The sequence below is a fragment of the Astatotilapia calliptera genome, chromosome 6, assembly GCF_964374335.1.
Source record: "Astatotilapia calliptera chromosome 6, fAstCal68.1, whole genome shotgun sequence".
Lineage (NCBI taxonomy): Eukaryota > Metazoa > Chordata > Actinopteri > Cichliformes > Cichlidae > Astatotilapia > Astatotilapia calliptera.
The window spans coordinates 19,029,180-19,173,358 of NC_137427.1; the positions used below are offsets into that span (position 1 = coordinate 19,029,180).

The 144,179-nt window shown below is 40.1% G+C and overlaps 1 protein-coding gene and 1 long non-coding RNA gene across 2 annotated transcripts; both read left to right on the forward strand.

Moving 5' to 3' along the window:
* The first annotated feature begins 905 nt into the window (after nt 1-905).
* On the forward strand, nt 906-88,824 carry adgrl3.1 (adhesion G protein-coupled receptor L3.1). The gene is given in 25 exon segments (XM_026170822.2): nt 906-1,588; nt 1,591-1,723; nt 8,193-8,406; nt 26,166-26,275; nt 32,806-32,820; nt 34,069-34,857; nt 46,180-46,593; nt 46,919-47,022; nt 47,758-47,943; nt 49,515-49,553; nt 56,399-56,582; nt 60,645-60,767; nt 60,933-61,138; nt 63,848-64,024; nt 65,016-65,225; nt 68,656-68,876; nt 71,483-71,549; nt 72,610-72,701; nt 76,641-76,809; nt 78,192-78,371; nt 79,523-79,616; nt 83,594-83,722; nt 84,337-84,354; nt 84,845-85,147; nt 86,131-88,824. Coding segments are annotated over 25 exon segments (4,911 nt in total). The 5' UTR covers nt 906-1,498; the 3' UTR covers nt 86,775-88,824.
* A 792-nt stretch (nt 88,825-89,616) lies between these two features.
* Nucleotides 89,617-94,026, forward strand: LOC145429447 (uncharacterized). Its single transcript, XR_013909676.1, has 2 exons — nt 89,617-93,360; nt 93,769-94,026. It is a non-coding gene; the product is annotated as an uncharacterized LOC145429447 (long non-coding RNA).
* The last annotated feature ends 50,153 nt before the right edge of the window (nt 94,027-144,179 follow it).

The window sequence follows — 144,179 nt, forward strand, 5'->3', positions numbered from 1 at the left end:
GATGTTTGTTTGAAAAGGATGATTGTGTGAAGATTTTATTATCCTTTATGTCATGCACACTTTAAACTTGACATACACACATAATTCTGCAAATTAAATGTAAATGTTGCAGCTTTTCCTATTTAAAACGTGAATTTTGCAGCGCAAAAAAACAAAGAGAGCCACTGAGTTGAGATAAGAGTGAGTGGGCGGTGAGCAAGTGATTGAACAGTGCTGGTCTTTTTAATCTGCTCAGAAAAAAGACGGAGAAACGATGCTTACCAGTCTGTCACTGCTATAACTTATCTCAGAGACCATCCCTGTATTAATTGTTTGTTGCTGATGGACCATGAAATGAACAATTAGGTTGGGACATCAATACATTTCACACTTTGATGCTGATGTGTAATACTAAGTGAAGTGAATCCTAATAAAAGCATCATTATGCAAACATTAAGCACCATTGTATTATTTTACTATTTCTTTTAGACAAGGTCTGCATATAACATTAGTCTTGCATTTTGCAGGCAGATTTGTGTTGTGTATGGATTAATCGGGATATGGTTTGTTGCCATGTGAAATATGGATTTGCACAAATTATTCTGTTCTTGTTGTGTTTAACACACTATCATGGCTTTTTTTTAGCTTAAAAATGTGATTTTAATTCCTTTAGAATCTTTTAAAGCAGATGAGATATTTAGTATGACCTAATGAAGAATATATTAATTTGCAGATCTTAAAAATAATCACAAATTGGACAGAAGTTTTTAACTCCCTAAGCTATTTAATTTAATTGAATTCAATTCAGTCTAATTATACAGCACCAAATCACAACAACAGTTGCCGCAAGCCACTTTCCATTGTAATAAAATAATAAAGAGAAAATCCCAACAATCATATGACCCTGTATGAGCAAACGCTTTGGAGACAGTGGGAAGGAAAAACTCAATTTTATAAGGAAGAAATTGGTTTGCAGAACAAGGCTCATCTCTGTGACCAGTTGGGGGTGAGGGGAGGATGACAGGACAAAGACATGCCGTGGAAGAGAGACAGAGATTAATAATAAAAAACTATACAATAAATGTTATCAAAGTGTTTTTATACATTCATAATCCATAATCTTGTAGTTTTATGTGCTTGTAGGTCCTCTCTGTGTGTCTGCAGAATATCATTTACTTACCTAGCAGGCAAATCCACTTAAAATTGGTCTTCTTTGACTTTTTTTTTTTAATTTTCTGAAAATATGATTGAGGTACAAGTGTTGGTCATTTAGTCCTCTCTTTCTTTCTCTCATTATTGTTTAAGGAAATGATTTTTGTTATTTTGAAGTTTGTTAAAATGTCCATCCACTATAAATCAGTTAAATGTTTTGAGGAAAATCTGCTTCTTTGCTGGATAAACTTTGTCAGTTGTTGTTTACTTGTTTATTTGTTGTTAGAAAGAAAAAAAAAATAAGAAAAAGATCATATTTTGGAATAGTTAGTAAATCTGTGTATTGCGGCCTACATAAAGCATCCTAATGTGTATACGTATGGCAAACCAAGTGAGCAGATTCTCTCTGTGTATCAATTCCCAGGTCTGTATGGTGACAGGAAGACTGAGCTGTGACATATAAACAGCTCGCCACAAGACCGTCTGGGCTCAGCAGGAAGTATCTCCATATCTACTTCCAGGTCATCCTCAGACGTCATGTGGACCAGATGCCTGCTCTTGATCTCAACCTTCTTTTCCCCCATAGCCATTGGTAAGGGACACACTACTCATTGCACTGCCCTAACCAAAAAAGGAGAAAAAAAACTACATTTAATTTGTTAATTGAAATGTGTTGTATTGCTCAATTATTACTATTGCTACATTAAAGATTTTCAGTCAAATATCTATGTGACTAAAGTCCATTTGGCAAAAGCAAGAAAAACGTTTTGGTCATAAAACAGCTGTTGATTATTTTAAGCTATAGTCTGCGTTTTTAATAACTGTATTGATAAGAGCAATAGGTAATGTTAGTTAATTTTATAACAGTCACAATTGTCTGCTAAAATAAAGGCTTATTGCTGGACTTCTTTCAAAAAACAAATAGCATTTGTTGCAAAGAGCTGTTACTCAGCAGGCACAAAAAAGCAAGGATACAAATGAGTCTTGAAACAACACAGATGGGATAAAGGAGGCCGACACACAGCGGATAAACAGACAAACCAACAAAGGGATGCACAAGACTACATACAGCATGGGCTGATTACAAAGCAAGGTGGCAACTGTTCAATTCAAGTTTACTTATAAAGCACCACATGACAGCAAGAGATGGCTCAAGGCACTTTATATTATAAGGTAAAGACCTTGCAGTATTCATGAGAGAACCTTAACAATCAAAGGACCCCATATGAGCAATTAGTTTGCAATGGTGGGAATGAGAAACTCCCTCTTAACTGGAAGAAACCTCCAGCAGAACCGTGCTATAAGCTTATCAAAAATGAACGTGATGAGTAGAGTAGAAAGAGCGTAGGTCTCCCCAATCCAAACTGGGAGTTAGTTTGACAGGAGAGGGACCTGATAGCTGAAGGCTCTGCCTCCCATTCTACTTTTAAAATGTCTAGGAACCAGAAGTAAGCACCGTCTGAGAGTGAAGCACTCTGTTAGGATAATATGATACTATGAGTCTTTAACATATGATGGGGTCTGATTATTCGAGAGTTTGTGTGTGAGGAGAAAGATTTTAAATTCAGTTCTGGATTTAACAGGGAGCAAATGAAGAGATGCTAATACAGAGGAAACGTGGTCTCTCTGTCTATTCCCTGACACCTGATAATAATGAATTAAGATTGTCCAGACTTGAAATAATGAATGCATGAAAAATAGACAAGTAAAGATATATAAAACAAGAGTGAAACTAATCAGGATAGCGCAGACAATCATAAAGGAGTGAAGAGGCAAAGGCACAGGAGACACACAAGAAAAAGCAATTACCAAAATAAGACAGTAAGTGGAAACCAGTAGGACAAATGTGTAAACACATAGACCAGACAGAGATGGGCAAGATGGGGAGACAATGAGGACACCATGAAAATATGAGCATAAGAAAGAATAACAATAAAACCAAAAATAAGAATCAAAACTCAGGGCACCATTTTATTGCACACACAGAAATTTTTCACACGTACAAAATGTTCAGTGCAGATGCAGTCCAGTAGGTCAACTTTATATTTCCTCCTTTCCTACATGACTATAGGTTTAAAAGACTCTGAGAGGGAGCTCTGGGAACTCGGTCCTATTAATAGCTCCTGTCACTCACATTGTGTAACTTTGTAACATGCACTCACGCACAAACACTCATATGTATCCACATTTTAAATAGATGTAGGTCTCTACAGCAAGTGATTCCTGGACCACACACACAAACACACCATCAAGCATGTACTTGCACCAACGTTGCCAGAAATCCCACCTAAACACTAATGGATGCAATTAAAAGGCACACAGGGAGTGCTTATAGTCAGGCATATAAACACCAAGGGCTTGGTTTTGCAGGAAGAGATGAGTTTCAGTTAAATATATTTGCATCGATGTCTAAAGAATGAGTTGATGTATGCAAAGTATGTTCCTTTTGCTTTGTGAGGAAACCTGTACAGCTGAAACAAGGACACCAGCTTGAGGGCACACAACAGCAACCACTCAGTCTTCTCCACAGACCCATATTATTTTAGGATTGTTCAAACAAAAAGACATTTAAACGTGAATCTGGGAATTATTTTGGTTGTTTTTTTTTGTTTGTTTGTTTTTTGGATTTTTTTTTTTTGGCAGGGTTTTACGGGTTTTTTATACGCTCTATTGGGTGGAGGTGACTGACTGAAGAACATCCAGTTTATTTCCTTTAAGGAACTTGTGTGTGAAGCATTTGCACTGTGAAGCTCTGTCTAATCAGTTTTGCAGAATTTGGCTTATTCTGAGCAGAGGGTCTAGGCCTGTACACTTCAGAATTCACCCTGCTACTTCTATAAGCTATCACACTATCAGTAAACAGTAGTGACCCAATTCCACTGGCAGTCATACATGCTCATGCCTAACCCTCCACCATATTTGACAGATGATGCAGTATGCTTCGAATCATTAGCTGCAACATCATCAACATCTGCAAAAAGCAACTGCTGTTGCAACTAGAGACTGAGGTACAACACATTGAGTGACCTACAACACAAAGACGTCAGGTCTGAGGGGGAATGTCATCATCCCCACTCTCCAAGACTGGGCACCAAGTCCTGAAAACAACTGGTAGATTAAATGCAAGGGCAGCTGACCTGAAACAGAAGACCATGGCTAAGCTGGGAACCTATAACTCTATAAGATTAACAACAGCCACAAGGAGCGGTATCTTCCATGGAGAAAAAGACTTGTGGCCAAGATCAAGGCAGAACAAAGGGACGTTAGCCAACTATCTGCAGGAAGGAGTGATGAAGTGTGATGGCTTCTGGTATACCTTTTAAAGCAATTAGCTTGAACAGTTATACCAGAAGCTGGGAGAATAAACCAAGTGTTCTCCACTGAACCATCCAAGTTATACTCTTGTGCTTCACAGGTAAAGGTGTGGCTGGTTGGGATTAGCTGAGTATGAATTATTGGCAGTCCGCGGCAGTGTCATCATTTATGTCATCTCCATTTAGGTAACCAATCTGTGTCTGTCGGTCTTCTGGGTTCACTAGTCACCATCCAAGAAAAATAAACAGCACCAGACTCTGGCATGATCCACACCTACTGGCTCAAGGATTTACTTCATTTTGTGAGCCCCTGGAAGCACAAATTAACCAGTTGCTAATGGATGAGGTGTACCCGGAATGGCTAACCGGAGGCTGAAAAGGCCTGATCGCCATGGAACCCCAGAAGAGTACACTAAGCGGAAAGAAGGAGGCTGAGGACTAGTGAGTGTCAGAAACACTATCCAGGAAAGAAAGAACAAAGATCCATTAGCACACAGACAGATGGCCACAACTGATCATGTGCTTAGTAAATACCTCAGGCAGCAGAAACCCAAGAAAGAAGAGGCATAAGAAGAGGAAGCATCATGGATGGACATGCTACTGCATGCCATGGTCTCACTGGCAGGTAGAAGAAGGGTGTGATATTAAAAAATCCTAAATGGCTAGACAAAGCTGGACTGAAAGACAGCATGGAGGCACTAATTGTGGCAGCACAGACACAAGCTCCAAGCGCAAGATTGATGGAGGCTGGGGTCTACCACACCAGGCAAGATCCCAGGTGCAGGCTGTGCAAAGATGCCCCGAGATAATCCAGCACATAACAGGGTGTGAGATGCTAGCAGGCAGGACATACATGGGACCCCATAACCAAGCGGCTGACATAGTATACAGGAACATCTGTGCCAAATATGGCTGGAGGTTACTGAGGTCAAAATGGGATACACCCCCTGGTGGTTGACAATGATCAAGCTAAGCTATAGATATATATAGATAGATATATGAATATATCTATATATATATTGATAAAACAATGAGGGTACTGCTAGCCTTAACCTTTAGAATATCTTATGCACTTAAAATAAGTTGTTTTCCCTGTAACTCAAAGCACCCCACATTTAAGACATCAGCATTGGCCAAAAGCTTTGGCAATTCAAGTGAGAGATCACCTTTTAAATCTCTCTCCTCTTTCCTTTCACCCATTCCTTCTTTCCATCTATCCACCTCTTTCGCCACTCTCTTGTTCTTGGCCCAAATGTAAAAATCAATATCCTTTTGTTTCAGCCCCCCGAGGCAATAAGAGTGTCTGAATAAGACTGTCCATACTGTCTGTTGCTGCCAAGTTTCTGTCACCACTTACACAACTAATGACAGACACATTAACATGGACTTGCCAGCTCACACATTATTACATGTAGTCAAAGACAGACAGCTAAATATGTGCGCATAGTGTGTGTGTGCGAGTGAATGCATGTGTATCAGGTGACAGAAATATGTGTAGAGGGTCCTTTGGAGATGGGTTAAGCACAGCAGCTTTATAGGTGAGGCAGCTGATATAATAAGATAAATTAAAATGTGACAGACGAGACAGGATGGCATGTACGAGTCAGTTCATTTACTCCTGCTTACAAAGGCAGAGTGGCTTTTAATGGGAATACAGATAGACCCCTCATTTGAATAGTGTGTGTGTGAGTTTGTGTCATAATGCTTGCTTCATACCCAAAGGGGACCCTGTAAGGCAACACTGTAAGACATCTGATCCAATGCTAGTCTAGACAGCTGCCTTACGATGCTGTTTATTGATCCCCGCATGCTCCAATTAACCCTCACTTCAGAATTTATATTCATGCTCACAGAGTCATGATGCAGCCATTGAAAAACTAATAAACTGACACTTACTTTCACACAGTAATGACCCAGTGCACTAAGACCCCCTGCTTACACAGACAAAACTGCATGATGCCCTGTTAAATCCTCAGCTACTTTGGAGACACACATCCTGTCTGAATGTGTGCTTAAGGTCTAATCATAGCCTGCAGTGGTATACATACGTGTGTGTGCATGTGTCTGTTCATTAGAGAAGACATTTTCAGTAAATGCCACTTATATATCAGTCTTATCTCTAAGCTACCTCCTGCCATTATCAATGTTTTTCCCTCAGGTACCAACACCACACTGATATTGGCTGGCTGTGAATTTCCACCTCTACATTCCATCACTCCGAGCATTTGTATGCATGAGTGTGTGCGTGTGTGTGTGTGTGTGTGCGTGTGCTTCCGTGCTTGTGTGTCTGTGATGTGGTGAAGGGCAGTATTAAGTTGAGCCCGGGCACAGTGTCATTGAGCTCATTCAGATTCTTTGCTGCATTTGTGTAACCATGACGCTTCTCTAACCAATGAGAGAGCCAAGGGAGGGTGGACGGGGTTACTATGGTTACCATGACAGGGAGCGTTGCCTCACTTTACACAGATGTTGTATGTCTGTGTCTTTTTAATTGCTTTTGTGTCCGTACATTCATGTGTGTATACATGTGCTTGTTTCTCTGCTTTTAAGAAATGATTTGACAGGATATGTTCTTCCAAAAAGAGCGCTGGGTCTGGCAAGCTTCCACATTAGTTTTGTGTAGATTTAATAAATGTTATTAGTTTATTCAAGTGGGAAATGCATAATATGTCTATTGCACCCTGTATAGCAAAAATTCTCAGATGGTCTAGATGGGCAGTGCTATATATATATGTGTGTGTGTGTGTGTGTGTGTGTGTGTGTGTGTGTGTGTGTGTGTGTGTGTGTGTAATAAAATCTGCATTATTATTATGGAAAGGTTAGGTGGATTCAGACATGGGCAATACAATTGAGCACCTCAGAAGAATAATCCATGCGACACAAACACCCAGAACCACACCATTATTGTCACTGCACTTCTATGTAATAGCTTCAGTCACATGGAGGTATGTATAAGGTGTTTTGGCAGGACATGAAAATAAAGAATGAGAGAAAGGGGAGAAAAGTCCAAGCAAGGAGCAAGGAGAAAACTTTTTTTAAACTATTTGTGTGGCATTGGGGGGCTGGCTGGCGGGGACTAACTGGAATCCACAGGAAGCAAGGATTAAAATAAAAGAAGTGATGGAATCGCGATAACAAGAAGAATCCAAAATCATGACACTGTTAAGAATACTTTTGATGGGAAGAGTTTGCCTTTCTTCTGATTTTTGCTCATTTTGTTTTTAGATGAAAGGGAGTTGTGTGGCACAAAAGCGTCCGCCAGTGAAGTAAAAAAAATATCAGGAATGTTCAGTAACTTCAGACTCATTGAAATTAATGACATGTTCCCTATTACAGTACAGTCGTAGTGGATGTTTGCATCACATTTGCAACTTGTGAGAATAATTAGGCATTGCCATCTTTGAATATTATCTGCAGCACTAAATATCTGTTGAAATTGCCAGGCAATTACTCTCTATCTAGAATGATGTCCAATACTGCTAACTGCAAAGCACTAATTACCAAGTCAGTTCACTCGCGACAGTGGACGTGCCCTTATAAGAAGTCTTTTGTTATGCTATTGTTTTCATATAGTCTGAATAATTACGTCTATATGACAAGGGTACAAATGCAATTCAGTTGAACACAGCCTATTCTTGAATAATTCAGGCCTTGCAGTCCAAGTAAATTAAAGATGGCTCTACCAAAACGTCTGGAGTATTTCACCAAACAAAGACTTAATATCAATACATATGTCTTTCTGTCCAGTTTATGGCCGTGCCCCCATCCCCATGGCAGTAGTCCGCAGGGAGCTGTCCTGTGAGTCCTACCCCATTGAGTTACGCTGCCCAGGCACAGATGTCATCATGATTGAAAGTGCCAACTACGGCCGCACTGATGACAAGATCTGCGACTCGGACCCCGTCCAGATGGAAAACACGCGGTGCTACCTGCCTGATGCATACAAGATCATGTCACTCAGGTCAGTTTGTATGTACGTGTTTGAGTGAATGTGTGATGTGTCATTTTCTAAGAACTGTAAAACCAAAACTGACAACCACAGTGAACATAATTAATTCTTTGTGTTGCTTTGTTAATTAAGTTTGTCCCATGGTATCCTTTTGGTGCGTGTTGAAGGCTGACTCATGGCACAAAGACAGAGCCAAGACAGGAACAGTCTGAATTGCTTTACTTACTCTAAACCCCAGAGATCCTATCTTTAGTAGGTGTATTGATCCTCATTAAGTACAGTGGTATGAAAAAGTCTTTGCCCCCTTCCTGATTTTCGATTTTTTATATGTTTGTCACACTTAAATGTTTCAGATCATCAGATCAACAAATGTAAATATTACACAAAGATAGGGATGGGTATCGTTTAGGTTTTATCCGATACCGGTGCCAAACAGGTACTTTTGAAACGGTGCCGGTGCTTAAACGGTGCTCAAACCGGTGCTCAAACCGGTGCTTAAAGAATGGAGAACACAAAATTGGTCTGAAAACCTCTCATGTTCAGCTGGTTTTTTTTGTAAAAAGATAACAATGTTAGCCTTTTCTGCAGCTATAGGGCATATATGGTATCACTCTTGGCTGGAAGCAGTGCTTAAACAATGGAAAAAACACAAACTTTGTCCAAAAACCTCTCATGTTTAACTGTTTTCCACTTATTCTTTGGTCATTTTAGCCTTTTTGGCCAGGTTGAAGGGAGTATCTGCCATCAAACAAGAAGGCAGCCGCATGTAACTACGACGGTGTTTGCTAGTTCACCTTACATGCATTAATGTAATAACGTGGTTAGCCTACTCAACGTAAATTACACACGAACAACATTAAGCTACTCACGCAGAGAAGAACGGCTGCTGCTGCCATCATCATCCTCATCATTTCTGCTACACTGGCAGGGCTAGGGGCCAGCACTCTCCTCTTCGGGTTCTTGGGGGATGTTGCTAACTCCAGGTCCGATAACAGGCAACCCACCCGCAGTAGATGTGCTCGATGTGAGGTCTCGCAGCAAGCTATCAAATACGGCGCATTTCTCGGCTTTAAAAAAACCCCGCTATGCGTCGCCAGGTGTTTCATCGGATTTCAGGTGTTACCTCCTTTGACAGTATCACAGTATCAGCTTAAAGCACTTGTTGCAGGCTGCTGAGTTTGCATATTTTGCTGTAAAGTACAGCCAGACTTTTGACCGCTTTGCCTTGGGCATTTTTAATCTGTAGCTCTGCTCTAAAAGAACGTACATACCTGGACCCGCCTACTATCCTCGGAAACGTAAAATGATTGGCTAGAATTCAAAGTGTATGTCATCTCAGGAAAAAAAAGCACCGAAATAAAGCACCGAAATGTGCGCTGCTTTTCGGTCTGGTTACTACCGTTTATGTCAGAACCGGTACCCATCCCTGCACAAAGATAACAAAAGTAAACACAAAATGCAGTTTTTAAATCAAGGGCTTTATCATTAGGGGTATGGCCCTGTGTGAAAACTTGATTGCCCCCACCTTGTTAAATCATGAATAAACTGTGATTAACCATGTCTTTTACAACACTAAGTTTCCCTCCCACTTTAAGGCCTGATTACTGCCTGTAATCACTTAAACAGAACCTGTCTGACAAACTGAAGCAGACTGAGAAATGCAGCACAACATGTCACAATTGAAAGAGATGAGAAACAAAGTCACTGACATCTATCAATCTGGAAAGGGTTACCAAGCAATTTTGAAGGCTTTGGGACTCCAGCAAACCACAGTGAGAGCCATTATCCACAAATGGCGAAAATATGGAACAGTGGTTCCCAGGAGTCGCTGGTCAACCAAAAAGACCCCCAAAGCGCAGCGACAACTCATCCAAGAGGTCACAAAAGGTCAGAGTTTCTTATTCAACAATAAGAAAGTTACTGGGAAAAATACCCCCCATTGGAGAGTTCAAGGAGAAAACAGTCACACAAAGACTTGTCTCACATTTGCCAGAAAAAATCTTAATGATCCCCAAGACATCTTTGAAAATACTCTGTGGACTGAAGAGAGAAACGCGGAACTTTTTTGGGAGGTTTGAGTCCCGTTACATGTGGCATAAAACTAACACAGCATGTCAGAAAAGGAAGTTCGCACCAACAGTAGGGCTCCCACAAACGATTATCTTGATAGTCGACTAGTCACCGATTATTTTTACGATTAGTCGACTAATCAGATCGTGCATCCATTGGACGTAAAATGTACAGCTTATCGCACCAGCCTGCATCTGCTCTTGTATAACTATCATTAGCTTACAGCTTGAAGTGTTTAAGGTATGTGCTAACTAAAAATAAAGCTAAGATGATAGTTTATTAAATTTTAATGAAATTTGCAGATTGTTTCAGTGAAGTTTAATAAACTCCTTGCTATCTAAAATATAACGGGACACCGGAGTATATTCTCACACTTCTGATAATCAGTTGTCTGCTTGACGTTTATTCAGCTGTGTAAAAACTATAACTTTAATCTCAGCCAAACCGATTTACTCAGGAACAAATAAAATACTAAAAAAAGCCAAACAATAACATTTTTAAGTTATCTAAGTGACTTATATATGTTTAACCTGAGTAGCGAAAGACGGCGGTGGGTTTGAAAACGATTTGCCGGGAGTCCGGTGTTCTCACGGGCTCTAGTGAGCCTTGCCCCCGGCTAGCTATCGAGCTGGTGGGTAACAGACGTCTCCGAAAACGTCGAAGCGCTTTTGAAAATATGTGGTATCTTGATAAACTGAGCAGATATTTGAGGTTTACACAGTTACATTCTCGCTTGAAAATATGTTAAACGTTTATTTTGTGACCCAGAAAGAATAATAAGAGTAATATTAAAACTAACTAGCTCCTGCCGTTATTGGAAACTGAGCTGGGCTGCGCTATGAATTCTGGGACAGAGCTACTTCTTCTTCGGGGTTTAACGGCAGCTGGCATCCTTGTACATGCAGTGCTGCCATCTTCTGTTTCAGTCCGTTATTACACTCTTAAATCCTACTACTTATTCCTGCGTCTTTTGGGATCTTACAAAGCTTCAAACGACGCGTCGACTATTAAATCAGTCGTCGACGATTTTGATAGTCGACGTAATCGTGACTAGTCGACTAATCGTGGCAGCCCTAACCAACAGTAAAATATGGTGGTGGTAGTGCGGACCTGGAAGATTTGTTGCAGTTAATGGAAGCATGAATTCTGCTTCTACCAAAACATCCTGAAGGAGAATGTCCGGCAATCTGCTGTTGACCTCAAGCTTAAGCGCACTTGGGTTCTGCAGCAGGAAAATGATCCACCACACCATGCTCAAAATCCCCCCTTGTGTTTTTTTCCCACAATACACTATATATACATCAAGTTCTGAATTAACTATGAATTTACCCACTTTCAAGAAGTTTACACCAAACAACAGAGGCATAAAATGACAGAACTGCTAAACTGTAATGGGGGAAAAGGACAATTGTGACAGATTATTTATAGAAACCAGTGTAGTCTTATCAGACAATGGAAGTGACTCAGGTGACACTTCTCCTGCACATCTCTCTGGTGTGCCTGCCTCCTCCTCTGAGGGTGCTGAAAGGAACACAGCAATCTCAGCGTCTGCTCCATGGAAAATTATCATTGAACAATAGGCTGTAATATATGGATCGTTTAAAAAAAACATTATAATGATATATTATGCCATACAGCATTTTATGTCATAATACATGGAGCTCACAAATTAAGGCTTCAGCAAATTTTCTTTACTTTGTAAATTTTAACAACTGATTTTTCCACTTTTTCTGTGTTTGTGAAAAATACAATATTTTATATTTGGGCTGCAAAATAATAATAATAGATTTTCATATCTCCTTTCCTCACTTGAGTCTATACTTAACACGAGTGAGTGCTGTTTTAGTTAACATCTAACATGTTCAGGTACTTTGCTCTGATTATCCTAACATTTATTTGGTGAGTAGCAGAATAGAAAAGAGAACCCAGCTTGTGATTTATTTTACCGGAAATGGTTTTTAATGCTGTTGTGGTCTCTGCACTTTACATATATTTTGTATTTGGCAGGTAGTTAGTTAAAGCTAGTTGGCAAATGATAGCATGACAAAAATAGCAATAAAGGGAAAGCACCGTGCTCTGTAATGAGAATGTCTGGCTATAAATAATTCATTAATGTCACCATTAGTATCTGGATTTTCCAGGTCCTGTGTTAATCTCACTTTCAGTTCTCTTTCTTGCTGTCCTATTATTTTCTCTCATCTTTTTTCCATCTCAATATTGCTGTCATCTTTCCCCGTCCGTCTCCCTGCTCTGTTTCTCTATCAAACCACCTGTCTGTGTCATGTGGTGGTGCTCTCATTGCGACTGCTTTGGCCTAGCTTGGTCTCTCTTCTCGCTCTGGCAGCTGAAGCTTGTGTGGCCACTTTCCTACAGCCCTTTCCATCCATAATTTATACGGAAGCGCGCTCACACACACATGGCTTCTACCACACACAGCATACACTGCCCAGGGGCTACACCAGACTTTAAGCTCCAATTAGCAGAGCCAGAGGCCATACTTAATCTTGAGGGATTCTCTGTGGAGGTGACTCAGACCGGAAACAACTGTTTATCACATATATTTGTGGTGAACGGTTTGCAAGTTCCAAGATGCCGCGAGTCAGCCTTTGTGTCTACGTGCACAATACTCTGCAAAGCTCGGATATGCTCTTGCATACAGTGTGTCCATGTTTGGCATAAATGCTGACAGTGAATTTTTTAATGTGTGCTCATGCACATGTTCGTTGTGTGTGTTTTTGCATGTTAACGGGCATTGAAGGCTTCAATTTCGAGTTTGACCGGGGATGTGTGTATGTATATACTTTCAACTCTTCCCATACTCTCACATCCATTTTCTTCAGTCTGTTTCAGCCTGTCTTGTTTCCACTCTCTCATTGCCTCTATGTCTGTATCGTCTCTGGCTTTCAAGCTCCGCTCAACTGGCTGATAAAATCAGAGCATGTTCCGCCTGCCCAGTGTTTCCTCAGTATCACATTCTCTCTTTGTTTTCCTCTCCACCACTCTCCAAGGCCAATGAGTGTGTATGTATGAGTGTGTGTATGTGTTTGTGAATGTGTGCATGTGTGTGTGTGTGTGCTAATGTTTGTGTGCGTGGATGTGTGCGCCTATACCACATAATTGGTCTTGATATCAAAGCCTCATATCTCCAGAGGGTCTCACAAGGCTTCTCAGGCAACCTAGAAAGGACCTGATACCGCTGCATTTCCCAGATTATCTCCCCATTGGGATACACTGGGTTGAAGGGGAAACGAAGCCGTGGCCATGAAAGTTACGCTTAATCTGTTTTAGTGATACAGTGGCCTCAGTTCAGTGACTCACTCTGTTTTATCAGGGTTTGAACAGAGGCACCTTTATTTGAAAACGACTACTGAAAATCCTTTGTTTTAAGGTCTCTGCAGCTTAATTATTTCTTTTTTTAGGTTTTACCTTTGATATTAAATTAAGGCATTGTGAGTATAATTCAATTTTTCATTCTTTGTTAGACTCACCCCACTGGCACTGCACTTCATACTTATTTTCCTAAATGTCAGGATGAATTTCACAGTACCGGTTAGTGCTAGGGTGTGGCTGGGTTGCATGCATATGTGTCACAAGTGACTTATATGAGGAGACATTTGATGGTTGAGTGTGCAGTTCTACACCGGGAGAGAGCTGCGAGCCAAAATGCCGAAGTGCCTTCAGGGATAGTGATTTATTCACATAAAAATGACTTGATGAGTTCTCTGGAGATGCTACAGAATTGGACCAAGTACCTTTCAGCACATTCTCTCAGATTTTCCCTCTTAATCTCACACACATGCATTCGCGCACTTGAGGCTGCAAGTGTCGATAGTGTGAAGAATGTGTGGACGTTACACACGGCCACACAAACTCTGTTTTGTTGCCTCTGCCACAGCTATCGTGATAGAAAATTACTTCTGGACTTCAAACAGGCTTTCCCTCGATACCTCCATACCACCTTTCCCACCTTGTCACCTTGTTGGCCCTTCAGCCTTTTTTTCCCGCTCTCACCTCTCTTTTTCTCGATTGCTCTCGTTTTCTCTCCCTTTCCATGCCTATTGAAGACGCCTCTCAACACAAAGGGAAGGCACTTTGACAAGAGAGACAAGGGTGGGGAGTTGTTCTCCCTTCTCCTCTGTTCCCCGTCTCTTTTGGATGTGTTAAATAACAACATGCTTCATTTATTATTCTCCCATCTGTCACCCTCTTGATATCTCAATTTTTGTCACTCCATTCTTGGTATTTTTTTTCTACTCTCTCCTCATTCCTCAAATTGCTTCTCACCCCCTGTTTCCCACCCTCACTGTCACTCTTCCTTTCTCACTTACCATCTGTTTTAGCTTTCATTGGCTTTCCTGTTTTTCCATTTGCTTTTTTCTTTCCTCAACTCTGGGGAGAGATGAGGTTGAGGCTAAAATGCAAAGCCTTATAGGTTACATGTTTCCTGTCTTTTATAGTGAATTCTATATTTTGTCCCTGTTTTGAACCAGGATGCTAGGGGTTGACGGCCAGAGTGACAACCCAGGTCTCCAGATGAATCCTTCAGTGTGTCCCCAAAGATTCTAGGTGCACTATGGCTGTAAAAACACATATTAACACCACCACTGCGTACTAACATGCAGATGAAGGCACGCACATGCATATGTGAAAGCACGTGGCAGCTGTTAAATGCATACTCACACTCTCTCTTGCCCACACACATACTGCGCTCAGAAAGAAATAGAGAGTTTCTTCTTAGTTCTTAAGCCTGCTCAACTTCTCCTTCTCTTTAGAACTGCATCTAAGCCTTCAAAGCTCCAGGCTAGTAGTGTAGCATGTGAATGTATTTGTGTGCATATGTACTGAATATGTGGTTGTGTGTGAACATGTCTGAGTGTGTTCATCTTTAGCTGTATGCATTTGCATACGAGTCCGTATGTGTTATTGAGCATGCACTAGCAAGCTTGAACTACACACGTGGGAGACTCTAAAGCAGCCTCTGAAGTTCTTTTCCTTTGACTCTCTGAATTATAGAAAACCACTTGAATCGCAGACTGCAGTCTAGTGTTAGCTGTGTGCTGCAGTCTCAGACTCTCTAACCAGCAAACTATGCCATGCAGTCTGGCACTTTTTTCCAGGCATACCTGCACGTCATGTTACTTCTCCATTTGAATATAATCCATCTCTGTAAAAGCTGAAGGATAAGAAGAGAGAGCTGGAACAGATAGTGACAGAGGGGCAGATAAATAAATGCTCCAAACATTACATTAATCTAAAGCCCAGTGATTCCAACTCCAAAAACAATATGCTAAATTGAAGTTTTTCACCACAGAAACTGAGACTGTGACTGTGTTTCTTCTCTGGGTGTGAGATTTCTTGCAGAGGTGGACTCACCAGGATATTAACAATTATATCTTGTTATGATATCTATCTCTGACTTGCTCTGTCTCAATCTGTTCACTCTTCTTCTCTCCTCCCTCCATTAACTGTACCCTGCTTCCCACTGAATGAGGTCATATCTGGAAATGTCCTACTTAATGTGTATGTGTGTTTGTGTGCATGTTGGTGTATGAAAGTGTCTGTGCTTGTGCTACCACCCTAACATAGTCGCCACGGCTACAGGAGATGCCCTGCGGCACCCTGGGGGCCCAACTGTCACCCTTGCTCAGTGTGGTAATTAGGACCCACACACATACGTACGCACACGCAAACACAGATAGACGAATAGGAAAAGTCGTACTTAAAGACTGACTGATTCTGGCACACTGAAACACTGACAGAAACTTTCCCTCAGATATGTGACAGGAATGAACACACGGGGTCTTTTATAATCTTAACAATGATCTTGTTCTTTCTATTGTTCTTTATATATTCCTCTCCGTCTACCCACGCAAATATACTTTCACCCAAACTGACAACTGTTCTCTTTTCCCAAAACCTCTGTATTTCCACATGTCAAAGTCTCCACCATCTGACCCTGTTCTCCTTTCACCATAGCTCTGCTAACCTTCGTTATCATGCTTCACTGAGCACCAAAGCTGCATGGCTGCCTGAGAACGGCCTGAGACACCACACGCTTTCTCTTTTTCTCTCTTCCACACATGCACACAAAGTCTGACACATCCAGAGAGTAGCACGGCACGTGAATCAGTGCCTCAGACATGCTGGCGTGCTGTAGACATTGACTGACTACCTGACTGACTCGATACTTTGACGCTGACAGTGAAGCACAAATCCAAACCAGGACACAAGGAACAGCCCTCGTCTCCCCTGCACAAGCACAGCATCCCATATTTTTTTATGAGGTGAGGCTGACTAAATTATACTAGTCAGTTACTTGATGTAGCATTGCTCGGTCGTCTTGATGGTGATGGTGTCTTGCACGCTCCTCTGCGTCTCACCAATCAAGAAGACAGCACATCTGTCTGAAACACGCTCATCTTTTAGCTTTTAGGAGGATTTGGGGTTCGTGTAAGCAGGTGGTTTGGATTAAAATGTGTTGGAGTTGGAGGTGTCACATTTAAATTTAGAGAGATGCAAGGTTGGGAGAGACATAGGGATATCAGCTAAGGAATGTTACTAGGTGGAATCAGGAGAAAGACTCTCCGAGTGTGTCCTGGAATCGGACGACGTGGAAGTTGCCATGGCTACCGGTGGAAGAGGAAAGGAGAGACGGTGGAGCTCAAAAACTATACTTGGCAGGCAGCCTGCTCAGAAGCTAGAAGGGTAAAAGGGTTTGTTTGCCTCTGTTTATGATAAGACATACATTGTCATCATTACTATTATTATTAAACAGTCTTTTAGTTGTAATAATCATTAGTTATCCACACACATAACATATATCATACACTCCCAAACTAGGCCACTTCTAAACAATGAATTAACATGCATTACACATTCGGTCTCGTTCCACTTGGAATTATACTCATTTCTTTTTTTATGACATATAAGAAATGGAAAAAAAACTAATATATGACATCTCTACCTGCCATACTGAAATCTGATAGTGTTGTCATCGTTTATTAAATCATATATTATCTTAACAATGTCACAGGCATTATGCAGACTCAGAAATGTGTGTGCCATTTGTCATTTGCATACAAATGGCTCTCTGTATGAGAGCAAGCTTACAACTACTGTAGCTAATTTTTAAAGAATGTTTTATCTGTTCACAGAAGTGTGTCAGTGGTTGATTTTGCTGACTTGAATGCAGGTTGTTGAATTGCACTGAGAATCTAAATTGTATTTAATGTTCAAGCACACTTTACATCCAGAATTAAAACAGGATGTTGAACAGAAGGCTCACTCTGCAGCACTTTTTATTGAATCTATGGCTCAGTCTTTCAGCTTTTCTCCTTTCGATGTAACAGATCTGTAGAGCTTTAAAGCAATTGAATGCTAATAAGACTGCAAGTTCTGAAAAACTGGATCTAGATTTTCTCAAGTTAGCTACGGATATTATAGCAGAACTATTATCCATCCATGCATCCATTTAGTTCAGGGTTTCGTGTATTAGAGCCTGTGCAGCTAGAACAGGGGTACACCCTAGGCAGGTTGCCAGGGTATTGCAGGCCTATAGCAGAAATACAGAAAATATTAACTACTAAGTTTTAAAAAACAGCACAGCACAATAACCACAGCTATTTAAGAGGTAAATTACATTATTGAGGCAATGAACTGCGGAACATACAACATTTCTGCTTTTCTTCATTTGCTGAAGGCTTTTGACATAGTTGACTATGCCACTTTGGTGGATAAACTATATAATAATGACTTTTCTGGGAATGCTGTCAGTTGTTTTTAAAATTACTTGTCAGATAGAACACAGTAGGCCCACTTTGCTGGATCTTCTTCCTCTTTTCTTCCCGTATCAAAGAGGCGTGTCCCAGGGGTCGATGTTAGGACCACTGCTCTTCTTGATCTTTGTGATACTTATCAAATGCTGCATTTATTTTTTATGCAAACAACACAGTTATCTGCTTTCATTCTCCTTAAGTGGTACAAAAAACTCAAATTTGCAAATCCAAGTGCATGCTGTTTTTAAATGGCAGAGTTAATATCTAATCTTCCTAAGATCATAACTGCTCAAGGGGCGTAAATTAAAACGGTACTAAGTGAGCTGAAATTTAAATTAGGTTTAATTTTTAGGAACAAAACCTGTTTCTAAGATAAGAAGAGGTTTATCTGGTGGAAGTATATAATATTATGTGTAAATAAAGTCTATAATACTTAAAATTAGATTATCATTTTTTATCAGGATACATTTCATATTATATCTTATTGTGCATGGATGAGAATGACAGGTAAACGAGCCGGTGCTTTGCATTTACAGGAGCTACACACATACAGCATACAGTAATAACAACATCCCATATTATACTGTGCATTGAATATTGTAAAGTTAAAAATATCACATGACACACAGATATAGGAGAAAACAGGAGAGAGTGGCATCCTCCAACCAAATATTAATAATGTAGCACATTTCAAAGTTTTTTCCCAGTAGGGAAAACAACGTAATTTTACCTGTGGCTTGTTTGACAGGCTGTTCGAGAGCTGACAGAAACACATTCGGGGACTGCCGAGGAATGTTTGTGTCTATGTGTGTGGGAGAGAGACAAAGAGAGAGGCAGATCTGTCATTTCTTCATAAGTGTGGTGTGGTGGGGCTGGCAGAGGATGTGCGGCATCTGCTTCACGATACCCCATGGTACACATGTGCTCAGGCTTGCACTAACACATATATAGGCACCTTCTTTTGCTCCCTTACCTCTGTCACTCACAACACTAGCATCATTTTTCAATTATATATTAAATCACATTTCCTGTGCACCCCTCCACACGTCCTGCCTTTTGTGTTTGTCCTTTTAGGCATCCTTTCCCATCACTCCATTTGTCCATCTCCAAACAGGCCTGTGTATGTGTGTATAACCACATCAGGGAGCTAATAAAGTAGAAATGAGGCCAGTAGAAGAGGAATCTCATATGTGATGTGTGAGGGGGGCAGAGTGAGTGGTCAGCCTAACAGGTTTTTATCCTGTTGTGAGATATAGTGAATGGGCTCTATCTGCTGTCAAATGGGTTTTCCTGAACTCGCACAGGAGATGAAGAGCACTCTGAAATCATCTTCTGGGCTCCCCCCCCTTACTTTCACAAACACAAGAATGCTCAACTCACACTGGTTAATTTTTGCTACTTTGTAGATTTCAGTTGAATTTCTTTATATTTTAAAAGCTCACAAAATGTATGTGATTTATTGCAACAGTAACCAGTGTTACAAATCATAGCAATAGATAAATTTGATGGGGTATTTAAGAACAAAATGCCGCTTCCTTTGCAACAGGAACTGGACCATTCTTGGTAGATTTCTATATTTTTGTCTATATTTTTGTGTTGAGCCATATCAGACTCTTCTATCATTGAATCCACTAACTGCCTGATTCTGGGTTTGTGTAGCTGTCCAGCTGTCAAAAAAGGAAAAAAAAAAAAGAAATCCAGTCTTTCTGCAAGTTACGTCACAGTGTGGGTGAACAAGCTGACAAAAATAAAATGGTGACATTATGCAGACCACGAGTCCGTGTTGCATGCTTCAAGCTTTGCACAGCACTCCTAGGCAGATCTACCAGGAGATGTCTCAGTATTCTAAACCATCAGTGCCTCTGCAGGTGTGAAAAGAAAGAAGGAAAGATGCTCAATAATGCAGTTATGAAACATGTTGCAAAATCCTCCAAGAATATGTAAATATAAACAATTAGAAATTAACATAACTTATAGTTCTCGTTATTTAATAGTTTTTTCTGTATTATATAATAGTTTTAGTGTCATCACTGAGAGTTCAAGTTGTGTCTATAGTTGCATTAGGGACAAATGGATGCTACAAAAAGGCCGTATTAAAGTTTCTGAAATAGAGCCTGCTCCTTAAAAAGGTACTGCACCCAGTCACACCCTGTGCTGTAAACAACTGTGATGAAACACAGTACTGGTGGTAACGGCGATATTTTTACCAATTTTATTAAATTTTGCATTTAATGGGTCGAAATTACATTAACACACCATCTCCTGTTTTAAATCCCTGAACCTTGCAAGGCCAATGCTGACACAGAATCATCCATTTGAGACTTATCTATGTCCAACCTCCCTGAGCCACCACTTTTGAGTGGTATTCATTTTCAATATGTGATGATAGAGAGAAGAGTTTATGTCATATTTTGCTAACTCACATAAATGTTTTATTCTTGGCACTTAATTGTCCTTTTGAGAGCTTAAGATACACCACCTTACTGTATTATTTTCTTTGAGAAAATTGTATGGCTTTGAAGTGGCTGCAAATGAGCACTTTTCCACGATGGCAACACAGCTGCAAACAAATGTTACATTAACACTTAGACATCCACTGTGAGAGCTCCAGCTTTTGGCATTATGTGTGCCTTAGCCAGAGGCATGAAGGGATACATGAGTCTTATCATCTTACTGATCTCTTAAACCTGAAATGGTCCCTCAGAAACACATTACCTGTAACATGTCGTCATTATTTGCGAATGTTTGGCTCTTTCCAATATTCTCTTCCTTGTAATAATCCTAATCCTTGTACCTGACCATTTTCAGAGGAATGGGTGCTTTACTGGTTAAGCCACATAACACTGACCTATGAATTATTCAAGCATAAAAAGGCACCTAACTCAAACGACTAACCAGGGTTGTCTACGCATAACAAACGAGTTATCAAAGAAGCAGTTTTAAATGGTATATATTGCCACTTTGTCACTAATATTAGTGGTGACCAGAAACTTATTTGCATTTCTTTAACTGAGTCTAAGAAAAGGGCATAAAATAAGATTTTTAAACTAACAAGGTGATTCCCAAAGAGCTTTTAGCTGAAAAACTGGCATATCTCAGCATGATGTGCAGCCTTTAAAAAAATGAGGAATTTGAACAAGTGGAGAACAAAAAAAAAAAAGAGAAAACATCCTTAAGACACAGGGAAAATAATGACTGTTCACTGAAGGGTCTTCAGAAATAGTCTCAGTGGAAGTGACGCGGTCAAAAAGAAAAGACGCTTAAACAAGAAATGGACGAAAATGAGTAGCAACAGGTTTTGTGGAGAGCAGAATCTAAATATGAAATTTCTGGTTCATATCATCAATATGTATGGAGAAGATCAAGTAGTGTCTACAGCCATCTGTAAAAGAAGATGGAGTCTTTCTCGTGGTTTGGAGTTGTATTTCAGCCATTGGTGTTGGGGATCTTGTCAAAGCTGATTGAATCATGAATGCAGATATGAAATACAATCTGGAAAGCAACTGATTGGCAACAACTTCTTTTTTCAGCATCACAATGATCCCAAACACACTTCCAATGCAGTAAAAGCATACCTGGATAGAAAAACACACAGTGGAACAGTCGGATTGGCTTTCCCAGAACATTACTGAAGCAGCGAAGAATCATCTTGACAGAGAATGAAACGAAAGGCAGCCAACATCCCAATATGAGCTCGGAAGGTCCTTCAAGGAACCTGGAAAACGAATGCTAAAGAAATTACAAGAACGCTTGTCAAAGAAATTTCAGGCTGTGTTGAATAATAAAGGCGGTCGTACAAAGTATTAACTTTCAAGACTGTTGGAATAGTAGAAAGTCAGTTTCTATTTCCCATTTTCCTAGAAAAACATAAAGAAATGAGTAGTTTCTATACATGTATGTCTATATTAGTCCAGTTCAAGTATCTTCAAGTTCATTTAATTGTTTTTTTAAGCTCAGTGGGTTTTTTTGGGTTTTTTTAGATTAATGATATTCAGAACGTTTGTGTGTGTTAAGCATGTTCACAAACAGTTGTAGATGACTCACAGAGTGCTCTGGAGTGGTTTCACTGTATTCGAACACTGATTCCAGAGGACTTTGGAGAAGCTTTATGCGTCACTCACTCTCAGACACTTCTTTCAACTCACAAGGATTAGTTCCCAGCTCTCTCTTGTTCTGTAATTATATAGCTCTTCAACACATCTGCATTCTAGCACACGCACACACTCACACACGCACAAACGCGCACACACTCGCAGACAAACACTCAAATATTTATTCCATTTTGCATCTGCTCACAGACATACATGCGCCTGCACATATGCATAAACATACCCCACACACGCTCCAACAGGCAGCGTCAGCCTCATCAAATCATCAGTCAGTTATATGAGGGATAGAGACAGAGATGGAGTGAAGGGAGGTCTGCCAAACAAAGTGAAAAACATCAGAGACAAGAACAACAGCAGCACCCACTGCAGCATAGCAGCTTTCTCTTTCCCTGCCTGCCACAGCTCGGCTTTGTTAGTGAATAGTTTGTTCGTGTGCATGTGTGTGTTGCACGTTGCAAGGAAGAAAGCCAGCGGGCCAGGCGGTATCCAGGCCACTGCCTTGTTTTGATGTGGTCATGCTAATTAAAAAAAGGAGCTTTTCTGCCAACTCTAAGAAAAACACAGAGAAAAAAATATATAGAGCCATTTTGGTGTTTGGGAAAAAAATAAATTCTAAAGGTGCGCGTGTGTGTGTGCGCATGTTCTGCATCTCCTCCATTAATCATGGGTCACAATGCAGAGAGGACAGGAATTGTAAATTTTTGCTGATGTTCTCGTGTTTTGTTAGGCTTCTGGATAAACATGTTGGCAGTGAGGAAATGAGAGTAATGTTGACAAATAAAGAATGAGATGGAGGTACTGAGAACATAAGGGAGTCTTTTTTGGACCTGACTCAGACTACTGGCTCAGACAGAACGGTGACGTCAGCAGAGGCTTTACTAAGGATGGAGGGATCGAGAGAGAAACAGGGGGAGGCTGGAGATGACGCCCTGAGGGAGGCGGGGATGAGAAAAGTATTAAGCAGGGAGAGAGGAGAGAAAAAGAGAGAACGGCAGCAGCAATAAGCGGCCTACCACATATATCTGGGTGTGACTTAGGAAACTGCAGCTAAGTGGGTTTAAGACAGATAAACAGACGGAAAAAACAGCCAGTTGGAATGAGAGACAAAGAAGGAGGAACAGTGAGGAATAATTCCTAGGCGGGAAGGATGAGGACAAAGGCTGAAAAAAGAAATTGGTTTATTATCTTGGCTTAGAGAGTGTGGGGAGGAAGAAAAAAGGTAGTGCAGACAGAAATAGACAGAGAAAGAAGGAGTGATAGCAGAGAGATATAGCTCGCAAGAGAAGATTATGCCAAATCTTTGCTCGATAGCTTTTATTTAAAATAATAGTCCATAACCTTCAGTGCTCATGATTCAGCCATGAGAGCCCTGAGCCATTTTTTTTTACCTGAAGCAGAAATATATTGACAATTACCTATACCCATGGCTACTGCAAAGCCTAACATGTCTCTCAGTTTTTCCTTAAACTCATTTTTATCTGTTGTTTTCTTCAGCCCGTGTTCCCTGGATCAGGCATACATGATTTAATGTAATTTATTACACTATATAGTGTAATAAATTACATATATATATTGATTTCAGTTGTTAGTTTTAACAATATGTACAAGAAACAGAAAAAAAAACTTGTTCGATTTTAATGTTTTCACTATTATGTGTTTTCTATAATATTTGTGTCTCATATTATGGTTTACTCATGAAAGTGGCACCTTTTTTGCACTTTTTGGCACAAAATAATTCTACAGGTGATCAAAGGTGATGTCACTTCCATGTGTAAATCATCGTGTGAGATATGGAAATCTTACAGGACTTAGACATGAAACATAAACATTTATGGGAATATTTTACTCCTTTTTTTTCAGACGGGTTGTCTCTTCAGTGAATCGGAGAGTTCAAAGCGCCGCAGCCCACGATAACACATGCAAACACTCGAAACATAACATAACTAAAAAAACATTCATCAAGTTGACATCTCTAGCACCGCAAATATTTCCAGACACGAGCTCTAAGTTGCCCAGGTGATAAGAAGATAGATGCGTTTTGTGACTTTTTGAAGCTATTAAAGTTGGCTATTCATTTGTGCTTTCAGCAAATAAGCTTAAATTCACAGCAATTCCTGGCTGGCTCCATCTCTTTTCTTATATTGAGCTTTCTCAGCCACTGTGTCTCTTCAGTGTGAAGACATCATAACTAGCGGCTAGTTGTTGGGTTTTTTTTTTAACTTTAGAAAGTTATGTGAGGTCGTTAAAGGGAGTTTTGTGCTCTGATTCACCAGTGAGTGCCAGCCATTCGTGACCTTTGGTGGGTGCTGTGAGCAAAGTTGTGGCACTGTGTCAGTTTTGTGTCCCCTGCCCCCCCCCTCAGCCCACAGCTCGCACTGATGACAGGTGACCGATGATGAAGGTACCAGGGCAAGAAATTAAAAAGCACAGAGGCGAGAAAAAAGAGAGGAGGGAGAGAAGATGGGTGGGTATTGTTAGATTATGACAGACTTCACAACACAAAGACTTTGAAACCATCACAAATTCCAATAAACCCTCATGTGATCTGAGACACGCTGGTCAGCGAGAGACGCCAAGCTAAAAAAAATTAAGGCAGTTAGTTCTTTCTAGGCTACATTAGTTCTTTGTGTTACATGTGAATATTGAACTAATAATAAAATTAGCTCCTATGAATATTTCATTATGCAAATTGTTGAATGGTATTGTAGGAAAAGTGACTTGGGGGGTTCTGTAGGCTCATTAAAAATATCTCAATGGGAGAATCTGAATGTTTTGAATGTAAATGTCTTCTGTATGACAGGTGTGCACAGAGGGAAAGAGAAGTTGTGCTAATTAATATGAAAGCATTTTAAAAATAGCTTTTTCTCATTTGTCTGTTGTTGCTATTCTTGTATAAGAAATATGTTTCAGTCGTGTGCTTTTGTAGCTCGTTTAAACTTGGAAGATAAAGATAAAGTGTGTGTTTTATGTTATTACATGCATGCATCATCATAACATATGCACCAGCAAATCTTTTGTGGTTGTGACGAGCAGCTTTGAAATGTTCAGTGAAACTGACACGTAAATGTCATGTATGTATTTTCACAGGTGCTCTTATACACACCTGTAAGCAGAAACCCTAAAAGACACACAGGGTATATACTACATCGTGTGCTGCCTTGCATAACCTGTGTTAATAAGAGTGAGTAATACTTACTTTTTGTGTGTCAGAGGAGAGGGCCCCCTGGTAATTAGAATTAATTATCTAAAGTCTGGGGCAAAATAATCTTAAAGGTATAGGTTATTGCCGTCAGTGCTTCACACACTCGTGCAGGTACACACAGACACCCACATACATTCAACGCAGAAGTGTCCTTGTGCCACAGCACTTCTGTATCCATTGTGGGCCACCTTTGTGTACAAGTGAACTCGGTGAATCCATTACTGTTATGTTCACTTCAGGTGTCAACATGAAGGGTCCTTAAGCACAGAAGACTCTCGAGTGTCAGGATGACTCGGCAGATAAAATAGATCTCGCTCTACATTATATCACATGATATCAGGATATGCGTTTTGCGGCGTAGCGTGCTTGGGCTCCAGCTGAAAAAAAAAAATGATGCAACTCCAGTACAACAGCCCTCCAATAAATCCCGGCTCCTCGATGGCTGTGGTGTTCCGTTTTTGTTTTAAACCTTTTAGAGAAGGCTGATTCAGCTGCGCGATCATTTTGGAAAATGTAGTTTGTGGTGCCGCTGAATTGTATCATGTTACAGGTCTTTCAATTGATTTGTGGATGTTTTCAACTGACGCTATCCATCTATCCCATCTATCTATGTAGATGCAACAACCGTACGCAGTGTGCTGTGGTGGCCGGCCCCGACGTCTTTCCCGATCCCTGCCCCGGCACATACAAATACCTCGAAGTCCAGTATGAGTGTGTTCCTTACAGTAAGTACCCTCTCGCTCTCTCTTTTTTTTTTAAATAGTTCACTACCCTTCAGTATATGAATAAATTGCAGTTTTTGTTATGCCAGGCAGCAGCATTCACAGCAAAAACTTCAGCAGCTTGATCCCACAGTAACTTTACGTGCAAGTTATAATTTTATGCCTCTCCCCCCCTGTGGGAAAGTCAAAGGTAGCAAGGATGAGAAACAAGGGCAGTCTCAGATGATTACAGATGGTGATGTGACCTTTGACCAGGTGGTAAGAGACTGAGAGGGGAAATTCACTAGAGTGAAACAGTCGTGCGGCTTTTTAAAAATCTTTTCCACTAGAATGTGGGTTACAGCTCGCTTCAGAACAAATGCATAAGGGATCAGCGTGATGACTTAGTGGATTAGATTTTTTTTTTTGTCCTTAATGTTTATTTTTCAGTACATTCCAGCAAAGTTAGAATGCAGCTGGTTGTGTCTGTTTAATGAAAAAGTTAAATCTCGTGCGAATACCAGCCCCTCAGTCATTTCCCCATCACAACAGGCATCTACAGGTACTTTGTTCAGGCTGCAGTTGCATATGTGAAACCCACAAAACCAGACAGAAGTAAGGTGAAGCATAAAAGATGAAAAGGGAATGCATCAAAATGAAATTGCACCTCCAATGAAATGAGAAGAGGTATGTTAATCGTTAAGTAAAAATTTCAGGTGAACAAAGTAACGATGCCAAAATATTATTTTATCAGCAAACGCCGCTTGATATTTTCAAACATTGCTGTCAGGTTGGATTGGAGATTAATTTTAATTGTTTTCTTCTTCATATTACCTGACTTTACAAGCCATGTCTGGCTTGTAAAGCTATAAACATGACTGTGGTAGAACAGTTCTAAGCAATACAGTCAAGAGGACATACAGAGTTGGAATTGAAAAGCTTATTTCTGCATTCTTTGTATCAAAAAGTCAATTTCCAAAGAGATGTAAAGAAGTTTAATTTTGCCCTCATAACCCACACATGCTTTATGCAAAAGCCCTCCTAAAGTAAGAAATAACAGATGCACTTTAGATTTGTCTACGGCCTTGGCACCGCAGTCCATACAGACGGCCAAGGTGATCTCCCACACTGAAGCATTCAATTATGTCTGGCTAAACGGCTCTTGCCTGGCGTCTAGAATGACCAGCAGATTAAATAATAGGACTATCAGAGCCCTCTCTGGAGCAGATGGAAACACAACCTGATACCTGCTTAATGCCCCACCATGCACGCACAGCACATACACGCAGGCATCAAAAAAGACTCTGCAGCAGTGTGTGTTTTCACTCGTCTCATATTCATTCAAGACTTGTCTGCATGTTCCGTGTTTTTATTTGATATAACCGCACACCTGCTTGAAAATACAGCGCTCCTTATTTAATGGATTTGTCAGCGTAAAGAATAGTGATTTAAAAAACGACCGAGTGCAAAAGGAGATGAGTTGTGTTTTTGGATCTGATAAACAATGGGTCAGTCAGGGTAACAGTGTCCCCGCAAAAATACACAGTATCTGAAATCAAAGTCATTAGCGAGCTCAGCTAACAGAGGGAGGGATGGAGAGAGGGAGGTGATGCACTGGAGAAAAAGACAGCGAAGGAGAGAGAGAGAGAGCTTTTGACAGTACATTAGCATCTGCTGTGTACTGACTGAAGAGTTCAGGCTGGATCAGGTAGCTGTGTGATACACTACCTTGCTCGCGTGTGTGCTTAGCCATGGGAAAAGTCCAACAGGGGAAAAATGTGATGTATAAAAAAAGTGAAACCTTTCACATAACCTTCACACGGAATGGATCAAATATTTATAAAATCAATTCTTTTTTAAAAGTCATAATATTGCTTGTAACTTAGAAGAAGGCACTCCTGACATTTGGGCTGGAGTTTCAGTCGTCAACATTCACACTGGCGCGTTTGACACCGCAAATCAATGCTGCCAGCGGCATTGTCGTGAAAGATGCATTTTGTTAGACAATAAGTGATGAAATATCTGCAAAGTGTTGTAAATCAAGATGGCTCAACAGAGGAGGGGCTTTTATGATAGATACACTATATGATAGTGTAATGAAATTTGTTCTGAAATGAATACCAGCTGCATTTTTAATATGTCATCATTTATAAGCAGGCTTGGCTTTTGTGCGCTCAGATAACTATAACGTCAAGGGATCCACTCGAGCAGATCTCCCCTGATGCCGAGCGCGCTGGTGGCGGTGCTGTCTGTTGAGTGTAACCACCTGAACCCTTGCAGTCACCTGTAAGGCCAGGTGTTGCTTATCACAGGCCAGCCGCCACGGAAAGGAAATGAGCCGATCGACTTTAAAGCGCAGGCATACTTTTCCTGAGCGCTGCCAATCGAGTAGAGTAGGTGCGTTTCCCTCTGCATAGATATAGTAAACAATTCTCAAAGTGGGTTGTAAAACAGGTAATTTAATTATGTGCGGTTCAGTTTTCAGGGAAATTTTGCTCCTCCATCTCGCCTCCTTTTATTTAATTTTTTTTTCCCAAGGATTTTTTTTGGCTTGCGCTACCCCTCAAAACTCCTCATCTCTCTCCACTGCACTGTAGGTTTTTGGCTGTTGTCCAAAGCTACAATCAAGTGCTGTCTCTTTCTCTCTCCGACTCTCTGTGGTACGAGTGTGTGGCAGTCGTGTGCCAAACTAGCCAGCTAGCTTTGGCAGTAATTAGCCACCTGTGTATACTTGCTCATCGCACTGCAGGCAGACTATAAATATCCATACATTAACACACCGCTGTACAAAGTACTTCTCCAAGGCAACTCTGGTGCGTGGACAGATTCAATCTCAGCAAATGTGTGTTGCTGAAGAGCAGACACATGATACGTATTGTTTCATTCATGTTCGTCCGTTAAAAAAGCCAGGAACACTTAGGATTATGTCTATCCGTTTCCTCATCTTTATGTGGTATACCCTGGCTCTCCTGGCTGCTGTTATGAAGCAATTAGCCTACTCCCACATTTAGTGTATTAATCAGAAAAGCCAGTGATATGTTATGCAATACCCATGCAGTCTATTTTAGACAATAGAACTTGGCTCAATAGGAAAGCTAATTAAAAGATAAAATCACCTTCTTGTCTGTCCAATTAAAGACTTCTGTCAGATTGGACCCTTGGAATAACTTCATCACAGTGACATGAGAAGCCCTGTTTGTGTGCGTCTATGTGTGCTTCCTTGTGTGGGTGTGTGTGTATATGTGCATGTTTTTTTTTTTTTTTTGGGGGGGGTGCTTGTTCGTTTGTGTCTCTCTCTGTACATGCATGTACAGTATATGCGTGTGTGTGTGTGTTTATGTGGGCACATATGCAGGCATTTTTTTTGTTTCCCAGAGAGAGCAAGGGAAGATGGGAAAGGAACCAATGAGACAGAAGGAGAGACGGCAGAGCGACAGCTGAAACAGAGATAGAGAGAGAAATAGGTTAGACGAGGCCAGCAGACAGGGAACAGAAAGAATGAATTAACTGATAAAAGACACAGGGTGAGAGGTGGACAGGGTTTGGTTTGGGGGAAGTAGGAGAGATACAGAGGAGGTAGTGGGAGAGAATGAACGAGGCGAGTGGGAGGGGTGAAAGAACAGGATGAAATAATGCAATAGAATAGCGGGTGAGGATGAGAGGACAGGAGAAAAAGAATAGAATAATGAAAAAGAGAAAGAAAGTAGAAAACGTCTGCGCCCATAAACGACCTTGGGCTTTAGCCGGCTGAGCTTATTGGAGATCAGAGATGATAGTGGTAAGGCTGCTGTCGCCACTCGTTGTCTGTAGAAACACGCACACGGGCATGTCGGCGCCCCCCCACGCATACACACACATTACACACACTTGTGAGCACACACTGTCTTCCCTCCTAGACGAATACCTACTTAATAAACCATACATTTTCAATAAAAATGCTAATTATCTTTACACAGCAGCACAGTTAGGTTAACACAGCTTCTGTGTGTGTGTGTGTGTGTGTGTGTGTGTGTGTGTGTGTGTGTGTGTGTGTGTGTGTGTGTGCGCGGTGGGTGTAGGAGAAATAAAAACAGAAAACAGAGAAATGAACTAAAACGAAAGGCATGCAAGGTATGGGTGTAACGTTGTTTGTATAATTACAGATTTTTTCAGACCATTTTACTGAAGATATTAATGAATAATTACATGATTTTTATTAAATCAAACTAGTCAGGCGACACATCCTCACAACACACCGTTGCAGTTTGCATTATTGCTAATATTCATTCAAAGCCATGCTAGGAATAAATTAGTTGTTGTTTTTTCACAGTAGCTGCATAGCTAAATATTCAATAGTGCAGTCCTAGTGGTTTTTGCAAATGATCAGTCAAAGATACTGGATAGATAAAAATACGCCGCTACCTCTGCAGAATTCAATTATGAATAACACAGTGTGAGAGAAGATGCTTTCTTGTTGACGTTTTCTTGGAAACAAGGACGCGTTTCTGGCAAGTTGTCATAAGTCCATATTTTTCCCTCCTCTTTCTCTTTTAGCTACACTCAGCAGTTTAATTAGCAGTAGCACAAAAGACTTTTCATCTCTTGCATCATCTTGCATGCTCGAGCTGCCCTTGAGAAAACCTTGAGGTTTCAATAAATATCCGACCACCCTATATTCGCTCTGTCAGACCGTCTGCACTGGAGAGGAAAAAAAAAATCAATGACTGTTATGACAAACTTTCATTTCTTACCCTTGTCCTCAAGATTAAAAGAGAGATACCGCAGAACAACCCCGCAATGAGCTCACCAACAGAGATATCCATTAATCTGGTGAAACAACGAGCAGCAGTACAAATTGAATGACATTTGTCTGACATTTTGTGTGCCATTTGGTTTACTTGTTGCTGCCACACTTTTTCATTTGAAATCTATTAGTTGCTGGCAACCTTGAACTCTGTGTGTTTTCCTCTGTGTCTGCGAGGCTCCGTAAGAGCCTGAGGTAATGTGAAGGCCTCATTGTTTGGTGTCATTAATCCTCGTCTTCTCCACCGCGATGCCTTTCTTTGTGTTATTTATATGTACGGATGCCGGTGTGAGTGAGTGTGTGTAATATCCGTCGTGCACACCCCTCTGCCTAGACAGACTATCTGCTTTCTTTCCAAGATTTTCTCACAAGGGAACTGTTTTCTTGTGACGAACCTTTTTATATCTTACCTCGCAGGGACACACACACACACACACACGTGCACACGCGGATGTACACACTTGTTTTAGGTTTAACATGATCTTCTTTCGGAGATTGCTTATTTATCGGGAGTTGTGCTAAGCTGCGCCAGTTACCATGCATTTTTCATGAGCTTAGGATTTAATGGTTGCCTGTGTATGAAGGTGTGTGTGTGTTCTGTGTGCCACATGTGTTTGTGTATGCCTTGTGGTTGGGGATAAGTTTGGGGTTTAATGTAGTAAAGAATTAAAACATGCAGCATGCAGTATGTAGTGCATCTGTGATATATGTAAACATGTGAGGTCCTGGAAGTTCTTCCAAATGTTTTTCCTTTGAAGACTCTGCCTTCCTCTCCTCTCCCCTACCCACACCCACACATACACCCACACACACACCTTTCTCATGGGACTAGTTCCATTCAGCAGGTCTCTAAGTCTTGAAAGACACAAGGGCACTGCCTGCAGGATTACGTTTCTGCCGTGTTCACATTCCACTCAGTCCCTCTGGGACCAAGGTGGAATAGAATTCATATGTTTAAGAGGTTCCAGGCAATTGTGCACATTTCATTGCCGGGCAACATGAACAATCCTCGCAGATTTTTAAGGATAATGCTTTGAATGTAATAGACTGGGAACCGGTGTTGGGATTGAAGCAAGCCAGCTCTTTTAGTATGCTCCTGCTTGCCCAAGAGATGCCTTCACTCTCATTTTCAGAGGCACACAAGATGACATGACATACACCAAGCATTAGCTCACCCACCGTGCACCAGAAAGCATTTTAATGTGGCAGTTTTGGCTGGTCCACTGAAAAACAATCCCAGTAATCAAATAAATTTTCTGGTTTTCATTGCGCCGCCGCTATTAGCATACATTAAAGAGCTCATTATCTCAGGTCATTTTGCATTGCTCTGTTTTGTCCTGCACCGGGTTGAGGACCACCGCGGACAGCGTGAACATGTGTGCTTCAGCGTGTTGTGCCATGCTCCTGTGTGTTTCCTCTCATTTTGTCTTCCCTCCCTCGTTCTGTGTCTGCCTTACATGTGCATCTCTGTCTGCCCACATGCGCGTGTGCAACATATGTGAGTTGAATACTGTCAAATAGCTTCCCCATTGCAGTGCAGTCTCCTCAGACGCTTATGTAATGTTATTACCAATCACACATGGAGAGCATCCTGGCACTCTCACAAGGTTAGAATGAAATATGAGGCCGATTATGGAGATCTGAGATTGTATTATCATGATTTCCTTATTATTGCATCATTAATCTATTTTTGTCTCTTGTCTCTATCTCTTTCTTTCTCGCTCTTGTGCTTTCTTTTTTTCTTCAAATCTTTTGCCTATGGCTGGTGCAGAAGTAGAACAAAAAGGTAAGTCTGTGAAGCAAGCACGCCCACATTCGCACATGCTCAAAATCCGGGATTGGGCGTCACTTTTTGATGCCAGCGCTTGAAGGGTTTTGTACCTTGTGGCAGCATGACATCTCTTTCATTGTCACTGCTGCTATATTAAGACAGCTTGATCTCAGCATATAGAAGCAATTTAGAACTACTGGTTCTCATTAGGCACACTCCGCTCACGTTATTCCACGGTATGTGTAGAATGCTTCTTAACCAACTCTCCAATGGGCCGAGCACGTTTTTGTGACGAGCCAATGATCAGAGAGTTACGTGGACGTTTAATATTTAAAATGCTTCCCTCATGAAATGAAAACAGATAGCCAGTGAAAATTCAATCAATAGTCAGAGCCTCATGCGTGGGATCTGGAATTATATTATTTGAGAGAATGGGAAAGCCACAGTGCACATCTGGCAACTCTATGTGGATCTGCTCTGTACACACACACACACACACACATATGTATGTATATATATATATATATATGTATATATATATATATATATATATATATATATATATATATATATATATATATATATATATATATATATATATATATATATATATATATATGCATGCTTATGTGACAACATTCCAGTTGAATTACAAAGGTTCCAATGACTCTTGTCGCACTGGCTTCCCAGAATTTACTACTTCTCCCACATCCCTCATAAAACATGACCCCAGTATTCCAAGAGGAGAATAGTGAGCGTGGAGTGGGAAAAGAATTATTGTAACAACTGCAAAAACAGCAGACAATAAAAGATGTGTTTGGTTCTACAGTTGGTTGTTCCTGACAGAAATAGAAAGGGAGAGAAAGGAAGAAAGAGCTGTGAGACTAATGAGGAGCTGAGGAGGGAGGGAGAAATGGGAATAGAGGGAAAGGGTGGAAGTAGAACAAAATGTGCCATTTTCTCTTCATCTTTTCGCTGTGAGAGTATCGTATTATCTGTTGAATAGAAGGCATACTGTTGCTGTGCTTAACAATGACAGTGACTATACAACATCCAAATCACAACACAGTAAGCCTATCATGTCATCATCACTCACCGGTGGTTAAGTTAAAATACTCTGTTGTGTTTTTTTAGAAACACGTATGAATGGAGGCAAACATTTCAAAAGCTCTGTCAGGAACTCTACTGAGAACAGTTGACATTTTACATCAGCCGTGTAATTTAAACTTATCTAATGTGAAAATGTTTTCTTTTGTTCCTCAGTGTTTCTGTGCCCCGGCATTCTTCGGGGAGTTTACCAAAGCGAACATCTCTTTGAATCGGACCATCAGTCTGGTGCTTGGTGCAAAGACCCGCTGCAGGCCTCTGACAAGATCTACTACATGCCCTGGACACCATACCGCACGGACACGCTGACTGAGTATTCATCGAAGGAGGACTTCATCGCAGGCCGTCCCACCACCACATACAAACTGCCGCATCGCGTGGACGGCACTGGCTTTGTCGTCTATGACGGTGCGCTGTTCTTCAACAAGGAGCGGACCCGCAACATCGTAAAGTTTGACTTGCGCACGCGCATCAAGAGCGGTGAGGCGATTATTGCCAACGCCAACTACCACGACACGTCGCCCTACCGCTGGGGGGGCAAGTCGGACATTGACCTGGCGGTGGATGAGAACGGTCTGTGGGTGATCTACGCAACGGAGCAGAACAATGGGCGCATCGTGGTGAGCCAGCTCAATCCCTACACCCTGCGCATCGAAGGCTCCTGGGACACGAGCTACGACAAGCGCTCTGCCTCCAATGCGTTCATGATCTGCGGAGTCCTTTATGTTGTCAAAACCGTCTATGAAGATGATGACAACGAAGGCACGGGGAACAAGATTGACTACATGTACAACACTGATAAGGGGAAAGAAATGACGGTTAACATACCCTTCCCTAATTCCTACCAGTACATAGCTGCAGTGGATTACAACCCTAGAGACAACCTGCTGTATGTGTGGAATAACTACCACGTGGTCAAGTACTCGCTCGACTTCGGCAACAATGGTAGGTCCAAGCCAAAGTCTAAGATTCCCTTCTCTACCTCTTTCTCATCACTCCACCTCGTTTTTTCATCTTCCCTTAATGATTTCCAATTTCACGTTACTATATGTGTGAGCCAGAAGAAAATTATGGCGGTTAGAAAATGTCTTTGGTACTGAAAGTGATGACTAGCCCGTGATGTGATTTCTTTTAAATCTTCGAGTGAACTACCTTGGCTTTTTTAATGCTAACATTAAAGAAAATAAAACAGTTTTCTTGTGACATAAGGAATACTTATAGGCAGTAATCTGCCTCCAATAATTAATTGTTCAAAATAACTTGAAGAGGAAGAAAAAGGAAAGCACCATCTGTGCTGTCATGATTCTCAATTACGACTGTTCCTCCACCACCCCACTTGTGATATCTGCATGTTTTCAGAAGTCAAAAAAGAAAAACGTTTACAGCTGGTCCTACATATACCACTGCCACTGAAGTTGTGGATGTCAGATGGCAGTAGATTCCTCTACGCGTAAATGAAAAAGATATCATAAAGGCTACCTTGATCTCTACCTTTAGAAGAATACTATCTCCAATGATGTAATGCCGTAAATGCCTTGTGGCTCTTAATGTACCACTTGCCAGCTTTCTCTTTAGTTTCCCCAGCTGCTTAACAAATCATAATGCATTCCTCTTGAGTGGAGCCAGGAGTATGTGGAAGACGGGGGAACTGATGGTGCTTTCACATCCATATAAGATGACAATCTGAACACACTTTAAGCCGTTACATGCACTTTTTTGTTTGCTTTTTATCCATTCATATGTATCTGCTCCCAAATGTTCTCACCATGCAAACTGACTAAAATCTGCAATTTCCCTGTGTCAGTGCTAAAGCGCAAAGCTAACTATTACTTTTAAAAGACAAAAGCAGTTTAAATTTTAAGAGATATATGTCTTGAGAGACAGGTTGTTTGTATTACAGCAGCAGATGATTACAGCCTGACACCGGAGTACACAAAAGGACACTTTTTCCAGCCAGTGCAGCTTTTAAATTCTTTGGGCACCGCAAACCTGGTTCATTTTTGTGTTTTTTTTCCTGTCAGAAATAACAGATGCAATCAAAATTCTTTACATGATTAAGCGTAGGGGGTGGGGTCATACATGGATCAGGTCAAATAAAGGTCAAAGTATTTCGATACAGGGTCATAAATCCAGCTGATAAGGTGACTCATTAGGGTTAACAATGAGTCACCTTAAATAGAATTGCTGTATCTGTTTAAAAGCACTAGGAATTCTGTCTATCTAACCGAGGGTGACTCATATAACTCTGGTGTGAGGTTAGAGTACACCCTCCCCTCTTCCTTCCCTCTGGATGGAAGGGCTTAGGCCCCTGGAGCCTGAAGGGCTATTTGCCCAGCGTAATTGCCTTTCAGCACCTTTCTATGGAGTGGTCAAGGCAGTCTGGCTGCATGTCTTATTAAATGATGTCTGAATTAACGCATGCTCTTACAAGCAGTTAGGAGGCACAGTACAAGAAATTATAGAGAGAGGCAGCATTAAACTTGGTTTCTACCGATCAGTGTGCTGTATGTGGAAGGGGGCCATGGTGTAAAAATATGCTTATGTGTATGTTTAGACATGCATAATAATATCCATACCCATGTGCTAATGTACTTACAGTACGGGTTTATTTCTCTATTCATGAGCGTGCATTCGTGTTTATTGGTGAGTGTGAACACTCTCATAATAGAGCTCGGGGTGTCTCAGGAGGCTCTAAAGAGGAGATCAATGGAGATTCAATGTGAAGAATGACCTCCAGTGCACAGCAACAAGCCAGACTGCTGACCAGCGGGGGATAAATACATACAATCAATGCTGCTCCGCACTTTTACTTTCCTCCTCGCTTCACTCCGTCACTCAGTGAAGACAAGAAATAATTTAACTGGCTTAACTGCACGAGTCTCTCATTCTTCTTAAAGTGAGGCAATAGCTCATTAAATTTTTATTTTGTTGCATTTTGGCACAGTGTTTTGCCCTTCCTGCCTTCCAAAACTAGAGAAGGTATTCGACCATTTTATTCACTAACTAAATGCATTCAGCATATACTGCTGTGAGTATGATCACATGTCTCTTAGTCAGTCCAGGAAACAGACCAAAGAAAAAGAGCCATTCTGAGGGTTTCCACTCATTACTGATGTGGCTTAATGCGCGCCTTGTTTTTGTTTCGGCTCATATGGACTTCTTAAGATATAAAATGAGGCAGGAAATGGGCCATGCTCGGAGAGAAGGATGAGGTAGGCCACTGAGAGCTGAGTGTAATTGGGGTACAACGCAGAGAGAACCAATTACTTTGTTGTGTCCGGATGACAAAAGGCAAATGGTTTAAAAGAATTCAGTCTGAAGTGCTTGCACTGTTTGCTTTTGGAACACACATTTCAATGTGAACAACAGGGCAGGGACGGTATGCTGAAAGACTGAACTCGTGTAAAAGTACTCTTATTTAAAGCAAAAATGGAAAAGATAAACAGACTTGTATTAGGCCGTGGTTAAAAAAAATATATATATATTATAATCATATTATTTTAGCATGCTGAATTAGGCTACTGCGCAGTCAGAGGTCATTGTACACTAGTAAAACAACCTAGCAGCTAAACATGCAGTGTGGATTTTTTTTGCTCCCTCCACTGGCAGGGAGAACAATTGCAGAAACACTGATGACGTATAAATGACGTCAGTCACGAATAAGAAAAAGACAGCTGTGTTTTCAGACGATGGAGCGGTTGTTGATGTTCTCCTCCAGTGATTGATTGCTGTTATATTCACCTGTTTGGACAAAGCAACAGCAAAGACACGTCTTTAGCCTATTTTTCTTTCAGCCTCGCCGTTTTACTACACCCTAAAGACAAAAGAAGCATGAACTCTGACAAATATATTTGGTCAAAAGCCACAGAAAGCTAGTGAGGAGGTTGTGTTGAAGTCAACATCAGCCACGTATGCTAGTTAGATGCTAGCTTTTGTTAGCTATGCAGCAGTTTGAGTGTGTTTGATTTGATTCACTGGGAAGGATCACAGGGCGGTACAAGAGAAAGATTTATATTATGCGAAATATAATCCCCATATATAACCATGTTTGATTTTATTTATTTATTTATTTGCATTTGGAAAGATTGCCGTTCAACACAGCTTCCATCACCAGTAATGTCCACAACGAACACGTGAACAATGACACAATGGATATCAGACCTAAACATTTTTGAGTACCTAAATTAATATTTTCTCTATCATATATACATACCATGTCTTAATTCGAGTCATATGTTAGAAAATTATCACAATATGCAGAAGTCTGAAATGTTTGAGGTATTTAAAGGTCATGTTTATTTACCCCGGTGCTGAAAATGTCAGGCCTAGTTTCATGTATCGCATTGACGGATTTAAAGGGGATCGCAGGGGAGAAACAAATAAAGCAGGTTTAGTTCAGCATGGGCTAACATATGATGTGCAGGTTTTCTCTGTCGCGTCATTGATGTAACACGGAGCAGAAATTTTTCTTTTTGAAATGCATATTTTATTTCTCCCTTGGTACCTAACGAGAAAGTAAACTGTGCCCTCTGCATTTATTGTTAATGTTTGGACTTCTCTCTGTTAAATCGACATTCTTCCTCTCCCTGCCTCTTACACAAACACATGCCCTCACAATGACAGGACTCTTAACATTTCCTCCATCCTGCTCATACGTCTTTCTCTTTCACTCAGTGTTTTTTTCCTCTGTTTTTCACTCTGTCTTCCTTATCTAGCGCCTAATCTGTCCTCCTTTTCTGCTCCCAACCGGTTCCCACATCACACAGCGCTATTTCATTGAGAGTCCTTTAGATCTATATATTATAGAGTCCTACTGAATGCCTATGTAAAGTCAAAGTCACTTGTCTCTGCATCACCCTTTTCTCCTCCCTCACAATCCCCAAACGTTCTCTCATTCTCTACTGTTTATGGAGTTGTTTCATCACGTCTTCTTACATGCATATTATAGAGACTTGCCCTACGCAAGCGGCATGGCTCCGATGAAACATTTGAATAATTTATCACCTCCAGTCTGCCTTGCCACACTTTAAAAAGTTTTCCCAACAAAGTCACAAAATTATTCATGTTATCTGTATCTACGGGGTAGGAGGGAAAAACATGGCTAAAACTAAGAAGCACTGCCTTCTCTGTCTTTGTTTTACTTGTCTTCACTCTCTTCTCATTTTGTCTTGTGCAGGGTTTTTTTTTCCACCTTACTGCACTCTCACAAGTGCTATATATACTCTTTCTAGTGCTAACTCGCAGCTCTTTAGGATTGTGATCTACCCGAGGTCCTAATTTCATGTCTGACAGTCTGATTGCATATTCTATGGGATAGATGCAACACACTGAAATCGGTTTTAAAAAAAAGAAACATTGCGCGAAACTTTCTGGAGTAATCCTGGTGGATTGTTTTTTTCTGGCAACTGGAGAGCAGTGCTCCAGAAAAAAAAAAGTTAATTAGAAGACAAAAAGACAGCATATTGTTTGACAGTTACTTCCAATTGTTTTAGTAATAAAAATACAATTCTCACATTGGCACGTTGCTTTTAAGCAATAGATAAGTAGAAAATAAAATAAAATGTGTGGTTTAACCATTAGGCAACACAATATACACCGGAGAGTCAAAATGATCTGTCCTTGAGAGTAATTAAACACTACTTCTGTTATATAAAGATGACCTTGCTTTCAATACTGTCAGGTTAACAAGATGTAAAGGTTGACCTTTGAACTCTTAATGGCTGAAATTGCATAGTTACATTTCCTAAGGAAGTCCACCTCTTTCCTCTTGTTTCCTTTCCTTTTCTCTCCTCTCCTCTCCTCTCCTCTCCTCTCCTCTCCTCTCCTCTCCTCTCCTCTCCTCTCCTCTCCTCCCCTTCCTTCTTCCTCTTCCCTCCTCTCCTTTTCTCCTTGACACCAGATTGCAATCAAGCAGCAGTGCTTAGCAGTGCAGGAAATGTTGGAAGCCAGCTTAAGGGGAGAAAGAAAAATACTTAGCGGTTGAAGTGGAGACCATCTTCCACCAGGTCACTGATTAGACTAACCCTCAGAACATTTTTGGCCTGTCAAAGCAAGCTGTTTGTGTGTGCGTGTGTGTGTGAGAGAAAGAGTCTGTTAGGTCCTTTAGTTATTCACATCACATGATAACACAGCTCTGCAAAAGTGAAGGGAGGTTACTTAGTTTGTTTTATGATTGTTTAGAAAGGGACAACTTTATAATTTAATATCTTTTGAGCCCATCTTTGTAGAAAGATTTGTAAAAGTAATTTACAACGCAGCTTTCAAGTGAAAAGTCCTAGCATCTAAGCATTTTCAGGTATATGTCATTTTTACTGAATATAACTGTTACTTATGTCTACGTAGTTTTAGATAGTACATTGTAAACCGATCATTTCTACGCTCTCTTCATAACACCGTTCTTGTACACCAATATCAAATGCTTTATTAGATAGTAACTTTGAGGAATTTGTCCACTCTTGTCTTCTACACCTGCATCTTTCACCGGCTCCTCAATCGCTGCCTATCTCCCTCACTCCCAAAAACATTACAGCACAGCCATCTCAGCAGAGACTGAGCTCTGCTTCAGAGAGTCTGCTGCACCTGTTCCTTGCCTGGAGTGTGTCCTTATCGATTGGATAGCCTCTGCCAGGCCCTCTGCGTGCATTTGGCCTCAGCACTGCTTTCCTCCTGCCAAAGAGCAGATGCCAAATTAAGCAGGCCTAGCTTGGACAATAGAGTGGAAGGGAAATCCACAGCCCAGCAGAAAGTAAACAGAAACAATAGCAGTTATCGGAGCATGTCCCCATATGTGCATTAGGATTTTACTTTTGACATTTTGACATTAAATGTGCAGGTCAAAAAACGGAGTACTGAGACTGGTTGCCGTGTACCATCCTTTAGAAAGACTGGTCCCCCTCCCGACCCCACTGCTGGCCTGCTTTCACACTGGCCTCGAAGATCTAGGCCCAAATCTCCATCAGCTTGGCTCAGCGTATGGATTCCTGTCTTGTGCTTGTTTTCTCTCTCTTTCACAAACACAAATGCAGGGCTGAAAAAAAATACGCTTTTAGAGTACAAGTTTCACGACCTTATGTGCTTTTTGTGCTCATATTTGTAGTTAACAACAATACAGCCATATCGAGGAAGCATTGTAGATCCATGTTTGGGCTTGGATAGCGATCACGCTACATGCATTTCATACCCAACATGCCCAGTTGAACTGTGCCTGGGTTCACCTTTGCAAGCCAGCCAGGGTTGCCCTTAATTTTGAAAGATATGGGGCAAAGCAAACAACTCCCATTCAAATATATTCATTGTATTTTACTAGATGCCTTATAGATAAATTTTCATCGCAGTGCTCATATAACTGACATAAGTTTATAGCCTGCCTGGAAAAGGAGCAATTGAGGCTCTATGTGCTGATGAATCTTTATATTTTAAAACTTAAAAAAAAGAGTTAAAAAAGACAATTTGGTCTGTCCCGTTAGCTTTTTGCTTTGAACAAGGGAGCTTCCTCTGATTAAGAAAGAAGCATGTAATTGGAAAACTTGCTGCAGGTGCCTTAGAGCTCAGCAGAGGGATGGCATGATTATGCAACTGGAAAGCCAACAGGGCTGAGCAGGGATGTGTCTGCATGTGAAGCATTAGCTGTAGATCGTGGTGCGGGTCCCTGGCAGCCATTTTGAGTGAAGCTCTATTAGTGGGGGTTGTTTTTGTGTATGTGTGGTTTTTTTCGTTTTTAATCTTGAAAGTATCGCTACTTTGAAGTGCTCCATTCTGTCTTATCAGCAGACTTGAGCCACTCGCCACAAGCTCTGGTTTTATGTGTGTGTGTGCTCTTCAGCCATAGGGGTGGCATGTTATCGTTGTATGCAGTTCCATTTAGCGCGTGTGCTACCATCAAACCTAGAAAGCGTTTGGGCCCCCAGTCAGATTCATTTTGCCTTTACCCCTCTAGATTCATCCTTCCCCACTGCTCAGAATAGTGTTTGCATGTGTGAGGGCACGGATGCAGTAGATTTTCACTAAATCGTCTCACATTCTCGATAATGTAATAGACACTTCATTCAAGTTCTGCAAAACTTCTCCCTTAATTCAAGTCCCTCTTTGCTTCCGTTTCACTCTGCCTCTCCTTCTTGCCGCCTGTCTGCCATTTTTTTTCTGACAGTGTGGGAAACTTGCCAGGGGAAGTTCGTTTTCCCTCTCCTCTCTCCTCCCTGCCTTCTACCTTTTGTGTTGTGGATTTACGATCCCTCTGTTTACCAAGTGAGAAGTCAACAAGAGCATTCTCTGCAACAGAGCAGAGGCAGCGACAGGCAGTCTTACCCACACAGAAAAACATCACGGCACACACAAACACACTCGCACACACAAACACAGTGCCTGTCTGCATGTCAGATGATCATGTGCTAGCATCCCAGGCTGACTGACAGCATCTCTGTGGCCCCTCCAGCGTGGTGACAGATGACAACTTCAGGAACAAGTTTACTGCCACCCTGCCATTGTCTCTGTCTCACCTTCCCCTGGGCTTGCTACAGGTCAGAAAAACAAATAGAGTAGAATAGAATAGAATAGAATAGAATACCAAATGTTCTTCAGATGGAGTTTGGCAATTGACATGAAAGTGTAGATGCATTTCAGGCACTTCTGAGATTAAGTGTTTATTCTTGTCCGAGGAAGCAACAGAGAGCACAACTACGAGCCCACTGGGTCCATTAGTAACTGATCTGTTGCTTTCAGTTATATTACGCGAGCTTCCTCATCAGATGGAGTTTGCACAGTAGAATTGAATGAGATTAGAGCTCGGCAATTATTTGATCTTATTCATCAGTGCAACTGTAATCGCATTGTTGCACAAATATGTATTATTTGAATGACTGATTTAAAGAAAGTTAATTCAATTTTAAAAAGGAGCGATTGCAGACCAGGCTTCAGCAAATTGGTCAGTTTAAGACGCTGAAGAAAATCTTGTTTCTTTTGCACAATGGCCATTTTTCATCTCCTGGTAAGCAAAGGCAGGTAAGGTAGTGACTCAGGTTTGCCCTAAAAATATATATGTGTTAAAATATGTCACCCACAAGCATGTGCAAGGCTTAGATACGTGCAAAATCCTTAAGTGACGAGCTTGTACTAAATTTGTCAGCGTGTTTTTGTGGCACCAGTTTTGGCAAAGAGCATAGTGTTTAGGTTAGCTGACATCATGAAGTTGTCACGGCACATTTCCTCAAGGTTCCCTCGGTTTCGATGCGGGGAGATATGTCAGTCCCCACAACTGCAACCTCTAGCCTTCTTTCTTCATAAATGTTTCATGGACCTGTTATGTCATGCTCCTATAGTTCCCTACGGTCTCTTACACAGCATCCTGAGTGATGGCGGTGATGAATTCATAGCATTAGAATGTCGTTTTTAGCCAAAATGCTGCAAAACAACAAGGAAAAAGAGGAGAAAACTAAAAAAAAAAGAAAACATAGTGCAGTGCACATTTAAAGTAGTGCTGAGAAAGGCTACAAGATGTCTCAGATAGTGGAAGAAAGTTATGAGTGAGAGATAAGATCGGGTGAAAAATGTTAAAAGAACAGCTGAGGAAGGAAGGAAGGAAGAAAGGAAGGAAGGAAGAGAGATAGAGAGCGATGTGCTGTGGCCCCTTACCTATGATGCTTGCAGACTTTTGTGTTACCTCACCCGGAGCTGCCAGCCAGTGTGTTTGCTGCCCTGTACTGGAATGACAGCAGACATCAACCTCAGTCACGCACACGCACACATGCACACATGCACACACACCATTACTCTTCTATTGTTGTGGCAGAGGCCCTAATGGAGCTTCCCGTTTGAGTCCAGATAGGCACACACACATACTCTGTCTCTGCTTCATAAGTACACACACTCATACAAACACACGCAGATTGACAGCTAGTCCCTAGGCCACTGCCGCCACGCATGATTGATGGCAATGTTCCGTGGAGAATGCATGAGGCAGGGCGGCAGTGATTCAGGAACGGGGAGCAGCACAGTTTAGGTACGGAAACACTCCATTGAGTTGTGAAGGAACAGAACAGAACGTACAGGAGGAGCGGGATGTAAGATGGCTGTCAGTCAAGCAGACAGACAGAAAGGGAGGAAGACAGAATGATGGAGAGAAGCACAGCCCGGTGTCTTTTAATTAAAGTGAGAAAGAAAAAAAATCCACAGGAAGGGACAACTTTAGTTCACAGGAAACAATGTAAACACCCACTCCATTCAACAACAACCCACACACTCGCACTTTATTCTCCACTCACATCTACCCAACAAACCCCCCTACCCAAAAACAAGGAACAAATTAAAATAGACAACATTTATTAAAACAATGCAAAAAGTAAAGCAAATTTTTTCCACAGTCCATTTATAACTTAATGGGTTGTTTCACTTGTTATTACGTCTATCGCGTAGGTTCACTGTCTAATTCAAATCAGTGGAAAATTAATATGAAATTAAAATCAGTAAGAGCTAAACAGCTGCCACACACACACACGTGTGGAGTTATATTTAGGCTCATGTCAGACTTGCACGTCTTCAGTGAAACATCTGCAACCCTACAGTGTCAGTGACCACCGTGTAATACGTATTATGACCTAAGGCAAACCAATGAGAAACACAAGTCTCCTGAAAATTTTGAAATCAATCATTTTAGCACGAAGGCAGTTTTTAAGCTTATTGTTATTATTTTTTAAACGGAAAATTTTTAAAGAACCCTGTTAACCAGAAATCAGAAATACGAAATGTTTGAAGGCACGTGCAGCTCAGTCTTCTCTAAACAGCTTTTTGGTTATCATTGCTTTGTGTGTTAAAAAAAAAAGTCTACAAGCTGACTATTAGAAAATACATATTTGTGTGGAAGAAAGTAGCATAACGTGAAATTGAAGAGTTCATATTTGAGTTGCCTTGTGATCTGTGCTGTGTGTGTTTGCGTGTCACACACTGTGGGATTTGAATAGCAGGGTGAAGCCAGAACACATTTTTAGAATCTTCTATTGATTTTTGTTTAGTAACTAAGTTGTAGCTGAATCTAAAAATACCAGGTGCAAAAGTGCAATATTATTAAATTATTACAGTGTAGTTTGGAGACAAGGCAACTCACATAATGTGGAATATGTAAACTTAATAGACAGATGTCTGTAATTACAATCTTCTAAAAAGTGCTCTTGTGTATATTTTACATATACAAATATGCTCAGCTGTATAGTAAATGTGCGGCGGATGAGACTAATCTGTGCTTTTGTAAAAGGCAAGTAACAATTAAGCTTTAGAGACTAGTCTCCTCCAGTGTACGGTATTTAACTGTAAATCAAATTAAAAAATTGTTCATTTCTTCATATCGTTTTTTAATCGTGCAAGACTGATCTTGCAAAGAGAGTGAGACAGACTGGTACAGCCTCTGCATCCACAATGGCACAGACACTTCACCAACATACTGTACGCTTCCCATCATCTCATTCATTCATTCTTTATTTCTGTCCCCTAAACAGGGTCAATGTGAATAATTGAACCTCTTTACAATTAAATATTGACAATAGAAGAGTGTGCCGTATGCATTTAAGTGGCCTTCCTACCTCTTGTGATGTCATAGTGCTATGAATCATGCATGCCACTGAAAGAATGTTTTTTCTGCCAGGTTAAGCAGCAAGAACCATTAGTTTCCCCAAAGGAAACACAGATGCAGGGAAAAACCAATCACTGGTCTTGCTTTGAGCTGGAGAGTTGCAGTTTATACACTGAAACTTTTTCACAAACCCAACTTTGCCACACACGTTCAAGTTTGTTCTGTTATAAGTGTTGTTGGCTGAACTGTTTAGAAACATGTCCTGCAATTGATGGTAATAAATAGGACTCGATAGTAGGAAACGACCCCACAAAGATCTGGCGCATGACCGCACTGACAAGGATGAAACACTAACATTGGGAAGTCATCAGAAACATGAGCTACTCCCTGTCAAAGCTATTTGGCACCGTGTAAACAAATCCCTGCAATGTGTTTGTGTCCGTTGCTACATTATTTATGCTTATTTGATTGCTCGAATCATTTGGTGCTAATGCGGATGGGTCTTTTAACACTGTACATCTTATGTTTTTTATCCCATGGATGAACCTTGAAGGCGTAAGCCCTAGCCTCCAGGGCTCACAAAACCACCTGTAATCTAATACTGTGGGGATCCACAAATGTGCATAGCACATATTTTTCCTTCTGGCTTTTCGTTGAAGAACTCATGCTTTGTGTGTTTTTGTGAATTTAACCAGTCTCCTCTCTCCTAGACTTTCGCCCACCTCCCATAATCCCCCCAAACCGAGGAGGGGGACCAATTGGTGGGGGAGGTTCCTCTTCATCTACCAGCCGTGCCGCCACCACCACACGGTCTCCCCCCTCCTACACCACTCCAAGGCCTCTACTGACTACATCCCCTGGTCAGCGGTATCGAACAACCACCACTGTCCGCCAGCCCATTCTGGTTCCTCCTGGAGGTTCATCGTCTGACAGCAATCAGATTCCTGACACCAATCAGAAAGTTGGGGGTCGATCCCCTCCAGTGCAAGTCCCTCCAGCACCCCCACAGCCCCCAATCCTCCCTCCTCAAGACTTCTGTAATCCAGTAGTGACAGCCGACATATCGTGGCCTCGCACACAGCAGGGCCAGACGGCCAAACAGCCGTGCCCTGTAGGGACACTGGGTAAGGAGGCCAAATAGTTTCTATCGCATAAACAGTTATACATGGTAACAGTGTGTGTGATAATCTATATATTACTTTTTTTTGTTTTTTCTCCTACCAAGTAATTATTGGAAAAATGATATAACACTCACACACATACACAACACTTTGTCAGGACAAATATTCGTGTTTGGGTCAGTTAATACACACATCAGTAATGATTCACCAATTACACACACACAGGCAAACACAAAATGCTTAGCGAACCCTAAGGAGCTCAAGAGTCTTCCTTTCTCCTTGTGAATGTCAGCGCTGTCATATTATCTCCCCTTTGCTTATCTTGCAGGCGTGGCTACATACATGTGCGTAGCTCATTTGGGCCACTGGGATACCCAAGGCCCTGACCTCAGCAATTGCACGTCACCTTGGGTCAACCACATCATGCAGAAAGTAAGTCTGAAAGCTACCCCCAGACCTCGTGGCTCCTATCAAGCCCCAGTTTAAGCTTAGCGCATGATGAACATAGTTCTGGAGCAATTTTTCTCACGCATGAAGGGGCACTGGTCACAGGGAAAGATTTAGGCCATGTATCCATCCTCATTTGTTAACCCTAACTCGTGTTAGAGATTTGAGGGATATGCCATAGCTGTAGGAAAGAGGAAATGTTCAATAGCATCCCTAATTCACAGTGGGCTCTTATCTTAAAAGGGTAGCAGACCTCATGATAGGCTTATTTACATACAGTGCATCATTTTTTTATGGAAAATGCATTTGGTACTTACTTATACTTTTGCTGCCCCATTTTTTATGACAAAACAGAGAAAATCTGAGGTGCTAAAACAGGAGTTCTCTCTATAACATAATGCTTAGCTTAGTATATGCTTAGTATATTGCAAATGTATTATTTTTTCTATTCCTTGTGTCTTTTTCAACTTCCACTCTTTTGCACATACATCTCTTCCCTGCCGATCCGTCCTCCCCCCTCCTGTTACTTCTCCATCCGTTGTTGCCTTTTCCTCTGTCTCACTGTGTACTTGTAATGCCCTCACAAACTTTTTCTACTTTCTCAAACTTTCCCTTTACTTCTCACCTTTTTGTTTTATTTGTTTTTTTTTCTTTACTGCCATCCATCTCTTCTTGCACATTGTGACTTTCCCATACCCTGTCATCCACTCTGACATGCAGCTTCGGTCGGGCGAGACGGCAGCAATTGTAGCCAGGGAACTGGCAGAGCAGACCAAAGGACTTCTGCATCCTGGCGATGTGCCATCTACAGTGCGGGCCATGGTCCAACTAGTCGAACTGCTGGACGTCCAACTCAGAAATCTCACCCCTGGGGGCAAGGACAGTGCTGCCCGCAGCCTCACCAAGGTACTGTCTTGAGAAATAAGAGGTAAATGTAGGGCGAGTGAGTGAGTAAAATCGACGTTTTCTTGCAAGCGTTAGGATAGAGGGGTTTTGCAGTTTAAAGGCAAGTAAATTAAGAGAAAGAGAATTGAGAGCGAGGGAGACAGAGAGAGGGGAGCAGATAGAGGGAGTCTTTGATGTTAACAGTAAGATGAAAAGCAACAGTTGTTAGTATTTTTGCCTTACGCTCATTCTCAGGGGTTAGGAAAGTCTCTCCGTGCAGAGTTTGATGAAGAGCCATACATAAAGCTGTAGATTTCAAAATGATAAATAGCTGCTTTTAGACAGTATTTTATCTTCTTCTGTGTGTGGCTCTTTGTAACAAGTTTTGCTCGACATTATGGCTGATAGATAACTGCTTTTAGTCTTTGGCATAGTTCCTGAACTCTTTTCAGAGCAAGACCCAAATTTAATAAAAGTCCATCTCAGGCCACGAGGAGTTATTCTCATTAAAACATACGGACATGTTTTACGCCGTAGCTCGTTGTTCTAATGAACTTCAGGCTTTGAGCTATAACTCCGAAGACGTTGTTGACAATTAGGCTCGAGCGCTCACTTTGGGATTACGTTAATGGAAACTCGATTCCAAATATGCAAAGGATCTGTTTTGTTATGGCTGTAGATAAATTTAGTTCTGCGCCATGCAGGCATGTAGGCATTCAATTAAAGTGTGTTAAATCACGGGGGAATGGTTGACTGGCTGGCTTGGCTGCCTAATTGACTGACTGAGTGGATGCTGGACTGTTTCTTGATTGTCTCTGCTGAGGTCAACGGTGATAGGCGGGGTTTAGCCACCGGACTGACAGCTGCTGCCACCGCTTTGGCAGCCACTGCCTTTTTTATTTAGCTTTAGCATCCGAGTCCCTCTGTCGGTGTTGTCTTCCGCTTTTCCCCATTTACCTCTTATTGTCTCACTATCACACACTTTAAATCTCTTCTCCTTCCTCTAAGTAATTCATTAACATGTGGGAAGTCGATACATACTGCAGCAAGTGTAAGTGGAATCAATTAATCTGTGTTTTGCTGTTGACCAAATGGCCTGTTAACTGTTAGATATGTAGAGAGGAAAAAAGCCCTCCATTGAAAAGGAAAAGTGTTCCTCCTGATTTCAATAATGGACCAATTACATATAAATCTAACTGAGTAATACGCTAGCATATTATGCAAATATTTGTTTGGAAATCAAATATGACCAATGACGCACGAGTGGCACAGTAATTAATGCCATCAATTCACTTGACAGTAGATGCACAGAATGAGTGGGGGGGGGGAGAGAAATGGAGGAACAGAGGAAATTATTAAGCCAATCTGGAAGAAAAGAGGAGAAGAAGAATAGAGGGGAAAAAGCATGAAAGGCAATTAGAGTATAAGGAATGACAAAAGGAGGCGAATGAGGAGAATAACAATATATTTTAACCATCAAAGCCTTTTTCATGCAGTAGTAATGAAGTGGGTGTAACTGTCTTTGTGTGTCTGCGCGTGTGTATGATTGAGAGGTGTTATATCGCTAACAGCTGAATTGTTTGAATTTGCAGCTTCAGAAGAGAGAAAGGTCCTGCAGGTTTTTCGCACAGGTATTTCCGTTTCCCGGTATGGTTGATTACTTTGCCACACCACAGTCCCACGTGTTTTTCTTTTCTTTTTAACGCTCAGCATGTAATCTAGCAAGCAAGCTTTTGTGTTTGCGTGTGTACATGTGATCACACATTACAATGCTGCAGTGTAGAATTCGAATTCTACGCTGCAGCATTTGTCCAGTGGTTTGCAACCCAACCCTTTGAAGAGGGCGGCCATTTTAACAGGGGGGACTACCCACTTGTGTCTCCCGGTAAAGTTTTAGTCTCCTCAAAGGGTTTGCTGACATTCTTTTGTTTTCAGCTTTAATTTTTTTTTCTTGCAGTCAGAATCGATAGTACTGATAAGAGGCCATGATCAATATCAATAATAGCTCATCTATTTCGCAGTTCTGTCTGCAGAATTGTAAACAGGCCCGCCTGAAACCAAACGACTCGCTATCCATCTCCATTCAATGAAATGCCCTCTGTGTTGGTGCATCAGAAAGAAAGAACTGAGTATGATGGATATGCTGTTGCATATTTGTTGATCACGGCCTCGCTGCCTTAGAAATAATAGAGGCTTTATGTTTGTGGCTCAGTATTCATTTCATGTTTTCATTGCTGGTCTGCTTGTATTGATGTTTGTATGTGTTGACGCCATGGGCCGACACCGCTAACAAAACAATCTACCATCATTTAGGCATGTTTCTGGTCAGCTAAAATCACTTTTCAGAACATCAAAAGGACCCCACCTTCCTCATCAATGAGCTGTAGACTAGATAGACTGCAGTCTCGTTTTCTCTGTCGGCACCCCTGACAAACACACACACACACACACACACACACACACACACACACACACACACACACACACACACACACACACACACACACACACACACACCAGTGATGGGGTAGCTCTTTTTCTCCTGATGCAGGCTTTTTTCCCACTCTCCCCCTGAAAAGTCTTAACGTCAGCACCAGTCAGCAATGTCACATCACAGAACATGGTTTAGGACTATATGCAAGCTGACACACACAACTCACACACGCACGCACACGCAATATATAAATATATTTTCAACAATGATCTTGTGCTGTCACATCACAACCGTCAGACTTTTTGATGTGTCTCCTTAATCCAATGCAAGTGCCATGTTTCAGAGAGCGGCACCATTTAGACAACTTGTTACAGGTTAAAATCAAAACCACCACACACTTTGGGTTCTGCAGGGGGCTGGGAGTGATCGATTATATAATTAGCCTTAGTAATGTGAAACAAAATTATACCAACAGTCCCTTACTCTGCCAGATAGAAATGCGCGTGATTAGGGATGTGGTGTGGTGCTGCCCTCTTCTCGTTAATTATCTACAGCACTAATTGCCAAGTGAGGAGAGTGGGCAGGAGGTTTGGGTTCTTAATAGAGACAAAAAATAATTGAATTCTCTCTCTCCTTTTCTTTCTCTCTCTGTCGCTCTTTCTCCTCCGCTCTCACTCTCACACTCCATCTCTCCTCCTCTCTCACTTCGTTTGGGGAACTGGGGACTCGTTTCATGTATACTAAATTGGCAATTTATTCATGATGAAGTTGGTGGTGTGGAGAGGCTTTGATGCTTTAGGGTGGATTGATGGAGGGGGGTAGAGTCTGTAAGGTAGAAGGGAAATGAGAAACAGGGAAGGAGGGACCAGAAATTAAACAGAAAAAGAGAAGAGAGTTACAGAAACAGCAATGTGAGGAAAAGAGAAAAAAAAACAAACCCCAAACAATGAAGGGGGCAGTGAGAAGACAGCGATGCTCAATGACAATGTCTAATTTGCCCTCCATTTATGGATGGCAGGTCAGAACATGGCATGCTGTGAATTTAAAGCCTGATTTAGCTGCAAACTCATCCTGTCAGGGAAGACAAACTCAAACAACAACTGACAGATAAGCCTGCTTCTCTGATGAAAACATTTTCAAAACATGCACCTTCTCAGAGCTCATCCAAGCGAGTAAAAGGGGAAAAAAAAAATTCCATTCTTTTCTCTAGTCTCACATCTTTCCGTGCTTCAAGACGTCCTAACTCTTTCAGGTTACATGTTACCGTGCATGAGTGTGCACATACTGTACATCCACGTGCACGCGCTCGAGCGTGTGCTCGCGATCCCCTTGTGTAGCTCGGAGTAGGAGACCAACCCAGCTCTAGTCTGTCTTGCTGCTGCTGTTTACGCTGGATTACCCCAACGCTTCAAAGCATTTCGCTTCTGCCCCATTTACTGGTGTGTGCATGTGAGTACGTGCATGCGTGCTGTGTATATGTGTGCACGCATGCACTCGCCTACCCTGCAAATACGTGGCCTCACACACGCACACATTCACTCATACACACACACAAACGAATGACACTCTTATCTGTCTCTGCAGAGTCTCTCCCCTCTTTGAAGACCCCTAAAAAAACCTGTCTCTATTTTAGCCCTCAAGTCCTTATACTTGTGCGGATAGAAATGTCACCAGAGCTTACAGGCGCGCACACGCACGCACACGCGCGCACCCAAGCATATATTCTATCTCTGACTTTCTGATGCTGAGATGTCTGGACCTCAAGGAAATCATACCCCTTCTTCTCCTTACCTATCTTTCTCCTCTTCAGATATAATCTCGGTGCCAGCGAATTAAATTAAATTTCATTGAAAAAAAAATTATATGAAATTGAAAATGCACGATAATCAAAAGTTCAATAAAAAGCAATGGAAAGTTTAATGAGAGTAGAAAAATGGGGTTATCTGAAACACATCAAAGTGAGCGGTTGGGAGAAGCACCAGTCGCGTGAATGAATGAAAAGCTGCGCCATTGCATTCATATCTGCCATGTCTACAGGACATCCTCTCCACTGAGCATCTCTCTTTGCCTGTTCGGCTACTGTACAGCAAGTGGAGCAGAATGATGCACTACAAGTCTTCTCTTAGCTACTTGTGCACACACTCAACTGAACACACAGCCATGAGAACACATACGTTACATGCAGCATGTATCTCAGTCCCTTTTAATATGTTTCTACACCATATATTTATGAGATATGCACATACACGTTCCCACACTCGATGCGACAATAAGGCAGCTGAAGAAGTTAAAAATCCTTTTCTCATAAAGCACAGATCACATACAATTCTGATTGTAAACAAACTTCATTGCATGGTTTTGCTGCCGGGGCAGCACAGCAGTGTGGCGGTTAGCACTGTCACCTCACAGCAAGAATGTAATGGGTTTAAATCCAAGCTGGGGCCTTTCTGTGGGGACGGTATGTTTTCACCTGTGCCTCCATGGGTTCTCTCCAGCTATTCTGGCTTTCGTCCACAGTCCAATGATATCCTGAGGTTAATCTGTGATTCTAAATCGGTGTGAATGTGTGAATGTGAGTGTGACTGACTCCTCTGTGCTCGCCCTGCCTGTTCCGGGTGTACCCCGACTCTTACCCAACAACAGATGCGATAGAAAATAATACAAATAGGCAAAAGTAAATAGCAAAGTATAAAATCAAACACAGAAATAACTAACAAAGTTATTAACCTCCTAGGACCTGGCGTCCACATATGTGGACATCACATTTTGGATTGTCTAGACCAAAATACTACATTTTGCTCTGCAAGGGCCTGATGTCCACTTACGAGGACATTATGCTGGCACTGTTCTATCAAAATATAAAACGAATGTCCTCATATGTGGATCTCATTTTTCTCAGAGACAAAATCAGGTTAAAAAAAAAAAAAATCTGGTAATTCTTTGTTTTTACATTCATCAGGTCCCAATCAGCCCAAATAGCAAAGAGAAATTGAAAATGCATGCCATGAAAGAGTTCGGGTCTCAGGAGGTTAAATAAGAAAATGGATGGATTGATGCATGAAATTTCAAATATCGTTTCTATGGATATGCTAAGGTAGTTTGTTGCAGATCATGGCAGTATCCCTAAAAAGAAGTCAGATGGAGCGGGAAGAATACACTCGGGAAAGAAAACTTCCTGCTTTAGCTATGACCACAATGCTTAGTGTAAGATAGAAGTGCTTCTGATTTTTGTTTGCACAATGCACATGCATTTTTAACATTTTTGTCACTGCTGTTTTAGATATGCTCTCCAAAAAGGAAGAGTCTAATCACTGAGAGATGTTTGAAGGGTCTATCTGTCGATATTTGCAAGTATCCAACAATTTTAAGATTAATCATTTAATTAACAAACTAATAACATTTTAAAATGTTAGAAAAGTGTACAAGTGTGAAAAACTGAAAAGCTGAAACCAAAGAATGTTTTGCTTCAAAAAATGGCTCGAATGATTCATTGATTATTGAACTACTTGCTGACAACGAGTTAATCGTCTCGGTATTAGCTTGATTATAATCAGCATCATAATCATTTAGTTGACTGCTGGTGTTTTTCCCCATCTGGTTGGTACCAGATTTTAATACTTTAATGTCTTAAATGTGGATTTCATAACTAATGGGAATTAATGGGCAAAATAACTAAGAAATTTCTCTTTGAAAGGAACTGAAGCTTGTAGTTTCTTGTCAAAGTATCAATGAGTGGATATAGAAATACATTTGCTGGTTTACACAGATGACGTGCACAATGTGAATCAAACGATTTGCAAGACAGCGTGACAATGGTTGAGTCTAAAAAATGTATTTAGTTTTTGTTATATATAGGTTCAATTTTTATTTGATGTCACCAATTTAGCATTGTTAAATCGCTTGTTCTTAACACTGTAAACATTTGGGAAATGACAAAAGCAGTACCTGCTTTGAAAATAAAACGTTTGCCTGTCTTGCTTGATAAATTATTTCTGCTACCTCATGATTCAGATCCTCCTTTGTTGTATTTTTCAAGTTTTTGTTTTGCTGAATTGGCCTTCCCTTAAAAAAAAAAAAAAGTCTTAATACATCCTGTCTTATTCTCTAGGGCACTTTTTTTGCCTAATCGTGTTACTCATAAACCTGATCAGCTGCAAGATGTTTCACATTTCCTGTCTTCTTTTGCTCTCGTCCATTTTTTTTTTTTACTAGTTGTTGACATTCAAAATGAGTATTTATTTTTTTAAAAAGAACATCATGAAACGTTTTCAGCTCCAATATTTAACATGTTCTCTTTGTGTTACTTTAAATTAAATACAGATTTGAAGTGATCTGCAAATTATTACATTCTGTTTTTATTTGCGTTTTACACAGTGAACCAACTTTTTTTCTTTTGGATACTGGTTTGTATGTTTTGCGTGTGTGCTGCATATCCTCTCCTGCTTATTCTGGTTGTTTGCCGAAGCAGTGGATTAATTAGTTCTTGTTTACATGTAGCCCTCCCAAACTCATTCAATATGCATCCCAGCTAATTAACTGCTAGTGCTAAAAGAGGACATAATATTATCATATTAGTTTGTTGGCTAAGCACCAGTTTTTCTTGCGTGAGATATACTGTAACTACACGTGGATAAAGAAACAACAGGTAGGATTAGTTTTAATTCAAAAAGGCAAGTGTTTTGTAGCGCATGCCATCAACACTCGCATGAGTCATCATCTCCACTGTTTCTTTAGGCTTTACTTATCCACCGCGCACACAAAACACATCGTTTACTGCTTCTGTCTCCTCTCCTCCTTCCTGCTCCCTCACTTCTCCTTAACCCTGAGTGAAAGGGACAAAAAGGAAGTCAAACGCTGGATGTGTGAATGCCAATAAACTGATGTCTTTCACTCTTCCTCCCTGCCCTTGCAATTCCCCGCTGAAGTCCCCCTTAGCTTGTATAATCGCACCTGTGTTACTTTTCCCACTTTGCCATCCACGCTTCTCAAGAGAGAGGAGCATTGAAAGAGTGAAGGCAGAGCGAGGGGTTTCTTTGCAGAAAGGCTGGTTTACAGAGCGAGCGAAAGAGAAAATAAAGAGACAGACCGGAGTGTGAGGTGTGTGTGTTTGATAGTACCCGTAGTCGCTTTTCCACCTCTCTTGTTCCCAGTGGAGGCCTGTCACCATGGACTCACTGGACTGTTTTATCACTCTCACATGGCCCTCCCCTTCCTATCCACCTCTGCTCCAGCTCTCTTTTCTCTTTTGTTTCTTTATCTCTCCCAGAGTCTTCTAAGATGTGTGTGCGTGTCTGCGCTGTATGTGTGGCGTTCATGTCTGAAAATAAGGAGGTGAACTCTTAAAAGCATAACAAAAAAAAAGTATGAGCTGGAGACAAAATAAGCATTGTTTTATGGGGAACATTTCATCTATGTGAGCCAACACTTTTCCGTTTAATTTGGTCATATTTTTGGATTCAAACCCGTTCTGCACAGCTGGATATGACCCAGCAGGCATTATCTGATAAAACTCTAATTTCTTCTCAGACCCTCAAGCACAAGTTTTCAAACTTGAAGATAAGACTTTGGGTGAAAAAAAGAAAATGCAGAAAGGGAGAAAGAAACTGAACCCGGTTTGGGGGTGTCGACACATGGTGATTGCAATCAGCTAATTAGCTTAGCTTGATTTTCATAACATCTGTGATGGCTTTTCTATCACAGCATCCTCACACAAAGAGAAGAAAAGGGTGTAATAAACATTAAAAAGTGTAGAGTTCAACTTTGAAGATGTACTTTAGATTTAATAACTGTTTTTGTCTTTGTTGTGTCTGCATGGGAATGCCACATTTGCATTGCTAACAGTTTTTTGGTCTTGATTATCATGATTTATTAACATGATAAATGAAAATCAACTGCATTCTCGCTGATGCATTCAGCTGACTTCAGTAGTTGGTGTGTAGCAGTGTTATTTGCACTACGAGTGGATTTGCATTCCTTTAATAAATAAGTGGTAAATATGTTCATTTCCTCTTTGTGACCTCTGTGTCTCTGCTGCTGCCCCAGGCCATGGTGGAGACCGTGAATAATTTGTTGCATCCAAAAGCTGAGAAAGCGTGGCGAGAACTGCCCACCAGTGAGCAGCTTCATTCGGCTACCCTGCTCCTCGACACCGTGGAGACCGGGGCTTTTATGTTGGCTGACAACCTCCTGAAGACTGACACTGTGCAGGAGACTAATGACTACATCCGTGAGTACATTGTTAGGATCCTTCCTGTCCTCTAAACTCAGTTGGACCTTGTGAGCGCTGACGATTGAGATAGCCTGTAGTCAGACCTCCAACTCTTACAGTGGGTCATAAGAGTTGAGGGAGCCAGTCAAGTCTTAGGTTTTGGTGCTTGGACAAGGTCAAAGCAGGATTTGACTGGAACAAAAGTATTTGCTCATCGTCTTTACCTAAATACAAAGTATTTAGAAGAAATAACTTGTTTTTTTTTTTTTTTAGAAAGAAATTGTTAGATTTCACTGTTTTTTCTTCTTTTTTGTTTTTTCCTCTTGCAGAACTTATAATAACATGAAAGAGCTCAGTCTGCTGAAGATCTAAGAACATGATGTAATATCATAGTAAGAGGCAACATTGACAGCAGGCATTATCAAACCCAATGTCTGAGATCTATGTTTCATAATACAGATTAGAGGCAAAGCTTAGTATCTAGCTTCACATTATGTCAAAAGATGGCATCTTCCTTCACTTAATGAACGTATACTGTTCAGCTATGACATAAAAACCACATCCTTGTTTGCTCTTATACTGCCAAAACAGTTCGGCCCCTTCGGGGCATGGATACAGCTGGGATCTGCTGGGATGTTCGCAGCAGATCCGTTGGGCCCTGCGGATTGCTGTGATGCTGTTGTATTGTGATTTGGGATGTTTGACAATGACTGCGGCTCTGTTGCTGAGCAGTTTTTGTGATTTGTTGTGTTGCACTGTCCTTCTGTGTATCATGGAGTATCATGGCCACTGCAGAACATTTCCTTTGTAACAGTAGTTGTACGTATGAAAATAAAAAATCATAAAATCTAATTATCAGGGCCCAAGGTTCTTAGAGCAAAAATGCCTTGCTAATACCAGAGGAGAATAGCCAGAGTAGTATTTTAACAAGGTGGCAGATTATTCACTTCACCTGTCTGTTTGCAGCCAGGTTTTGATGTTTTGGCTGACTGATGTTAACAAAATGTGTGTTATTTCTTAGAGTTTTGAGACAAAAGATTGCATGAATACTTGAACAAGTTAATGTTGATGTGAATTAATACAGTCAAAGGAAAAAAAATATTAATCTAATAACATTAGGTTTCTATTCTGTAAATGTCCGATCACAGAAAACAAACAAAAAACACGTAATAAAAAAACATGGCAGGCTTTACAGTCAATAAATGTGCTAAACATAAACATATCACATAGTATATGAACTCTGAAGTACTGCTTTCTGCAGTGATAAAAAGGGTAAACAACAGAGCACACTTTCTTTTTCTAGGATAGTAGCCATTATGCTAAAAAAGTGCTTAAACAACACTGAATTTTGTGTCAGAATTTTGGGACACTGAGTGTTGAGGGACTCCTTGAAGACTCAAAATGGTATCACTGATATGTGACTATGTGACTGGACTAAGCATAACAACCTGTTACACTGATCCCACTGTTATAGTGCTTAATCCTCTTAATACTGTAAGTAGACTGTGTACACATATATTATTAATTCCAGCAAAGCAATTACAATTCTGTGCACAAAAGGGCACTACAATCTTATACCTGTTGGGCTGCTAAAGCTCCTAGTATGCATTTCCTTTGCAAGAGATTAAATATATTTTTGAATGTCTAAATATTTTGATACAGAGCATCATGTACAACAGAATGCATACAGCTTTGCATGCTAGCTTTAGGTCATGGTGAAGACATCAACGTGAAAATCTTATTGAAAAATATTGGCTTCAATGCAGAGATGAATTGGTTTCCATATATTTTTCTTTGCTGAACTTGCAGACAGAATTGACAAAAACAGAACACAGATAGTTATTATAGCATTGTGTCCATCACTTTCCCCCTTTCTCTTCTCTTTTTCTCTCATATTCTTTTCTCTTATCTCATTATCAAACCTTGGAATAAGCGCGTTTTAATGGAGAGTAAAAAAATTTTTTGATTTTCATTTCTTTACATGGAGTATGTACTTAGAGGCATCGTTTCATCTTTGCTCAGATCAGCGAGTTGCAATCTGTTATGTTTCCCTTGGTTATCCTCTTGTTTACACTCCCCCGCCCCTCCACCCAATTTCATTTTTTTTAACATTTCCTCCGCACCATTCCCCCATTACCAACATTCACCAAGTCTGTATGTTACTCAGTCAGAGATAAAAAGCCATGGAGGAGGAAGAAATAAAGATGATAACGAAATAAGAAGGAAGACTGGATGAGCGCGTGCTTGAGGGCGGCGGCGGTGGTGGAATGTCAAATGATGCTCTGAGGGGTCTTTTTGCTCACTTTCACATCAGTAGGCAATGAAATTACAGCTATTTCAGTCACAGATAATGATGATAAAATCACTGCATTTCCAATCAAAGACCGTTAAGATTCCTCAAAGTCACTCCTCACAACACGACTTTATGTTCTCGCTTAAGTTTAAGCACAACAGTCCATTTCAACAACTGACATCCTACACAGTTTCACCTTGCATAATTTCAAACTTGCATCTCCTCCAGTGTTTCCTTTCTCTCCTGATCACACTAAATAAATGTGATTACGTAAACAGTCATGGAGATGTAGGCTACTGCCTCTCCGAGGAACTTAAAAAACAGGAAGTGATCTTTTTCCTGCAAAATTTCTGCTTTTTTTGTGTTGTTAATCTTCCCTCGCAGCTAATCCAGTGGGCAGATCCACCATGATTATCTCTCCCCTTTATTCATAACCAGCCTGTCATTTCTCTCGTTCTCTCCCTTCATCCTCACTGCTCTCTCTGAGTCTTTTCTCCTCCGCTCTCTCCCGTGCACTTTTTAAGCTCCCTCCTCCTTTTTTTTTTCTTTTCTCAAGTCTTTGAGATGAGAGTGAGTGACAAGAATAAATTATTTGACGCATTTTAAAGGAGCCACAGCAGCTACTGTAAGTGATATTATTGTGTTAGATTGTGTGCGTGCGACTATGAGCCACTGTATTGAGCAGATGAATAAATAGTGTTATTATTAGAACCAAAACAGTGATTTGAAAGGATAACGCAGCGGTAACAGCGTGCGCGTGTGATAACGATAATGAACAAGTGTGTTTCTTAGGAGGAGGATTGTCTTGACAAGGATGCTTTAATTAGATTAGACTCAGCGTGTTTTGATACCCCGCTGATGTGTGTGGGTGTGGATGCGTGTGTACATGTGTATGCATGCGTGTGGGTGGGTCGACGTAGCTCATGTGGAAGTGGTGGTGGGGGTGGGGGGTGTCTCAGCCAATGTTCCTCTTTCTTTATGCATACCCACGTCTATGCTCATGTCCATCTTCCTCACTCATCCTCCATTTGCTCGTTTCTATACGTTAGTATCTCTTGTCTGTAAAGCCTTATCTATCATATGCCTGAGAGAGAACATAGTCTTCTTTCTATCTCTACTCCAGTCCTCTCCTTTAAGTGTATCTGCTTATCTCATCCATTCGGCTCCTCTGATTACCCTCTTTTTTACCTCTCTAAACCACTCCTCCACGACCTCTTCGTCTGTCTGCCTTTTCCACCTTTTATCCCACCCTGCCTCCCATTTTTACCTTCATCTCCATCAGAGATGTCCTTGTGTTGTTTATTTGATCAGAGAGGTAGGACTTTTTTTTTTCTTTTACCATGAAAGCATCAGTCTAAATCACCAATTTGCTCAGAAACACAAGATAGCAACACACCAAAGGTATAATTAGTTCTTAATTAGAAACTTTATCTAATACATTACACAGCTGTAATCAGGAATGTGCTAACGAACCTGGACGCTGAAATAATTCCTACAATACAGAGGAGGCCGGATAATCTACCTCAAAGTGCTGGAGCAGTTGCCTGGAGACATTGTTACCTATTTTAGCAGGGGAAAAAATGTACATTATTTCACTTTGATATGTTTAGGAGAAGCTTGAAACTGTTTCGGGACTCATGCCAGTGCTGTGCTGTGAAGCACTTAGTGAGAAAACATGGTTATTACAAGAGTCTGCAAAACAAATCTGATGTAATGCGCTATGCTATAACTTACCATTAGGGCGTGCGTGTTTTGTGTGCATGTGTGCTTGTGTGTACGTATTTCAGTGCTGGAAGTAGCCAGGCTGAGCACGGATGGGAACCTCGCAGACCTGACATTCCCTCAGTCGGAACAACACGGAAACTCCATCCAGCTGTCAGCCAGCACTCTGAAACAGCATGGCAGAAATGGTAGCAGAGAAATCGCATGTTTTCCTCCTTGCACTTACTCTCACTGTGATCTCTGTCTCTCTGTGCCTCTCAATCTTCTTTTCTCACCCACTTGAAGTGTCAAATTTCTGTCATCATTGCTTTACAACAATTATCGAGTGCACTATTCGTGTCCCTTTCGTACAGGTGAGATCAGGATGGTGTTTGTCATGTACAAGAACTTGGGCTCCTACCTCTCCACGGAGAACGCCAGCGTCAGACTGAGCAGCGATGCCATCTATCCTAATTACTCTGTTATCGTCAACTCCCCGGTCATCACCGCATCCATTAACAAGGACAGCAATAAGGTTTACCTGTCAGAGCCTGTGGTCTTCACTGTCAAACATCTACAGGTGAGTTAAAAAAAAAAGATTTCACAAAAGACCAAAAGCAGCTAGAAATTGAAGGTTTGTAGCCAGAAGTTTAAAATCTTAATTCCTCTGTTCCATAGAAATCCACTGTTGTGCCAAAAAGTGTTGCTTTATAGGAAACAATATGAGAAATGTAGTTTACGCCATCAAAGCTTCGCATGTATAGTGTTCTGGTGCTGTAAATTCTGCCTGACCACAGCTGGAAACACTTACCGGAAAATTGACTACTTACTCCGATTTGAGTAATGTTTGCTTCAACCTACAGACTTAAGCAATTAAAAAAAAAGAAACGATTTATTTCCAGTCAATTCTACTTTATTCATGTAATGCCAAATCATACGTCATTTAAAGGTCATTTTAAGGTCGAGACTGACAATATTTGCAGAGAGACCCTGCAGTTCTCCAATATGGGAGGAAAAAAAGAAATATTTTTAGCAGGAAGAAACCTGCGACAGAACCAGACTTAGGGTGGGCGGCTGTCTGCCTTTATCAGTTGGGGTAAGAGGAAAGTGAAGAGTGAAAAGATGAGCAATGAGGAACAACAGCCACTCAGCAAGTAGGTGAGGTCAACAACATACTTGCTGAAAGGTACAGGTAACAAGAGTATAAAATGGATATGTGCAGGTTAGGCTTTAAAAGAGGAATCAAAAATATTCCCTGGATGCTTTATCAGGACCACTTGTCTAGCTGCTCATTAACGCAAATATCTAATGAGTCGGTTACATGGTTTGATCAAGCCGGTCTGCTGCGGTTCAAACTGAACATCAGAATGGAGCAGAAGAAAAGTGACTTAGACGTTGAACGTGGCACGGCTGTTGGCGCCAGGCGGGCTTCTGAGAATTTCAGAAACTGCTGATCTACTGGGATTTCTCCACATAGCCATCACTAGAGTTCACAGACAAAGGTCCAAAAAGGAGAAAATATCCAGTAAGCAGCAATTCTCTGGGTGAAAATGTCCTGCTGCTACAGCAACAGAAGAACACCACACCTGTCAGCTGAGAACACAAAAACACAGGCTCAGGCAAAATTGGATAAGAGAACACTGTGAAAATATTGCCAAATGTCAATTTCTGCCAGTACATTTAGATAGTATGGGTTGGTGTAAGCAACATAAAATGCATCCTGCCTTGTATCAGCGGTTCAGGCTAGCGGTGATGTAATTGTGTGGGGGATCATTTCTTGCACACTTTAGCCCCCCTTAGCTCCAGTTGAGCATCATTTTAAATGCCACAGCCTAACTGAGTATTGTTGCTGACTACATCCATCCCTTCATGACCACAGTGTACTCATCTTCTGATCACTGCTTCCAGCAAGATAACACGCTTTGTTACAAAACTCAAATCACCTCAAACTAATTTCTTGAGCACGACAATCCACAATCACCAGATTTTACTCCAGCGCCTTTCAGAGCTTTGAATAATGGATGTGCAGATGACAAATCCGCAGCGACTGGATGATGCTGTGATGTCAGCATGGACCAAAATCTCAGAGTAATGTACCAGCTCCTCGTTGAATCTGTAGACAAAACAAAGAGTTATGGCACTTATGAAGCCAAAAAGAGATCTAGTTCGGTACTTTAGTTTAGTTTAGTGCATAATTCCACAGAAAGTGAGGGAAGTCTAAAAAGAACTGAAGAAAACTTGTTGTTTTCAGACTTCCGTATTAAATCATTGCATATTGCATGTTCCTGGGTCTGTGACTCAGGGTTAGCTGATCCAGCCCTGACTATATGACTAAAATAGTTTGAATAAAGGCTAGTTTTTTATTAACCTCTAGTTCACCTCTGCAGTATGCATTTGGGTCCAAACTTCCTGCATTTAATGACAGTATATAGTAGCAGTAATAGTAGTAGTAATCAGAGCAAAAGACATAAGGCATGAAACTGGGGCCTGATTCAGACAAAAACATGATGTATAGAAACCCTGGAAAGGCTCAAATATTAAAACGTTGTTTCTGTGTCATTGCGGGATGATGTTCAAACATCAAAATGTCTTGCAGCCATTTTTGATCACTTGTGTACTAACTTGGCTCGACTCGCGTTGACTTGCCCCAAATGACCAAATCATAACATTAGCAATTACTGCAGACTGAATTCCACATAACTTTATAAGAATTTCATAAGTATGAATTAGGGTGGTCAGTAACACGGTTTTATTTTGTGTTTCGCATCCAAAAAGCAAATACTTATCCAGTTGGTGATCCAGCTAGTTGGCAGTAAAAAACAAAAATCCTCACTGTTTCTCTTGCTCTTTTTGAAAGTAGCTTTACCAACCCAACGCACACAGCTTCATCAGTTTACACAACACAAACAGCTCCTACACTCCAGAATCTCACACAACAAGCATGGACGCAGCTCTGTCACCTCCTCTCATGCCTCTATGTTTATTTGTTGCTGCAATCTCACATTCTGTCCCTTCTGTTTGTTGTTTTGTTGCTGTGTGTATTTGACTCTGTCTCTGTGTTTCTTCCTCTACATCCTTTTTCCACCAATTCCTCCTACCAGTTTCTCACTTTTTTTGGCTCACCGACCACTCCATGCTTTCTGCCTCCCACCTACCCATGACCGAGTATCTATTCTGCGTCCCCGTGTTCTCCCAACCCTCCTGCTTTTTTGTCTCTCAGTTCCTTCCTGTCTGTCTGGGTTTCTCTCAATCACACTCTGCCTCTCTTTCTCTCTCTCTCATCTTCCAGCATTCAGAAAAGAATTTCAATCCCAACTGTTCATTCTGGAGCTACTCCAAGCGCACCATGACGGGATTCTGGTCTACGCAGGACTGTCGTCTGCTGGCCACCAATCGTACACACACCAGCTGCTCCTGCACCCACCTTACCAGCTTTGCAGTGCTCATGGCCCACGTGGAGGTCAAGGTAGGCATTTTTCTCTGCTTGTGCATGCCAGAAGGGGGTGGGCAATATCTATGGGTCAGTTATTTATTATTTGATTAGCAGTGGTTGGTCAACATATTCTGAAAATAGAAGGAGAGGAAGAAAAGAAGAGAGAAAGACCACAACATCTGAAAAGTAAATTATGAATCTTTGGAGTCTGAATAACCACGTTGGCAGGGAAAATCTTTACAATTGATTTGTCAAGCTGCATGATGACATTGATTTGAGGGGGAAAATGTACTTCAAACATCTCAGAGTTCTGGATTACTAAAGCAGATACAAAAATAAGCTTCAGGTCTTATTTTCATTCTAAAAGTGATGCTTGACTGATCAGACAGTGAAAACATGTTTTTGTTTTCAGATTTTGGTTTTGTTTTGGGTTTTTTTAGATATCCATGAGCCTTAGTGGGTGGTTAATAAAAGCATTATTCTCCCGCCATGTGTGGGATAAGTACTTTTTGTCTCTCTCTCTCTTTTGTTATGTTAAGACCAAGTTTCTTTACACAAATCAGCCCTTGTAACTCTGGATATTGCGCGACACCTATTCCCTCCCCGTGGGCTAGGATGTGTGTTACTTCCAAAGGGGTCATGGTCAGAGCCAGCTCGGCTGCTCTGTGTGAACGCAGTGTGAGGGTCTGAGCAGTAGATCCATCACAACAGTGCTAGGTTGAACATTGCTCTACCTGCCAGCTTGCAGGACACTGATGGATAGAGCCAGCACACCTGTGCAACACAGCGTAACGCTGTGGCCCTGAACGCTCAACGACACACAGCCAGACTCACATAAGCCAGGGGTTGGGGGGGGGGGAGGGGATTTAACTGTCTGCTCCTACAGTTTGTTTCACCTTACAACAGTATGACTCATGTATGATGTTAGCATACCAAGGCTATGCATAGCTATAGTAGCTGTAAATTACATTGTTATTATTGAATTACCAACTTAAACTTGTCTCTCTGTTTGCACATTTCACAGAAAACAGACAGCATGCACGACGTGCTCCTGGATGTCATCACGTGGGTGGGCATCCTGTTGTCACTGGTTTGCCTGCTTATCTGCATCTTCACCTTCTGCTTCTTCAGAGGGCTTCAGAGCGATCGCAACACCATTCACAAGAACCTCTGCATCAGCCTCTTCATCGCTGAGTCTCTGTTTCTGTATGGGATCAACAAGGCCGACCAGCCGGTGAGGGTCCAGTTCCCCTGTGTGAGCTTATGCGAGTGTGTGCAGTATACGCGGCGTATGGAAGAACATTACTTTGACCATAAATTCAGACAAGTCCACGGCACATGTTGGCATAACTATCCACTGACCAATACCACAAATCATCAGACTGTTTATTAACTTTGTGTCAGTGGTTTACCACACTTGTGCTACTACTGAATAAAACAGGAGATGTTGTACAGTAACAGTGATCTTTGGAATAAATCAAAGCCGTCGTTTCTCATAGTGATTGTGAAACAAAACAATATTCTTACTATTCTATGTAATAGAATTTGCAAAATTAAATGTATTTATTTTTTCTTCAACATGTTAAGTAATCCCATCATCAAAATCATGTACGTACTTGCGCGTATGTAAAAAGAACCTAATTTGCCTGCTTTGCAATCCATTCATAGTCAGCCATGATTTACAATGCAAAGAGCGCCCACAAAGATCTGCCATATAATGCGTTAAACCTTATGCAGCTCATATGAGGCCGATTTGTGAATATGAGTTCAGACTGCTTTTGATTAACACCTCAGTGCGGTTGGATTTCAGCTGTGACCTCAGTCTGTATACATCAGTACCCAACAGTAGAGTTACCTTGTACAAAAGCAAGGTAAAATAAAGACCATTAAAGATGGCTATTTTGAAAAAATTACTCTTGACACTGAAAGTTCTGGTCAAGTGGTGTTATGTATTTTCTTTATTTTCCCTCCTTATAAGTAGGCAATTCGTATTTGTCAAATACCCCTGAGACTGAGTGAAGCAGAATTTATGTACAATATAAGATAGAATATATTATAATTTTAGTTATTACTAATTATCTCATTATTATAGATGTGTTTAGTAAGATTAAACCTAAGCATTACTGACTAGTTAGCAGTTATCTGCTCTCGACCAGGCTCAGAGACAGACTAGTCCAAGTGAAACATCTAGAGCAAAGCTGGGAATTATTTTAAACAGATTCCTGCGATCCAGGTAAACATTTATATAGAAGTTTTTCATGAAGTCACATCTTTGTGGGCAAAAGTGCTAACTTATTGAATATGCTCTATATACTATTTTAAGAATGGTTCTACTCTCCACAGGCGTAATGGTAGCTCTAGCCTAATTGGTCGCAGTGGTACGTTTGTCAAATGTAGTGTCATTTGCAACATCATTGTGTTTTTCTGCATGTGGAATAGAAATGTGCATTTTCAGAACAACAAATGCATCATTAACTGCACAAGTCCTTGTGACACTCAGAACAAATAGCCCTTCCCTCGAGAGCGTGGAGGCTTTTTAAAATCATGAGACACAATTTGCGAAGCATTTTCTTTGCGTATCACTTAAGCAACCAATCAAACTCTATCCCTGAAGGAATTCAGTGCAGTGCAGTTTTTTGGCTCAACAGTGGGGGATCCACATGGTGTGCATTCCAATCATAGCCCAAGATGTATAATCCATATGGTCCGCATTCAGTACGCCAGTCATGGATTAGAACTTTAAACCTCACTTGGGTACAAGCGTTTTGCACACAAATCTTATGGGACAGATTCTGAGAGGAGATTCTCGCCTTTATTATCTCTGCACAAGGACACCTAAATAATAATCAACACACAGGAAAGGACGAGCTTTTTCACCACTTCTCTCTGTAAGTTAAGGCTCAAGGCTGTATCCTTTACCTCCCCCATAGTATACAAGAAGCCTCAGAACACCTTGAAGCATTTGCATCCTGCTGAGCTTTCAGTGAGAAAACCTTCTCACTGTAAATGAAGAGACAAAGCAAATTGGATGGAGAGCGCGTTTTGATCGTGGCGCTTGTGCGTTTCTCTTTGTCTGTGTGTTTGCGTGGGAGGGATCATGTTGTTTTGTTTTTGTGGGGTTTTTTTTTTTTTTTTTTGCATGTATGTGTGCTGCTGTATTTGCGTGTTGTTCTCCTGTTAATTACCGGTGACTATTCGTGACCTCCATTAACATCTTCAGCATCACTTAGCTCGAAGCCGGTTAATCCAGTAATTCCAGCAGGAAAACTAAATGACTTTGCATAAGCAGCCACTTTTTTTTTCTACCTGTGTGTGCATGCATGTGTGCGCCTTTGCCTGTGAAAGCTACACTCTGCGATCATCAGAAATGGAAATGAGTGACTCCCTCACCCCCTAAACTCATTGTCTCTCAGACATTAGGTAATTGTCTCTCGTTGCAAACTCCTCTATTATAAAAGTCTGTCTGTAAGCGCTTCCACTGAGTGATTTAGGAGTGACTCTTTAGATTAGAACATTGGCATGATTGACCAAGTTTCAGCGCTCATTCGTTTTGCACCTTTCTTTTTCTTAATCAACACTCTTTCTTTGCCATGGAATTGCCAAAATTATTAATGTCTTTTTAGGTTTGATCCCTGGCTTTTGTTTTTTTATTCACATTCTTTGCACCTCTGTGTTTTTTCTTCTCTTCTTTGGAATGAGCAGAGTCTCTCGCAGGGTTTTCATCTATCACTCTAAGACTTACATGTCTTTCGTCCGTCACTGTTCACTGGCACGTCATTTAAAATAGATTTACTCACTTTCAGTGTATAAAACGCAGGGTTAGTTCTGGTAGGTGCAAAACGTTCTAATTTGTGTTTTGTGTTTGATAATTGCAATTCTCTAGGAAGTATGTTAACAAGCACAGTGTTTATCGTATGTAAAACATTTAGTTCTGCATTGGTAAAAGCGTAAAAAAGCTGTATGTTTTCACAGCTTTTTTTTCTTTTTCAAGCTCCGAAATCTGTCAACTTTTATGTGATTTTTCATTTGTCTCTTTCAAACCAAGATGCTGAGTCATTTTTGCAGCAGTTCCACTTATTTTGTTCATCTTTGGCATTGACAAAAATCATACTGTATTTTCAACAGCGCTGGCAAGTAATTCGCCCTCCTCAACAACTCATTGTCAGCCCCCTTTGAAAGTGCTTCGCTACATCTCTTTGAAATGTGGTCAATCAGCACGGGCTGCGGCGCTAACATGTCACTTATATTTTCTCATTTATCTTCCTGGACGACTTGTAGATTGTAGACTGTGAGTGAAGTGCGAGGGGGGGTCTCCAATAATATTGCTATTTTGAGGTGATTTTTTACTTTTTTTGTCATTCTGCCACCTGAAATTTCTGTCATAGTACACTATGATTGTGACTTCTATTTCACGTTGCCTTATTCTATCCCCTGCCTTACCTGTTCAAGCAGTGGCTGTCCAATATTTAATCACTTACGTTTTCTTCCTTAACTGAATATGATACATTATTGCTTTCTAAATCTGACTCATACCCTTACTGCCTGTACTGTTTGCATCTTTATTTTTCTGCCTCATCAGTGCAAGTGTCCAGCACAATAAATATTTCCTGAGTTTAATGTTACTGTATTTTTAAACCCTCTCAATCCTTTATTTGCCTCACCAGATTGTCTGCGCAGTCTTTGCGGCCCTGCTCCATTTCTTCTTCTTGGCAGCGTTCACCTGGATGTTCCTGGAAGGGGTACAGCTCTACATCATGCTGGTAGAGGTGTTTGAGAGCGAACACTCCAGGACTAAGTACTTCTACCTGGCAGGATATGGAGTACCTGCTGTCATAGTGGCCGTCTCCGCTGCTGTGGACTATAGGAGCTACGGCACCGACCGAGTGTAAGGATGCTGCTGAAGAATGCGTGAAGGAAGGATGGATGACGGGGCAAGGGAGGGAAAGGGAGGGAGGCTGGAGTGCCTGCTGTCATTTTGGCTGCGTTTGCCACAGTGGACTCAACAAGCTGTGGCACTTCTGAAGAGTCAATACAGAGAGAACGAGTGGAGAGAGAGAGGCAAAGAAGGATGGAGAGTGGTAGAGAAGTATTGGGGACACGCAGGGGGAGGATGCACCACAGAGTGCCTGCATGAGCATGGCAGCAACAATGTGTGAATATGGAAGGATTTAACAGGCGGGGCAGAAGGAGGGGGTGTACAGTGGAGTATGCCGAGGGAGAAAAAAAACTGCTTTAAGTGTGAGAATGGAGGGATGGGATAGGAAAAGATGGAGTTGTGTGTCAGGATGTTCACACATCCACACTGGCTTACGCTTGCGCATTAAAATAAAACCAGCTTCTCTGGAGAAGAGTAGTGGAAGATAAGCACATACATTAAAAGCACATACATTAAAAGCACAAGGTAACGTATTTGTGCATGCTTGACTTGTATAACCCTAGAAAAAGGATGAATCCAAGAAAGGACAGGCAGCATCTCATTACAGGCTTAATACACAAACTACAGATTCAAAGAGAGTGAACGTAAGAGTTTCACCTGCACACTTCATTCATGCTTTGACTCTGAAAAGAGGCCAACATTCTAATTATTAAGTACATATGCATATGAAATGTATATTGCATATATAATATATATAAGGCACAGTCATGTTCATAACCTGTTCTCCATTCAAATCATAAGACTAAACACTAACAATGTGGACTTTGCACTGAAAGGCTACAGCTTTAGAGGTGTTTCATCCCTCAGCTGCTTATAAATGAGTCGCTCCGTGTTGAGGGTGAAAAATGACGTGTGGTTATAGATATAAATGATTCACCTTCTAAAATGCTCCCAGTCGCTGGTCATTTGGGGACCTTTTGTCGTTCTGACATTGCAGCTTTCCACAAGCTACACTCTACTCGACCAGCTCTGAAAGACGAGGGAAGGGTTGAATTTAGCAGTGTTTAACCATCAAGCCACACCAGTCCTCATGCCACTTAGATCAATATTTCATTGCCTGATGATCATTAAAACATGAGAGTCTCAGTGCCAAGCTTTGGGTGAATAATCACAAACAGAGTGTCGTAAAGGACCTGAGACAACTGCTGTGACTTTAAATGCAAAATGATGTGAAATATTTTGGGACAATGAAGCAGAGCTTATATGTAAAAGGTGCACATAACCAAAAATAAATGCATGAATATAATATTTTCAATATTTTCTTTTGTAATGTTGCATCCAGGCCATTAATGCTCTTGCTCGTCATGTCCTCGTGCCCCATGGGCCTTGTGGATCTGAAAAGTAAATGAAATTGGAAATTTTTAAAAAGCAGAAACGAACTTACACGATCCATTTATCAGCCCAGGCTTGAAAATGACACTGTGTATCATTTTTGACATAACACATTGAGACAAAACCTTTGAAAATATCATCTGCCATTCCTGCTGTGTCACCTTGTCACATAACACAGACTGTTCTTCTTCACAGTAGCCAGTGGCACTGAGTCTCATTCATGTACCGTAATGAAGGTGGCTACGAGTTAGCAAAGGAGCCCTAATGGAGGATACTGTGACACAGTCAGGGACCCATAATGGAGGGTTCTCTAATGTGGTGGAAATTGAAAGATTAATAATTCAAAAGCAGCTGGTCATGAATCAGTTGGCCATTTTGCTCCAGCCGTTTTTCTCTGGCACCTTTTTCGGCAACTAGTTGGGTCTGACCTCAGTGGAGGGCACTCTTTTTTTCTTCTTCTCCTTCCCCTGCTTGCTGCAGTTGATGAGTCAAGGTGTTTTGGGGTTATATAATTTTGCATACAGCAGTATATCTTTTACAACCAATCCTAACCTTGTGGTCCAAAATGATTGTATGTGTGTGTGTGTGTTTGTGGTTATATGTTCATGCGTGTCTTCTGAAAGTGTGCTTGTGTGCATATACACACTGAATGTGCATGCACTTGTGTCCCTCCTTTCTCCTTTAACCTCAACACAGCCATCCGCAGACTCCATAAATAGCCTCGTATGAGGTCTGCATCCATAACTCAGTATTCAAATGAACACAGTCATGTCATATTTTTGCGACTGCAGGATGTGGCCATGTCATATATCTGTGCCCTTAGGGAGAAGTAAAGCTTTATTTATCACAGGTGCTTATCCCTCGCTGTCTCCCCCCTCTGTGTGTGATGTATGTTCGAGGTGTGTGTATAGGCTATTTTCCTCCATCTTGCAACACCTTTCTTCCTGTTCTTCATCTCTTTCACTTTTTACATCCACCCCAGTTCTGTTTTGTCCTCGCTCTGTCGTGATGCATTTGATATACTGCGTGTCATAATGTGCTCCTTTTTTTTCCTCCAGCTTGCGTCCTGTCAGTGATTATATGTGTGAAACCGTGATGCATGTCCTATCCTCTGATTGCTACCCTACATCCATCTAAAGAACATGTTTTTTTAACCCCTTTATTCTTCCCAGCGTCCCTCGTGCGTGACGTCTCTCTCTGTCTCCGTCTCTCCCTGTCTCTAGGTGCTGGCTGCGATTGGATACTTACTTTATCTGGAGCTTCATAGGCCCTGCTACACTCATCATTATGGTGAGATGGACACACGTGGATACTCACACACCCTTGACTTAGCACTTCATCTATGAGTAGGTAGATCTATAGATGTTCGTGCAGCAGTGATGGCTCACATTAAGGTATTTGTTAATCTCCTACAAGGCTTGCCTGAGCTCCTCAGAAGTGCAAGTAAAAGTGGAAGCAACTCTATATGTCAACTTAATAACTCCCATTCATGGATTAACTCTCAGGCGGGCACGTACTCCTGCAACCTGGAAATCTTCGAAGGGGATATGGAGAGCAAGCCGCCGTGCGTCACACAGATTATGATAAAAACTCAGCAAGGTTATGTTGCTATTAGGCACTCATTTGTGTGCTGTTTTTCCTCCTGATCTAGCTGTTTTATTGCTTTGCCACCAAATTGAACATTAAACTGGAGAACAGAGTCTCCCGGGAAGTTTGAACAATGCCAATGATTGATGTTTCATCAGTCATCAAAATGTTCAGAGAAGCAGGAACAGGCATCCTATCTCGAACAAGTAAACTACAACAGGAATAGAGTTTGATGATCAAGCAGACACACATACAAAGACATTTAAAGCAATGAGACGTATTCCCAGTAGCCTGTGAACCAATCCACTGTACTCATTTTTGAAATGTCAGGCAGGCTATCACAGATCTTGCAGGATGTACATGTGGGGAGCAGTTCAGGTGGGACTGCACTGTTATGACACCACACCTAGTGGTAATGTATACAGCCTCTGAGACCCAGTGTATCGCTTCAGACAGTCATTATTAAACCACCCTCTTTATGCATTAGTACTCCAATAGAACAGAACACATCTATGAGAATTGGGTTACCATTGTTACAATGATCCCGAACTGCTGAAATTTTCCCTGATGTTCAAGCTGCTGTATTTTGAGAACATAAAGGCTTGTTGATTGAGGGCCTGATAGGGTGTCCCTAAGCCAATTACTGTTGAAGAGGCAAATAAAGAATCACTCTTTGTGTGAGTGCTGTGGTGACATTATGTCTTTAATTAGGCTACTTGCTGCAGAAAATTACCTTGTGTGATTTTATGTCTGTGTGTTTCAGCTGAATGTAATCTTCCTCGGCATCGCTCTTTATAAGATGTTCCATCATACGGCCATTCTCAAACCAGACTCTGGGTGTCTGGACAACATCAAGTAAGTTCTTCAATCCTGCTACTACACTTGTGCATCTGATTTGTGATTATGCATGCTTGTGTGAATAAAGCAGAAGGAATAGTTTGACATTTGGGAACTGTGCTTTTTTTTTTTTTTTGCAAAAGGGAGGACTAATAGAAGACAGATGTCTGTACAGTACAATCTATAAGCATTATTGTGAAAAAGACACAACAGTATTGTGAAACTGCCCTTTTTTCTTTATATTTTAAGAATCCAAAGTTTCTCGGCATTTTTAAGGGGTCTTGAGCAATAGTTCTCCAAGCTTTCCAAAGGTCTTCCAATGCTTTTGCACTCATTTTTAATCCAGTCCTTGTACCTGACCATTTTCAGTTAAATGTTTAGTTTTTTTTTAACATTGACTTATGAGTCATTTGAGCATAAACAGACTAATTCAAGGAATGAACTGGCATTCTCAAGATGATTCCCAAAGACTTCCAATGGTGTGCAGTGCGTCATGAAACAGGAAACTGGACAAGGGCAGAACAAAAGAAGTAGCAGGCCTAGAAAAACTATCTACAGCAAATAAATAGTAAAGTCAAGTCAAAAATACACCTGGCTGTTCATTTGATCCGTCGTTTATTATTCAAAGCTTTATCAGAAATGGTTTCGGTGCAAGGATAGTTTTCAAGAAGCAAGTCATAAGGAAAGGAAACAGAGAAAAGGCAGAAATTTGAAACATTAAACAATAACTGGCCTGAAAATCAGTGGCAACAGGTCTTAAGGTGTGGTGAATCAAAATTACACATTTTTTGTTCTAATCTTTATCAATATTTTCTGAGGATGTTCGCAGAAAAGTACAACAGTGTTTCTACAGTATGACCTGATTTTGATCCACCATCTGGAAAACTCCTGTTAGGAAACAGCTTCAGTTTACACCATGACAATGATCCCAAAGATACTGGCAGTGCATTAAAAGTATACCTGGATAGAGAAAAACATAATGAATGCTGTCAGTGATGGATTGGCCTCCCCAGAGCCCGGACCTCAACGTTATTGAAGCCGTGTGTGATCATCTTGACAGAGAACAGAAAAGAGCCAAAATCCAAAGAGCCTTCAATGTCATTCAAGAAGTCTGGAGAACTATTCCTGAAGACTAATTAAAGAATTAAAACTTGCATAAGAGAGTTCAGGCTATGTTAGAGAATAAAGGTCGGCGTAATGGATATTCACTTCACTTTGTACAAACGTCGTTTTCGCCTTTTATACTGTATGTGTGTTTGCACATGTTTCATTAAATCACTTCAACTATTCAACTTCTTCCTATTTCCTAGCAAAATACAGAGAAATGAGGCATAACTCTAAATTTTTGTGCAGTACTTTTGCTGCAGATGGTTAGCTTAGCTTAACATAAGACTCGAATAGGGTTGAAACACTAAGCCTGGTGCTGCCCAATGGTAACAAAAGCTACAAGTTGATACCTTTAGTTCAGTTAAAGCCTTTATGTTTTGTTGTTTGTATCATTTATATATAAGTGGAAGCATAAACACAAATTATGGAGGTAAGGTACAATACTATTTCTCAGGCAAGAGAGACACAATCTCTGAATTTATCGCATTGTTGGTTTCAGTTTGTTTTGTTTATGGAGTCAGCGAAAGGCTATAACATGCTAATTAGTGAGCATTAGAATGTTACCTTTGGACAGAACCAGGAGTATTGTTTTTACACTAAGCTCATTAGCTGCTGGCTCCGTCTTCATCATGGCTGCACAAACACAAGAGTGGCATCACATTTCCCAAAAAGTCGAACTATTCAATTAATTCTACATTTTTATGCTACCCTGTCGCATGGAGCGCCTTTCACCTTTATCTTACATAATTTTGAGATGCTACCCTCTAAATTCTTCAAATCATTATTCTCAGGCATGTCCCTATTATTCAAGAGACCCTTAGAGGGTGCCACTGAAATATGACTTCACTTCCATTAAATACTGAAACTCTTTCTACCAAGCTAACTAATCGGGATTGTGTCATTTCTTGTTCGAGTCCAGCTCAAGACAAAAAAGGCTCAGTCTAATTCAAACAATATGCCTTGGCTCAGAGTTCAACGCGTATCCGAGCTCAGAATTTATAATGAAAATCCCAAAAATGACTCGGTTCTCATATGATTTAAATATTACTGCCAATGGAGGCAGTTTTTAAGTAGGACTTCAAGCAGGAAGTGTTTCAGAAGCAAAGGCGAAGCCAGCTGATCTTTGCTTTAGTGCAGTTCAGGAAAAAGTACTCTAATAAGAAAAAATCTGATGAAAGATGGAAATCAAAGAATCGTTTAAAACACGATGCTTTGGATCTTTCCCCCCCTCTTCTTAATGACTTTCCTTAGTCTTTCTGAGAACACTGAAGGCTGTCTAGATTTTAATCTATTTCACTTCATTAGTCATGTCTTATTGTGGTTCATTTATTCGTTAATCACCATCATGCTCTTTTTGTCTTATTTTTTTCTTCCTTTTGTTTTCTTTGTCTCTCTAACTCCAAGCCATCATAAGTTATCTTTGTTGTGGATTGGCTCTGGTAAGGCCACTCTCCAATCAGTGTTGTCTTCCTAGAGACATTTTGTTTGGTTTGCTTGTTATTCATGTGTCTGTGGAGTCTTCCTATAGTCTATGCACACACCTAAATTAACCGTGAACCTGTCTTGTAAAATGGATTTCTTGTTCGTGTGTGATTTGTGAGGTCCTGTGACCTATAGACCTAATGTGCTATTGAAATATTATAAAGGTGAGATGTGAATTCATGGAAACAGAGCTGAGAGAGAAACCATGACTCAAGGGAACGCTGGAGGAAGAGGTGAAATGGTGGGATGGAAAAGAGAGATGAGCATACCCTTTATTGAAGAGGGTCGTCAGACGAGCTTTATTGGAGGTTCTGTCTCGCCTGAATGGTGCCACAGAGGGAAACATCGAATCAATCACCTTAGTCTCACTCACTTACTCTCCTCCTCTGTCTGTCTTCCTTCCTCATGACTCTCCTAATATCTCTCCCGCTGCGTTTTTTCACTCTCTCTATCTCCATTCCTGCTCTCTCTTTCCTTGCCGGTTTTCTTTGTCTCTATCACTTGTGTTAGAGGTGATCACTGCCCAGTCAGCCAATCAAATTAACAGCTATCATCTCGGCTCTGGCAGACACAAATCTATGACCTTTAGTGGGAAATGTCATTTATAATGGCCGTAATGTCCCTCTGCTTACTGCCCGATGAAGACACTCACGTGGACACGCGCGCACACACACACACACGCACGCACACGCATGCACACACACGTGCGCGCACACACACATTCTCAGACAAGGACTTACGATGCATACACATGCCTCCGCATGACCAAGTTTCTCTGACATTTGGCCTTTATGACTCACTTCTTCATAGCCTTTATTTGAAATGAAGGTTTGCAGCCTTAAAAACTTTTATCAAATCTACTCCCATTAAACTGTTATAGTCACAAGTGCGCTAACAGACTTCAGGACCTACTTCTGCCTGAAAATGATTTTTTACCTCCTGTCATATACTTTGACTGAGAAAGTTTGGCTGCAGCTTGGGAAAAGTGTGCTCGGTGAAGAATGCTTTTCTTCGTGATACCCGTGGCTGACGTCAGCTCGCTTATAACCTCTCCTCGCTCTCTGGAGATTGGATCTAAATGAAAAGATCCACTCGCACTGCCTCCTCTAAACCCTTTTATAAGGCTTTAATTCTTTTAAGCAAAACTCCCGCTGTTTCCTCCAGTCTACTCCTACAGTGTTGGGGCTCATAATGAACCCTTTCTAACCCCTCTATCGTCTCATGGTCCCTCATGCGTCAGCCTTGACTGATTAGTTTTTTCACCACGGGGGGAAAAGACAAACTTCTCATGTTTGAATTTCATTTGATAATGACACACAGTAACAGGACGAGCATCTCTCATTTTTCACTGTTTGTCTTCTCCTGTAGGTCCTGGGTGATCGGGGCCATAGCTCTGCTGTGTCTGCTCGGTCTGACCTGGGCGTTCGGGCTAATGTACATCAACGAGAGCACCGTGATCATGGCCTACCTTTTCACCATCTTCAACTCTCTGCAGGGCATGTTTATCTTCATCTTCCACTGCATACTGCAGAAAAAGGTGAGGCACAAAGCTAGACAGAAGCTGCCAGTGTGACAGACACATACAAACACACACAGAGGCACACATGCGAGCCAGAAACGATCAACAGGGACACCAAAAATATCTGCAGAGCTGTCACAGAGGTTTGATTGGTCATTCAGTATCCCTACTGCTCAATTCTCTCACCTTTTCATTCTTGCTACCTAACACTCTCTTTCGCTGTCACTGTCTGTCTTGCCTTGAGGCAGCAGGTAACAAACTGAGTTGCTTGTCTTACTTCTTCTAGCAGCAGCAAAGAAAGTTTTCCATCATCAGGCAGGGTCATCGCACCTGAAATAGCATATTATACACTTTGATAATATTCAGCTCTAATTGTTTTAAATATTGGACCCAGGAAGAGGACATGCATGAGTGTTTTGAAGTCTAATTGCCTGAAACTTGAAGTAATTTCCTCAAGTGAGTTTTATGATTTTATGACTCACATTAACACACGGTTCGCCTTTCAAGTCCTCTATAATTTAAAAAAACCCCAAAACAAACTCTTCAGTATATTTTTTTGGGTTTCCTTGGCCTAAAGGATTACTGGCATTTGTGAGCACATGTGTGTACTTTTTTTATACTTGAGTTATGTGTGGCTTCCAGGAAGAGCCTACACACACCGGGATACTTTTACAGTCTCCCACACACTGTCAGTGCCTGGGACTCCAGAAGAGGAGTAGGATATGGAAAGAAGATTCATCAAATGCTTAATACTCTCATCTGGCTGCCATCCCACAGACAATTTTTAGTTTCAAGTGCATGACCAGTAAACAAGTGTGGTGTGTGTGCACAGTATACTTAGGTATGTGCTAGGTCACGGGATCAGGTATCCAGAGAGATGTCCTCAGAACAATGATGAGGTTTTCTTTGGCTGCGACCCAACTTGGTTTCTCCCAAGATGCATGGAGCAACTCACCACACAGCTGTTCAAACAGAGCATGTGGCAATATATGCCTGCCAGTCCGACGAGCTTGTTAAAAAGCAATTACAGTCGTATTTGTTCTAACTTGATTGGGATCTAAATGCAGATGTTCTGTGTGTACAAGTGCATCACATCTCCCCCTAAGGAATATGTCCATTTTAGATGAATATGTGGCAGCTTGGGGAGGATGTTGATGGGGGAAAGTTTATGGAGCTAATCTTCTAATGTCTAAATTTATGGGTTTAGTGTTTGCACAAGGAAGTTGAGTAGAAGAAGAGTTTGTCTTTTCTTTCTCGGCCTGTCATCTTGAAAATATGCATCATTATGTGCAACGTCAAAGCAAAAACATCAATCAATTCCCCCTCTTTTGTACGCGCTGGCTGAGAGTGCATTTACAGTTTCTGACGCTTTTTTCCTCCTCCCACCATCTGGGGCCCAGGTGCGTAAAGAGTACGGCAAATGTCTGCGCACCCACTGCTGCAGCGGCAAGAGCGTGGAGACTTCTATATCCTCCTCCAGTAAAACCACCACCTCGCGGACCCCGGGCCGCTACTCCACAGGCTCACAGGTGAGCTTACCTGCCTGCACACCTGGACGCTACAGCACAGCAGATTCTCAGGTGAGGCCAGATAACGCCATGAGGGTTTTGGATCATCGCTGTTCACTTTCAACTCGTCTCATATTTTAGGCAAACACATTAAATGCGACTTTAAGTTGGAATGCCATTCGGTTTATTTTGGGGCTTTAAATTAGAGCTGCACCGATCAGTCGGCTAGTATATCCGATCAAGGGTATAGCCGATAGTGCACCTTAGACAACAAAAACAACTTTAATTGCTGTGCAGATATATTACTTCTGTGAAGCAAAATGTAATATCTTATAAGCTGTAAATGTATCTGGCTTCCTCATACTGCTAACTCAGTTGCCAGTAATCTACCAGTGTAGCCATCTGCCATGTACTCTTTTTCATAGTTCTGCCAATCCATTAGTAATTTCAGAACTCTCTTTTCTGCAATAAGAGCAAAGTCAGAGTAACTTTTGTTTAGCATTTATTAGCTCCAACTCTGACACGATCTGCCCAGCTCAGTTGGCATCATATACTGTTGTTGGCACTGTTTGCCAGTAAATGAAGAAGCTCAATATTGTGTCCAGTAACCTGGAGCACTCGATTATGGGTTTGTTGGAGTGGGAGTGATAGTAGGTTCAGTAACCTGATGTCGTATTGGAAAACATTGACTGTTTCAAAAACTTTTCTATGTTTTATTATGAGCAAAAATGGAAATTCTCCACGAAAGAAAGGTTAGAAAACATAGCATAGTAAAGAAAAATGCAATAGTCCAGTAAAATTACATTCAGTGCATCTCTACTTAAAATATGGATGTTTTGTTGAAAGTGTGAGATCCAAAACCCTGACTGTGACAGACAATGTTGCTTAAAAAATGTATATGGAGTACAAAAAACACTGATGTATGATTATTTTCCCCTACCTGTTTCTCTTTTGTTGGATGTTGCTTTGGGTTTTTTTCCCCATTTACTGCCTCTCCTGCACTAATTTGATCCTTTTTTTTTTTGCCAATCGCCTCCCATATATTATAACTTTCTCACTATATTTCTCTCCCTTCTTTTTTGTCGTGTCCTTTCTCCCTTGATCTGTTGCTGGCTCTTCCTTTGATTTCTTTTCCCTTGCATTTTATTGTTTCCCCTCTACAAATTTGCCCATACCGTCTCTACCCTTTTCTTTCTTTCTCGCTTCTTTTCTCATGCGTATAGAGTCGTATCAGGCGGATGTGGAATGACACTGTGAGGAAACAGGAGTCCTCCTTCATCACTGGAGACATCAACAGCTCTGCTACGCTCAACAGAGGTAACCACGGGATACCTACAATTTGCATCCTCATCACTGTCACCCTATCTGCTTTATTAATAGCGGGAGGCACAGGCAGCATACGCTGTCATTTAGCAAAGTAGCTGCGGTCCAGACTACCGATAATGGTATTTTGTTCTTGAAGATCGGAAGATTAGCAGGATAGTGTAAATATCGCTTACTTATTTTTGCTGCTTCAAAAGCTGCTTTTTCGCAGGAAGGAGAGGTCTGGGCAGGCTCCCGTCAAAACTGAAACTACTTTATTGTCACAATATTAAATCTACAGAGTGAAGCGCTAACTGTGCTGTAGCACCAATCTTCTTTTTGCAAGGACAGATGTTTCTTTAACTGCTGTAGGTTTGAATCCTTTAAGTTAGTATGTGTTAAGGACTTAAACTAAACACCATAACATCTTTGTTATAATACAGTGTGCTATGCAAATTAATGTTATATTTTTAGATGAATTCACAGCATTACTCATCACATAGCATCCCGTTTCATTTTAAGTAGAGCGAAACTTTGCAGGATTTGCACCTGAGAATTTGTATGCTATTGTAGTCTCAAACCTTTTAAATGAATAAGCCTAGTTCAGTGTATCCCTACTTTATTTAGAGCTGTGTATTGCAGTCCCTTCAGAGTAGGACAGTGTAATGGACTGTAGGAATGAACTCAATGGGTATGGCTATCCGAGGGCTAGGGTAATGAGGGCATAGATACCCAAATGGCCACACAGTTTGAAATACGTGCACACACACACACACACACACACACAAGCACACACACACACACACACACACACGAGAACACATGCTGCCATTTGTTAGACTCTAAGCTGAGGTGTGGCCCTCACTTTCTTCAGGCCACTAATAAGCTGTTAGCATGACAGATTGATACTAAAGCAGACATGGTGCGTGTCAGCGCTTGAATTATCACACACTTAGTGAGGCAGGGCTTAAGACTCCCGCACCTCCTCCTTCCCTCACACTTTAAAGAATGCCACACGGAGCTACTTAGCCAGTAGATGTTGAAATAACTACATACTTTGACTTATTGGATAACGGTGGAATGGAATAAATTGGATTGTCAGATAAGAGACCGACTTCTTGTTATGCCCAGGTCATTTAAGTTATAATGAAGAAGAGAGACCTACACAGCAATGACCAAAAAAAAAAGGTTCTGTGGTATGCTCAGGAATAGAGGAGTCAGTTGTTAGTATGTGGCTGTTTTTCATTTTAGTGAAACTCAAACACTCTATGATATTCTCAATTAATTCAAAATGTAGCTGTTACTTAATGTAAAAAAAGATTTAAAAAAGGGGGGTGTGGGTTGCAAATCAAAGGTATGCACTTCATCTGGAACCCTAGCAGTAAAAGATAATTGTCTATCAGCTAATACTGTTTTCACATGTGTATTTAATAAACTCTGACAGTACCAGCTTACAATAACAGAGTCAGACTAAAGAAGCTGTACACTGAAAAAAATTGATTGGCCATCTCTTGGATTTATGTAAGCATCTTGTGTGTATTTAACACAATTGCCTTATGCTTTAAAGTTAAGTGTAACTATATAGTGTAGAAACTACATTATATGCAGAGAGGCTAGATTAAATTCTTCATATCATGTTCGAGTGAAGTAAGTCAATAATATAGCAATGTTAAATCTTGCGACACTGCACAGGATTTCATGCCCCAGCCCCCCTGCAACCAGGATAAAGATAGGAGGATGGTAGTTGTTGTAGATCCATTCAATTTTTATGGTAACCAGACTCTAGACTTTGTTGAACATTATGTAATATGAAGACAACATGTAGTATTTAAGTGACTGAGTAGTACTGGGGTAAAAGTTATTGAATAGTGTTAAAATAAAATGACAAAATTGTGAAGGATTAAAATATTCCAAGAGCTTTAACTTACTTCATCTAAACATGTTTCAATCGCGTTGTATCAACACAAAATGCACAGGGTTATTGAATATGAATAAGTTGTGTTGATTTAACTCAGTTGTTTAAGTTTCTGCCAAAGCAAAACATTTGTGTGCAACCAGTGTCCACTATTGAATTAAGTAAATCCAACAAGGCCTTTTTTCAGTGTAGTTATATTACTTAGTGTATGTGGCAACACTTTCACAGAGTCTGTTGTAAAACAGGCGCATCACTGAGCTACATGCCACATTGATTGTTTGGAGGCTTGACCAGAAGGAGAAAAAAAAGGGAATCATTTTCTCTTTGGTTCATTTGTGCAGTAACAACATTAGGAGAAGCAACCTAAATTTTTTGTCATGGCCAACTAAACACCTTACGTAAGCCAGAAACTAGGAAGGTTAAAGTAAGGCAATATATACATATACATATATATATATATATATATATATATATATATATATATATATATATATATATATATATATATATATATATATATATATACACACACACGTTCTGGAAATCTACAGATGACATCCGCAAAACTAAGATCAACAATAGTTCCAGTAGCTTGAGACTAATGACGTCACGTCACATAATCAACCAGTAAATAACTCATGCATTCACGTAGCGGTGGCTGACTTTTGGCAGCACCGAGAAAAGGAGGGATCAGTTCAAGTAATTAAAGATAACAGATCCTTAACGTGATTTTCATTTCAGTGTGTCCAGCTATGACAAATTTCCCTCCACCTTTACCATTTTGCAGCACATTGATGTGTCAGAGCTTACAATTTCTTACGCCGCCGTAATTTGTAGTTTTGATGAATAATTTGTGTAGTCATACATTTGAAAGGATCTAGAATGCATATATTCCCCTTTTTTGAATATTATGACAATATATGACTTATGTAGTTCTTAAATGCTGGGTTATAATGGCATAGGAATCATAAGTTTATAGTTTACATTGTGTAGAAATGAGAAAAAAATGCCTTAGGGAAGTAAAAAATTGCTGTGCCCCTATATTTTTCATAGATTTACTAGCCTTTAGACATGATTTTACTGGGTACGGGATGCATCCGTAGATGTAGCTAGTTTACATAACCATAAGTTCAGATCCCACACAGTCAGTGACAACTGTATAATATTAGCAAGATTGCATTTGAAGCCGCTAGAAAGAGCAGAAAAGAAAAGCAAAAAGAAAAACTGCATGATGCAGACTCTCCACTAGGTCGTCACATACACAGTGGTTGGTCATGTATAATGCCATCTCTGCACCTCATTAGTGGTGCTGCTAAGGTACTAAAAGGAAAAGAAAACTGATAAAGATAATTATTTCTTATCATGTTTTGCTTTGAGTTTATGCTGAAACCACAGAGATATTTGAACCTGTTTTTCCCCTCTCTGTTTTAAAGCTATATGACATGCACAGACAGCAGTAGCACAGCCTGCTTCATACACTGTCGATAGCATCATGAGGATGAATGCATAAGAGCTGTTGTGCCCATTTGTTGCCTGTATTTTTTGCATTGTCTTAATGTGTATATGAGCAGTCTCTCAGAAAATGCACTGAAAACACTTTCTGTGGCCCCTTTGTCCATTAACTGTCCTGTAGTCATGCTTCTCTGCTCAAGCATATTGAACTGCAGCACAGTCTGCTCCAAGCTATGGCACTCTCTCTTTGTCTCTCTCTCTCTGTCTCCTTCTCCCTTTCCCTCCCTCACCCTGTATGCAATGGCTGCAAGAATGACTTGTCAAGCTTTTTCTTGCCTTTCTCCCTGAACTGTTAGCCTGTTTGATTTACTTGTCCTCTTCTCTCCCTCTTTCTTCCACACACTCACTCTCCATCTCGCTCTCCCTTCTTCTTTTTTCCTTCTTGCTTACTTCCACTCTGCAATGGCTACATGTTCTCTCCTTTAACCTCTATCTCCACTCTGTTTTTTTTCTCCTGAGTGCTTCTCTCTTTTTCTCTCTTGACTTGGCTGTTGCTTTTCCTCTCTCCTCCTCTCTCGACTTGGCTATTGCTTTTCCTCTCTCTTTCTCTATCTGCCTGTACCAGGAGCCATGGCTAATCATCTTATAACTAATGCTCTCCTTCGTCCCCATGGTACTAACAATCCTTATAACACGCTCCTGGGGGACTCGGCAGTCTATAACAACCCAGCTGTGGGCATGTACAACACCCAAGGTGTGGCTGATGTTCCATTTATGAACAACATTTTTAAATGTAGCATAGAGTTGCTTTATTTGATCTATTTATTGATTTAGTTTGCATGGTTCTTTCAGTTTAAAAGGTGCTTTCTATTTTGATGCATGCATGTTATGGTTCCCAAGTGAGATGATCAATGACACTGAACTGTACATATATGCATACAACTCTATCTAAATTACTATTTGCAGATTTGCTATATCTTAAAAAAGCTACTTGTGAACCATGAAATATTTCTTATATATTAAATTTTATATGAATGTTAGATTTACTTTTATTTTTATTTTTACATGCATGTGTCATTTTGGCCTTGTGTTGCTTGTGCAACAGCATGTGTCTGCATAAGCTTAATATCTACATTTATAGCATTTTAAATATGATTCTTATGCTGTTTCTTTCTCTGTCTTTATAACAAAGCACAGATATTTTGTTCTGTAATGATTATGTAAGATTTTTGTGTTTAAAATTTGTCAACTTGCCTTTAGTTGTTGAGCAATTGTTGATGTAACGGTGGCTGAAATGTGTTTCTGTCAATGTCTAAATTCACATCTGTGTTTCTCTTCTCTCTCTCTCTCCCTCATGCTGTCCATTAGCACCATACCGAGACACAAGTATGGACTACATTATTACTCAAACTACTTCAGCTACATAATTATTTTCTTGAATTTAAAGCAATTTAATGTTTTAAATCCAACCTATGCAAAACCTTTTTTCCCCAAAAAGTTTTCCAGTCGATATACAGTATCTATAGTATTAGTCGACCAGCAGGGAGATGAGATGTGATAATAACTCCTGTATAATTACTAGAAGTTCTACTTAAAACATTTTTCAGTGAAATTTTAACTTTTCTTTTTGTATTGTTGTAGTGCTAGCAGCAATTGAAAAAGAAGAGTACTTATGAAGATTCTCCTTAATGAATTATGGACGCTTGAAGCATTTTTCTTTCCAAGAAATTTATCATTGCTAATTTTTAATCCTCAATTCACAGCACCCACTACGATGTGAAACAATAATTAAAATCTTTCATTTGTAAAAAAACCACTTGGGAGTTGTTTTTTTCTTACATCTTAATAATTAGCACTTTTTAAAATTGTTTCTCAGAGGGCATCCTGAACAACGCAAGAGACTCCAGTGTTATGGATACACTCCCTCTTAATGGTAACCATGCCAACAACTACAGCATGGCGAGCAGTGAGTACTTGAGCGACTGTGTCCAGATCCTCGACCGTAGCGCCGGCTACGGCACCCACGGCAACCACAAGGAGACAACTCTAGAGAAGAAGATCCTCAAGGAGCTGACGTCCAACTATATCCCATCTTACCTCAACAATCATGAGAGAGCAACCACGGAGCGCAATCACAACCTCATGAACAAACTGGTGAACAGCAGCATGGCCAATGGAGGTGAATGTGGTTTCATTTATATAATTGAAGGTTTTGATAAACAGATGTAAATATTTCGATTTATTAAGTGGCACTGCTTGTTAACTCACTACAACAAAAATAGTCTTAGAGTAATTATAAATGCGTGTAAACACTTTTTATTTGTTTCTGTGGGTGAATGAGTAGAATCTGGGTTTTTATCTGGTTACAATGATTTATGCAGACAGGTGATTATTAAACTGAATTAAGCAAAAGCCTGTCATTTATAATGATTTGCAGTAACCCTTCCTTCTGAGGGTTCAGGTGAACTCAACAAAACAGCACAATAGAAGTGGTGAGCAACATATTAAAATCTACAATAATTATTATTTCTAACCGTTCGCAGACAGCTTAAACAACTGCGACATATTATCACAGCTGATATGTCAATACCAAACTTTTACACTTTTGGCAGCTATTGTGAAGCGTAGATTTACCTGAAGTTGATCCTTTTTCCTTTTGCTTTGCCTGTGTGACATTTGGTAGTGGGCAGATCTAGCAGACAGTAGTTTTTTTTTGGGGGGGGGGTTTGGTTTTTTTTACTGGATAACAGACATATGATGCTGGCGAAAATTGTACTGTTGAAAGTGGTGAGCTCAAGTAAAACTGTAATTTCGAAAGCAAGACAACCTGGACAATGACATCAAATGAGCTGACATCCTTTAAATCGCTCTCTTTGGGTCCGGTGTCACATAGCAGGACTAATTTAATCTGTTGTTAATTTCTGAAAATTAGAGTGGGGACTTTAAACTTCACAGAGTGAATGGGTTAAATGCAGAGAGGAATTTCCCCACGGGGGTCAATAAAGTATACAATTTAAAAAATTTAATACTTGTTTTACTAGTAATGCTAAAGTTTCTGCCTTGGGTAGCAGTGGCAGTGCTTTTTGTTCAAAATGATTTAACGTCAGTGGGCTAACATGTTGAGATGTGTGGTGTAATATGATTCTTGCCTGGTTCTTCCAGGGAGCCTGGCAGGGGGCAGCAGCAGCAGCAGCAGCAGTGGAGTTGGTGGATGTGTGGGAGGCAGTAAAGAGGACAATGGCCCCATGGTACTAGACAACTCTGTAGCCTTCCCCCATGAGGAGAACCTGGGTTTGGAGATTATCAGAGAGGAGTCCAATGCACCTCTCCTGCCGCCACGGCCTCCTCCGCCAGACAGCCACCCCCCGCCGCCGCCGCCTCCTCACAGTTTCTCCCGGCCACGGCGCATTCCTCAAGAGACCAGCGAGAGCTTTTTTCCCCTGCTGACAAACGAGCACACTGATGAGCACACGCACTCACCAAACCACAGAGACTCACTCTACACCAGCATGCCAGTGCTGACGGACCTCCCAGATGGGCAGATGAATGGTTTAACAGACGGAGAGGAAGACAGCTCCGGGGAGCTACAGCCCTGTAAGAGTGCTACTGCTCCTGAACTGGATGATGTCTATTATAAGAGCATGCCAAACTTGGGCTCCAGGAATCACCTTCACGAGCTGCAGAGCTACTACCACATGGGCCGTGGTGGCAGTGATGGATATATGGTCTCTGGGAGCAAGGATGAGTCCGATTCATCACCCGAGGAGCCGCCTGTAGACCCTTCTCACCTGGTTACCAGTCTATAGAGGCAGTCGAGACTTCTGTCCCTCCCCAGCCCACCTTTACACTTTCAACCTTTCAGTGAAAACATTCTGTGTTGTTGACTGACAGACTGAGCTGGCCCGACCCTGGATTGAGGTACTGTGTGTAACATTAACGGCGGCCCATGACAATATGATTGAGACATCACTGGCCAGTTAAAAGCAGGGATTGAATGTACTGTCATAAAAGGTGCAGACTGAGAGGGCAGCTCTAAAAGACTTTTTGTGAACATCAAGCCAGAATGGAATGTTTGAACTCAGAACAGAAAAGGAACGGGGAGGGATTCTGTAATTTTACCGTACCTGTTATTTTTATTTGGAATCTTCGGATTGACCGTAGCCCTACAAGTTTACCAATATGGACCTCTAGCAGATTATAGCATATAGTCTCCACTACCACCACAACAGGGCCCAGGCCCCCAGCCCTGGGTGAAAAGAGCTGCCTGTCTGTTTGTCTGTATGTCTGTCTGTCTGTCTAACTCTTAAAGACGCATACGTTGGATGACGTTTCCACGACAATAAAGGGTAGAGCAGGACGTCAGACTCTGGTGTTCACAGCATAAACTGGCCCCAAAGAAGCACCGCTACCTGCCAATCAAGTGAAGGATGTATGATATATGCCCTCACTAACAATCACCCAAAAAAAAGAAAAAAAAAAGAAAAGAAAAGAAAAGAAAAAGAACCACTGATATTATTTGGGCGGCTGAACTGTAACCATATCAAACTGATGTTCGAAGTTCTCTTCCTGTTCGTATCTGCTAAACTGGAGTTGTGTCTGGGCTGGTGTAACATTCCTGCAAGTCGTAGTGACAGCGGCTACTGTGTATTTCACTGAAAACAAAGAAGGAAGATCATATTACAACAGACTGAAGTGAAAAAAAAAGTTCTGTTTCTTCTCCTTTCTTCTGTAAAAGTTTTCCGTTATCAAAGGATTATGAAGAAATCACAAACTGTTTCTATGTATTGTACAGAATCCAGATACAGATACAAATGTTGCATATGACCAAGTCTTTTATTTTATAATCCTAAGTTGCAAACCTTTTGTGTGTGAAAACGTTCTGAAATGCAATGATATGTTCTGTTCACGAGAGGACTGCAGAACGAGCAAGAAACAATCTTTCATGTCACTCTCTCGTAATGCAGAGGCGGTCAAGCACCCCTTAATTAATACGCATATACCCTACGCACACTTCATCCTGGTCCTTTTTATAGCAACACCACTGTCACGTACATTTTGCAAATTAGTTGTTACTATATACTTTGCCACTTGTGTAGATTTAAACCAAGCAGGAAACTGAAGTAGTTAAGAGACGAAGGAAGCGATTACTATGGAAATGCTACATTTTAGACTTTTGATGGAAGAGGATCTCATCTCATTTTGTCCCTGCGCGAGGGGCCTCGGTGTGAAAAATTACAAAGACGCCAGATTTAAGACGTAGCACAAAAATAGTTTTTAAAAACATATCCTCTGCCAAATATTCTAGCAACTGATAATAACTTACAGTGCTGTTTGAGATCTTATTGTACAGAAAAATGCTCAGAGAATCTACTATTTTACAAAGGGGTCAGTCTTACCAATGAAATATCATGGCTACACCATATTTGTGTACTGAAAATGTGAAAAATCTGCACACAAGAGCACTGTCCAATGTGGGAAGCCAATGTTTACTTATTTAGCAGGAAAATGAATAAGTGTATGAAGTGTAGCTTGCACATGTATTCCACAAACCCCGCCATGTCCCCAAGAGAGAAATTATTTATTTATCAGTTTATTGGTTTAAATACAGCAAAACAAGCTCAGAGGAAAGAAAGCTGGCAGGAGTAAATAAAGTGGCACTGGGTTTGTTTTTTTTAATTTTTTTAATTTTTGGGGTTTTTCATTTCTTTTTTTAAATTATTATGATCTTGATTATTATTACAATATTACTGCTAATTATTTATTCTTTTTGTATGGGTTCCACGTTGAATGATCTCATAACTAATATTTGTTGTAACAGTGAAAGTTGTTTGCCAACAAATAAATTACTGACATAGCTTTGCGGGTTTCTGCCTCTTGAGTGTTTTCAGTGATTATGCTGAAATTAAACACAAACACAGAGTTAAACCCATCACTGTTTTCACTTCAGATGTGTGTTTCTGACCATTTGGTGAGACTGAGTATGCAAACATCTCGCTGCATGCATTTGGATCTGGTTCTCAGGTGAAATTCTGCTTTTTCGATCTGTCAGAACAGCTTCTGCCAGTTAAAGCTTTTGCGTGCCATAGCTGAGTGTGTGGGAAGTTTACAGAATCATATTAGGCAATTTATTTTTGAAGACTTCTTTCTGTCAGTGAATACATTAGTTCTCCATTGTTTGGAGATTAACATATATTTACATATTCTATACATATAAAGGACTGAACCTCAAGGGTAATGTGATTGATGAATAATTACTTTCACAAAAACTAAGTGTGATATGAACCTCTGCAAGTAACCCATGGTGATCACACTACCAGCAGAAACTCACTGCTGCACATTTTTCTCTCCCTGTCTATCAAAGTGGAAATCAGTTAATATTTTAAATTGGTCCGGCTTTCTTCCAAGTTTATTCGGTCCATACTAGAGATGGACCGATCCGATATTACGTATCGGTATCGGTCCGATACTGACCTAAATTACTGGATCGGATATCGGAGAAAAATAAAAAATGTAATCCGATCCATTAAATATCACGAAAGCACCTCACAAAACTTGCAACACGCCATAACTCACCTCAGAACGTTAGCACGTCGGAGCAGTATGCATCACGTGATAGAGCGGCTGTGGCATGCGGGACCTGTGGTCTGGATAGCATGTGGAGCTTCGCTAGCAACCTGGCATTTCATCTCCGACAAAGTTATCCCCGAGAGAAGTAAAGCAAGTGTGTAAGTCCATCTCTGAATGTTTGTAAAGCATTCCTGCGTTAAGCTTAACAAGCGACTGCCTCTTCTTGCTGCTACTTCAATCATGAAACTGCTTAATGATCAGCTGATCGGCTTCTTTGTTTTTGGCCCACTTTGCACCAGAAAGTGGAAACCAGCGGCTGAACAACAGCAGCACGTTTAAGTTTGATCAGCTGTTGTTAGAATTTATTTAATATTACTTTCTACACCAGGATCTTTTTCTACGTAGCTGACCTGGTAACTGTGCAGGGGCGGATCTAGCAAAGTTTAGCCAGGGGGGCTGATAGGGCATTAACAGGGAAAAGGGGGCACAAAGAAATACTTTTCTTTCTTATTCTCATTTAAAATGTCTAGCTTTTAATAAATAATTATCTGACACCCAAAGTTTTAATTTGATGTAAAATGAATAGAAGTCAATTACTGTATATAGTGACTATTAAGTCTAATATATATACCCTAGTAAGCTATAGTACTTTTTCCTTTGGGAAGGTACCATCTGTGCAGTCTGCAATTTTGTTGAAGAAAGATGTTGAATCTATTTAATATTTCTTGAAAAAAAATTGATTTCTGTGCATTTTTTTTTTCACACTGCATCAAATTAAGGTTGATTACGTCGATTAAGCATCATGAGGTGGAGCGTGAGGGGTGGTTCCCTATTTTTTATTTATTTATTTTTGTTGTTGCTGGGAGTTGGAACCCTATTAGTTAGGTTGCTTAATATTTACGCTAAGTACTCTTTAAAATACCAGAATAGGGAGGATGGTGTAGGTTTAAGTTTATTAGATTGATCAGTATTGCTGAACTATGAAATTTTTTTTTTGCATACAGGTATAACAGAATAGCTTTAGTGTAGTTGTTGTTTTAAACTTGAGTGTGAACTTATACAAAATGCAGCAAGATATTTAAAAAAACAGTTTTGTTGATTAAAAAACACTATATCGGATTCATATCGGTATCGGCAGATATCCAAATTTATGATATCGGTATCGGACATAAAAAAGTGGTATCGTGCCATCTCTAGTCCATACACAATATAAACAAAAGTACTGGATCACATACACAATACACTTGCAGTTGCTTCCTGGCCTTGGATGCCACAAAGCTCCCAGCACACAGCTTTTGTACTGATGTTAATGCCAAAGGAGGTTTGGAAAAAAAAGGTTTGTTTTGTTTTGTCGCTCAAGGTCATTGAATTAGCCTGTCAAATCACATAAAACATATTTCTCTACATTGTCAGTTTTAAAGAGTCCTCTGTAGTTTCTTTGATGTTATTTCAGTAAAATTCTCTATTCTTTCAGGTTAATTCAGTGGCTTGTCATTGAATCAAACATTTTAGAGTACAAAACAGCCAATTTCTTCAGAGTTACTTTACACACTTGAGTGCAACAACTTTTTAAAGTAAATCTAATTTTTATGTTTTCTTAAAACAGCACAAATGACTCAAGTAAACCTAAAAAACCTAATTTGTTCAGTAAACCCAGTTTGGGTTTGAATAACTATGGTTTCTGAAAGCTTTCACTTTGTATAAATACCAGTAAAGTTGATCTTAGAATATCTAGAAAAATATCTAATATAAAAAATAATAAATCTAATATTTAAGGAAAATTTTCCTTATTGAGTTGCTGACATCCTTTTATTATATCACGCTCAAATTCATTGTGCTCTTAGATCAATCTATTCCTAGACAAATGTTTTTAAAGGTAGGCTGCATGGCTAAGTGCTCAATTTTATAAGCCTGTGGCAATGGCACTGGATTCAAAGATTCCCATTAAAAAAAAACAGACTACTTGTTTGTCTTTTGCAAACTAAAGTTCGTAGTCCTGTCTTTGTAAAAGTTCAGGTCTTCACATTACATTTTGGATTTTGCTCAATTGTCAAGGTCCTTCCCAGTAGCTGCATCATAGCCAGAATTGTGTTGGTCTACTTGTATATGTAGTTTTTTCCATGTAGTCTGTTCCCTCTACATTTACACAGTTCCACCCACTTAATGTGGTGAAGTTGCTAACTTGTCCTTAGGGCCCATGTGCTTAGTGTTGCCCAGCAATAGAAATTCTTAATTATTCCCTGGGTGGACTTTGGTAAACCCCACTGAGGAATGGCTAGTTACCTTCTCCAGCTAGTGTAGTCTCTAGAGGGCAGGAGTGAGAAGCTTCAACATCCTCTAATTTGGCAACAGGCCTAAGAGTGTGTATGAAGTTAATTTGTAAACAACCTGTTGGCTATGTTCTGCTGTTCCACACACACACACACACACACACACACACTTACAGTCCTTTTGATTGTTTCTCTCCTTACTTTTTTTTTTTTACACACAAGTTATAAACTGATTTGTATTGAGTGATATAAGTATTTGATCTCTTAGAATTCTGGCTCTCAGAATTAAAAATGTATCAATCAATCAACTTTATTATGTGTATAAAGCATACCTGTCCACAGAATCAATTTCTTTTATTCCAAACTCTCCACCACCATAAGCAAGACCAAAGAGCTGTCAAAGGACATCAAGGAAAACATGGTAGATCTGCTTGAATGGGATACAAGGGTGTTAGCAAGAAGTTTGACGAGAAGGTGACAACTATCAGTGTGATTATTTAGAAGTGGAAGAAATATTAAATGACGATCAATCACCTTCAGTCTGGAGCTCAATGCAGGTTCTTGCTTCATGGAGTGAAGATGATTATGGGAAAGGTGTTAAATTAACCCATACATACATGGGAAGAGCTTGTTTGTTATTGGAAGGCAGTTGGAAAACCAGCCACAGTACACAGTTGGTAACACACTACACTGTAATGGACTGAAATCCTGCTGCATCTGCAAAGTCCTCCCCTTAAGAAGCCACATGCAGAGGCCAATTTAAAGTTTGCCAGTGAACATATAAATTATTGAGAGAGGGCATGGCAAAAATTGCTGTGATCAGATGAAAGCATAGTTCTTTGGCATTCGTGCAGCCTGCCATATCTTGAGGAAGCGCAATACTGAGTATGACCCAATGACCACCATCCCCACAGTCAAGCACGGAGATGGAAACATTGGAGCTGCCAAGCAGCAGCCAAGAAACCTAAATGATTTTGAGTGTTTCTGTAAAGACAAAGGTTCAAAATCCCTGATGAGATGTGTGCAAACCTGGTGACCACCTACAAGAAACATCATGTTTTACTTGTGGATCAAATGCTATTTTCACTCAAGGACATGCAAATCAATTTATAACTTTTATGTAATGTGTTTCTTTATAACTGATCAAACTTGCAAACTCAGCAGATCATGTAACGTATTATTGCAACACATACTGATGGTGTCTCTTACACAGCAAATTCAAAAGTGTTAAATGTTTTGGTGTTAGTAGTCTTCTTGCAAAAGTAGAGTTAATTTTACTCTAAGTAGAGTCACATTCTTTTAATGTAACTCTGAGGTGTAAAATGATAGTAGTTAAAATCAAGTGTTAAAAATGAATGTTTCTCTGTCAAATCTGGAGGTGTTACAATGGAAACATTAACTCTTGACCTCTTAACTCTGAACTCCTAGAGGGGCTATGACACCAATAGAGTAAATTCACAGACTCCGCCCCCAGCACCATAGGCTCCAGTCGAAGCTGAAGTGAAGCCGTTTCAGAACATTTTGCTCTACATATTTGAGTTGTTTGCCATGCTTGGTAAGTCATTTTTTCAAAGATTGTTTCAATTATTATTATTAGCTTTTACTTCTGTGGCTTTTTGGAGTTGAGACAAAGCTGTGTGAAAGGCATTAGCCATGTTGCTCGGTGATAGCATAATATTCTGTTTTAGCTAGCTGAAATGTATTGTTTGTGGACAAATACCACAGCCTTGAAAAAAAGCTTGCATGTGAATTTTCAGTCAAACTTTTGGTCAAATACACCTAAAACAATGTCTAGAATGTGAAATGTTGGTATAATGGTGCTACTTGAAGCCTGAAAATTATCTCCCATAAAAAGAAAAATCCGAGCAAACAGCAGTAGAAGATGTCCTGACTGGGTTCTACGTTAGCAATTGATTTGTGCCATTAATTAGTGTCAACTAATTTTTATTCAATCTCCACATAGGATATGCTTGTGAAGATGGAATATGGGGGAGAGCAGAAGTGCGTTGAAGTTCCACAAAGTGATGAATGAAGGACATGCATATTGTATTGAAGAAATAAGTGATGAGAATGCTGTTATTTGCATTTACCAGCTCACCTATGTCAGACCTTTTGATAAACACAATTCTAATGAAAGTGAGAACATGTACACTGTTACATCTTTCAGAAAATGTTTTGAAATTGTGGTGCACAGTTCAGAATAAATGTTTTTCAAAAACCATTGCGTCTTTTTAGTAAACGTTTATTTCCAAAAGAAATTTCTAGAAGTTCAGAACAGTAAAATTCCCGCTTTTTAGAATTAATTAGAAGATAACTCTTATGTAGTTAAACTAAAATACTCTTTGAGAGTTAATATATAAACTCTTAACACCTAGTTAGCATTAGCAAGTGTTAAATTATCAACTCCAGACAGATTTGGTGTTTAACACTAAATCAGAGTTAACGTACCAACTCTCCAAAAAGAGTTAAATTAACACTCTCTGGTGTGGACCCATATAGACACTTTAATAGTGTTGAAATCAAATCTGACAGTGTTAATTTGGACATGCTGGACACATCATGTATCACATCCATAGTCACTGTACAGGCTATGCATCTTGGCATCCTTATGCATCCTGGCAAAAAGACATCACAGCTGTCTATTGCATATATTAAGTCAAATTTATAACCATAGCTGTACAGTTTATTTTATTCCAATGAGAGGAAACATTTTGGAGCAAAAATTTACTGCATAAACAGATCTGAAACTGTTATTCTTCACTTGTGTATACTTAAGATGATAAAAACTCAAACCACTGGAGGTGCTTCGCCAGCAATAAATTTGTATTTTCTAAATGGCTGCAGCTCAGATTGCAGAACGGTTGGTTACTAATTGGTTAGGGTGGGTGTTCTTGGTTCAGTATTACTAAACAAATCCTGTGAAGCCACAACAAACTACCACCATGATGTGGGTATATTTACAATGGTGAAGAAAAACTAACAGCAATTAGTGTAAAAAGATTCCAGCCTATACTAACAATATCTCGCTCACACTGACATCAGCTTTGTTCTTTGGTGTGTAGCTAAACAGACCATTTTACGAATATATGGAATTTAAAAAAACAAAATAATTGTTTGTCACATGTCAAACAGTTAATAATCTGCATTGGCCTACAATAGAGTCCCCTTATTTTTGTAATAATAATAAAAAAATAGTTATTTAATTTAATAAAAATGCACTTGGGCCACGATATGAAAAGCTTAATGAAATGGTTACATGCCCTTTTATTTGTGGCACTGCCCCCACAAATGTTTCTTGTTACTCAGTTGGGTGCAATCTCTGCACAGCATCTTTATATTATTTAAGACTTTTGCCATCTTTTATCTAGTTTGATCATAGATTCAGTTCATGAGCAGGAAATAAAAGAAAATAATACAGCAACAGGATTTGAAAAATAAGAAAAGTAGGGAGACCAACAATAAAGGAAGGAGCAAAAATAAAGGAAAGTGTGAAAAAGTAGAATGGAGAAAAGATAAATTTTTTATAAATGTATTTTAGTTTCCTTAAAACTAACTAAAGCCACCTAACACTCAAATTTCCCCTGTTCCTCCCTCCGATTCCCTCTTTCCTCTGCCAGTAGCAGACTGATTAAACGAGTATTGGGCTATGTGGGTCATATCTCTGCTGGAGTGCTCTGATCGGTTAGTGCTGCCTGGCTGTGTTATCTTCCTGCTCTCTCTGTTTCCCTCCTTCAAGGGAAGGCATTCAGTATGTCTTACAAGGTGACATGTCTCTCAGACTCAGCTCACACACCAAAGGCATAAGACAGCAAGGATGAGCAGGAATATAAATTAAAGGGAATCATTCTGTTTATTGTATTTGTTTATGATTAATTAATGTCTTTGGCAAGCTGAGGGAATCTAAATGTGGCAACTGTAGTGCACAGACTACCAAAATAAATAAATAAAGGAGAGGGAAAAGTGTGGAATAACTAATGCTTTCTGGAAAGATACTTATAGCCTAAAATAGTTGCTGAAATAGAATTTTTTGAAAAAATGTTCAGAAATGTTCTTTCAGTTCTTTATGACTATTTGTAGATGCAGCAATATGAAAATTCAAATTACATAAGGTAAGAAGGCAAAAGAAAGAAAGAAAGAAAAAGAATTAGAAGTCATGCTCAAAGGCTGTGCCACTGTGTCACATAATTCTGGATAAAGTGTAACCATCCTGTAATGTGATCACACCAGTTGCATAGCAAATGGATTCTCACACCACACAAATCATCAAAGGGGTTTTGGGGAGGTTTTGTACACAAGATAAATAATTTTGTCATTACATATACATACAGAACAAAAAGACCATAGGACAGTGACGTATAAGGGGAAGAGCAATCCATTTCTGTCACTTTTTATTCAGTACACACCGGTCATATCCATCTTTGAGCTCTACCTTTAAATTCACATTCATTCATAACTGACTTTCCACTGAAATAAAATATATAAATAAAGATAAATAAAAGTAAGCCAGTCAAAGTTACTTCTACATTAAAAAAAGAAAGAAATATGGCTTCATCTTAACCATTATCATCTAATTTTGTCAATAACCACAAAAGAAGCACTCAAAACTTTACAGCTGTAGAAACATGAAACATTAGGCTAGCATAGACAATGAAGCCCTACTCTATAAAACTGCCATAGGTTTAACTCTGCCTATGAAGCTTGATTTAAGAAATAAATGTTTACATGTTTTAGAGCATAGGTGTCAAACTCTGGCCCGCGGGCCAATTTTGGCCCGCAGCCTACTTACATTTGGCCCACGAAGCCATACCAAATTACTATCAGAGCTGGCCTACTGGTATTATACAGCTAATATATATATATTGTTTAGTATCAAGCTTTGCTTGTTCCATATTCAGTTTTTCAGCAAAACGTGTTTGAGTCCATAAGAAAAGATTCATTCTTATATCTGGAGGAATAAATATATTTCAATAAATATTAACGTTAGCCCACGACTTTGTTCCAGTTTTGAATTTTGGCCTACTGTGTATTTGAGTTTGACACCCCTGTTTTAGAGCATGTTAAGTGTCATCTTTTGTGTAAGTGTTATCACTTGTTTGGTTGGTTGGTTAGTGCTAGTAGACTTACATTAGTTTATCTTAGCTAACCAGTGACTGAACTAATAACTCAGTGGAAAACAAGAAAACTTAAAATCAGTCCAAGGGTGACATTTTTGTATTACCGCTTTCTGCAACAATGAGAAAACTAATTGTACTGCTCACTTTCACTCTCTGTTTCTTTAGCAGCAACTGGCTCTTCCTTGTTGGCTAGCTAAACTGAAACAGGAAATTCCACCTGTTAGCGGTAATGTTTGGGTTTGTAGAGAAGTTTATGAATGTGCCTCTCGGTACACCCAACCTGACCTGATCTGACTCCATCAGTGGACCTGACACAAACAAGCTCTCTCTCTACACTGTCCTCATGCATAAAGTGCTTGAGAAATGGGAAAATCTACCTGTTAGCTGTAATGCTAACATGTGGATATTCCCATTTCAGTTAAGCTAATCAACAACAAGGAACCACTTTCTATTGTTTAAACCAGCCACCTTACAAAAGTGACTCCCTTAGACTGCTTTTAAGAGTTTTTGTTACCTTGTTTTCTGCTGAGTTATCACTATCACTAGTTAGCTAACATAAACATATTGTGTAATCTATTAGCAGCCACCAACCAACAAAACCAGTAGTCATATTCTATATTGGTACAAGACGTCTTTACACAAGCTCTAGAAACTTTAAACATGTATTTCATGAATCCAGGTTCACAGACAGTGTTAAATCTATGACAGTATTTTAGAGTAGGACTCCATGGTGTAAGCTAGCCTTGATACATGTATTGTTTCATGTTGGCTAAACAGCTGTAAAGTTTTATGAGTGCCTCTTTTCTGGTTACTGACAAAATTAGATAATAATAATTTAGCCCATCATCATCTTTAATTTTATTTATGTAGAAGCAAGTATTTCAGTGAAATTTAGTCAGTTATCAATAAACGTGAATGAATGGCATGGCAACAAGCAGCGTCCACTGTGAAACTGGTGTTACATTGTGGTGTCTGTTAATTTAAGCAACTATGACATTTAAAGCTGAATATGAATTTGATTAAAGATGGAAATTTAGCCCATCCATATACGGTATGACATTTTAATGTTTCCATCCCATTTCCTTCTTCTGCATTGTTAAGCACAAGCAGGACATTTTCCAGCCACACTAGAATCTAGTTGAGGTTCTGATGAAATAAAGCACATCACCTCGCATTCCAGAATTTCAGATGTCACTGGAATTTACGGTCTTAAATTACACATTTTTAATTGTGTCATCCGCAGATTCATTTGTCATTATGTAGCCATTCTTTAGTTTATTAGAGGCTAGCTGTGATAGAAGGCTAATTAGTCTTTCTCCAAGTCACATCATATTAACTTCTGAATCACTAGCCTCTCACTGACCTCTGGAAATACATCAAAATGCAAAGGGGTCCGTCCACTGACCTATGCTGGTGCGGGCATGCCTATGCCAACTCATCTGCTTCAGTTGCCCAGCCTGTGTGCGGCAGCATACATGCTCTTGATCATCTTCTCCTCACCTCAATTTTCTGTGAGAGTGCTCATTGGAAGAAAAACACTTAACAGGTACACATAGGCTGCCCTGAATAATTCACTTTAATTGGTAAAAAGGGAAGACGACAAGCCTCAGCTGAAGAGTGACAGAGGGTGAGCTACAAAGTGGAATGAATGGGGGAGAGAATGGCCATCCACGGGCTTTTTTGAGGTCACGTACACCCCCATGCATGTTTAATTGGCTTTGGGATGGCATGGTGTTTCTGCTGTCTCTGCTGTGAGTCAGACTCACTATGCCTTTTCTGCAGCGTGCCTTTTCACAGAGGCTCAGCAATGGAGACACTATTTTAGGAATACATTAGGAGCACAGAAAACACTGACATTTAGACAGTCTCTGGGATGGCGGAGAAAGCGAGAAGGCTAGTCACCAGTGTATATGACAGACACTGGATTACTGCCAGTGTGTTTTTGTGGAGAGCTAGTACAGTAGGCCAGACTCATGTCAAGTTACTTTCTAAAAAAGATTCATTTACTTCTTCAAACTAATCGCAATTCACTAAGAAAAGAACTGATCTGATTGCCCCAAATGTGGAAAAATCACACCTAATTGTTGTAAATTAAAAAAAAAAAAAAAGCAGTTTGAAAAAGGAATCACATTCAATTAATAATCCCACGTTTCCACAGGAAGAAAACCGTGCAAAGATGTACCTTTAAACCTTATGACAGCCATGAATATGTTCTTGCACTGTAGTGCATTTTAAAGCTAAAGTGTGGACTTCTTGTAATAACGTACAGTCTTACCAAAGTAAGATCTGTCTTGGTAAACCTGCATTAGCAAAGAATATCTGTATGTTCAACTGCATATTTGTACCTTCTCAGTTACAGTCTAAATGAAAGGGGGGGAGTGCTGCTCATGGGAGTTATCACAGAAGGCTGTGAGAAGCAGGTTGTAATGTAAAGAAAAATGTGTAAATACAGTGTCTTGTCTATATAAAATACAGTAAAATAATTCATAATTTCCTCTGGATGCTAAACGGAATCGGTGGCCTGGCACAAGGTGCTGCTTTCACCTTGGTCCTAATCTCTAATAATATCCGTCATATGATCAAATTAAATTACAGATAATATGTATCATTTGAACCCCAATCCTCAGTAATTGCATGTGTTACTAAGTTACAAGCGTTAGATCTTGTCTACAGATTAGTCATTAAAGCTGTAATGAAATTCTCCACCGGACAGAAAAGTGGCTCTGGTTTTACTATGAAAGGATAATTGAGCTATCTGTGCACAAACAAGCAATTATGAAAGGTTGTTGATCTTCCAAAAAGAATCAGTAAAGGAAATATGTGCTTTGCTTCTAGACTGTATTGTGTAATTTTGTAGCGCAGAGATACAGCACACAAAGCAAAGTTACACTGATAACCCGAGCTTTCATGTTTAATATAATTTGGAATTTCTTAAAATAGTACTTCTTTGTATTCATTGTTTGACAACCAGAGTATTTTTGTACAGAACTCCACCTCTAACTTATAACCTATATTATTATTTGTTGTTTGAGTTTCTTCATGACCACAGTTTAAACAGATTTCCTGAAAACTTACTCCAGTTATAACTCCCAGAGTACTTGCCTAACACCAACCTTTAAACAAAGTTCAAGTCATTAACATGAAAAATGTAACTATACAGCTTTGCAGCACACATTCACATTTATGTTAGTCAGCCATTGTTTCCACCAAGCAATTCTGTCTCTAAAAGCCTCCTAAAAGCATTTTTCCAAACTAAAAATATATATACATAATTAAGCTAGACACGAAGAAAGTAAAAGGATGTTACAAACAGAAGTAATTAAATGTGTACAATCAAAAGATTTCTGATGCAATTAAAAACCAGATGCACTGTGTGTCATACAGTCTGAGTAAGTCGTTTTCAAAATAACCACCACAAACCTGCATACTGCATGAGTACCCACGGCTCTGTTCCTTTCACATTCACTAAGATGCATTACATTAAGAATAAGTAGCAGCATGATTCCGAGACATAACAATAATTGGGTTGTAGGCATATCTGCAATAGAGCAGACAGAAGTGACTTTCTTTTTTCACGAGAGGCAAACTTATTTTTCAGTTTACACATTTCACAGCGCTAAGGGTTAAAGAAAATTACAATTGTGGGTGTTTTTCACCCACAATTTATTGTTAAGTCTGTAGAAAGAAAGCTAGAAACAAAGAACGCTAAGAATGAGAGGAAACAAAGCTACCTAGCAACAAAGCAGCGAAAGAAGCAAGGTGTGAATGGCATGTAGACACAGATAACATGAGACAAACAGGACAGAGGATAAGCATCCTCTGTGGTTTATCTACACACAACATCACAGTCAAGAATAGTGTATCCCAGGGGCCCCTTCTTGCTTTTTCTTCTGATTGGTAATGAGGCACAGCTGCCTTATAGTGGGCACAGCAGGCAGGGCCTTGATTGTTACTGCTTACTTAAGCAGGGAAATTGTGGCAAAAGCTACTGGATAGCGATGCAAGTGCAAGAATGGGGACTTTTGGTAATGAAGAGATCCCAATCTTGGTTATCATGATTCAGAACAGTGTTTTCACTTCTGCTAAATATGGTCCACAAGTAGTTCTGGCTTGCTTATTATGTTTTCATTGGCAGTGTATGTGGTGGGCTTTTTATTCTTCCCTCCTTCCCATGAATGGTGTAAATGTGGCTGTGCTTCCTGGAAAATGCTTTTGGAGCAAAAATAGACAGTTGCAAGCCTGAAAGTGGACTAAAAAAAAGTGTAACGGCATGTAATATTTTCATGTACTTAGAGAATATGAAACACTGGAGATGCCTTTTGGTAACAAGGACTCTTCTTCTACAGGCAGCTCATGATTTTGTCCTTTTAATTTAAACACTTTTTTGACTGGTGAATTTAAAAGTCCTTTGGTGTGTATCCACAGGAGCTGACTCACTAGCAAAGCTGCCAGTCTTGCTTTTCTCCATCCTTCTGGCATGAAAAAGTTATTACTTTTTACCATCTTGCGATTTGTCAGTACAAGTCAACATGGCTGAAACCACAAGAGGCAAACAGAAAACAATGACCACGAGTAAGCGAACAGAGGATGATTGTGATTGTTTTTGTTTATTTGTTTTCTACTTGGCCCCTCCTCCTCACAGCTGTCAGCCTGACTGTCTGGGGGTGGCAGTTTACCTCAGTATATTTGGATTCTCAGGCTGTTGTTGTTTGGATATGAATCATGAATCCTTTTCTCATTCCCTTCAGGAGTTGCTGGGTGCCAGTTGCTATGGCTACAGTACATCGTGGTTCAGAGAGACACCTTGTGAGATAAATTTGACCAGTGAGACTTATTTATTTTGTCTGTCTTTCACTTTTTCCACCGATGCCGTCCAATTTAGCTTCTGGTGAATAAACCGTTTTTAACACATTTGTGGTGTTAGGGCTCAAGTGAGTGATGAGTAGGTAGCATTTAGAAAAGAGTGTTTGCACATTTGGTTAAAATATTTGAAAATTTCGCTATGAAAGCATATTAGAATGCTTTTTGGCTTTTTTTATGATTGAATGAAAACTGTTTATACAGGCAGCACAATGACTGAATAGAGTCATTTTTAAGGAGATTTAAGAGAAGTTTGTTCACTGAAGTCAAATGAATGCAAACTGAACGCCTACACAAAACTCAGCATTTGCCTCAGTAGTTTGGGCGCAGTGCTTATGAAGGACGTGGGTTGAATCTTCTCTCATCTGGTCCCTTTAGGGGTCGCCACAGTGGATCATTTGTCTCCATCTCACCCTATTCCTCTCTCTCTGTCATTCACACCGATGTATTGTGTCTTGATTCTACATTCATTCCTCTCTTCTCTCTAGTCTCTACCACTCCAGGCTCTCTTTCACATGCACCCTAATCTCACTAAAGAACACAATGTCATCTGCGAATGTCATAGTCCACGGAGACTCCCGCCCGACCTCATCTGTCAGCCGGACCATTCTATCACTCCAGCCACAAACCTCACCTGTCTTGGTGTCCTCATACAAGTCCTGCACTACCCTCACATACTTATGTGCCACTCCTGATTCCCGCATGAAGTAACACAGTTTTTCTCATTGCACCCTATCAAATGCTTTCTCTACGTCCACAGAAACACAGTGCAACTCCTTCTGACCTTCTCTGTACTTCTCCATCAACACACTCCCATCTTTCCTACACATCTCCATACCTCCACAAATATGTCACTAGACCACTGTTCATCCTTGTTATAGCTGTCCTCACTTCTTCCTTACAAATCCCCTGTACTCACTGATTCATTAACTTTTCTACATCTGTCCTCCTCTCTCTCTCTCTCTCTCTCATTTTCAACATTCATCAGCTCCTCAGAGTACTCCTTACACCTTCTGAACACACTCTCTACCCTCATTAGTATATTTCCATCTCTATCCTCAATGACTCTCTTGCATTCCCTTTCCAGCTTGATCTCTCTATCTAGCCAATTGATAAGTTTTTTTCCTCCTTCCTTAGTGTCCAGCGTCACACACAACTCACTACAAGCCTTTACCTTTGCCACCTCTCTCTTTGCTGTATGTCTAAGCCTCCCAGTACTCCTGTCTACTTTCATCTCCCTTTGTCACTCCCTATGTCTTTACTAACCTCCTATGAATGTTATCCTTTACTTCCTCATTCTACTACCAAGTCTACTTGTCCTCTTTCCTCTTTCCAGCAGATACACAAAACAGATATTTTCAGTTCCCTTCAATACTACAGCAGCACTTTACAAGTCATCTGGTAACTGCTACCATGCAGCCTGTCTCAACTCCTCCCTGAACTCTGTCCAATATGCTTCGTTCTTATCCACCATTTAAAGCTTGCCTACATGTTCACCACAGTTATTTCCACTGTTTTTGCAAAAGCCACTACCATCTGCCTTAGTGAATTTCTCTCCATGCCTACCCAATACCTCCTCATTATGTTGCTTTCACCCATATATCTATTGAAGTCTGCTCCAGTCTTCTTCCTTCAAGATTACTCCTACTCAATTTCTCTTCGTAACTTTAGCGTGATGGAATATTATGAATCCACTTCCAATGTTCCTGGCCTTGGTTCCTTCTCCTCTGCACACATTATACACTGTATAGCCCAAAAGTATTTTCTTGTCCTTGACATGCATATAAACTTGAGTGACATTTCCTTAAACCATAGGGTTCAATCACTCTCTGCACTTTGTGCAGGCCAGTCAAGTTTTTCAACACAAAACTCGCTCATCCATGTCTTTATGGACCTTGCTTTGTGCACTGGTGTACAGTCATGTTGGAACAGGAAAGGGCCATCCCCAAACTGTTCCCACAAAGCTGGGAGCATAACATTTAAAAATGTCTGGTAGTGCTGAAGCATGAACAGTTCCTTGCAGTGGACCTAAGGGGCAGAGCCCAACTCCAGAAAAACAGCCCCAGACCGTAATCCCACCTCCACCTAACTTAACAACTGAAACAATGGAGTCTGACATGTACCTTTCTCCTTGCAACCGCCAAACCCAGAATTGTCCATGGGATTGCCAGAAGGAGAAGCGCGATTCGTCCCTCCAGAGAACATGTCTCCAATGCTTTAGAGTCCAGTGATAGCGTGCTTTATACCACTGCATCTGACACTTTGCATTGTCCTTGGAATGCAGGTGCTCGGCCATGGAAACCCATTCCATGAAGCTCAGTGTGTAACTTTGCCAAACCAATATTAGACTCTGTAGTTTTCTCTGGTCCTCTCGTGACATGTTTAGCCACATGTCTCCTTAAATTGTCTGAGTGGTGTCAAACAATTACCTGGGCTTTACAGATAATTAGGTAACCCTCTGGGGAAAACCTGGTCTTGTTAAAAGAGACGGCACCCATCCTACTTTAGATGGAGCAGCTCTCATTTTTAAAAGATCATCACAAATTTTTTAAGCTCAGACTGCAGGCTAACTTTTTCTTCCCAGAGTATTTCAAAGTAGAATGGGAGGCAGAGCTTTTAGCTTTCAGGCCCATCTTTTGTGGCACCAGCTTTCAATGTGGATTCAGGAGACAGACATTGTCTCTACTTTTCTATAGTTAGGTTTTGATCAGGTGGCCACGAATCATCCATTAGTTATGTTGCAATAGATCTAGGCTGCTGGGGGGGGGGGGTTAAACACCTCTCTGCATTTAATTATCATAATTAATCTCTGGCTCTCTTCCTTTATCCTATCGTCTTTATCCTATCTTTATCCACTCACCCCAACCGGTCATGGCAGATGGCAACCCCTCCCTGAGCCCGGTTCTGCTTGAAGTTTCTTCCTTTTAAAGGTGAGTTTTTCCTTCCCACTGTCACCAAAGTGCTTGTTCATAGGGGGTCATATGATTGTTGGGGTTTTCTCTACGGTTGTTTTGTATTATTGCAGGGTCTTTACCTTACAATATAAAGTGCCTTGAGGCAATTGTTGTGATTTGGTGCGATATAAATAAAACTGAATTGAACTGAAGCGAGTGAATACTTTTGGCATTATTGTGTATTTACCTTCCTCTTCTCCATTGTCTCAGCCAGCTCCTTCTCTTTACTAGCCATAGTCCCTACATTTAATGCACCTTCTCTCACCTTCCTGCCTTTCCTTCACTCCCATTGTCGTGTAACATGCCTTCACCCTCTATTTTTTCTTTGTTTTGGGCAAACAGTGGCACAGTTTCCACTGACACCTTCTAGGCCAACAGCGCTCGAGGCAGTTGTCGTCAACCTGGGTTCTGACCAATCCAGTCTGGAAATCTTGTTTCCGGCCTTCTCGATGCAGCCCTCCCCACTGGCACTGGCTTGTGGCCCCCTCCGTGGCTGGATTTCGTGTGTTGACTAGTGGGTGCAAACATTTACAGGCTCATACTTTCATGCAGCATGTATCTGCTTGTCATTATTTGCATAGATTATGGATATTTATACAGAGTCAGTGGGAGAGCCGAGTTGGTACAGTACACTATTGACAATAACCAATAGGTATTTTGTGTGAGAAGAGGGTTCTGTAAATGCTGAAGTTTACATAAGAAATTGCAGAAGCATCATCAAACATTCAGTCTGATTACATTTCTGCTAGAATGATTATCTTCTTTAATGGATATGCTTGATTGAAAGACAGTTAATTATTTTTCGCAGAGGCTATGGATAAAAAAAAATGTATAACACACATACAGGCATGATACACCTCTCAGCGCTCTGAAAAGGGTGTGTGATTATCAAAACCAAGCATGAGAGCAGCGCACAAAAATGAAGTGAAGTGCATTTTGATTGGCTGCTTGTTCCTTCCTGAACTGCCTCTGCAGGAACTAGATGCCCTGAGCCCTCCCTCGGCGAGCAGGACAACACATTTGTCAGTTAACTGAAACAGCTCATCTAAATTTAAAATGTAATTTAAGATCCATTCAAATGTATAAGCTGCAATGCACCTTGCAATATTAACAATTTACCAACACGCTCACAGCATGAATACAGGTCACCTGGGAAGATGTGTGAGTGTGTGCGAGTTACATTGTGTACATCACTGTGTGTGTTTTGATGAACTGAAGCCTTTTTCTTGCACTTGTTTAGCATCAATTCTGAGATCTGGCCAAATTCAAAAACCCTGACACTTCTATGTGTTGGTAGATATTCAAGCCTCACAGGCAGAAAACGGATTAAAAAGCTAGCTGCTTGCTGTAGCATCCAAGGACTCTTATTATGTATCTGCTGCCTCTTTTTAAATCACTGATGCAAAAAGTATGCTCTCATATGACAGAGAGGGAGGGTGCAATGTTTGTGTGTGTGTGTGTGTGTGTGTGTGTACACACGGGTGGTGCATATATGCATACTGTGTGGAGGAATGGAAGTCCTTGTGCTGTTATACTCAAACAAAGGTTTCCACAGCAACCACATGCACCATTAGTCCCCTTGTAAAAACTCAGGGATAAAGCACCTCAATTACCCCTCATTCTCATGTACACACAGGCACACGCGCACACATGCACTCTCACCTTTAGATCTGCATGTCAACTTTTGACTGTGGATAGCTTTGTACAAATGGTACCACAACATCCTATAGGACAATAAGGAAATGAATGGAAGTGGCTGGTTTATCAAAAAGCAATGCTGTGAGAAATTAAAAAAAGTCTAGAAAGGGCAAGTAATTTGCCTTTTACAACAATTATCAGCCTTATTGCAATTAAAAAAGATTCAGTTCTTTAGACTCCTAAAGAATAGTGACTACAGCTTGTCATAAAATTCCCAGTGATCTTGACAAACTAACTGTGCTTTACTCTGCTTTGATTTGAAAATGTTAAGAACTCCAGTTTACAAATTAAAAATAACAAAGCTCTATTAGTACAAAGAAACTGAAGGGAACCCAGTTTATGGAGAGAACTTTAGTGCTGGAATTTTTTAATTAAAAGCAACAATGCCGAACATTGCTTCCAGCAACTGGCCTTCAGGAGTTGAGTTTACTCTCATGCCTACACAACATAACAAGACCCATTGTTACTGAAGGGTTTCTAGAAACTTACAGCCATGACATACACAAATGCTAATGCTAAAGCTGTTTCTGCATGAGCTGAGCAGCATCGCTGTTCTTCTTGTACAAATTGTCTCATGCCAATTCAATACTGTTTTTCTGATTCACAGAGTTGTTGTAAAAGCAGTGTATCTGTCTTTTTTTTTGCCTGTGGTTTAGACTGACAAATGTTTCTCATGTGATTCAAGTTTTGTTGTCTAACATACTTTTTTTGCTACATTTTTCCTGTTGTTGTTGTTGTTTGGTAATGAGCAGTGCATGTGTCTCTTTCATTTTAATTAAAATGTCTTCCATTTCTTACCCTGTGACAGTGCAGTAAAGGTTTTAGCATGTCAGCTCAGTCTTGCAAGGCAGTGTTGCCAATTTGCTAGCAAACACCAGACTTCTCTCCACCAAATGCCATAATTTGACTGCTTTCACTCTTGTACCAACTGCCTCCACCACCAGTTTTTCATCTTTTACAGACCGCTGCTGTTACTTAGAGTACTCCCAAGTCACTATGTCTCTTTTAACATGGCACAAGGCTGACCGCATGGTCACATTAAAAGACAGGCGCAAACAAACATTAGGACTCCACGCACATTTCTTCTACTGCATGTCTGTTTCACCATACCCAAACTAATCTCACAAAAGCCTCAAAGCCACTCTTTTATTTAAAAAAAATGTTATGTGAATAGTCATTTTTATTGCACATAGGGCAAAGGGTGAAGACAAGGCTGTTTCAATATTTTTTGCATTGTAACTGGTCCACAGAAACTCAGTTTGCATGCTATTATTTGGCAGCAGTGCACGCAAGCCTCTCAAAATCCATTAAAAAAAAAAACCTGAGTTTTCCCTCATCTGTTTTTTGCTCCACCAGTTTTACACATTGACATCTTTATTAGGTTAAATTTTACAGTTCACTGATGAATCTGTGACAAATCAGATCAACAAAACTCAACAATAAATACACTGACCAGCCACTTTACTGTTGCAGGGTGTGTAAGAAGATGGTTGGAAGCATCAATCAGAAGATGCTTACACTGTGGTCATAAAAAGATGGACATAGTGGCTCATATTTGTCATGGATTTGCTGTGTGGCAGGCAGGATGAGGACCCATATGCAGGACTCAAGACGAAGGAATAAACTCAAAACGCCAGCTTTATTGCTGGATTAACTTCATGTCAAATACAAAACTAAACTAGAAAGACAAAACCCAAACTAAAACACTATAAACCAGGAACTGCGAGCTAGGAATTGACTAGGAGCACAGATGGGAAAACCACAGCATAGTAAGAGGACAACGCAAGAACAGACAGGGAAAAACACATGGCTTAAATACACAAGCAGGACAATGAGAGGATGGGGAACAGGTGGGAGCACAGCTGGGACAAATCAGACCTAAGGAGGCAAGAGGAAGCAAGATTAGACACACTGCACGCAGGACAAGGACTATCAAAATAAAACAGGAAACACACAGACTGAAGACATGCAAGCTTAACACAGTGACTGGGGAGACAGGGAACATAGCAATGAGGGTGAAATGAAACGTGGGACACAGGAAAAGCATAGAGTAGACATGGGAACAGAGACTAAAAAGAAGCTGAGAAAAATACTAATGGGAGGGATAATAAGATCACTGAGAACTAAAGAAGAGTAAAACCAAGAATAACAATAATCAAAGAAAATAATTATAAAGTCTGAAACACAGATAAGAGAAGGACAAGTGGGTGAAAAATTTGTCTGACAGACAGAACTACAGAATCAGCAATTAGAAACAACAGCATTGCAGATGTGGAAGCGGAGCAACTGGCGGTGAAAGTTTTGGCCTATCTTAGCAATGCAAAGGACCGCACATCTAATATTAGCATGCAGGAGAGGAAGCCACTCGCATTGCTGAGTAAGGACAACAACATCATCATCCTTCCAGCAGAATCGGGTAGGTGCTCAGGTTTGCTAAACCAGTAAGATTGCCGGTTGCCGGTTCGATCCCCAGGCTCTCTGTCCTGGTCGTTGTGTCCTTGGGCAAGACACTTTACCCTACCGCCTACTGGTGTTGGCCAGAGGGGCCGATGGCGCAATATGGCAGCCTCGCTTCTGTCAGTCTGCCCCAGGGCAGCTGTGGCTACAACTGTAGCTGCCTCCACCAGTGTGTGAATGTGAGAGTGAATGAATAGTGGCATTGTAAAGCGCTTTGGGTGCCTTGAAAAGCGCTATATAAATCCAATCCATTATTATTATTATTAAGACTATCGTGAGAATATTGTGTCCGCTATTGACCTGACCTGATACCACAGGGTATACCCGGGGTAAGCTAAACCAAATCTGTATGGTTTACCAAGGTGTATCTTTAAGACCTCTTGTCTATTTGATCAACTCAGTCATCTATAACATCACAAAGTTTCCGGCTTTGATCCTCAACCCGTTGATAGACATCTCTAAACACCACATCCAGAACAACTTGGATTTTGTTGAGATGATGAGAGATGTCATTATGGAGGCAGATGAAATGATGGTCTCCTGTGATGTAACATCTCTCTCTATTTTTGTAGAGTGGTACTTCATAAGAGATTACTGGATGACTCCAACCTCAGCAACAGGAGCACTCTCAGCACCGACCAAGTTTATTTTCTCTTGTTTTCTCTTCTCGTGGCTTCATTTCACATATTTCACATACAAGGGTCAGGACTACAGGCAGTAACATGGGTATGTCATGGGTTCCCCAGTTTCACCCATTGTGGCCAACTTGTATATTGAGTAAGTGGAAAAAGAGGGCTTTGCTATACTACCCTGGAATACCACCAATTTATTGGTTCAGGTATGTGGATGACGCCTGAATGAAAATCAAATCTTAGGATGTACCACAGTTCATTGATACCATTAACTCTGCGGACAAACACATCAAATTCACCAGGGAGGATGTGACAGGCTAACTTCCTTAGACTGTGAGATCAGGCGACCGTGGCTCAGGGGGTTGGGAAGCGTATCTGTAACCGGAAGGTCGCCGGTTCGATCCCCGGGCTCTCTGTCCTGGTCGTTGTGTCCTTGGGCAAGACACTTTACCCTACTTGCCTACTGGTGTTGGCCAGAGGGGCCGATGGCGCGATATGGCAGCCTCGCTTCTGTCAGTCTGCCCCAGGGCAGCTGTGGCTACAACCGTAGCTTGCCTCCACCAGTGTGTGAATGTGAGAGTGAATGAATAGTGGCATTGTAAAGCGCTTTGGGTGCCTTGAAAAGCGCTATATAAATCCAATCCATTATCAACTGTGAGATATTTAAAAGGTGACGTGCGCCATAAACCATCACATACGGATCAGTATTTAAGGTTTGACTGTCATCATCCACTGGAGCACAAACTGGGTGTCATTAGGATGCTACAACACAGAGTAAACACCATCCCCACAGAAACAGCGGCTAGTGAAGCAGAGGAACGTCATATCAAGAAGGCCCTGAGGAAATGTTGTTTTCCCAGCTTCACATCACATGAGCTTTCCAAGCTGGGAAGGCACCTAAAGGAAAGCTCCAGATGATCCAGGAGAGAAGGACAACTGCTGTCTAAGAGAAGACCTTTAGTGATCCCTTGTGTCTGGAGTATTGAAACAGCTGAGAAACATTTTCTCTAAGCACCGTGTCTTTTAAACTCTTAAACACGCTGCGTCAAAAACTGGTCCACCCCAAGGATCGGTCCCCCAGCACACTGTACATTGTTAAGTGCCAGAAGGATTGCAATACATCTAGGAAAGTTAACAACCTCTGTCTAAGCAGATGGTGCAACACAGTAGAGTTAACTCATTAGGCCAGGACTTCACAGTCTATTTACACCAATAGGCCAGCAATCACCCTTTCAGCTATGAGGATGTACATATCCTGGACAGGGAGGAACACTGGTTTGAGCGAGGAGTCAAGGAGGCCATTTATGTGAAAAAGGAAACCCGATCTCTGAATTGAGGAGGGGGCCTAAGGGTACTTCTTTCGCCATTTTACAATGCTGTGATTGCTGCCATTCCCCAACTCTCTATGAATGGTATGAATGACAATTTGCATATTAATGATCATGAAACTGACCTCACAGGCCATTGTTAGTCAATGGTGCTGGTTTCAGTCATTATGCAAATGTACTGTTTATAAGGTTGGGGAAACGTGCAGTCAGCTGAGACTGAAGAAGTCACTTGGATGAGTGACGAAACATTTCTCCCACTGAAAACGTTACATCCAGATGAACAGAATCAGCTTTTTGGGACATTCCAATCAAGTCAAACAGATCAATTTCACTAAGATTAGTAAGTATTTGTTATACATTATCAGTGGCACTGATACAGTGTCAGTCAGGATCTATACGTAACTAACTTTATGTACTTTACTTCAGGCGGGTAGGCTGACACATAGTGTCACAATTTATAAGCGGTTTTAGAATTTTGAGATAAACACTACCTCCTGCATGTGTGCCCAGAGGTAAAATGTCTAATTTTCAAGCAACTTTCAAAATATAGCCAACATGCCAAGCTTTAATGTAGTGTCAAATCACATCCACAGTACATGACATCACATTTGTATTGTTGTATCACTGGTGTGGATATGTTGTCATGAAACACTGAAAGTCATTAACCCTCTCCAGGCAGACGTTGCAGATTTGCAACAGTTAAGAACTAACAACCTGATTACCCCACATACATATTTTATGAGTCTTTTTTTACTCAGAAGTACCACTGCAGGACTTGGTTGTGCATTAGCAACAAAACACTTAATTTGGGCCTGAGAGGGTTAATCTAAATGAGACATATGTCTGAATGACAGAATGTCATCACAGCAGAATTATGAAGCCAGTAATTGGCTTTTGTCATCCCGAATCTCAGAAGCTCCAGGGTAACCATGTAATCCTTATTAACTTTGCTGTGAATGTGTTTACATTTTCTAATTACCAATGGTTGCATGATTGCAGCAGGAGATACCCTAAGTCTGTCTGTTCCTTCCTCACAACTTGTTTAGTAAAAAAGAAATAACCCGTGTCACAATTACTAAACGTCCGACAGCATTAAAAAAATCTCAAATTTTTTCGCTTTATGAAGTACTTACTCAGTTGTTTAGTTTAGGGGCTTTTTTTTTCTTTTATCAAGATTGTATGTGCTTCCAAAAATTTCTCATGACTGCGACATTCTGCAGTCTCCAATCTGAAAAGCAAACTAGAAGAAGAAAAAGGCCTTCATGATTTCTCCATTCACCATCCTTCCAGTACTTACATTTAAAGCTAGGTCCTGGACTCTCAGAAGTAGCTGTGGGGACATTCTGTCTGAAGTTGCTGGAATTTAAAAAGGCTTATAGTTGATTAAAATGGCAAAAAAAAAGTATGAAAAGTGAGCCACGAGGGAGGCAGATGTAATTAAAAAAGAGAATGAAGGTGTACATTTTCAGATTGCTTCTCTAGACTTTTATTGGTTCAGATGAAATTACCACAAATATATGCATAAATAATGAAAGCAGAGAATTAGATAGAAGAGTATGAACTGTGACTTATCTCACCTCCATATATATGAATTTTGGATAGCTGTTTTGATAAAGTTGCAGGTAGATGATGCATATACCTTCTTTTCAGTGTCAAAAAGGAGTTTGAACTTGCCTGACTGACAGATGGATAGACATTTTTTCTAGTGTAATAAGGTATACTTTATTGATCCCTGTGGGGAAATTCCTCTCTGCATTTAACCCATTCACTTAGTGAATCAGTGGGCAGCCACCAATCTAGCACCCAGGGAGCAGTGTGTGGCAACGGTACCTTGCTCAGGGGTACCTGAGGGTAGTCATTCAGTGGATTCAAACCCCTGACCTTCCCATTGTGGGGTGACCACTCTACCTACTGAGCTATTCCTGCCACATTTAGTGCTTTTAAGCACATATACTAGAGTAGCATGACAGATTTTTGTAGTTTTCCTTAGCTCAAAATAATAAAATTTTACATTGATAAAACAGATGGGTCCATTGCTCCATAGGCTTTAAAAAATAAATTAATAACAATGGTTAATTGATGGAGGGTCAAAAGTATTATCAGCTCCACCCCAAAGCACTTTATTAATCTGGCCATAGGAAAGAGGCATCAGTGGTCTTGAAAGCAGGTAATAGGCCCATGTTAATTAAACTATGGTTGATATGATAAAGTCTTTCATCAATAAACTAAAGAGCTGCTTTACTTGTAAATTCATCATATGAGTTTTCAATATGAAAGCATCTCATATTCCAGCTAACAGGATAAATGCTCTATTAGAATCCGAATTTCAGAAGTTAAGAGAACATACTCTAATTGTCATGGTCCTCCAGTCCCCCTGTGCTGGCTCACCCATTCTCTCCATATCTATCTTCTCTGCATTTTCTCATTGTCTCATTTGCTCTCTCTCTCTCTCTCTCTCTCTCTCTCTCTCTCTCTCTCTCTCTCTCTCTCTCTCTCTCTCTCTCTCTGACTTTGAGGCTTCTCCTCTTTGCCCTCACTTTACCTGTTTGTTATCTGTTTGTTCTCCTCTGTACGTGTTTCCTGGACCAATTATGAGTGAGTTACTGAGAGAGTATTCCAGTTGAGAGATTATTCAGTAGACCTGTCTGCACTGGAGCCTTGGATCCACTAACTATAAATCCTCCTGTCAAACCTTGCCTTTTGCTGCATTGTAAATACATTTTAAGTAAACTTCAGTTAACTTTTATCCTCTGAGTCTGCGTCTTCAGTCCCACCGGTTTCATTAGTTATGACACTAATGCACTATCTGTTAAAGCACAAGGGGTACACAGGCATGTAGAGTAAACAGCAACGTACTTGTTGCTCTAACTAGTAAAGTACAGCACATTTATGTGTAAAATATGCTGAATTTTGGTGTGATTTCTTTTTTTAAATCAGCCATCAAATTGTCAGTGATTTTGACTTCCATTTCACGATTGTGCCATTCACCATCTTCTTGTAGATCTATTGAGCAATTTAAACAGTGTAGATTCCTTGTGATGGGAGTATCTTGTTCCAAGGAAATTGCCATATCTTTCTTGGTGCCATTCAAGTGGGATAGGCTGTCTACCAGTGGGGGAGAAACCTCAGCAACATGCTTGCTGCTTAAATACAGGATGGCTGATCACAATGGCTCTTTTGTTTCAGGGGTTTTAATGTGTTCCTTGCTAATACTTAATAAGCAGGAAGCAATAATTTTGTTTTGGGGGATTAGCCCACTCAGCAGAACTGTTGACGTTGATCGGATTCATTGAGAGCTCTCTCTAATAGCAGAGGCTTTCCTGCTTACTTTAACTGCATAACCATTTCCAGTAAGTAATGTGACATAAGTGTCTGAGTGAAGTAAAGCAAAGCGTAATTTAAGCTGTGCAATGAAGTCTTCAGCTGATTGGCATTAGTCATCCCATATCATTAACGTATTGTTGCAGGATATGTCAACCTGGACAAATATGATAGGTTAAGGTTGCCAATTATTTCCATTTAACAAGCATCTTGGGTAACATTTTAAATTCTATTGTGCTGGTCCTCTAACAGGAGTGCAGGTTGCCACAAAACTCCCTCCAACATCCTGACTCCGCCTTATATCATGAGCTTAGTGAGATAAGACTCTTGTATTATCTTGCTAAGCTCATGTGTATATGTTGTGCTGTCTAACAGAGTGAGGAATTTGCTTTCTCATGCAAGGTTTGTTGCCACTCATATTCTTTCAGAGGTCATTTAAGCAAAGTTTATTTTGTCAAAACTAAAAACTAACCAAATAACCATTTATGATGCTCGTGTCAATGCCTGAAACTTAGAGTATATAGTATATGTTATATTTTTATAATATTTAGAAATGAAGGCAAACAATTAATGGAAAAATATATGAAATGAAACTGCATGAGAAAAAAAAATCAAAGGTTTTCAAAGGGCAAAGCTTTTATTTTCAGGTCACACTTGCACACACATACATGCTTGGTTATCTAATCACAGGGCCTGGCATAGGACGGCAATCTGGGGACTGCACCATCATCAAATCCTCAAAGAATCCCAGCTCTCATGTGACTCGACAGCCTTCTCAGCTCATCAAGACAGGAGCAGCAGAACTGGGCTGAGTACCGATACCCTGATTTCAGACTGCTGTACTGAATGTGAACAGACATCTGTTAGATCCCCATTCAGTACATTAAACTGAATAGCTGACTTGCCTGTGATTCATTTATGAATTCAACAGTTCAAATAAGTGTTTTTAATGTGTAGTTGTTGTTTTTTTTACATGATTGATATGAGACCATAAATTGCTGTTCCCCATTCTCACTGTGTTCTCTTGGAATTATTAAACTTTTTTTCTTTTATTTTCTTATTTTGGCAGGTGGGGCATCTAACATGTTTGGCCACACACTGACCCATTAATCAGCTTGATTGGCTGGTTGGCCAGTCCATCTTAAATATCTAGACAAGTATAATTTCAAAAGGAAATGCAGTAACGATAACTGTGCCCCCAGAGGATGAAGCCTGACTTTGATTATCCCATTACTTCCCCAAAGACAATTTAATTTGAGCATTTTTTTGAGTTGAGAAAATTTCTTGGCAACCAGCCACAAATGAAGTTACAGATATCCATGTTTCTAATTTTATATTGTGGACCACATGCAACCCAGTTTGATCTTAAGGGGGCCAGACCACCAAAACGTCCCTTTTTGTCAGTTAAAGAACTTTAACAGCCCTTTTAATCCCTGAGACATTTTAATATAAGGAAAAGAAATGTATTTTCAAGAATAGTATCGGTTTGTCTACATGATAAAGAAATGCTGTCTTAGTAAATGAAAGAGGTCTGCCAGCATGACTCTTAAATTGTAAGAAATAAATGTGTAAAATTAGAGAAAAATTCTTCTGATAGCTTATTGCTCAGACTGTTCTGTAATTATAAAACAAATAATTTTTTTTTGTTATAATTGTAATTGTAATTGACAGGGCCGATCTGATCCCCAGCCCTAGGGACCAAAATCTCATATCCTGATATAAGACATCTATCGTCCGATAATGATCTAAATCACAAAAATGTAACATTTTCTGTAAATTCTGTGAATCTCGGGCAGCTCGTCTTGTGGGAAGTGTTTCCAGCTGCGCATCATGCAGCTGGAGTCCAGTGTTTTAATCGATGCGTGAAACTATACATTTTTAGACATAAGTTGTAACGGCTGCTTTTCTTTGTGAGTATTTATTACACGGCGTGCTGCGGGGAAAAGCCTGTTCTAACGTTTGAGTCTAAGGTTTATTTTTTAGCACCTGCCGGCTCTTTTTTTACTTCTCATCCGTAAATAATCTGCTCTTTCACGTGATTCAGTTTATTTTGAAAAGTCTCAACAGGATCTTGAGCTTTATTGTGAAAGGCTTATGTGGAACATAAACAAGCGGACATGCGATGGTGTCCTTGTTGCTAAACACAACTCATAAAAACAGGCGCTTGTCCGTCAGTAGTGTGGTTATATTAAATATAAGAGAAAGAGAGAACTTTAAGAAATTAATATAGCCACTACAGTGACCATCAAAACGATGAAAAAGTATTGCCGTAAACAGTTTATTTTGCGACACCACGAAACAAACGATAGCGTAAAATGAAACGATAGACGTTTTTATATCGTCATCCGATATATATCGTTATATGAACAGCCCTACCCAACCCTTATGTTTTAAACTCCTGCTCCAAATTGTAATCACAATGGTGAGCCCCTCATTGTTTTTCTAGTACTATAATACAGTCAGAAAATCTGTTTAAGCAACTTGTTTGTTACCAAAAATCTACATATTAAGGAAAATGCTAACAAAAAAAAGTATTACTAAACATTGGAAAAATTATTAATTATAAAATTATATATATTGGTCAGAGATTGCTCTGCTTAATTGCAGCCTCACATTAGTCCAGCAGTAGACTCATAATGAACTAGTAACCGCTTCTTCAATATTGTAAAGGCTTGGAAACCATCTGCCAGCACAACTGTGTATGAAGGTGGAGAATAAATCACTTGCCTTCTTTTTTATCACACCACCATTTCTGTCATTTTTTGGTCTCACTTTCAGCAACCACATGCAACTGCATGTCAGGTAAAACACAGTGCAATGCTACCTTACAGTTGCTGTAATGTCAGGCTTTACATAAGGTATGCTCATTTAGCCATTTTACTCCCTGTTACTGCTTTTTTTTTTCTAATGTGTGATGTTTTATTTCTGGAAAGGCTTTTCTTTTCAGAGTGGGAAACTTACAAGCACGAAAGCGCAGTGGCTGTTGGGATATGATTTTCTGCTACATAAATCAATTTGAACTTTCAGATGGCAATAGATAATCGCAACAATTAAAAACAAACCACACAGTAGCAGTGTGTATTGTGTAACCACTATTCCACCCATGAATATGAATCACCTTTCTGTTTGTGTTTTTAATGAGCTTGTGTAGGCGGACAGTAGCCTTAAGACAAAACCCAAAAACACAGCCAATACATCACATCGATCAAGCCGTGGACCTGTTGGCCTTATAGCATCTTTGTTAGAAGATCTACACGTTCCCTTTTTGGCATAAGGATCATTAAGCTAGTATTGTAACAGAAAGACTCTTTTAGAGGTATTTTCTCTTCAGAGCTTTAAAAAAGACTGAAAGAATAAAGAGTATATAGAAAATTTGCCATCATGGTGTACGAATCTATAAAAACATGCATTTACAAACTGCTAGATTTACGCACACACACACACACACACACACACACACCACACACACACACACACACACACACACACACACACACACACACACACACACTTACCATCAAAAACACTTAGTATCACCATGGAATCTACAGATTGATTGATGGCTCAGAGATCTGCTGTGCAAAGCTTCAAATATTTATCATACACACTTGTGGTCTCTCATCTACTGCCATGTGTTCATTGACCCAGTGCCCCTACTAACATGAGTGTGTATGTGCATGTGCATTTGTGTTGACTTTCGTTGCTATGTTTTTATGATTATCAAGACAACATCTGAAGCTGCTGACTTTCTATAATAATACTCTAAACACTACAGATAGCTTAGGTTGTGAGATATGGTGAGAAAAGAACATAGAAGACAAAGATGTATATGGTTTGAACATGTATAAAGGAGGAATGGTGGATATACTGGACAAAGGATGTTGAAGATGGAGCTGTCAGGACCACACTGTAGGAGGGCATGCAAATGATTGGTCTAACAGGAGAGATGGCAAGAGGTGGGGTCAGAGGGAGGGGTACAATCTGCTGTGCTAGGTTAAACAAATTAGCCCATTAACACATGAAGTCTTTTTGTCTCACATGACTGAGTTCTCTGAAACATGATAGTTTGTTTCTACAGGTTTATCTGTATATACATACATACATACATACATACATACATACATACATACATACACACACATATATATAGAGAGAGAGTAGCAAGTGTTTATTTTCAGACGTGGCTAAATAAGGGAATGAAAGAGATTACTGTTCACCATCTCATTATTTAATGTTGTTTACAGGTTAAAATAATTTTTAAAAAAACAGATCCAACTCATATCCAAAATAACTTCTGTTTGTTGATATGATAGTTTAGGTTACTCTGCTAAAGCTAGAGCACTGTAGGGAAGCTGAGACCACCCAATGAGCTGTCAGGGTCTTCATGAGTTTTATTCATGATGCTTTTTATTTTGTAATATAAGAAGTTATTAGAATGTGCTTGTTAGTAAATCCTGTTTGTTTGTATCTATGATTTAGATATATTTAGTTATAGAGTTTTAGTATTTTGTTTAGGAGATTTGTCTTTCTGCTGACAGTATTTATGAAGCTTAGTAGCTCACCAACTGCAGACTGGTAAATATACTTCCTTTGCTTTTCATGTAAATGATTCTGACATGTAACCTCTGTTTGTTCAGATGAATTTTTGAGTGAGCAATGCGGTCAGAGTGCATTCAATATATATATATATTTTGATAGCTGGAAGAAATGGAAGGAACCACTGACCACTCTTGCCTTTCCCATGGTTTTTTTGTTGATTACAAACCTAATTTGAGAAGAGGCCTCATAACTGAGGTTTGTTGAATTATAGGAACATTTAACTTAAGTATGTCACACAATTTTTGAAGTTTTGCCTCTGTACACTAGCACAGTGGATATCAAATCATTATTGGCCTTTATTTTAGCAGCCTTCAGCTGCTGCTTGCTTGTGGCTCTCTCTGCATTCAGTTTTGTCTTCAGTCACTGTAAAACATGCTCTGTTTGGTGGAGATCAGGTGACAGACTTGGCCATTGAACAGTATCCCATTTTGTTGCCTTGAGAAAGTCTTGGATTGCTTTTGCAGTATGCTTTTGGTTATTATCCATTTACAGTGTGAAGCTCTGTCCGATCACTGTTGCAGCATTTGGGTAAATTGGAGTATAGATTATAGCCCTGCATTATCCGACTACATTCATAGAAATAATTTAATCACTAAACACTTGTGTGTTTCCACTGGTACCCTTCCATGCCAATGCCATAACAGTGACTTCACTGTGTTTAACAGATAACGTGTTATAGTCCTTGTCATGGGTTTTTCCTCACACTTCTTCCGACTTTTCTCTTCCTATCATTCTTTTTTTTTCTTTTTTTCTTTTTTTTTTGTGTCCCGTTTGGATCTTTAGCCATCAGAATTGTTGTCTTAAGGCCAAGAAAGATGCCAAGCGGATTTATTTTACCAAGTGGATCATCATGGCCTTGCCATATTGGTCCATTTGATTGACCTTTATTATAATTATGTATTTATTTTATTTTCAGTTGCTACAAACGGGACAGACATGACTGGGGGATAGGACAGGGAGAAAGAATGAAAGAAAGAGAGGGAGAGAAAGAAAACCAAAGGGGAGAAGAGACAATGAGAAGGGGGGGGGGGGGAGGGGGGGAGAAAGAAAAAAAAAACACAAACAAAACACCTGGATCACCTGTATGGAGAAAAAAAACAGAAGAGAAAGCAAACAGCAAACAGCAACATAATAAAAAAAACAGCACCATTACAATAAACTAGCTAGCAGTAGATAACAGTAGATACTAATTAATAAACGATAGCAGCACGCAAGATAGACAGTGCACAATGTGCTTTGAGGCAGCAGCCAAGAAAGCTGTAGTCCGCGTCTGTGAATACCCGTGTGTACACCTGTGTGCATACCTGTGTGGATCAGCATGCTTGTATTCCGAATGTTTCTCCATGTAATGATCTGCTAGGGAGCAGAGATGGGCAGTACTTGTTACAAGTAACGCGTTACTTGTAACGCGTTACTTGTAACGCGTTACTGTAATCTGATTACTTTTTTCAAGTAACGAGTAAAGTAAGGGATTACTATTGCAAAATCGGTAATTAGATTACCGTTACTTTCCCATAGGAACGCTGCGTTACTGCGTTACTAAAACCGTGATTTTTTTTGCGAGAATGTCTCATGACAGTGACGTAAGCAAGTGCGACGTTGGTGACAGCAGCTGTGTGCAGATCAACAATGGATAATATATCGAGTGCGGGAGAGAGTATGAGCGTGCAGCGTTTAAAGTGTGGAAGTACTGACCTTACTTTGAGTTTGATTCCATAAAAAGTGACAAAAACATTAGCGTCCATCGTGCATGGGAAGAAAACTTCTTTTTACAGCGAAAAAAACCCCTAAACTTCCGAGCAAGCACCGAGTAGCTACGACGTGATGGGAAACTCACAGAGACACTCGCGCGGATTCTTCAACTGACCGCAGCACACCTGCACCAGGGTAACCCTCCGCCTACCCTGCTCCTGCTTTACAGGTGAAAATAGAGCAAAAGGACCGCTGAGTCTTTGACTTTATTTATTTTCTGCTGTGTTTTACTTGCATCTGTTTGAAAGAGTGAGTGAAAACACAAAAAATATTTTATTTTATGTGCTGGAATGTGTAGAAAATAGGTTTAAATGTTAAACTAATTTATTCAAGTCAGAGAATGTTGCATATAATTAAATGTTTTGCTTGATGCATAAAGTTAAAAGATTAAAACTGATAAAACAAGTTTTAAAAAGAGACTTTTCCATTTGATTACATTTTGTATGATGGATTATGTAGAAAAAGTAGAATTGGGCTGAAAGATCTATCACTTTATCACCTCTTCAGGTTGTAAATCGTGTTTTTAAAAAGTAACTAAGTAACTAAGTAACTAAGTAATTAATTACTTTTGAAAATAAGTAATCAGTAAAGTAACGGGATTACTTTTTTGGGGGAGTAATCAGTAATTAGTTACTGATTACTTTTTTCAAGTAACTTGACCAACACTGCTAGGGAGTGTGGGGAGCCACAACCCCATCCTCCAGGGTATGAAGCAGGTATGGAGGAGAACCAGGCCCCAGATAACCAGAGGCCCCAGAGTACAAGGACTCGAGGAGGACCACCAAAGGGGGGGAACCGTGCCACCCTCCTGGGAAGAGCTGAGTAGAGCCCCAAAGGAGAGGTCACCCCGCAGCTACGGAGCAGAGGCCAGAGGGGGTTGCAGTGGCGTGCCCGTGGGCTCTGCCGGAAGCCAGCTGTGCCAGAGAGGACCGAGCTTCAGGCCCAGAGGCCTCCTTCACAGTGTTCTTGGCTTGGTTAGATCTTGTGAAGTGATTTTTTTTTTTTTTTTTACCATGCATATAATTCTTCAATCATCAATTTTAGCTGTTGTATGTGGTCTTCCAGGCCTTTTTTGGATGGGGGTTAGGGTTAGGGTTTTCATTCTTTTTAAACATTACAGTAGATTTTCTGTCTCTCTGATAGGTTTGTTTTGGATTTTCACTCTATGATGGCCTAACTCGCTTGCACTAACATCTCTTTGCACCACATGTTTAAAATCACACTGATAAGATAAACATTCAAATTCACTGCTATCATTTCTATTTCATTAGTCATGAAGAGAACTACAAGAGTCATTACAAGAGAACTAGCCTCACCTGGCAATGAAACAAGATGTCAGTCAATTGTCCAATTAATTTTGAGCTTCTGAATAAAGGGAATTGTGAGTAAAAATAGCTGTAACTCGGTACCAACAGTTAATGCAAGCATTTTGAAAGTCTGAAATTAAATCTGAAACTGTACTTGATTTAAAATTGAATGTGATTGTGTACAGAGAGAAAAATTGTGTCTTTGTCCAAGAAGTCAAGGACTTAATTGTACATAAAAGATTGTGTTCTAATCATCAGCTTGTATGCACCTAGCATGGGGGTATTTAGTGTGTTTGCTGCAGTGCCAGCTTTAGAGACTCCATGCTGGTCGCGACCTGTAGCGCCAACATCTGCTGACTGCTGGTAGAAGATGTGCAGATAAATCTTTGGTCTAAATGTCACTTTATATCTTTTTAACAATCTTTCTTTAAATCCGGATCTGCCTCTTGTGTTCTCTTTTTTCGTCTTTACCTTCCCATGAACTCACAGGTAACTGTAAAGTCATTTTGTTCCTAATGACACCATGTGAAAGTAAAGAATTGGACATGTTAAAATCTAATATCTGTTCATCAATTAGATGGTGAAGCTGACCTGATAAATTTAAAATGAGAACTGGTGAACTTGATTTAACAGTTACCAAATTCTGTATGGAAATTTGTTTTAAGTTATTTTTATTTAATTATTTATTTTTTGGAATATCACTGTGGGGAACATCGTGCTTATTTGTTATGTTAATATAAACCACAGGAATAACTATTTAGAGAGAACTAAAGTAGTTACTTAAGTAGTAGTAGTAAAAAAGTTGATGTTTTTCAGACTGTGGCTGATTCTTTCCAGTCTCAATCATTCTTTACTGTCTGTTTAGAAGGCTGAATAGACACAAAGCAAATATAGCGCATTTACATCATTGGATGCAAAGTCAGTAACAACCAAAAACAGACCAGTATTTAGAATTGTTGGTGATGCAAACTAATCCTCATCAGTGTATTAGTAAGTTTTTCTTAATTTAAAAAAACTGTCTTTAGATGTAATCTGAAAATGAATTCACAATTTTGAAATCACGTGGAGTTTGGCTTTGCATACTACAGAGTCCATCTGGCCACCAGTCAGCTGGATGAATGCTGTCTAAATAAAATTTAATCAATCTTACCACTTGAAATAAATTTAAAGACAATGACTTATTTTACCCTGTATTTTCCTGGCATTGTGTTTTGTGTCAACTGTCTCCTTCATTACTAACCCACTATACTAAAATGTTTCCCTTTGTATTTTGTTATTTCTGGCTAAATTATATGACCTTGGATGGTAGAGCCTCCTATCAAGAACATGCCAAGTTAAATCTGGCAAGCTTGATTTGTCACTGATACCACATGCCTGAAATTCTTATTTATTTATGTATTTATTTATTCTTGTGAATAACCGCTGTGTCCTCTTAATCGGTTTTACTTTCTTAAGAACTTGTACAAATTTCTCACAGTACTTTTCTAATAGAATATGGACAGTACAGTTAGGTACATACGTTTTTCGACAACAACATGTTTTTGTAACTGTACACCAACACAAACAGTCAAGTTGTGTTTGAAGTGCATACTTTCAGCTTTAATTTAGGGAGTTGAACAAAAGTATTGGATTAACTATTTTGGAATATCATTCATTTTTATACAAAGTCTCCCATTGTCACAGGCTCAAATGTAATTGGGCAAACTAACATAATTTTAAGCATTCCTGTTAAACTTCTTTGAAGTCTGCCCTAAAGGCAAATGCATAGTTGGTGCTTTGTAGAATTATAACATGTAGTGTTCTTTAAGGTGAAAAATTACTGGCAGGGTGTTTGCACAGACCCTCATGCATCTCTGATCCTTGCAGACAGTTGGTGGACTGAGGTGGCACCAGCAGATTTAAAAATCGGCAACTGGAGAAAAGGCTAAATTTCAGACCCCCTTTTCACCATCCCAGCTAGGAAGATGTTTCAGCCAGAAGAGGTGTAGGCCTCCAGAAACAAGGCCTATCAACTGGAGCACTGCAAAGTAGTAAGAAACTGGGTTGGGAAGCGCATCTATAACCGGAAGTTTGCCGGTTCGATCCCCGGGCTCTCTGTCCTGGTCGTTGTGTCCTTGGGCAAGACACTTTACCCTACTGCCTACTGGTGTTGGCCAGAGGGGCCGATGGCGCGATATGGCAGCCTCGCTTCTGTCAGTCTGCCCCAGGGCAGCTGTGGCTACAACTGTAGCTTGCCTCCACCAGTGTGTGAATGCGAGAGTGAATGAATAGTGGCATTGTAAAGCGCTTTGGGTGCCTTGAAAAGCGCTATATAAATCCAATCCATTATTATTATTTATTTATTTTCTCTCTTTCTGTAGGGATATCAAGTAGGTGGTTCCAGAGCATCATCAAACAGGAAACCCAACTTGTGCTAGCTGACTGCAGAACAGTCTGGTATTCAGGAACGCGCGATCCTGTGGTATATGCTAGCAATCTGGATACGATAAATGTAAGGCTTCTAGCTAACAAAGCAGAAGCTAGTTAGCACAGAAGCAGGTTGAGGCTCACTAAAATTTGACTCAGGAGCAGAAACAGCCGGGACGTTAGCAGGACAGTAGCTGGCTGACTCAGGTGCTGGAAAAGGTGAACAGCTGTCAGGTCGACTACTGTGAAGCAAGAGCTACCAGAGATGTTGCATTTTATGAAGAGAAGCAGGCCCCATGAGGAAGAATAAATGAATGAAGGAAGGAATGAATGAGTGAAGCAGCCATTTGAATTTGGGTAAAGCATGCAAAGCACTGTTGAATCTACCATGTGTACATTAAAGAACTGATAGAAACAAAGGAAAACACACTTGGCTAAATGCAGGATAAAGTCCTATGAATAAAAAATCCTTTGGGATGCTGTGCATAATGTAAATAAAAACAGAATGCAACAATTTGAAAATTTCATAAACCCACATCATATTCACAATAGATTATAGAAATCATATCAATCACATCATATCACAGAAAATGTACTATTTTGAGAAAAAGACTGGATCAACAAGACCAGGTGCTGAATCTTTAGGTGTAGTATGTTGCCCTATCATTGTCTGATATAGGTGCAGACTTTTGAAATAAATGCTAATAACAGGCTGGGTGGTCTCTCTCCCCTTTAGTGTGGAAGACGTGATGTCCATGTTTTCCAAAAAGAATTTCTAATTTCGATTTATGCAGCCATTGGACAGTTCTCCACTTTGCCTCAGTCCATTTTAAATTAGCTAAGACTGCAGTGCTTCTGATCATCTTGACATACAGCTTCATTGCATGACAGCGCTTTAACCTGAAAGCATTCTGAGCCCATGCCATGATTTCTGTGTAAGAATCGTAGCGGGTTTTACTGCAGTGTTACCTTGGGCCCAAAGATTATATGCATCCACTATTGATTTTCGGCCTTGTTCCCTGCACACAGAGATTCTCTCTGAATCTTTTGATGATATTATATACAGTAAATAATGAGATATTCAAAGTCTTCACAATTTTATATAGAGGAACATTATTCTGAAATTGTTCCTTGATATGTAAATGCAGTTTGGTTGCATCTTTACTTTTAAGAAACTAAGATGCGCTTTTTATACCCAGCCATGTTACTGACCTGTTGCCAGTGGAACTAATTAGTTGCAAAATGTTCCTCCAGCTGTTTCTTTTTAGTGTCACTGACTTTTCCAGCCTTCTTTCCTCCTTTGTTCAACTGTTGGTGCCTTCGGATTCAAAATGAACTAACATTTTTGATGAAATAGTAAAATCTCTCAGTTTAAACATTTGATGTTGATGTATTCTGTTTTCTGTTGTTAACAAAGTATGGCTTTATAAGATTTTCAAATCATTGCATTCTGTTTTTATTTACATTTTACACAGTATCCCAACTTTTTTGGATTTGAGTTTATAGACAGAAAGAAGAATTAATAGTGGCAGGAAGATAAACAACAGACAGCCAAATCCAAAGACCAGGACAGTAACAATATGTAGTGAACAGCATGTACATCCTACTCAAAACATGTCCACATTTAGCCTGACTAAAAATGGAATAGATGCTGATGTTTTGGTAAAGCATGCACCAGCAGCTAGTATGAGCCACAGCAGTAAATCTATAGCTCATAGCTGTGTCTGTGTCACATATAAGTTAAAGTAGGCTTAACAGTCCAGGTGGCCATTGCAATACAAATGGCATTTGAATCGAGAGTTTTGCCAACACCAGACATTGTTGTCTGCCCACATATTCATTTCATGTCACACTTTAAGTCAGAGAGTCCACAAACAAACAAAACAACACATTGGACCTGAAAAAGTCACACCTACAGACACCATGGATCTCAGCAGGCACATGTGCATTTAAGAAAAAAAAAATATATATATATATATTTATACAATGGTAATGTAAAACTGAACTTTACCATTGCCACCTCCTACTCTTTGTCAGTAGTGCCACAGAGAAAAAATGGACAAGACTCATAATTTATAAGGCCAACAGATGGCTATTTAAAAAAAAAAAAAGATTCTCAGACAACTGGTAAAGCTGTCTCAAATTAAAAAAGTTAAAAAAAAGAAAGAAAAAGAACTAAAAATCTAAATCAAAATGCAGAATCAGATCAGCATATAAGTGACTGATGAGTAAAAGAACCTGATGTGAGGTCATCATTTTAGTGCAACCCCTCAGCTGTCTAGTAGACACATCTATGGTATCACCTTCAAAATCTTACATCGGCTTGTTCCTGAGTTGTCACATTCACAAACTTGTGTGTGATGACAGGATGACGACAATACCCTACCAGCCATCAGAAAAAAGTAGATGTAGATCTTTTTTTTTTTTTTAATATATAACAAAAAGAACATGCTTTGTTTCAGCAGCAGGCATGGGAGATGTTTATGTGACTTCCTGTCACACCTAATATTAAGGGAAGTGGCCACATGAGAAACTGGGAATGTTGTGGAGGGCTGAACTCCTGTAATCAAATCACATGGCTTCCATCAAGACACACCCTATATTATAAACATTCGTATCTGTATATTTAATTAAGGATACACAATAAACTATAAAGTTCATTGTGTCTATCTTATTTATATGCTATAAAGAAGATACAGACACACACAGTTACTCAAAAGAATTTGATATAATTTACACAGATGGCTATGTGAAAGTCTGTCTCGCCCTGTCCATTCGTCCAGCCTCTGTTTCTCACTCTCTACCTCTCCTTTTCTGTTGTGCCGTCTTTTCTATTCATTCTAAGACACCCACACAGTACCACACTCTCCCACCCACTGAGAGTTTTCGGTACTATACCACATAAATTTGCTGCATAGTTAAAGAGAGAAGGAGGAATGACACAACATAGAGAGAAAGCGTGAGAAAGAGAGAGATGCAGGTAAGAAGGACTGAACGCCTACAGCAAATGCATACAGAACGGCATCGGCACAGGCTGAGATATTGACACCCACATCCCATCTGTCAAATGAGAACCTTACACCGATAATGACATTTTTCTCTTGATATGACAGTTCTCATAATCCTTTGAAGGGAAAGTTTTGTTACACCATGACCAGGCACACGCACACAAAGACACAGCATACACATTATGAGTTTAATAATGAAAGCATTTCTGTAGCTGTCATTGTTGCTGTCACAGCGGCCACTTTATCTATACAGCTAGCTAGCTAAGTTATGCAATGACTGCAAAAAAAAAAAAATAAAAAAATCACAGTAACAGTTTAGTACATTTTTAGCACAGCAGGGAAAGCAATATATAAAAATTCCCTTCTTGCTGCTGTGGGCGGTCTTTATCCTTCAAGTTTGGGTCCTCAACCAGAGCAAAAGCATCCTGCCCCAGTATCTTTGCTGTTCTAGGACTGAGCTCTTCTGGACAGAGATCCTGGATGTTGTTTCTGGAATCTGCAGGAGCCACTCACCTAGCTTGGGGGTCACTGCACCGAGAGCTCTGATTACAATTGAGGCCACTGTTGCCTTCACCCTCCACATCTTCTCGAGTTTGTCTTTCAGCCCTTGGTATTTCTCGAGCTTCTCATGTTCCTTCTTCCTGATGTTGCTGTCACTCTGCATAGCTACATCTGTCACTGACCCCAGGACTCCCAGGCAATACTCAGCACAGATATTTCTTTATACTATGCCAGCCACTTGGTTATGGCCATCCATGTGCTAGCATCTTGCACCCTGCTGTTTTACACTGGATTGTCTCAGAGGCATCTTTGCACAGCCTGCACCTGGGGTCTTGCCTGGTGTGCTAGATTCCAGCCTCTATCTTGTACTTAGAGCTTGTTCCTTGCTGCCATGATTAGTGCCTCTGCACATGTGTTTCACTCCAGCTTTTTCCAGCCACTGGTAGGATTTCTGGATGTCAGCCACTTCCTCTATTCACCGGTGGTAAATACTGTGCAGGGGCCTGTCCTTCCATAATGGTTCTTCTCCTTGCTCCTCTTCTTTGTTGGGTTTCTGCTGCCTGAGGTATTCACTAAACACACAGTCTTCCTGATGTGCTCATGGACATTAGTTGTCTCATTCTAGACAGTGGTTCTAACACTTACCAATCCTCAGCCTCATTACATTCGCATAGCATACAGTCTCAGAATACTGGGTTTGGGATGAAACCCTCCATACATTGTCAGGAGCTTCCTTCTCTTAATGTCAGTGGCTTCTATTTCCTCCTTTGGACAGCTTATTATCCCAGTAGGGAACCTGATCATCGGCAAGGCGCAGAAATTGATTTTGTGCTTCCCATTTAGCTGACTCCTCAGAACTTTGCTTGCCCTCTGCAGGTATTTGATGGTTGTGGATTTCCTAGAACCCTTTTTGTGGTTTTCATTTGCCTGTTGGATTCCCAGAACCTTAATTTAGACCTATGCAGAACACCAGTGGTGACAGGGTATCTCCTCGGTAGATTCTGCACTTGATGATGACTTGTGTTAGCCTCCAGTGTTGTTCGCCACATCCCACTGTGTTCCTGATGAAGGCTCTAAGGGTCCTGTTGATATTGTACAGGTCGAGGCCTTTCCAGGATCCATGTGTGGGCCATTGAGTCATAGGCTTGTAGCCAATCCAAGCGGTGCACAGGTTGGCCAGTCTGGTCTTGCAATCTCGACTGACAATCAAGTGACTGCTTTATCTACCAGTAGCTGGTGTGTCACCCGTCTTAGCTGCCATGATGCCTGACTGGTAGCTGGATGGGACTGGCCCCTCCTGGGTATCTGTGGGGATCAGGCCTTCAGTTGGCCATTCTGGGTGTTTCTTGTTGAGAGTGCTGTCCAACTCTGGCACTTACTTGATCCTGTTTATTTTTTTCTCTGTCTTGAAGTCTTAGTGAGGAAAATGCAGTATGATCATACTACATCAAATCCTAAAGAATGAGTCAATCAGAAATAAATAACAATCACTTGAATATCCTATTTTTTCCCCCCAAAAAATCACCAAAATATTATAAAAATCATACAAAAAGCTAAGATGACTAAAAAAACTACAAAAAAAGCTTGTGTTCTCCTTGCCCAGTTTTCCTGTCTTCTCTCCACAAGGTTAAAAACCTAAAATATACTAATAAAACAACAGCAACAACATGCAGGCCCTATTTAGTTGCATCTTTTAAAGTCCTCTTGAGTACATAATTACAGTTGTTTTTTAAATTATGTTTTCATGAGGACAAAAATAGACAATAAAGCAGGGAATGCTTGAGAACAGGCTCACCTACAATTTTTGTCATAACAGCATGGACTGTCCTCTGTTGCTCCGGAGATGTGCTTTCAATAGACTTAGATCGCAACAGGGACGCAAACCAATAGCTGACATGAACACTGCTATATTCATCTTTTACATATGAATCTAAGACTGCACCAACATGTTGAAAACTTTAATTTAAAGCTTAGTGCTGTTTGGCAGCTTATGTAAATGAAACATTGTCATTAATCATTTCATTTCTTTTTTTTTTATTATCAACAATTAAATAAATAATCTTCCTCCACTGTTTGTTTGGAGTGTCAACAAGTTAGAGTAGAGAAGAAGCAGATGGTAATAAGTAATAATTGCTGCTAAGAAAAAAAACATTTTATTTATTACATTTTTTTAAACCACTTGTCTGCATTTCCTTACGGGTATTTATTTTTGTTGTTTTTTTTGACTATAGCAGCTTTAAACATCCATGACCCAGCTCACAACACACCACCTACCTACAATTTGTGTATCCTCCAAAACATCTTGAATATCACACAAAAGCCAATCTGGCATAGGATAACAGATACAAGCTCAACATGAACTCACGAAATATATACACACAAGTTTGTCATGCATTGTGTGTGTGTGTGTGTGTGCGTGTGTGTGTACGCACACACACACGCACAGTTACATTAAATAACTAAATAGTGAACTTGTAACTTTTAGGAGTCCTCAGTACTATTTTTCCAACTTCAATATTTCAACAGAATAAAATGCTGTGAGTTTGAAGAAGTGACAAATAAATATTCTACTAAAATGAAGTCTTAAATATCAGAACGCTTTCATGGTGGACTTTTTCTGCTTTCTTGCAGCTTGTCATCTGCATGGAGGCATTTACTGAGATTAGTAGCAGCCTTTTGGAGTTTTTGTCAATAAATATTTGAAAATAATGTGGCTCTAGTTCTACCGACTCTGTTCTACTACCTCTTGAATGATGCAGTGAATGAGGTTAGGGTTGATATGTTCATCAAGGTGTGGCTGTTTCTCTCTGTCAGCCCTATACAGCAGCTGTACCATCATTACAAAGACATGAAATTGTGCTTGTAATTTTTTTTAGAGAAACCCTTCATTGCTAAGCTTTCTAACTGGAGGATGTCACAGACAGCAGCCTTGGTGCATAACTGCAGTTTAACAAGCTGAAAGAACAAGCTGCGCATCTCACCTTTGTAGGAAATTCTGACGTCAGCGATCAAGCAAGTAGTTCAAAAGCAGTAGGAACATTTCTAGGATTTTTTTCAAGTCTCCTGATGCTCTGAATCTGGTTCATTTCTCTTTTATTTAGTTAACCGTAGTTTTCGCTGTGAAACAGCAGTGCTTAGTGGCTTTATGAGAAATTGGAATTGAACAGGATTTGGTTCATCTCCCTTCTACGCAGTGTCATCTCTACTATCAGGGGATCGTGAGTGCTGAAAGCGTAAGTCTGCTTTTGATTTGATTGCTGTTTGCATTGTACACTGAACTGTGCTCCCATATCCTTGTGTTATTTAGTTGCCAAGGTAAAGAGGCAAGGAGAGAGGTGTGTGTGTGTGTTGATTTTAACAACAGTGACAATTCATGAAAGCTGAAGTTCAAAACATAGAAACTAAGCTTTGGGAGACGTTCTGCTTGTCAACAACACCTTCTTCACCTCAAACTAAGAGACAATCAGAAGCATATTTGAATTACTGAGTGCCTTCTGGAATTTACAAAGATCAACATAATCCAGTACTGTATGTGTGTGTGAGAGCGAGTGTGCGCACGTGTGTGTGTTTGTTTGAAGTTTTTCACTCAGAGTGTGTATATTCACTTGTACATTAAGTGAGTTTTGCAGTGTGTTGCTTCCCCTGACAAATCCCCCAGGTGGACTGCTTTATTACAGTCCTTCTCTGTTTCTCATGCGTGCATGCGCGCACACACACTTAAATGCTTTCACAAATGTGCTCAAACACACACAGCATGGCGATAGCTGAGTCACTGATCATCCCTGCTCTTTTGTTCCTCATACACCTGCTCAGCTTACCACCTCCCACTCATATGTATGGACTGACACAAACATACACACAAACACACACTGGTAAACACTCAACACCTCCAAAAAAGCTCAGGCAACTCAGAACTTAGTTCCCATGAGAGGAGCAGTGGGGGAAATAGAGACTGAACCAATGTAAGAAAAAAACACCCAAAAAGCAAAAATCCCTTTATTCTGCTTTTCTCTTCCTTTACTTCCTCTCCCCTGTTGTATGCTTCCTCTTCTCGCCTCCTTTCTGCCTCACTATTCCCAGCTACTTTTATGTCTTTTTTTTCTTTCAAATCTTGTCTTCTTTATTCCTGAACATCCTATTTTCAACTTGTTGTTTTTTTTATTGGATTTTAAACTCTTATCTCTTCTCTCCCAAACATTGAGTTACTGTTTCTCTTCAGGTAATAATAACAACTTCCTTCATGACAGAGATTTCGTTTACCTTTTGTTGTTTACCAAATTTAGCCATTTCTCCCTCCATTTCTCAGGAGAATAGGACCAGCATGAACACACAGAAAGAACCTGCTACAGTGAGATGTCACCCATTTATTTTACATCTGCCACTGTGGCTTGCTACTTTAGAACACACGTGTGTGTGCGGTCACTTCATTGCACATGCTAGCTTGCCCGTTCGCTTCATTGGCTGCCAAACAGTTAGCTTTGCTCTCTGAGCATAGACGTTTTCCCCTGCCAGAACAGTTTGTCCCAATTTCCCACTGAGAAACTCTTAGAGATTTTTTAGGGAAATGTGTGTGTCTGTTTGGTGTGTATGTTGGTATGGAGACACATTAGAATAGCTCCATATTACCTACAAAAAAATGAAAATGTTTAAATATAGCATATTAGCTGCAAAAGATTTGAAAAACCTTGGACAATTTTAAGTGCCAGATTGAGGGAATTCAAAGAAATATTGCTATGCCTGTAGTTTCAGGTTTAATCGATGTAGGAGAAATAATTGTTTTATGCAATGCTGTCCCTTTCAGAGGAGACTGTACCATCTACCTGAGGGCAAAAAGGGCAAGTGATGATTTAGAGGATGAATGAATTTTACAGCTTCTTTGTTATTACAATTTCATATCAGGAGCTGTTTATAGTCTAAAATTGCATCATCCTGTTTGACTATTCTGAGGATTATTTTTTGTCCTTTTGACGATCAGCTATTGAAAAGATGCCACCTTTCTACTACGTGTAGATGGGTACAGATGGATGTTTACGAATAATGTTAGGTTGTGTGTTCACATGGGATCAATTATAGAAGGCAAGTGTCATCTTTTGCCTGTAGACAAAAACAGAATCTCAGAACATTAGCACTGCTGTTGTTTATTGCCTGTCTAGGCTTACAATTAGGTTTCAGCTCTTACAAATCCCATCTTGTGACACTGCATCTCTTTACCTCACTTACGCTTCTCTTCCTCACATTACTCTCTTGCTATATTCTCAACATACCTAGCCTGTAGGGAAATCAGATTTGTATAGTTTTATAACTGATTATGCAGAATTCTTATATAACCTGACTATTTTTCCATCAAAATAGTTTTATATGGTTTTTGTAATAAACTGCGATGAAACGCTTCCTGGTGGCCTGTCAGAGAGATTCATAAATGAGTCTTTAGGGAAAGTATGCAAATGAAAAGCAGCAATCTTAACTACTTAAAGACTAAATATGAAAAAAATAAGCTGCTCTGGTTTTGAACTTTATATATCCACATATTAATTTCTACAATCTAACAAGGAAATCTAACCACTAACTACCACACAGACAGACACAAGGCATGAAAAGAAACACAAAGAATCAGCACACTAATTGGGAGTGTGATTGTCAGAAAGGAAAACACAATATTACACTGTAATATTGTGTTAAATTAAACAGAGGAGAAAAGCTGAACATTACCTGAAGCAGCCAGTAATTGAGGAGGTAAATTTGGGATTTAGTGAAATCCAATTTCGCCGAGGAGGAGAAATTAGACTTGCACCATGTTATCAGTTTATGGAAGGCACTCATGTGCCAGTGGGTTGCAGTAATGGTGAGGATGCCATGATGAATCTAACGGTGAATGGTTTCGCTGAAGCTCGGGTCAGCCTGTTGGAGAGGGGCAGCTGCTCGACAGAGTGGATTCTTTCTGTTCAAGGTAACAAAGGAACATGTGGTAACAAAATAACTCAACATTGTGTATTGGGGATTGGACTTTTAGAGGAATAAAAAATGTTACTGACTCTGTGATTTCGAGCATTAGTTATGTCAACAAAGAGAGGTTGGGTCTAAGAGAGAGAGATTTTTTTTTTCTTTATGGAAGTCATTTTCTGCCTTTAAGGATTTTTTCCTCTCAAGGATATGTGTTTGTGTGAGGTTAATGTGAGAGCTCCCTTTTTTTCTCTAATATGCATTAGATTAGGGGGAACAATATACATCTAATAAACCATCTCGAAGCTCCTGGAGGTATTAGTTACCAGGGATCTGCCTTTACACAGGAGGGGAGCTTCCTGGTAACTAGTGATTACACAATTTGCTCTTCTGACCACTAATCACTTTTTAATTACCAGAAGGGCTCTAGAGTGACTCTGGGTTTTTGTGTCGATAAGCTGATGTAGGGTTGAAAAGCGTGAATGGAAATGGGTGATAATGTGCAAGTCAAAAGTCTTGTAGCTGACTGTCTTCACTTATGTTATTGTTGTTCATAAGTTTAGTGTTGCTGGTTTGATGCCCGGCTGCTTCTGTGTCCTTGGGCCGAATAAACCCCGAGTTGCTCTGTGATGTATTCACTGGGGTGTGAATGTATATGACTATTAGAGAGAAAGCACTATTATTGTAAAATGAGTTATAGTGGGTGACAAGATGGACTTTTTAAAATTAAATTTGACAGAACCTAGAAATATGTTTTTCTGGAGACGGTAAGCAAACACAGTTAGACTCTAATTAAACACCATATTTGGGGTATGACACCTAAATTCTCTAATTAGAAACCATATGTTACACCACTCGTTCAAAGAAAATATTAAAATTAAATTCAAGCCACATCTGGTCTTTACAGCTCGACTTGTTCCTGCCTGCATGTGTTCTCATATAGTTTGTAGGAAGTAGTACCAACTTTTTTACTGTGTCCTGGACAAGTTAAAACATCTCACACCAGTAATATCAGACAAAGGAAATGACAGGACATTATTGAATGTTATTCCCAAGTCGTTCCAATATCTCTATCGAATAAAGACACAGGTGTCAATAAGATAACATTCATTTTTAATTAGCAAGGAAAAATCTTTGACTTGATACATTGTCCTCACTTTCAGGAGATTAGGAAATTACTATTATTTCAGTTTGCACACATAAGGGAAAAATACCCCCATTGAAAAAATAATCCCAGATTCCACTGTAGGTCTTGCTGGAGATCTTGGGATTTAAGATGCTGTGAATTCAACTTCAGCCTCCATAGTTTAAACCCATCTTCTTTTTCCAACTCATTAAAAAAGAAAATCACACTTTTTTGCAGTTACATCTATGAGTATTTGTTACTTACGTTTTTTGTAATTTTGCCTCGGTATGTTACAGTTTATTTTAAATCAACCAGACCATCAATATTCAGCTATGATTACAGGCTTTTTACAAAAAAGGTATAGCATTATTAACTGTTTGGGAATTACTGCCATTTCTATATATACCCTGTATGCTTGTTCTTTCCCATCTGCCATTAGGCAAGAGTCAGTGACAGATGGATGGACAGGCCACCAGTCCATCACAGGGCCACCTTTACACCTACAGACATTTTAGAATCACCATATCACTAAAATGCCTGTCTCCGGAGTGACGGATGGAGCTGGAATACCGAGTTAAACCACACTGTGACAACAGAGACACAGGAAGGCCCCAGCCAGCTTGCAGGTTTGAACTCATAACCGAACACCGTTTTCTTTTTGCTCTGAGAAAACAGTGCTAACCAACCTTGCGCCACTTTAATTAGTATGACTGCTTTGTTTCTCCAAACGCTTGCTTGGTGCTGTAACATTTTCTGGCATTCTTGCACTCTCAAGCACTGCTTACTGATTGGTCACAGGAAATCTAGCTATGGAAACATTGTACTTACTGACACAGGACTGCTGGATGTGCTGGGTGTGGAGATATGGAGTTATATTTACATTTTTAAAAAAATAAAGGATCCATCTGTTATCACTGACTAATTTGAGAGTAGGAGCTGATGATGATGAAAATGACTTTGACTGAGCATCTAAGGAGGAGTGTTTGCAGTAGATCTTTTGAATGTTCTCAAGACATGTTTGGTCATGCAGGGGACACACAGAAAAGACCACAGGCTTTCAGATGATTCACCTACAACTAAACTATACCTGGGTGCATGCACAAAGTTTGAAATATGTGTAGACATTCTTGTTGTTGCATTAACAAAGATATGGTCTACCAATCTCAATCATGGTAAATATGTGAATTTTTTTGCCACATTTTCACTTTTTCATATCTTATCCACGTATAAGCTGTAGATATTCCCTTAATTCAGAGTACTCTGAAGTTGTGTGTTTGGCTTTGTTGGCAACCCAATATTCAGTCTTCGTGAATAATATGTCTTGCCTGGCTTGGATGTTCGCTAACATTACTATGATCTCACCCTTAAAAAAACATCGCCTTTTCTCTTTCGATTCACAGGTATCCCTGACTAAACCCTTATTTGTTCTCTTATATGAGGGGAAATCACAAGGCGGTACCAATTTAAGTAGATCATATGTGCTTAATTCTTTGACTTCTCAGCACCTTTTTTGAAGTCAGCGCTACTGGAAATTGCTTTAACTCCAAGTTCAAGTATATATCTTTTTTATCAATATTTTCATAAATGCAGTCCCTGGCTTTTGGACCTTGATTTGGAGATTAGATGGGGGCTGGAGTTTGAAGTCGGTTTAAGCGATCTCTGCAGTCTGAGGTCATGTCATGTTTTAAGTGTAACAGAATGACAGCCACTTAGCATAGCAGAGAATCTTTCCTTGTATCATTTTTCAGAATTTCAGTGATTTTTGTGCCATCTTGACACCTAGACATCTAGTTGCAGAAAGCCTGATATTTTACATGAAATCAGCTTTGGTTTTGAGCATACTGTGAGTTTAATAGTGTTAATGATTTGTAAACATTTGCTCAAAATAACAGTTAACAATCAGACAAATCTCAGCAAGATGCCTATTGCCTCAGCTGCACTTATCTTGGTTGGTAACTCCTTAATGTGACATAAAGTATGGTTCTTGGATAAGGTTGCATATGATTTCTTTGAAATCACTTACTACTTGGCTATAATCCCTGTGACTTAATTATCGAGAACATGATCACTAGTATTATGTTCCTTCAGAGAACTCTTGAAAAATAAAGCACACTCGTTAAAAAGAAAAAAGAAAAGTTTATTAATATTTACTGCATCTGTGAATTGAGTTTAATCAGAAGATGACTCTCATCATTCATCACGTCCACCTTGTTGTGTGTGTATGCGGTATATATGCTTACGGTATATACAGTAAGCATATATACATAATACAATAAGCAGTAGCGGTGGAACAAATATCTGATCCTATGTCAAGTGGCTGGTAATAACTCTTGGTAAAGGAAAATAGCCAGCATGGTTTAGAAATGCAATTTAGAGACTGAAGTATTTCTACTTTTGACAGTGTTTTGACCATATGCTCATTAAATCACCACTAATATAAGTTATTGAAAAGAAATGAACAGAATCCACTGGAAGTAGAAAAAAAAAACAAATATACAAAAAAACTTTTTATTTTTGTTTTGCAGCCACAGGCAGCACCAAAATGTGGAAACAACACTGACTGCAGAATGAGGCATTTCATTTAACTACACCAATACGGAAACCTTGTAAACAATGTGACATTCCTCCTATTAAGATGCAGCACTCAATTATTCACCTTTGGTATGTGATGTACTTCCCCAAATGCTAATACGAAACTTGATTTAGTTGGATATAAGACAATGAATATGTCACAAAGTGATACAAAATACACACAACATGCAAGCAGACGTGATAAAAGCTCCACAGAATGATACTCTTATTAGGCCGACAGTGTGTGTCTGTCTCAGCAGGATTCTTTTCCGTATCTCTGCACACTTCATGGAACTGAATCTCATTGTGGGAGATTCAAGATATAGATCTTGATATATCCATCCATCCATCCATCCACCCACCCACCCACCCACCCATCCATCCATCCATCCATCCATCCATCCATCCATCCATCCATCTACCTAACTGTTTTTGTAGTTTAGGATTGCAAAGGGGCTGGAGCTTATCTGGTTAACTGGACAGGTCACCATTTATCACTGGGTGACCTTGATTGACCCATTCAAAAGGTACCTTACCTTAACTGCTGAAATCCCCCACCCTTAACACTTATCCATACACATGTGCCCCACAAAAGCACACATTGTCATCAAAACGCACACTGATAAATTGTCTATGGAGAAAGGAAGAGAGAGAAAATCCTATGTGTGCGTATTCATCCTCCTTACTCCCAACATCCCTGCACCTGACCTTCAGTGTTATTAGGGAGCCTTCTTTATTCCTGACACTCTCACAGATCTTCCCTGAAGAAAGCAATTCATCCATTTTCCAATAACTTACCACCCAAGGCAATTATGTCTGTTTTCCTGCCACCTCTCCGCTTCTCAATAAAGTGCTCATAAATGGGGAGGGCAAAGATGTGAGAAGTGATTTTGAAAAGATTGCTCTGTGTGTGAGGAAATGAGACAGTGTGAGTGTGTGTGTGTGTGTGTGTGTGTGTGTGTGTGTGTGTGTGTGTGTGTGTGTGTGTGTGTGTGTGTGTGTGTGTGTGTGTGTGTGTGTGTAGGAGAGAGGGTGAGAGAGTGTTCTGTTAAGAGATGTGTGAGGATAGCAAAAGTGAAAGTGATATTAAAAAGCAGAAGTTAAAAGGAGACAATGATTGAAGGGTTGGGTGGCAGAAGTTGTGAATTTGATATGTCTGAAGTACAGAGTTTGTGTTCAGCTCAGCTGGGTTCAGGCATCGCTTCAAGGCAATGCAGTCACATGAAAATAAAAACTTTGGAAAAGGGGAAAAAAGCTACATAGAAATTTTATTGGTTTCCTATTAAGAGTAAAGCATGTTTTTATTTAAGTAGTACTCAAAAACAAGTAAAGAATTTTCTTTAGACAAATATCCAATAACATACTGTACAAGTTTCAGTTTAATCTCAATATAAATTTACTTGTCAGTGTCTTAAAATATAGAAGCGTTTCGCATGCAGTGACTTCCACCACGCAATCCTGTGTGTTTTTAATGCCGTACAGCAGGAAAGCCTGATGATCATGTCTGTACAAAAGTGGTTTTCTGTCTTGTCTCTTGTGTACAGAGGTTATTCCAGATTCCCACAATCTTTAAATGATATTATGTAATACAGATGATGAAACTCCCAAATTCATTGCAACTTGAGGCTGAGAAGAGTTATTATTAAATTATTAAAGCATTTGCAGTTTCTCACACAGTGCTGAAAACCTCCCCGTTTTTACTTCTGAGAAACTCTGCCAGTCTATGATGCTCCTGTTATACCCTATTATGTTACTCCATACAGAAAATGTGTACATCTGTGTGTCCTTGAAATATTTTTCAGTTACATCTCTGCTTTAATGATTTACCTTTGTCTTACTTTTGTTTTGTGTGGCTTATTTTATATTTGAAATATTGGGTTGTAGCTGTGTGCTGATAAGTGTGTTTACTGATCTAAAAACATTATTCAGTTAGGGTCAATAGCACAAACCAAACACTGGATCTACATTAAAAAAGAATAAAAATAAAAAAGAATAACGGTGTGTTATTCTAAGCAGTTAAACAACGGTGTTAAACAACATAATGAAGAAATGAAATACATCTTATTCATCCGTGATTTCCCAAATTGTACTTTTCAAGCTGTTATGATGGCCTGTGGGTACATTTTAAAGTCACTATTGGTTGTCTAAACAGATATGTAGAACTAGGCATCCCAAAATCCTTGCTGTAACTCAGCTGCGTTGCTACTTTAGATGCTGTGTGTAACCATGTGTGTCCACGATATGCACACATGAGAAACCCCATTTTCTCATTCTTTAAAGTTTAAAACCCCCCAAAATGCAACTCGTTTATTAAACTGATCGTTTTATCCTTTTAAAAATAGAAACTCTGTTTAGATTTGATGCCAGCAAAACGTTCCAAAGCGATGATGCAGGGGCATGTTTACCAGAGCGTTACATCACTTGTGTAAGTGTTTGGGAACCAAGCAGACGAATTGCCACGGCTTTGAAAGTGAAATGTTTTCCCATTCTTGCTTGATATAGGATTTCAACTGGCCACTAGTGTGGGGCCTTGTTTATGCTGTGTGTGCTTCAAAGAAGGACCAAATACAGAACGTGAAGAAACAAATTATCTGAAAAAGTCATCTGAAGGAAAGATGCAAAGAGGAGATGAGAAGGGAGTAACACAAGAATGCAGGTAGGTGGACAAAAGAATTTAGTAAAGGAAAGGGGAAAAACAAAGAGGCAAATACACCAAAGTCACTAGGAAAGGTTCAAGGTTATTGTTAGTGTCCCACTTGGTAATAGTTGATCTGCAGCAAGAGTTTGCATAACAGAAGACTATAGACACAAGGGCAACATTATCAACAACAGCAACAATAAATCAGAGAAGTAATGCAAGAAAAGTAGATAAGAGCAAAAATGCAAGTGTGAAACCATTAAGTGCAGCACTTAGGATGAGACATGCCCTGAAAACATGGCCTGAGGGCAACAGCTCACACTCACTATAGGGTGGATGATTCAAGCACCCTCATATGTCAATAGTCATCCTAAGCACTGTCTGATATTAATGGCCTTATCATTTCATAATTATCAAGCAAAATAATGATATGAAATCTTAAAACAGATATTCTGTGAAGCAGCAGAGACATTCATAATTATTACATAAAAAATGAACTGCTTGACTTAAATGTAGCATCAGCATGGGAATGAACAACACCCAACATTGCTCATTTTTTGTGTTGTCTTTTCATTATTTTAATGTCAATGTCAAAACCTCTGGTAACAGTTTGTAGCAATCTTGGTGATTTTTAGATCTTTTGATAGATGGAGGAAAGACTGCTTTCACCAAGCCACTAAGTCATCTGTCATATATATGCATAGATCGAGACATGGTTAGATGCTTAAGCATACACAGCTGTGAGCGTATAAATGAATATTTACTGGATCGTCTTCTGAATGATCTACAGCTGCATGTGCTCAGCCCCGCAGAGGCTTCAGCCGGGCGAGATGAAGAGAGTGGGTGGAGTTAGGAACTCTGGACAGAGGCAATCATCGTCTCACGATGACTCTTAAATCTAACCCAGAATCAAAGATAGCTTGATCCTTTGCATTCAGCCTCCAAGGCCGGAGCACCAACTTCTTTGAGGACTGCATTCATTATGCAACAGCATGAACTTTGTTTCTATAACTACCTATCAGATAAACTAAATCTCATTGCTTTGCTCAGGCTGCAATTTATATTTTTTATAGTATGTAAATAACTTTAGGTACTACTCAGTCAGTATTTTTAGAAACGTTCTAGTAATGACTCTGACTACGAATGAGCAGAGAGTGTGTTGAATTATTTATTTGTCTATTTTGCAGTTGACCAAATGAATAGCCCCATTTGTAATGTGAGGCTGCCGCTCACAGTGACAACCTCACAGATACAGTAATTATCACCAGCTCAGTGTTTCACCTGCTCCTTTCACTGCTTCTTTTTTTAGCCTCCTTAAGCTAATTGTTTAGCCCACCAATGCTTATCAACCTTGTTTCAAGCAGCAGCAAGCACTTGTCTTCGCACACACACAAAAACACACACAGGCACACGCAAAGGTTTGATAAAGCCATGGATACTACTTGCAAGGAGACAAGATGTTAGCAACCACTTAGGAGAGCATCGAGGGTAATGACACGTATAGTATTTATTTTTTCTCACTTGTGGGTGGAAACAGATAAAAGGAGAATGACTGTTGGACCCACATTTACCAGGTGGATGGAAAATATCTCCAAATGACTTTAAATTGTACATTCAGTATATGTTATAGTCATTTTATGCTCTTAGCAAAAATTATTAACGAGCACACAGAAAGCTATTTTTGTCTGCTTTCTTATTCACAAGGGGTCACCACAGCCTCATGTTTTGATATGGCAGTTTTTACACTGACACAACCCCAAAGGGACTGTGTCAGGAAGGGATCTAATGCTTGTAAAGCGAATGTGTAAACCACTAAACTAAAGAGCCACTCTTAAGCATAAAGCAAATAGCAAGGTATTGTTTAGAAAATGAATGTGCCTATTCTACTGTTTTTATACTGTTTTCTTTAACCTTAATATCACAACTAAACAGTGTGTTAAGATGCTCTGTTTGCCTCATTTGCAAAGGGAAAATATGTGATGTATTGTATGAGATTATACTTCATTATTCAATTGGTTTTCCATTTTGGTCTGGGAAACACTTATAAAAAGGGAAGAGGATTATGAGAGAGGCTGGGAAAGTAATGTGTGCCAGCTGATATCTAGGGAATTCCTGAATAAATTAAGCACACAATCTCTCTTTCTCTCACAGACATACGGGCACAGAAACACATGCGAGCACGCACACAATCACAAATACACAAATGACTGACCCTTAGTGTTGCCACGACATCTGTTACAACAGAGTTCAGCTAGTTGTTGTAGAAAAGCCAAAGTGACCCACCCCAGAACATAAGAGGACTTCACAAAAATATTGTAGTGGTTTGGCACACAACAGAAATAGATGAGTGGATATGAGAGGCTTTAGTGGGACTGGGCCATTTTTGTCGTTTTATTAGCAAGTGATTAGCAGTACTTTTAGTATATTTATACCATGGATGACTCAGGCACTCTTAGCTTATAAAATACCAATTTCTCTCATTTAAAATATAAAAACAGGGTGGGTCTTCTCTATTCGCATGAGTTCATCATAACATTAAAACAGCCTTTCCAATATTCTGGAGGTCACCTTCCACTAATACCTCTGGCCTGTCAGGGCATGAACATTGGACCTCTGACACAGGGAAATTGGCAACAGATCTTTGAGGTCTTGTGGATGTTTGACCTGTGATCTGGGGTGTTTTGGAGGCTGGGTCACCTTAATCTCATTGTCATGTTCTTCAAGCTGTTCCCGAGATGCACGCGGTCCTAATGGGGGAAGCCCTGATGTCTGAGCGTGCTGTTGCCACGGGAAGCATAAATGTGTACGTGTGTGGTCTCTAGCAATGTTTACATGGATGGTCCGTGTCAAAGTAACATCCAGATGAGTGCCAGGTCTCGATCTTTCCCAGCAGAGCATTGCGGTGTAACACGACGATCAATGTCATTCACTTTAACTGTCGGTGGTTTTAATATTGCAGCTGCTTCGTGTCCTTTACTCTATAATCAATAAATCCAATAAAAACCAAAAGCCAACTTCACTACCCAGTTTTTGGCACTCAGCACCAAGCACATTAGTTGTTGTAATGAAGATGTACAGTACATCTTTAAAACTGCACATCACAGATAGCAGCCAGCTTTTGTCAGGAAGCTTTTTGGGGGGGGGGGTATTTTTTACTTTTTTTTTTTTTTGCGTAAGTTGAATATTAGGTGAACAAGCACATTTTAGGTGCAGGTGAGGTTAAAAGTGACAACTGAATGACAACGTCTGGACCGAGCCAGACACGCAGACACAAGTTGTCAATTAGGAAACGTTTTTATTGTAATTACACTCAAGCTAGATCAGAGGAAGATTAGATGGCTCTTTGGAGCGTGAATAAGCACAGCAGTAGGCTCAGCTGGCAGAGCTTGCAGGTGGACTGATTTGGTAGCTGATGGCAAGCAGGTAAATAGAGCTGTACACAAATGAAGAAGTTAAGACTAGGAAGCAGGCAGACAGATGAAGAGAAGTTGCAGCTTGGCTGGACTGGGAGTCGAGGAGGTGGAGTAGTCCAAGTACAAGAAAATAAAATTACTTCTAAGCAGAAAACACAAAACAGACACACCTGAATAAGAGTGACTGGAGGCCTAGCAATAGATATGCTGCTGGTTTGATTGGCAACAGTTGTGCATGTTAATTGGAGCTGAGCTGTGGGAAGACGAAGGGTTTGCTACACCTATGACATTCAAACAGACAAGTAAAGAAAACAAGAGTCACAATGAAAAGGGAAAGCAAATGGTGAGAGGAGAAGGTATGCAACCACGGCTGTGACACATGAATGGACCACCTATCCAGTGTATCTGTGTAATGTTATCTCATAAAATGTGACACACCACCCAACCATAAACAAACCCCAATGATCATCATTGCTAACGGGTTATATATATCATCGTGATAATTACTGTTCTATTTATCACTTGTAAAATGTAGTCCAACTTACGTTTGACAAGCTTTAGTTGCTATAATAAAAGCACATGTCAAACTGGATCATCTCGTCAGCGGGAAGAGAAAATAGAGAAACTATGCTTGTCCACTTTGTATAAATTACACAAAACGACACGGTAAGAACACGCAGGGCAAACCGCTAAGATGTGATTTTTTGTAGTCCATCTTTGAAACATTATTTTTCCACAGCAGCCCCACG